The following is a 144,052-nucleotide window of genomic DNA, read 5'->3' as shown; positions in this document are numbered from 1 at the left end:
AAGAAAGCCAACCCACGTAAGTTAAGAAAGCCAACCCACGAAAGTTAAGAAAGCCAACCCACTAAAGTTACAAGAGTCAACCCACGTAAGTTAAGAAAGCCAACCCACGAAAGTTAAGAAAGCCAACCCACTAAAGTTAAGAAAGCCAACCCACTAAAGTTACAAGAGTCAACCCACGTAAGTTAAGAAAGCCAACCCACGAAAGTTAAGAAAGCCAACCCACTAAAGTTAAGAAAACCAACCCACGTAAGTTAAGACAGCCAACCCACGTAGAAAGCCAACCCACGAAAGTTAAGAAAGCCAACCCGCACAAGTTAAGAAAGCCAACCCACGTAGAAAGCCAACCCACACAAGTTAGGAAAGCCAACCCACGAAAGTTAAGAAAGCCAACCGATGAAAGTTAAGAGAGTCCACCCATGAAAGTTTAGTAAGCCCACCCGCACAAGTTAAGAAAGCCAACCCACTAAAGTTAGGAGAGTCAACCCACACAAGTTAAGAAAGTCCACCCATAAAAGTTAAGAAAGCCCACCCTCAAAGGTCATGTAAGCCCACCCACAAAAGTTAAGTAAACCAACCCACTAAAGTTAAGAAAGCCAACCCAAAAAATTTAGTGAGCCAACCCACAAAGGTGAAAGACCCTGTAAAGTGAAAATAAATCTGTATTTAGGTTTGTTGTATGACAGGTCACTGTGTTATGAACCTCCAGGTCAAATTTCAACCACACAAAACATCAAAACTTCAAAATCATGAAAAATGAGGCAGTAAAATCTACTCCAGGATAGTGTGGGCGTGTCTGTTCAAAGAGTTGAAGCCACACCCACTGTACTGAGATGAACTGCTCTGTGATTTTATATTGTATATACAGTTGTATATATCAGCTCATGACAACATGAGCCCACATATTGGCCCCGCCCACATGAAACCAAGCCAGTAGAGAGGTGAAAAACTTTCTAACAGTCAAAATCCAGAATTCAGTCACATGTAGATCTCAGTGTTTTCACATGTTTACAGCATTTATATTCCAACATATCTAGAGCATTAAGACCCAAATTATGGATTTCACTTACAGGGTCTTTAAGAAAGCCCACCCTCAAGCCCAAAAGTTAAGAAAGCTCACCCACAAAAGTTAAAAACGCCAACCCACAAATGTTAACTAAGCCAACCCACTAAAGTTAAGAAAGCCAACCCACGAAAGTTTAGTAAGCGGACCCATGAAGGTTAAAGTAGCCAACCCTTGAAAGTGGTGAATGCAATGACGCAACAACAGGTTCCACCCTTTTGAGAACTAGGGTTTCTATCATTCATACAAACATGTAGACAGTAATGGAAGAACCACAAAAGCAAATAAAAATTTTATCCAATTGTCGACTGCTGTTAAAATGCATCATTTATTGAAGATTAATCAGAGTGAAACTATTTAATTTAACACCTCAGTATCCCTCTTTAATGTAAAGTAAATGTACCTCCTCCTGGATGGTTTTATGTTATTGCTTTTCTGCCTTAATCACCCAGTTTTCCACTAGAGATAAAGATAGGAAGCAGTGTGATAAAGAGGGCTACAACCTGCGACAAAAGGTCCCCAGACTTATCCAGCCAGACTCTTGTTGGGCTTTAACCGCTAGGGCCACTTCTACCCGCTGATTTAATTACTTTATCAATTAATTTATGCAGTTGTTTTCCACTCTTGGCTGATTGTAACTGTAATACATTATGTTTGGACCTACTTACTTGTTCATTACGTGAAAATTCAATAAAAGCAGCCAAGCATCTGTGCTGCATGTATTTGCCTGAGCCACAAGATCGCCTCATTAATCAAGTGGGTCCCCGTGAGCTTCCATGTGCTAACAGGCTTAACTTGAGCACTCGGGCGCTGCAATATTTCCTGGATATACATCATGGAAGTAACGGCACCAACTAAGAGCAAATATACTGAAATGGAGCCATAGTTTGGAGGCAAATTTTCCAGATTATTCTGATCTCTGACCCACTTTAAAGTGAAAAATATGCATGTTCAGATAGAGGAACTTCTTGCAGAGTCACTGTGCACATATTTTCTGTCTTGTACTTACTTTAAAAAGCTTCAGATGCTTCACTCTGCTTAGAAAAGATCGCTCAGCTCATCTATTTAAATTGAAATCCACAGATTTGCATTTAAGGAGTCTGCGTACATCAATACCTCTGATTGCTCATTCCAGCAAGCGTCAAAATGCTTGATAGATGTTTGCTTCACATTTCCCCTACTTATTTCTGGAAATAGGTGCTTGCTGTTACAGGCTTTCATGCAGATTAATCATCCTCGAGTGCATAGAAAGTATACATCTTGTTTGTGCTGTTTACCCCTCTCAACAAGATTGCTTTTACATTCAAGTATTTTGCCTCAATTCCAGCGTTTATGCAGCCTCGGAAATGTCAGTTTCCTCAATGATTCCTCAGAGGTGATGTTTTCTACAAGCATTTAATTTCTGAAAATTTATATGATGATGCCAGGCCTTTTTTTGTGCACAATTTTCAGTCTGTTTCTCAGCTTGTCAGCATTCATCCAATGCCCCGAGCTGCATGCTGACTCAGGGAGGCTGATTGATGAGGAGGTGAAGATTCCTCCTCTGTGATGGGACTTTTTTCAAGACAGAAGGGAAGGCTCAGCCGTAGATTCTTATGCCACGCTTACCATGATAATGGTGGCTTTCTGGGTCTTTATAGATTCTTTTCTTTTTCATTAACAATTATAAAAGCATCAGGACACAGTCATAAGTCAGACTCAAAGACTTGTAGCATTAAAATTCTCTGAGCCTTCACACTAGACCCTTGAGCCAAACCTTGAGACCACATATCTGTTTTGTACGGGTCCTTGGGTGGTTTGAATAAAATATATTATTGTTATTATTATTATGATACAGTACCTGCTGTTTGTAGCAACAATTCTGCAGTAGAGATTCCACAGACATGAGCAGTCACAATCTCATGATCAAATTTTACTTAAAGAGGAAAACAAATATGGTGGATAGTGTGTGTCTATACTCCCAGCTATTTTTGTGAGCTGTAAGAGTATGTAACAACCAATCAGCAACACTTTCTGGTACGCCTGCTCCCATTGCATATTGCAGGTATTCCAGATCATGTCAGGTATGGGAGCATATGCCAGTTCGGCACTTCGCCACATTAGTCTCAGCCCTGTACTGCTCCGGCTTCCTGGTGGCCATCGTCCAGACTTACACCAAACCCATCTCTCCAGGCATCCTTCCAGCTGACCCCTTCATGACAAATGAGAATTCAACCCAGCTGGTCCTGGGCACCCAGTATTTAGCGAGCTGCATCAGTGCACAGCTACCGCTCCCATCTTAAGCAGCTCACACTTACCATCCCAAATCTCTTGAGCAGGGATAGGAATAGAGATGAGCATCAAAACCCAGTACCAACAGGGTACCAGTCCCAATATATCTACCGTACCAAATTAAATAGCAAATTTTGGTGCTTCATTTTGGTACCCTGCCATCCTAACACGACCATCTGCCACCCCAAATGAAAAGCACAGAATGCTTTTTGTTTGAGCCTCTCATAAAGAAGTTGTGCCTTTACTTGTAATTAGCATCTCTTTAAGATACTTCTTTGAATCTTTTATGATTACAAGACAGCTTTTATTCAGCCACCAACTTTAACAAAACTTTTTTCTCTAACAAGTGTCAATTCAGGCACAGTTTATAGGCACTGATGCTTTTAAAAAGTATCAAGACTTGGTGCCCGAAAAAAAATCAAAAAATGTGCCAAAAAGATGTCGTCATAAAGATGTTGTCATAAAGGAGTCCAACCAGCGCATCTGACCATAAGACAGTGTCCAGGCCTCACAAGAATGGGAGGACCAAGGACTGGAAGACTCTGACTTTCGTCCACATGCTTGAATGCCAGGAGCACCGCCTTGCTGGGTGAACCCACCGCCCCATGCTTGAGTGCAGGTTTGCGGTTGATCTCAGCCTCAGCAGACTGATGGATTACACAGCCAAATAGATGAACTGCTCTACAACTCCTAGAGATTCGATTCGATTACAGCATCTTAGGCATCCCCAAATGCCGGATCTTTGATCCGACCATAAATATGCAATTATCAGGGAGGCTACAACTCATTTGGGAGTAATATGATTGTGTTGACACCACACACTTGAAGATTACTGGAACCATTGCTCAGCTGCTTTGAGCCTCAAATCTGGACACACTCTAGATGATTGGAGGGGGACATCTTGCCCAAAAATCCAACCCATAAATGATCAAGTCTATAGCCAGCCTCACTGCTGGAGAATTAGGAAAGAATACTGAAAAAGCTTGGGATTATGCTTGCAGTACTAAGTCTTAGGGGAAAAAGCTTCTTTTATACTTCTGTGTTCCATTTTTTGGATGACATTTCAAGATTTTGAGTCTAACTTTTTTGAGGCGTAACAATGAGTTAGTTTCCAACCATGAAATAGTAGCTTCAAAATCAGTCTAAAAAAACACCAGGCACAAAACACACCAGCACTAGACATGGGTACATGGGTGCGCCTCAGTTGCCAGCCCTAGCACAGCCCAACAGTGGCACATCAGTGGCCAAACTCTCCAAAGACCAGAGCTGGGAGCCCGCTCAGGGCTCGCGTCTCTGCCTCACCAGATAAGTGGAAAAAAAAAAATAGGTATTCATCCAGCAACTGAGGCCTCCTGCTTATTCAACACCTAGACCAAAAGACAGGGTTAAATTTCCTTTTCTGTGCTCTTAAACGGAGCTGCTACTACAGCAGCCAAGATGGACAAAACAGATCTTCTCTCGGGAACTCTGGCAGCCACTGGTGTGAGCTCATTCACAGAGAATAATGAGGGTGATCTTGGATGGGCGTCAGATCGCACCAGTGTGTTTTGGGCTTAACCTTTACCTCAGCCCTTACCCTAACCCTAACCAGAAGTTTAATCTGATTTTATTTTGAAAGTTTTAGCTTGTATTTCCGTTCTGACAGATGTGTGATCTGACCCTAAGGCCCTCCTTTAAAAAAAAACACACCCTCCCTCTTCAAGCCCTTTTAGGATATTGGATATATTTAAAAGTATTAAAAATGAATGAATTTTTTTTTCTTTTTTTTTCTTTTTTTTTTTTTGGTCCACTACTCTAGTCCTCATCATGAATAGCAGATGTGTAGTATTTTTAAAAATAATTTTAACCATATAAATGCCAGTTTATTTACATAATGCCACATTTTCTGACACAAAAAATGAATTATTTTCTCCTTGAAAAATGCAAAGCAGATTTTTTTTTTTGTGCAGGGATTATCAGTCTTGGATATGTCAATGATTAGCAGCAACACTGATTTTGACGTACTCTTAAGTTTTGTGTAATAACAAAATGTTTTTTTTTTTAATTACACTCTTCCTCTTAAAGCCCTTTAAGGACATTGGATATATTTAGAAATATTGAACAAGATAGAAAACACTTTATTTACATTTTTGGTCTTTAACTCCAGTCCTCATCATTTACAGCAAATGTGAATTCATTTTCATAATTTTAATTTTTCATCTGACTCTGACATCCATAGAAAACACCCAAAGTAGTTTTAGTTGAAATAATTAATTCCACTGGAATAAAGTCACTGATAGCTATCAGTTCAAACAAGGTCATTATCTCCCACAATGCCTCGCTGCAAACATTGGAAAATGGCAACATTTGGTGGTATTTTTTTGGAGTGCAAATAATTTTACCTCTGAATGACTGAATTACAGAGGAATTAACAGGATTTCTTTTTTTCTGTATTGCAGTGGCAGCAGAATGAAAATAAGTGGTTTTAATTGTAGTCAATGAGGTATCAAAGGGCTTTAGGAGGAGAGTGTGAGTTTTTTGTCTACACAGTGGAAAATTCTGCCGATAATGAAATTTCAAAAAGTCATTAAAAAATGAACATCTTTGTCAAACATCATCATCTTAGTGTGATAACTGCCAAAGTTAGGGCAAAAATACAATTAAAAAGTCCTAAAAGGTCTCTAGGAGGGCCTGAGGGTTAACTTGATACAAATGAAAAATGTCCTCAAATCCATGCCACATATTAAAAAAATATATTTCCTCATGATTAATTTGTTGAACTTGTTTTTCAAGTTTTTATTAAAGGCTTAAGGCATATTTGCAGGCTGAGTAGAGCTTAATATTGTTCAGGATGTTCAAATATTTAATTTTAAATATCAATTATTAATAGAAGAGTTGTGCTTTTGGACCATTTTAGCAAAGCCAGTCACATTCACAATACTGCAGACTTATTGCTTCTACATATGTATTGTCTTCAAGTTTTAAAATTACTTACTAACTTTATTGCTTCCTCTCTCTCTCCATCTCCTCCTCTGGGACTGTGGTGGGGATTTAATAAGAAAAAATAGGCTTTTACCTGAGTTATTGACTCATCATTACACTTCATGAAAAATGAGTGTGTAACATTTCAGCTCTTCATACCAGGCGGAAACGTTCAGCAGCATCATACATGTAGGAACAGCAGCACCGAGTGGCGGCAAAGTGAACTACAGTCTCGGACACAGCCAGTTCTCCAAACCTGTTGGGTGCACACTGATGATCGTGATCAATAAATAATCTCATATAAAGGCTTTTTCTCTCAGGGGTGGATGTTTCATTGTTTATTTCCTTTTTTTCTCTTTCCATGACCTTGCCTCTCCATTTTCTTTCCTTCTACTGTCCCTACTCCCTGCCCTTCTCTGACCCTGCCTGTGCTGAATGGGATCCCTCATCTTACCCATAGTACTACATCACTGTTCTTTTCATTGTCTTTGAGTAGGACAATACCACAGAACTGTGGCCAACACTAAATCTTCACACTTTAAGAGAGCAGCCTTAACCAGCACACCTTTTGGGGGAGTTATTAACCCTGGTATCATAGAAAATCACCAGACACATATGTGACCAAGCCAGACTGGGGTTCAAAGAGTCAAGTTTTGCATTGAGACAGCTGTCCAACCACAATGTCATCTGTCTGGTCTTTCTGAGGTTTATGTTCTTTCCAGTTCACCACCGCACGGTCATATTGTAGCCATTGAAGCTGCAGTGGGGGTTTGAAACAAGAGGTTTTTTACTGCAAGGCAGCTCCATTAACCACTATTTCACTGGTCTGCCTGCCTGTAGTGGCCTTTTGTAACTCCACTTATCAAAACAACAAAACCTTGTCAACAGCTGAGAAGGCCCGCCACCCCTTCTTTACTCTGTAAGGATGGATGGATGGATGGATGGATGGATGGATGGATGGACTGACAGAAAGAGGGACTGATGATGGGTGGATGGGTGAAGACCAAAATGATGTACAGTTGGCTGAACGGATTGATGGATGGATGGATGGATGGATGGATGGATGGTTGATCGATGGATGGATGGATGGATGGATGATGGATGGATGGATGGATGGATTGATAGATGGTGGACTAATAGATGGATGGATGGATGGATGGATTGATAGATGGTGGACTAATAGATGGATGGATGGATGGATGGATGGATGGATAGATGGATGGATGGTTGATCGATGGATGGATGGATGGATGGATGATGGATGGATGGATGGATGGATTGATAGATGGTGGACTAATAGATGGATGGATGGATGGATGGATGGATGGATGGTTGATCGATGGATGGATGGATGGATGGATGATGGATGGATGGATGGATGGATTGATAGATGGTGGACTAATAGATGGATGGATGGATGGATGGATGGATGGATAGATGGATGGGTGGATAGATGGTGGACTAATGGATGGATGGATGGATGGATGGATGGATGGATGGATGGATTGATAGATGGTGGACTAATAGATGGATGGATGGATGGATAGATGGATGGGTGGATAGATGGATAGATGGTGGACTAATGGATGGATGGATGTTGGCTATTGGATAGCTGGATGGATAAATGATGGATGGATGGATGATGGCTGGATGGATGTTGGATAGCTGGATGGATGGATGGATGGACGGATGGATGGATGGATGATGGATGGATGATGGATGGATGTTAGATAGCTGGATGATGGATGGATGGATGATAGATGGATGGATGGATGGATGTTGGATAGCTGGATGGATGGATGGATGGATGGATGGATGTTGGATAGCTGGATGGATGGATGGATGGATGGCTGATGGATGGCTGGTGGATGGATAGATTGTGGATGGATGGATGGATGGATGTTGCCTGTTGGATAGCTGTATGGATGAATGATGGAAGGATGGATGGATGGATGGATGGATGGATGTTGGATAGCTGGATGGATGAATGATGGAAGGGTGGATGGATGGATGGATGTTGGCTGTTGGATAGCTGGATGGATGAATGATGAAAGGATGAATGGATGGATGGATGGCTGATGGATGGCTGGTGGATGGATGGAAAGATGGATGGTGGATGAATGGATGGATGGATGGATGAACCGACAGATGGATGGATGATAGATCTGGCAACAGTGATTCTTAGTATGTTCCATTTTGCTTTAAACTCATTCTTTGAAATAATTAAAGGCTCTTCTCATTTGCCTGTCATAAACAAAGGCAAAGTAATTTAATGGACTGAAATAAAGGCCTGGGCTGATCATTTAAGTTTATTAATATCCAACCAACAAAAACAAAAACTCCCCTGTTATGAAAGATCTTAAAATTGTGTTTCTGTGACAGTAATGTTTTCTCAAGTTGCTATTTTTAATTTAACATATTAACTACAAAGCATGAGCCAAACATCTGCTTCAAAACCTTCTCTGTGTTAATGTGATGAAAGATGAGCTGAAAATAACCACTAGGTGGCAGCATTTCCAAATCTGATCTTCTGTTGGCTTCTCACTCATGTTATCACACAGATCTGTCTTTTCTTACTGGTGTGGGCTGATGTTTTGAGTAAAATGTGCCCAAACTGAATAATAAACCCGAAGATATTTATCCTTTAACACTTTTTTCAGTCCATGTTGTGCACATGTGCTTAATTTGCAGTCTGTTCAAAACCTTTTCATGCTGACACATAATAAGGCTGCAGCAAAACCTAGACAACGTGGCATTTCAAGTTTCATGTCTTTTTTTAGGAGAGCTTATAGAGACGTCTTAATTAGACACGAATCCTCTCTCAAACCTAGAATGTGTCTCTCCTGGTAGAAATATTTTGTGATCACCTCCAGCTGAACACCCAGTTGTTTTAACTGAAGCTTATCAGCTGCACATGTTTTTCCCTCACAGCTGTCAGACACATTTCTTAAAGCTCTGAGTCTCACTCTGCTGGAAGAGAGGGATCGATGAAATATCAAAATGTGTCACATATCTCTTTTCTGCACCTAATTAAACAACCCAGCACCTTATACATGTGGTTTATGAAACAGAGTGCAAGGAAACCTGTCATAAATCTGCGGATTTGTCTCCTATCCATCCATCAAATTTAATGTTTTCAGTATATCTTGGCGCTGTCTCTTTGGATATTATGAGAGAATAGTTCAAGATCCAAGGCACCACACTTTCCGGCCACAGTACTGAAAACATTCCTCTTTTAAAAATCAGTAACAGCCTCTTCCACAATAGCCGCTTCTCTTTGAAGCTGCTTTGAAACAGTGTGTTCTTGTTGAAATACGCACTAGATTTTTGGAGATTATATCACTGTGATTCCATGAAGAAATAAAACAAAAACTGAAAGCTGTGACTCAAACAGTCCAGATGCACCACAGCACTGTTGGAGATGATTTAGTAGCAGAAGATGCCGCAAATATGACGACATGTGCCAGCGTGGGTGTTTGAGAGATTTGGATTCCAGTTCAATTAATGCCACTGTCTTAGTGTAGATTATTCTTATTGGCATATTTTGATGAAAACATATAAACTAGCAACACTCATAACCAAACACAGATTTACATCCAAGAAGGTGGGGCAGGATAGAGCCAGAAGGTGCAAACATCCAGGGCTTAGCCCAAGGTTTTCTATGGCACTTATCCTGTTGAGGGTTGGTCCGGGACATGCTCCTGGATAATTCATGTCTCCAACGGGCTCTTATATGTACTAATTTCAAGAGGAGAGGAGTGTGGAAGACTGCAACACTGAAAGCTACCTCGTGGAGAATGTTGGAGCATACAACAGATTGTTTCCCCAGTTTAATTTATGTTTCTAAGTTTATCTTTGAGTTTCGTTGCGTATTTATGTTATAAAACAATGAACTATCATCCGTCACCACACTGAGGAGGAGGTGTGGGGTCCCACAGCTGATTCCACTATTCCATTATTGTAAGCACAAAAACTGTGCGTCAGAAGCTTCATGGAACTGGTGTCCAGCAGCACGCACACCTCACATGACAAAGTGCAATACCAAGCATCGTTTGGCATAAACCGAGTCTGGATTTGGCAGATGCTGGGGGGCCTTGCCTGCCTGACTGCATTGTGCCAACTGGGAAGTTTGGTGGAGGAGAGATAATGGTATGGGGCCGTTCCTCAGGGTTTGGCTAGGCCCCTTATCTCCAGTGACGTCCAATCTTAATGCGTGATCACACCAAGAACTCTCAGACAATGCTATGCTTACAGCTTTGAGGCAACAGTTCGGGGAAGGCCCTTTTCTTTTCCAACGTGACTGTGCCCCAGTGCACAAAGGACTAGAAAGACATGGTTTGATGAGCTTAATGTGGAAGAACTTGACTCAGCCACAAGGAGCCCTGACCTCAACCCCACGGAGGAGCTTTGGGATGAACTGAAACAAAGATTGAGATCACAGCCTTCTTGTCCAACATCAGTGCCTGACCGCATAAATGCTATACAGCAGTGGCTCTCAACCCAAAATCTGCATCTCAATAAGAAATGGGACCCAAAACTTAGATATTTTTCAACCAATCAAATTAATGACATGAAAAATTTTTCATTATGATACTCAACAAAGTACTAACATGTGCTAAAACAGACAGATGGAGGAAAATAAGCATGTTTTGAAGAGTTTCATAGATTTTACAGCACAAAATTTTACCCTGGGAACACACTTGTGACCCACTAAGAAGGGCTCCGTGACCCAATTTGGTTCCCGACCCACCAGTTGAGAACTACCGCTCTACAGAATGAATGGCTAAAAATTCCCATGAGACATCCAAATACATTTTTTCTGGCTGAAACACAGAAGTCTGAGCAAGCCAAGCCACGAAAGTTAGGACACAAGCTAAATCTTCCAGCTGTGATTTTTGGTTCTTGGACTTTAAAAAAGCATATTTACTTGAAATCAAATAATTTACAATAATTTTAAACTTTCCTTTTTTTAAATGAGGTTAAAGGCCTCTTGTTGCCCACCCTTTGGGAAGCAGTGGTCTAAACCAGTGGTTCTCAACCTGGGGGTCGGGATCCCATTGGGGGTCATGAAAAACTAAGAAGGGGTCACCAGATGCCTTTAAAAATGGGGAATACTTTTGAAATTTTTTTTCTCACCCAATTTCATTACTATTTGCCACTTCTCATAGTTTTTGCACAATTTTGACCCATTTTTGCCACTTTACCCCATTTCTGCCAAATTTTAACCCATTTTTGTCCCTTATTGCCAACAATTTTTGCCAATTTTAACACATTTTTGCCACTCTAAACCCATTTTTATCAATTTTAAACCCTTTACACCACTTTTTACTGCCTGTTTTGCCACTTCTAAACTAATTCTTACCACTTTCTGTATATTGTTGCCTCTGTTGACCCATTATTGCCACTATCAAACCCTTTATATCACATTTTACACCCTTTTTTGCCCATTTCAATCACATTTCAGCGTTTGATAGGCCCATTTTGACCAGTTGAACCCATTTTTGCCGATTTCTGCCTATTTATCTGCCCCAGTTAACCCATTTTTGCCACTTTAACCTTATTTCTGCCACTTCTTAATCCCCTTTTACGACTCTTTGTGCATGTTTTTGCCACTTCAACCCACGTTTGCCATTTTTTGCCACTGTTATCAAATTTATGCCACTTCTAACCCGTTTCCGCTACTTTTAAAATCCCATTTAACACTTTCCCACCACTTTTTTTGCATTTTTTTTTCTATTTTAATTCTGTTTTTAACGAAAGGGATGTACATTTTTCAGATAAATATATACTACAGCACAAATGGCTTAAAAAGATATCCGTTGCAATGTTAAGAGTGGTTATTATTCAAGTTAAATATAAAATGTGGATATGGATATCTAGCTAACTTTACAATGGACCCTGATTTTCCTGCCCTCCATGGACCCCCAGTTTGGCTGGGTCCCAGAAAGCCCTCCCATTGAGCCCCCATATGGACAGCCCTGTCTGCATCTGACTATTCTTGATTGTGCATGGCTGTGTTCAACCACCCTCAGGTACAGTGGGGGTCCCCGGTCTCTGGCACCTTCATTTCAGGGGTCGTGGACTGAAAAGGTTAAGAACCCCTGGTCTAAACAACCCTTCAGGTTTCATGTAGCAATAATAACCTGGTGTTAAGATCTGCCCTCAACTTATAGAGGCTTCTGTCCTCAAAGTGACACATTGGTTCAAATCTGGGCTCTAGATTGAACCAACATGACTCATTCTAAAAATGACTGATCAAAGCATATGGTTGTAAAATATCAGAGGTGTTAGCACTTCAGCAGTCTATCAGCTGAAACCACAATGGTAGACAGTGCTGTGAAAATGCTAGTCATTTTTGCAGCCCTGTTATGCTAATGTTGCTAATGTGCTGCGGCAGCATGGATAGATATAGATGGATGCATTTGGGAGTCGGATACCACACTGTGTCAAAAAGCCAATTACACAGTGAGAACAGCCTGCTCCTCTCCCTGGCTTCCAGGAATCAACACAGAAATTCACATAAACATCACAACAGCTGTGAGGGTGTGAGGGAAATGAGCACAACACAAGATACAGTGATGTGTTGGATTTCATCAGAGTGAAATAACTCAAGCGTTTGTCAATAAGTCATTTATTTCTGTCAGTTTAATCATGCAAAAGAAGCTGAAGAAACTTTCCCATCAAGTTACTGTACAAACTTTTGATAAGACAATGTGAGAAAGAGTTTGCAGGCCATACAGAGAGAGAATAATGCCGTCTTATCCTCCTAAATTCTTATCAGACATTGTTATGCAGAGGTGTAGGGTTCACATGGGAGCCCTGGTATCCTGCGTTTCATCATACTCAGGGTCTTTAATTCGATCTGGCTCGGCGCAGTCCAGCTGCAGGTGGAGCGATCCCACGGCGAAGCCTCAGCCGACCCATGAAAGTACGGGTGATTGATAATTGTGCGATGCAAGGATGATGTTCATGGTGATGTTATGCTGTGTTTTATCTGAGAGACTCTCTAAGGATCTTTTTCATTTGGAGGATAGAGTGTAATTATGCACTCAGCCTGCAAAGAGGCCGGCATAGATTAGATCTGCTTGAGGATTGTTTGATATTGAGACTATTTCATTTTAACTAAAGGGATATCATTCTGAAAAATATTAGGGTTATATTGGGGTCATCTTTCTGTATTTTCCACTGAAGCTAAATGAAACGACCATATGTACAATAAAATATTTTTTCAGATCTACAGCTTTAAGCTCTGTTAGGGAATGGCTGCCATATACAGTATTCTTTAACTGCTATATAATACAACCCCAGTTCCAAAAAAGTTGGAACGTTGTGTCAAATTTGCAAATCTCATGAATCAATATTTTCTTCAACAATAGAGCATAAACTAAATATCAGATGTTGAAACTGAGACATTTTACCATTTTATGAAAAACAGTAACAACATATGTCAAAAAAGTAGGGAGGGGGACGACAGAAAGCTGGACAAGTAAGTGATACTAATGAACAGCTGGGGGAGCTTTTTTTGTAACTTGCTGCCGTACTGGATCACCAAATGGGCTCAGGAACACTTCCAGAAATCACTGTCTGTCAGCACAGTTTGCCATGCCATCCATAAATGCAAGCAAATCTTGAATCCTACAAAGAAGAAGCCATATGTGAACACGAACCGAAATCACAACTGCCTACTCTGAGCCAAAGCTCATTAAAAAGGACCAAGAAAGAGATGGAAAACTGTTCTGTGGTCAGAAGAATCAAATTTTATATTATTTATGGAAATAACAAATGCCGTGTCCTGTAGACTTAAGAGGAAAGGGACCATCCTGCTACTTATTAGCGTACTGTCCAATGCCTGCATCTCTGATGGGATTGGGTTGCATTAGTGCTTGTGCCGTGGGCGGCTCACACATCTGGCAAGGCACTATCAACACTGAAATGTCGATTGAGGTTTTAGAGCAACATGAGTTCTCATCCAGTCAAGAGAAGGCGCTGCATATTTTAGCAAGACAGTGCTAAACCACACACCGCATCCATCACAACACATGGCTTTAAGTAAAAGGGTGCTGAACTAGCCTGCCTGCAGTCTAGACCACAACATCGGCGCATCAAAAAAGGAAAAATAAAACAAAGAAGCAGTTAGATTCCTACATCAGACAAGAACAGGGCAGCATTCCTCACTCAAAACTCCTAAGACTAAATGGTAAAATGTTTTGAAGTCTACATCTGATGTGTTGGTTATGTTAATGATTGCAACCTATTTGGAACCCTTTTTAAACAGTGTCCTAACTGTTTTGGAATAGTGGGTGTATAATTGGCCAAGAAATGCTGCTCGAAAGTGTGAAAGTTGTATATTTTCCATTGAAACTGCAAAAGTTCAGGAACCAAAAGCAGATTGAATAAAGACTGGAGTTATGTCAGAAAAGTCAGCGAGGCAAAACCAGAACTTATTTTAAATAATTCAAATACTAAAGATCATCAAAATGTCCAAACTTTAAGTGAGAAAGCACAAGGAAACATGGCAAAGAAGGGAAGTGACACACCAGCTACATCGACGAGGAGTGATTAGACACAGCTGTGACACACAAGACACAGGTGAAACTGATGAGAGCAATGAAAGAGGATGGAAACAAAGGCAGAAGAAAATTAGAAACCAAACACAAGAGATGAAGTCTACAAAATGAAACAGGAAACATGGGAAAATCAGTTAGAGAATTATTATAAAAATACACAAATAGAAACTAAAAGTTTGGAAAAACTTTGTAGGAAGACTGATGTGAAAAATGAGATAAGAGATTCAAATGACAACAAAATAGAAATCACAAGAGCAAAATGTGGGGATATGATACAGAAACATACAATGAACAAAATAACCCCCCAAGGGTTTGGAATTATGAGAGTTTAATAAAATGGAGGACTCAGGTAATAACAAAACAAATGCAAAACATACACAAGACAGACCGCAGATCTCAGGCACCCCTCTTTCAGACCGCTATGGTTAGACACCACATCTGTCAGAACTGAAATACACGCTACAAACTTTCTAAATAAAATTGAATAAAATGTCTGGTTTGGGTTAAGCTAACGGTAAGGATACCAACAGTATATAGTCAAACACTTACATGAAAAACCACATTATTAAAAAGGCAGAGTAACCCGTCTGCTTACAGGAAAAAAACTTGCCCTTTATGAAAACAATATAACACAGCGAGGGTTATAGTTTTATCTAACAAAGCTATGTTAGCTATGTAGGTAATGTAGCTAAAAGTTAACATAATTAAATGAAGCTTACAAAGCGACATCATCTATCTAGATATTGTAGCTATGCAGCTAAATCCAATGCTAACTAAGCTATGCTAGCTATTTAGATATTATAGCTAAATATCTACTGTAGCTAAATCTAAAAATAACAGAGCTGCATTAGCTATGTCAGGTACATAGGTAACATAGCAAAATCAAAAGCCAACAAAGCTACATTCGCTACGTAGGTGATGTAGGTGTGTAGCTAACATAGCTAAATCCAAGCTAACAAACCTATATGAGCTAAGCAACATAGGTAACATAGCTGCGTATTTACATCTAAAGCTTATGAAGCTGAGCTACATAAACTACGTTGTTAACTTAGCTTCATAACTAACACAGCTTAAGATAAAAAAAAATGCAGCTACTTAGCTGTTAGGTTATGCTAGTTTTGCATAAAACAGACTTATTTAGAAGGAACTGCATGAACAGAGGTTCACTTTAGCCTATTTAGCTTTAGCTAAAGCTAACAGTAACATAGCTACATTGGCTAATGTATTACGTCTCACTAGTGGTGAGGTCTACTATGCAGCTAGAGTAAACTAACAAAACTAATGTGTGCTACTATTCCCGTAAAGACTTCTAAAACAGGTTATATATATAATTTATTCCCAGATTAGACATTGGAGTTCCTTCTGTTTTATTTATGAAATGCTTCCTCGTTTGCAATGACGTTATTTATTTCAGGAGTGTACCGGGTAGCCAGTAAAAATGTATAAAATGTTGTGCCTGCAAATTATGTCCCTTGCTTTTTGACAGATTTGGCATCTCACATCTGTGGTCCACAAGAGCAGGAGTCTGAGATCTGTGGTCTACAGCCAGACCCATCTAAACATAGGCTACAAGAGAAGCACAGGGAATCAAAAAACAATACTGTGACACATTCTCTCTTTTGAAAGTCTATTTTAAGGTGGAAATGTTTCATATTTTTCCTTTAATCCCACTGTTCTTTATCTAAGAAACAAACATTGCCATTCCATCTCTGTACACTTTGTTTCTTTTGTGTCTTACATGTCTTCCTGTATACTTAAGCATCCAGTACAAACAAACAGAGATGGCCAGCATGCATCTGACTCACTTAAAGATGACTTCTCTTCTAAACATGTAAATGCACCAAAGAGGCAAACCCCATTAATTTGCTTTCAAGTGTTTGACTCTCCAGCACCTGCTGCTGCTGTATCACTTAACATTTAATCACACGCACCGATGGAAGCAATGCCGACTATTAACAAACATTTCTAAAATGGAAATCAAATGTTCGCTGTGTTTACAGGATGGATTACGAAGCACAAGCCGAGTCTCTCCTGCTTTGGCTGCTTACTCACTCATCTCTAGAGTAGGAAGGATCTGGTTCCACGGAGTCCCGCCAGGATCTATCTTTGGCCCACATTAAGTCTGAAAAATCTTGATAAGGTTAAGTTTGCAGAGCTATAATTGTAAGAATTATCTCATGGATCAAACAATACTGCACAATCTTTGAACCTTTTTGATGAGTTGTATAAGAAAGAATGGCTGCTAATGAGGCCATATTGAGGAGGATGCATTTCAGAGAATAAGCACAATGGAGATTAAGTTGATCCAAAGGGGAATTGAGGGAAGCATGGTCTCACTGTCTGCTCCTTCTGAACTAACACTTCATCAACAAACCACAGAATTTTTGGATAAAGACATACACTTGGCAGGCCTCGATTATGAGGGCAGCTTTAGACAAACTTCTCTTGTTGCATGAGTGAGTCTTAAAAACCTAAAATCAGCCTGCTGTGCTCATTTGTTCTCTTCAAATTGGCTCTGTTAATCCTATCTGTCTGCTCTGACAGGAAAAAGAGCTGTGTGGAGAACATGAGACGGAATATGCCATTTGTCACGGCTACCACCTCCAGATACGGTGACAAATATAATGTGAATTTACTGCTGTGTTGGAAGCTTTCCAAGGAGGTAGACGGTGTTTACAAGAAGAAGGAGAGAGAGGACTCTCACATTTGTTTTGTAATGTTGAGAAAGCTGCTGTTGACTGCTTTTAAAGCATGGTTAAGATGAGATTTCTGGCTGCATCAAGACAGCTAAACTAACTGCAAAATTATTGTATAGCATCTGTGTAGCCAGAGTATTCAGTTATAATGACTTTTAACGGCAGGACCAGGTTAGTAAGTAAAGTAACACGTTTCATTACTGCAATATCAACTCAGAAAAGTCACAGTTCTCACAGGATTTGACTAGTTCACACACCAGACTTGGCTTAAAAGAAGCCAGTTAGCCCGTCTTGGAACTTTATGATACAATGACTGAGGCTGAATTCTAACTTTTCCCAGAATTCTGAGTTAAATCTAGGAATTCTGGGAAAAAGGTCTGAGATTAAACTCAGATTTCTGAGAAAAAAAAGTCAGAATTCTGAGATTAAAATCAGAGATTAAATCTGAAATTAAAGTCAGAATTCTGGGGGGGAAAGGCTGAATTATGAAATTAAAGTCAGTTTTCTGACTCTTAAAAAAATCAGAATTCTGAGAAAAAAAATCTGAAGTCTGAAATTAAAATCAGAGATTAAATCTGAAATTAAAGTCAGAATTTTGAGAAAAAATTCAGAATTATGAAATTTAAAATCAGAATCAGAATTCTGAGATTAAAAAAAAGTTAGAATTATGAGATTAAAGTCAGAATTCTAACTTGTCTCAGAACACGGACTTTAATATAGGAATTTGGGGGGGAAATCAGACTATAATCTCAAAATTCTGACTTATTTTTTCAGAATTCTGATTTTATTTTCAGATTTCGAAGCAAAAAGTCAGAATTCTGAGATTAAAGTCAGAATTCTGAGTTTAAAGTCAGTTTTCTGACTCATAAAAAAGTCAGAATTCTGACTCAGAAAAAGTCAGAATTCAGACTTTTTCTGACTTTTTCCTCACAAGTAAAATAAAAGTTGTCCCAATTTTTTAATAATCCTCTTCCAGACAAACTCTAGGGAAAGGCACAACAATTTTGGATGTTAATGAAAATCTGTAAATACCACTTTAATTATTAGATTTGATTAGATTTTTGGCACCTAAGAAATCTCCCGAGAGGGTGGGGGGACATTCTGAGTAACAGTGTGACGTGCAGATTAAGACAGACAGATATGGCGTCAATTATAATAGTAGGATAAGAGCAAAGAGCCACACTGAGAGCTTTGCATGATAAAATATTTTCCCCTTATGCTGACCTGATTCGGCATTAGTTTGCAATCATTTCAGGTGTGGTTGAGTTGTACTGTGAGCCGGTATATACAGTGGCTGCCGTCATGTACACAGGAATTTTTTTCAGTGTAAAAAATATTCTACTCAAAAATAGTGAAATTTACTCTATTTTGAGTGTATTTATTACTAGCCACTGCCAGAGTTTGAGTAAAAAGACAGATGAAACTCTGCTGGAGAAGAACTTAAACCACACCCACTCAAGTGTTAATTCAGCTGCCATCACTCATGGACAGTCATGGCTGCAGCTCGTTAGCTGTCCCAGCTGCAGATAATCCTTGGTAATCAAGCTCTACACACCTGGTGATGAACCTTAGACACTTGTGTATACTACAGCTTCTAGTCAGGTAACCTGGTTCCTCTTCAACCTTTGAAACTAGTGATTTTTCAGTGGCTGAAACCACACACTCATTCCCTCCTCCCTATCCACTTTACACTGAGCAGAATATACTGGACTATATGGTGTATGCATTTCCAAAACAAAAATGATTTGGGACACTACTTCAGCCATGGACAATGACATCATCACCGTCCATCATCACATCATCAAAAAGTTAAGCAACAACGGCTTGTAGATTTCCATGAAAATGGCTGATCATCAAAATTAACAGTAGAATTTCACTGAGAACTGATGCAAATGCAAAATAATTTAACAAAAGTAAAAATGCTAATAGATAAAAACATGACTTTTGCAGCAAAATGTTTGTAAATATTTCATATATTATCACTTATTTTGCATAAAGATGATGGTTTCATGTTTGTAATCATCATGGGGGAAAATTATTTCGTTCTGAATCCTTAACACTTTCCTACAGATTAAATACTTTGGTCAAAACAAAACAATCTAAACAAAGCCTAAAACAATGTACTGATCTGTGCTCCTGTGTCCCTCTCGTTCATCTGTCATGTTTGAAACCACGGTACATGATGGTAAATATTGCTGGGCTGGTATACTAAGTGTACTTACACTATCTTGTTGCTGAGACTGGCCCATTATGAATGTCACAGAATGTCCAATCACCTTCCAGAACATTTTTGTAATGTCCTGCCCTTCCCAAACACTTTGTATGGAAGGTTTCCCAGATGAATGTGAAATATATCCATGCAATGTTTCTATGAAACAGTCTATCTGGCATGTCAGGTCAGTTATATGTCTCTAGCCCAGTGGATTTCCAAATTCATTCAGACCTAACATTGGATCTCACCTTTTAAAGGTGCCACTTTATCTAGTAACCCCTGAGCAATGAAAATTAAAAGATTGCCATGAAAGATCATTATCATTAAAATGATACTAGGAAACTGACGTGGGTGATGTCAGCACAAAAAAAACAGCAGCTATATACGTCAGTCCTAATTTGACTGCACTAACATGTATGGGTACTGTCTGGTAGTGTGTACGTGTTTGTGTGTGCACACACATGCTTGTTTATTGGACTCTCTGAGGACTATCCATCAAAGGCCACCAACCAGTCCCATCATGTTTTTAGTGTCAAACTGAGTCTGAAGAATTGTACAAGGCCCCTGGGAGTCATCCCAACCGTCAGCTCAAACTCTGCTCACACACTCTGATTTGACTGTAAATCATCAGCGCAGTCTTTATAAACCACATATAGTAAATTTGTCCTCACCCTGACCCTCCAGTGTTAGGAAATGTCATTGCTTTCACTCACTGCATGGCTTACAAAACACTTTGTTTTCCTGCACAGAGAGGAAACATGTTCATGATAAGACAAATAATTGAAAACAAAGACAACAGAGATTCATTGCCCCTAGTTGCATTTTACAACAGTCCAATTTGAAGAAACAGATGTGAGCTTCATCACAAAGTGGCTCTGCAGATGCTCTCAGTTTAAACAGACAGGCTTTTGCTCTGAAATATGCAGGACTGAATGTTTCTCTGCTATGTCAAAGCCTTTTCCAAACTTAGAGCTGCTTAGCTTAACATCAGTGTCACAGGTGGGATCTTTCCATCCAGAATTAATCCATAATTGATGTTTAAATAAGTCGAGGTGTGCTGAGCTTGTGAGCTCTCTTTTTAACAGCCAGGTCACAGTCCTTCTTCATATGCCTTCCTACAAATTCCAGCCAATTTGAACCAGGAAATCCTCATCTGTTAGCAGTGCCAGGGTTGTCCAGAGTCACAAAGCAGGTTTGTAAAGAATCTGCTGAGTGCATAATAAATTAAATACAGCTCAAATCCTCTGAATGTTAGCTAACTAGATAATTAACATAAATCTGATTGCTTTTAAAAATGCATTTAATTCAGACTCAGTATTCTTCATGGCTGGATGAGAAAGCCAGTATCATGTTTTATGCAGGATATTTAATCAATACAAATTCATCAATAATGCTTCTACTATACATGATTGGATTGAATTGGCTACAGCTGAGAAAGAGGAGCTCAATGAAAGAATTCAAATACAAAGATTCCATATACACTGATTTGCCAATACTGCTGATATAATGCTCAACGGCACTTCTGTAAAAAAGATGCAAGAAAGAGTAATACTGTACGCAGAGAGACAGCCATAAAATTGTGTGCTACACCCCTGACTGCTGCTCTTAAACATGCTCTGTAAGTGGGCCGTACCACTGACACAACTCAAGACTTCTGAAACTAATCTGCATATCGTGACTCCATGTCTTGGCTCTGCTCTGGTGGTATTTCTGGGTTTGGCAAATGTCTGCTAGTTATGAGGCTGCTGTTCATTTTATTGCCCTCCCTCAGACATGGACACTTACATAAGAGGAATTATGAGTGTTGTTGTGGCATGTGTAGACTTTAATGATTAATTTTTCTTCTCTTCATTAGTAGTAGCCATTTAAGTGAACAACCAAACATTAATTAGGATGAAAAGTGCCCCATAAAAGTCAGCACTTAAATGACAAGATCTGTTTTTAAAATTATGATTATCACAGATGTTTCTCTAGCAGTCATAAACCTCTCTGGAAAAATATTAGGTAACAAGCAGCTGTCACCTTAAAGGTAATGCCTCAAAGGCTTTACCCTTTTTCTCCACTTCAAACTTGCATTTAAAAGGCATTCTTGTTTTGTTTTGTTTTTAAATTGTGCTTTTAATTGTAACTGTATAAATATGTAATGGGTGTTTAAAAGTTGACCCTAAGGAACACAAAAAATATTTATAGCTTGGATCATACCCAATAGGGTGGAAGCCCATTTCCACCACTTGAAACAGAAAAATGTAAACGTTAGGAAAATCTAAAAGAAAAAAAAAAATCCTAAGTCAAAATTGTGCAAAAAAAAAAAAAAAGAGTCATAATTATGAGATTGAAAAAAAAAAAACAGAATTATGGGATAAAAGTCAAAAGCATTGGTTAAAAGTAAGAATTATGAGATAAAAGTCCAAATTATATGATTAAAGTAACAAGGTCATAATTATGAGAAAAAAAATAATAGTTATGAGAGAAAAGTCAAATTATAGGGTAGAAAGTTCAAATTATGACAAAAAAAGTCATAATTATGAGGAAAAGTCATAATTATGGGATAGAAGTCATAATTATGTGATAAAAAAAAGTCAAAATTATGAGGGGGAAACAATAATAATTATGAGCAAAAAGTTATAACTATGGGATAAAATGTCAAAATTATTAGATAAAAGTCATAATTATGGGGAAAAAAGTCAAAATTATGAGGGGAATAGTCATAATTATAAGATAAAGTCCAACTTTTCAGAAAAAAGGCATAATTATGGGGAAAAAAAGTCATAATTATGAGATTTTAAAAAAGTCCAAATTATGAGAAAAAAGTCATAATTATAAGAAAAAAGTCCAAATTATCTGTTTAGGTCATAATTATGAGTTAAAAAGTCAAATTATGTGAAAAAGTCATAATTATGAGAGATAAAAAGTCATTGTTATGAGTCAAAAAGTCATAATTATGAGTCAAAACAGTCCAAATTATGTGATCAAGTCATTATTATGAGATATAAAAAGTCATTATTATGAGTCAAAAAGTCATAATTATGAGTTAAAATAGTCCAAATTATGTGATTAAGTCATAATTATGAGATATAAAAAGTCATAATTAGGAGTTAAAAAGTGAAAACTATGTGATTAAGTCATAATTATGAGTTAAAAAGTCAAAATTATGAGGAAAAAGTCATAATTGTAAGATAAAAAGTCCAAATTATGTGATACAGTCATAACTATCAGTAAAAAAGTCTAAATTATGAGAAAAAAGTCTCATAATTTGGACTTTTTTTTCATAATTTAAACTTTTTTACTGATAAAGTCATATTTATGAGAAAAAGTCATCTTATAATTTTTACTTTTTTCTGTGAAATATATCCATGCAATGTAAATATGAAACTGGGTGTCAGGTTCATACTGGGATGCAGTGATATCAGAATTCACTATGTAATTATCAGTCCATCCATCCATGTTCTTCCCCTCATCAGGGGACAGGTTGTGGTGGCAGTAGACTGCAGACAGTTACTGAAACATTCTGGAGGTGACCGATCTAACCACTTCACTACTGTGCAGCCCCCTGCTCATAATGCCTCACTTCAAAAATCCAGAACTGTAATTCTGAGTTTCTTTTTCACATCCAGTCTGTATTCAGTTTCAAAAACAGAGGCGTGGCTCACTGACAGCAATGAAATGACTGTTCAGGACTTGTCATTTGCTGCAAAACCAAAGTGACTGTTTTTTTTTCTCAAGGGATGGACCCACTCGTGGCAGATTGACGCCAACCCAATCTGAATTTGAGACAGAGATGTCCGCCCAACAGCCCCCTGGGAAAAGAGTCTGCAGGTTAATCCTGACCGGATCAATCAGAGCCTTGCATAGAATTACCTGAGTACTCCACATCGCCACTCAGCTAATTAGCCCTTTTCATCTACTCTGATCCCCTTGGCAATCATGAGGTCAAACTAATTAAACATTTTGGCCCTATATGGCCCCTCGCCGCTTCCCGCCTCCTCGTTTACTCAAAGTCGACTATGGGGGAAGGGTGGGGCTTTTGTTTTAGTACATAGGCATGCACTGGGCTTGATTATTGATCCAGGCCTGGAGTCTTTTGGGAGCCACCCTGTAGAAGTAATCAAGAGAATGAGGAGTGGCAGGCCCACAGACTTCATTGTAATTGAATTGTTGTGTGGCGTACGAAACAACAAACAAGTCAGAGTGATATAGAGTGGAGGAGGGGCTGGTGAGGATGAGGAATCGAGGGTGATTTCCATTATTTAGACCCCATTGGCAAGCAAAAATTAGGGCCAAATTCCAAACATCTTGATCCAGTGTTGATGCTCACAAATTAAGCTAATCATTTGTCTCTTGTCCACATGTTTCTATCTTTTAAACAGCCCGAGGAGCCTCCACCTTGTAAAGCAGCAGAGCTATCCTTGGCGTAGAAGCAGAGAATGAAGTCATACACTTCTTGGATAATATAATCTTGTCTATATGATTCCAGTGTCAAGCTTAGAAGGCATAACACTCAGCAGTGTGAGTGATTCAAATCAAAACTGATAAGAAAAGTGGAAAATTTGATTTCCAACGATTACAGTCGGCTGTTTAAGCCGCTGCATTTCCTTCTCGCTCAAGCAAAGGAAATCAGTGAATCCTTGGCCTTAAAGTAAGAAATGATTCTGCAGAAGTCATACGGGATCTATTTTAAGTTATTCCACTAGAAAACTGCAGGAATAGTATGATAAGAAAAACAGATTTGGCAGAGTTTCCCCCGTCCTTCCCCTCTTTGGATGCTTATTTAAAGTCGGCCTGAGCTCTGTAAGCAAAGCAGTAAGGATAATTAAAGGTAGCTGCCATTAAGGTGACACCGACTTAGCGCTAATCCCGGACGTATTGATTAAACTGTCTCAGCCTCAATCAGCATGTCACTCGGGTTTGATTGGTTTGGTCTTTAGGGCCCTGCAGATTGAAATGTAAGCAGGAATAAATAATGGGCAGCCTGCTGAAGCAATTAGCCATGCTAATAAAGCATGTCACCCACCTGCATGACTTCATTCAGAGAAGGTACATCCTTTAGTTAATGCTTAATTAAAAAGAAAGTGGTGGATGTTGGCTAATGTGGTAGATAAGACAAGAGAGACCTTTCTCTAGGTTTAAAGGTGCAACATGTAGGACTTCGGTGCTGAAATAGCAATTCTGATTTAAATATGACTACAATTATGCTATGTATATTTTCTAGTGCAGTGCTTTTATTGCTTTAGAAAGTTCTAAAAGCCAGAGGAAATGTTAATTCTTATAGTTCTAATGGTATGTTTCTTTATTCTCTATAGGGCTCAACAGTGTGGCTGCAGATCCCATTGATTTTTTCCATAGCGGATTTGATTATTAGCCATATTATCAGGAGTATCTGAGTTAGATTTACCTCAAGCTACTTTAGTGTAAAACGATGATATATGCTCATGTGGAAGACAAAGTTCGTAACCTCGCTTTAAGAAAAACGTAGTGTATTCGCCATCTCTGCCAAAAAAATTCAATACAATTGAGTGTTACAGCAACATTTCTGGTGGGGTGACCATAGAAATATCCACCATATCCACAAATGAAAGCCGTCGACTGTTGATGATGATAAAACATGCCGCCACAGTATGAACCGATAAATGCTCAAACTACGACTTATTGCAAATTAGCATTTCAAAAATAACCACTACAACAAAGATAAGTATAGAAAAAGGGTAATTTAACGATTTGAAAGCTTGAAAAGCTATCATTAACAACGGATAAAATAAATCAAAGTGGATTGTGGGATGTGTAGTTCCTTCCTCCTTGAAAAGAAAAATATACACAGTCTTGTATTTTTGCCTATTTGTCATTTTTGAACGCCATTTTTTGCTGTTTTGTTTTCTAGGCATGAGTACTCAGGTAGCTGGTTAGTTTGATTCATGCTGTAGAAGTGATGTCATAACCTTGCAAAGCAGATGGATACGGCCGTGTCCTTGTTTCTCACTGGCGAATCCATCTTGCAAAGCTCCCATCTGAACCGTTTGGGCGTGGTTAGAAAGTGACAGGACCAATCAAGGACGAGGGGCAGTACTTTCAGGCGCGGCAGAGTCATGACGTAAACAGGCAGCAGCAAGAGACCAGAAGAGCTTAGCGTGGATGCTGCTAAAGCGCCAGTTTAATCAGAACTTGACGACATTTCTTCATTCAAAGAAGAACAACGAACAGCAGTGAGTTGTTTTCTTTTCAAAAATGACAAAAGTCGAGTACTTACATGTCTATAGTCGCCATGTTTCATGTTATTACTCAGTAGCTGTGCACGCACAGCTCGATGGCGGCTATGTCACGTGTTTTGTTGCTCTGATTGGCCCGTAGAGATGTAAGTTTTTTTCAAAGCCTCTGCCTTTTCCCAAACGTTTCCGATTGAAGCTTTCCCTGATCTGCCGTGTCAGGTTAGATGTCGTAGGGATTTCACGAAATGTCGATGGGGGATTTAAGCTGCAAAATTTGCTTCCAGAACCAGCACCACTGAAAAAGTGGGCAGGCACTGTTGAGCTCTGCTGTTGCAGGCCCACTTTTGAATCTGAAATGTTGTTTTAAAATAGGTCTATGTGCTTCATTTTTACTTATTTCAAGGAAATATCACACAGAAAGCATGCAGACAATGTAAAAGAATCCTGTCCTGAAAATGGCAGCAGCTGCAGACCTGAAAACTACCCTTGAAAAAAGACGAGGAAAAATCAGTTTCTCTTTCTCTCTCTATTGGTTTGATTTTGATTAGAGAGGTGACATTGACAAGCACAGCACCGTTCCAAAAGTTGAACTATTTTCAACCAAGAGCGCTTTAAGCGTGGCAGAAAACAGCTGATGCTGTGGACACGTTTTCCACCCAAGGCGCTGATCGCTGAGAGCGCTGGACCGCATTGTTGGCAGTTGACACAGGCCCTTAAGGTCACCAACACTGCTGATTCCATAACTGAAGAGCATACCAAGACATTTTCAGAAATGCTATGCTTCCATCTATAAAGTCATGGTTTGATGAGTTTGGTGTGGAAAAACCTGACCAGCCTGCACAGAGCCCTGAACTCAACCCCATCAAGCACCTTTGGGATGAACTGGAACAGGGATTGCAAGCCAGGCCTTCTCATCCAACATCAGTACTTAACCTAATAAATGCTCTACAGAGTGAATGGGCACAATTCTTACAGAAAAACTCCAAAATCTTGTGGAAAGCCTTCCAAGAAAAGTGGAGGCTGTTACAGCTGCAAAAGGGGGGCAACTCCATATGAAAGTACTTGCATTGAATACTATGTATTTACAGTCCCTGTTGGTTTGATAGTCAGTTGTCATAAAAGAAACCCTTCTTCAAACTCTGCCTACATCACTACTAAAGCATAGCATGTAAAGTGGGAAGCATCTGCCGTAGATATTTAGGTATTTTACTGAACAACACAAAGGTTTTGAGCAGATGTTTACTTAAATGAAAAGTCAGCTGATCCCTAAAGTCTAGCAGATAAGTCCTCCTTGCACTTTGGATGTACAAATGACCATGGAAAACTATTTAATCATAGTTGAAATATTTCAATCAGATGTGAAGTTATCATCCTACAGTCAGTCAAATTCAAAAATCCTCTTTGCCAGGGATGCCAAAAACATTTACATGTAAAGAGTGCTTTAATGGATTTTCTGGCTCTTGGCTAAAAACAAACAAGCTGAGAGACAACATCTGGTCCTATAAAACTTTAATGCAGGATGTGTTAGAAAACAGTTTGTGCTCTTTGATAAGAGATGGAAAAATGTTTCTGCTCAAGTATTCTGAAGCCGTATGGGATATATCTCAAGGCAAGTGTTTTATTTCAACACATCCAGCTGATGCAGTGTCTGCAGATTGTGTATGCAGGGTTTGTGTTAATACACCATCCATCAAGACGAGTAACAACAGAGCCAATTAGAGCTCTTTACTATTAATTTAGCCTAATTGAATTGTGTAATGCTGATGACAAAATGCTTTCAGTGGTTGATTTATCTTGTGATTCGTCATGCTTGCTGGTTGAACCCTGACCCTAGGAGGCATATAAAATGGCAGGAAGTTTACACAAGCCCCAATTTATCAATGAAGGGTGACATAAGGCCAATAGACCCTTCCTGATGTTGCCATTTGGGCAATTAAATCTGATAAAGGGGCTTTTGTTTCATGAGAATTTACACATTGTGGGTGGTTAAGTCAGCATTATAGTCATACATCCATACTGATTCATAAATCATGAGGGTAATTCATGAGAAAAACTTTATTTAGCTTGAAAAATCCATAAAATAGAACCTCAGTTTATTCATATAAGTGGTAACATACAAACAGAGCTCCTTAAAGTGTTTGCAAAGCTTCATAAAGTTGGGATCTGTGTGGGAATTTGCTGGTATGCAGTTGAGACTTATGTAGAGGAAAAGCAAAACCATAATGTTATACTGAAGAGGAAAACAAGCCACAGTTTTGGAAACACTGTCTTTGGCAACATGTTGTGCTCAGAGCAGAGGCTCATGTGTTTCGAGTGTAAAACCAGCTGCATGAAATGAGCTTTTATCCAGTAATGACACATGTAAGACATTGTCTAATTCAACATCTGCTGAAAACAAAATTGTATCCATGAGTCCTTAAAGCTGAAGCTCTCAGTGTCAGTAGTTGCTGGATAACTCTCACCATTCTACTGTAAGAAGAAGGCTTGGGGATGTTTCTGAAAGGGTTTTAAGTGCTGAAATGTGCGGAGCTTTCTAGGGCCCATTCAAAATCAGCAAAATCATGATCCATGTTAAAGTTAAGCTGTAATAACCACATCCTTTCTAACCTGAATAACAATCACTCTTATCTGAGAAATAAAAATTAATTCTATCTATTAATGCTGTAGTACAATATCAACTTTTTAAAGATGTACACCCCTCTTTTTGTAAACAGAATTACTTTTTTTAATGTAATGATAACAATGAGGATGGCTTTATTGGACTAAACCATTTTGAAAAGTAATGTCAGACCTCAGGAAAGGAAGTGACAGAATTGGTTAAGAGTGGCATGAAGGTGCAAAATGGGTTAAAAGTTACAACACAAGTGGTGATCATGGGTCACAAAGTGGAAAAATTGGTTTAAAGTGGGGAAAAAGATGTGAAAATGGGTTAAAAAAGAGGTTGGTCGTGATAACAAGTGTTAAAAATGGGGTGGTGAAAACATGTTAAAAGTGGCAAAATTGGCAATAAAAGGGAGTAATGGGGTTAAATTCCAAAAAAAAGAGTTATAAAAATGAGGGCAAAAGGGGGGGGGGGGAATGCTGTATTGGGTTATAAATAGAAAAATTGGCAAAAATGGGTTAAAAGCGCTGTAAATGGCCTAAAAATGGCAATAAGAGGCTTTTTTTGACTAAAAGTGGACAAAAGGTAGGGGGATAATTTGGCAACAGTTGGAAAATTTGGGTAAAAGTGTTAATAACTAGCAAAATGGGTAGCAAAAAAATGGCAAAATGGAATACAAGTTGTGAAAATGAGTGGAGAAAGTGGTGTAAATGGGTTGAAAGGGGCAAAAAGAGGCGAAATGGGTTACAATCGGGAATTAAAGTGCCAGAAATTGGTTAAAGGTTGCAAGTATAAGCAAAAATGGGTTTGAATTGGCAAAAACTGGCAAAAAGTAGGTCACAAGTGGCAAAAAAAAGTGGTGAAAAAAAAGGTTACAAGTTGTGTTGATGGGTGGAAACGGTTTCAAAAAGTTGTTAAAATGGGCTCAAAGTGGCAAATATGAGCAAAAATGGATTTGAAGTGGCTAAAACTTGGAAAAATAGGTGACAAGTGCTCAAAAGGTGTCAAAAGTGGTGAGAATAGGTTAAATGTTGTGTTGATGGATGGAAAAAGTGGCAAAAAAGTTGTTAAAATGGGTTAAAAGTGGTGAATATTGGCCAAAATGGGTTTCAAGTGGCAAAAACTGGCAGAAGTAGGTTATAAGAGGTCAAAAGTGGCAGAAAATGGGGTAAAAATGTGTTATAAGTAGTAAAAATGGTGTGGAAAATGTGGTGAGGAGGGGATAAAGGTGGCATAATTACACAATTTTCACATCAGACCAGCTTATTTCTTTTCATCAATGCATCAATGCTACTAGTACAGCACACATACATTGACATGTTAACTGAATCACAACTGGGGAGGATCCATGTGTTAGGTTCTTCAGGGCTCCAGCCAATTCTGTGGGAAGGCCTGGTCTGTGCAGTGTTTAATAAATATTACAGTGGTGGGACACAGTGAAGCCATGACCTACAGGCCCAGACATTGCTTGAACTTCTTCTTTAATATGTGTTTCCCTCCATAGGTGAATGACTCTGGTGGGCGTCTGGGGGGCAGCTTGGTAAAGGTGAATGGTTGGTGAAGGTGAATGGAAGAAAGCGCATCGCTCTGGTGGGACTGGATAATTTGAGGTGGGTATCTGGGAACTGGAGGTTCACGGTTCACGGTAAGAGGTTGCTGCTCTGTTGGGAAGTCTGAGGCGTGTCAAAGGGGTTGCAGTCACCTCCCAGTCCAAGCACATGGGATCTGACATCATGCATCTGTGTCTAATGCCAGGGTCGGGTAAGGGATACGACTTGACCCCTGACCTCAGCCATTCGTCATGCGCTGCCGCATCACTGGCTCCGGCTCCTGGCACATCTGTTCATAATGCAGGTAGCATGTGGGGGTTGAAGCTGCTGTGAATTTGAGCAATCTCCTGGTTTATATAAATTGATGGCAGTTGAGCCATGTGCTTTAAAGAGACTCTGGCTCTCAGCTCAATGAGGTTGTATATCCTTAGTTTTAACAACTCTTAAGCAGACGGTACTCCCCTCTGAACTTTGAAAAATCCAACAAAGCCTTGATAAGATGCCTTCAGAGAGAGAGGAAAACGCCAACATACCAAGGGCTGTATTTTTTGCCTGTGAATCCATAAAGTGTCCATCCATCTTTGCTCTTCAAACAATGCCATGAATGTTGTAAAGTGTCCCATTTAGCTGTCTGTGGGTGTTTAAAATGATTGTGGAAAGGAACCTTTGGGGAACCTGGGTGTTTACATTGTCTAAGACAAATGATGTCCACTCTCTTTAGCTAAAACAGTTCTACTCTTTGTTTGGTCGCCTATGGTGCCACATTTCTGTATACACTGCTTACAAAACAGACGAGGTGAGTTTCTCACCAGCAAAATTGCATGGAAGTATGTCCACCACCTACCACAACCCATATTCAGATACAGTTAATGGAGTCTCTAGTGGCTTTAGCAATTATCACAGGAGCACGGACAGGAGGCAGATGACTTAGTATAAGTCACAGGAAGTGAGCTGGTTCAAACAAACACAGCACCATTAACCTGAGGGAATGAGCCTAGAGTGGCACTAAGAATGAAGAGCCAAGAAGAAATACCAATGAAATGTTTGCAAGTCAGGAAGGTCAGGTTCAGGATCCATTCAAGTGGTTAGTGTAATTGTATGGTTTGGGTGACTTTTTGGCTATAAAGACAAAAGAATTTAGGCACATGACCATAACACTATCAGTTACTGTAATGGTATTATATGCAAAAACAGTAACTTCAAAATGAAATTGCCCCCCAACCCCTTTTTTTTGCAGCTATAACAGCCTCCACTCTTCTTGGAAGGCTTTCCACAAGATTTTGGACTGTTTTTCTTGGAATTTGTGGCCATTCATTCTTTGATTTTATGAGGATAGGTGCTAATGTTGGATAAGAAGACCTGGCTTGCAATCTCTATTCCAGTTCATCTCAAAGGTGCACTGGGGCACAGTCATACCGGAATAGAAAAGGGCCCAGTTAGAAAGTGACAGGACCAATCAGTGATGAGGGGCAGTTCTTTCGGGCACGGCGGAGTCATGACGTAAGCAAGCAGCAAGAAGAGGCCGGTGCCATTATGGTGGAAGACATTAGCACGGATGCTGCTAAAGCGGCAGTTTTATCAGAACTTGACGACATTTCTTTGTTAAAAGAAGAGCAAAGAACAGCAGTGAGTTGTTTTCTTTTCAAAAATGACAAAAGTCATGTACTGATATGTCTATAGTCACCATGTTTCACGTTATTCCTCGGTAGCTGCCCACGCCCACCTCGGTCGCAGCTACGTCACGTTTTGTTGCTCTGATTGGCCCGTAAAGATGTGACGAACAGAACGTTCATCCAGTCACCCTCCAAGTTTTTTTCAAATCCTCTGCCCTTTCCCAAACGCTTAGTATTGAAGGTTTTCCAGATGAACGTGTGAAACAAATCCATCTGGCGTGTCAGGTTAGGGTCAAGTTACAGTGTGGCAAAATGTCATTGTAACCTCAGTGATTGTGGAAATCCAAACTCTAATGAGCTCCATTAATGCAGGTCCCTTGACCCCTTAAGAGATTCTCAAAATACTGCAATCAGGAGATTTGGGGTCACAGAATCTTATACATATAAATCCAAAATGTAATTGATTTAACATTGAATCCAAATGGGCTTTTGTGGTTTGAAGAAAATTTCCAGTGTGCTTAAAGTAATGCCTTCTCAGGCAAGGAGTGAACATGAGGCCAAAGAATCTTGACCTTTTAAGTGTGATCTCCAAATTCCAAACAGTTTATCCTTGAGTTGGGGAGGAAATTTGTTGATAGGTTGAAATCCCTCAAAGTGTTTTCACTATACTGGGTTCACAAGTAAGGGATGAAGACAAGGCCCAAGAATCTTGACATCTGATGTATCATCTTGAAATTCAAGTCAGCTCATCCCTGAGTCAGGGTGGACATATGTAAGAAGTTTGAAACCAAAACCTCAAAGATTCTTGAGATTCTGTGCTCACCAGCAAGCAGTGAACATGAGGCTAAAGGAGGCTGACCTTTGAACTATGATCTCCAAATTCAAAACAGTTCATCACACAGTGGATAATTGTGCAAAGTTTTGATTAAAATCCCTCAAAGCATTCTTGAGAAATAACATTAACATGTATGGCCTAGATGGATGTACGGATGGGTGGATGGGTATATGAAAGGACAAGCGATTCAAAACCATGACTCCTCCATTCCTTATTGCAGGAACTGAGGCATAAAAAAGACAAGATTTTATGGAGGTTAAAGGATGGGTGAAAGGATGACCAGTAAAAAGAGTTGCAGCACAAATTTCCATCTCGTCTGGTTCTCACCCTGGTCATAGAGGTCAACCTGTGATTGGCATCAGGACTCTGACAGACAGGTGACCTCTAACCTTAAATAAAGGCTCAATCTGACAATCATGACTATCCAGAATTGACCCTGACATGATCTCCATTAACCAGGGAACGCCTACAGAATACATATTGACATGAACCACACTGCACACAGCAGCAACTATTGACTGACCTTGTTGCTTTGAACTGATTGAGAAGAAAATCCCTGAGGACTATCCTCTTTCCACCTGATTGAAATTCCTGTGGAGGAGCCGCGCCAAGATCTGATGTAATCCGAAGTGACAGTCAAAATTACAGGAATCCAGATTAGGAAGATAGAGCTAATATCAGGCGGCCCTCTGGCAGACTTTTATCTCTGTCTCCATCCTTAAGTATTTGTTGATGTCATGTAAATGATAATAAATGGGTCAAAGGAGTGCTTGTTGCAACAGGCTTACTCTTTTGAGGATTGCCTCCAGTATGTGTGTAAAATCTCATCTTATAGTCAAAAAGAGCTGTTGCCATCAAAGTAATCACTGTAGATCTTATCATAGGCTGAATTCAGTCACCAAATCAGTCCAATGTGTGAGTTGAACTACGGGTTAAATCAACATGCTGGGGAAAGAAAATCAAGTGATAAGAAAAACAGCGTTCCTATGAGCTGTCTTTTAGCCTTAACCCACTATTTGGAAGGTCAAAGTGCCAGGTATATATTAGTTTATGATAAGGAAACCCAGATTTATGCTTGTGCCTTGTCTGTTTGGTTGTTTTCCCATGGCTGATATCCTGACAGAATGAAGGAATTTTGCACTTGTTGAAAACACATCTGATAATATTTCCTTTGTAAAGAAAAGCAAAAAAAAAAAAAAGTGACAGTGACAATGCAGGCAAATGAGGGATGAAATTCAATATAAAGCAGCAGAAGGCAGAGTAACAAGATGGGACAACAGACATGGCAAGTTAATGAGCTGAAGCTGACAGGCCAAAATGGATTCGCCACCACGATGGTGATGTAGAACAGAGCAGGCCGGATGGAAGCGTCTTGTGTGTGGAATAATGTACCATCACATGCTGTTAAGTCTTTCCTTGTCTGTCTGGCATGCTCACCATTAAAATAACTTATTTAGCTGATAGCATCTGCTGAGAGGAGATGTGTTTGCACTCTGAATAGCAGTCTTTCACAAGCAAGGGAAATTAAATGGTTTTTAGATTAGGAGACAGCCCAACTCCATACTTACACACACTCAAACGTGTAAAACTACATTTTCTATGTGGGAATTAAGGGAGTTTTGTGATGGGCATAAGTCCATCACAAACCTCCTGAAATATCTGAATAATTCTGTAATTGTCCAATTGCATTAGAAGCAATGCAATCTGTGGAATTTTGCAGTTAAATCCAGTCATATGTAACTGCTGTATCAAACAAGAAAATCAGGGTTAAAATGAGGGTTAAATCTAAATCTCCTTTTTTGTCTTCTTTGCAAGTCAGTAAGGTCAGGTTTAAGATACATTCAAGCATGCAACAGGCCAGATCTACATGCAACCTGAAATACAGTGCCTGTATTCACCCCCTTGGATGTTTTATCCTTTACTTGATCTTATAAATCAGTCATGGTTGATAGAATTTTGCTTTCAAGTCTGTATTTAGTAGATGCTGCTTTGGCTGCAATCACAGCACATCTGGACACTGCAATTTTACTCCATTATTCTCTACAAAACTGCCAAAGCTCTGTCAGCCTGCCCAGGGATCAGGCGTGAACAGCCCTTTTCAAGTCCAGCCACAAATTCTCCATTGGTTTAAGGTCTGGGCTTTGACTTAGCCACTCCAGAACATTCACATTGTTCTCTTTAAACCGTCTCCGCGCAACTTTTGCTGTATGGTTTGGGTCATTGTCTTGCTAGACAATAAATCTTCTCCCAAGCCGTAGTTATCTTGCAGAGTGAATAAGATTGCCTCCAGGATTTTCCTATATTTGCTGCATTCATTTGATCCTCTACCTTCCCAGGCTTGCTGCTGAGAAGCATCCCCACAGCATGATGCTGCCTCCACCTTGTTTCACAATGGGGATGATGGCCTGATGGTCTAAAAACACCATTGAGGTCTCATTAGACCAAGGAACGTTCTTCAGCTTGACCACGGAGTCTCCCACATGAATTTTGGCAAAGTCTAGTTGAGATTTAATGCGTTTTTTTCAACAGTGGCTTTGTCTTTGCCACTCTCTCATAAAGCTTTTACTGGTGAAGAAGAGCAACTTGTAACTTCTTCAGAGTAGTCCTAGGTGTCTTGGTGGCCTCTCTCGCTAGTCTCTTTCTTGCACGGTCACTCAGTTTGTGACCGTGACCCTGATCTAGGCAGATTTACACATGTGCCATATTCCTTCCATTCCTCGGTGATGGATTTCACTGAACTCCGGGAGATGTTCAGTGCCTCGGAAATATTTTTGTATCCAACCCCTGAGTTATACTTTTCATAAACCTTTTCTCTGAGTTTTTTTTTTTTTTGGCATGTTCTTTTATCTTTATAGTGTAATGGTAGCTAGGAATACTGACTAACCAGTGACTTGACCTTCCAGATACAGGTGTCTTTATACTATCACTTGAGACACATGGACTCTGGACCTCTGATGAATTAGGTCAGTCACTTTAAAGGGGCTGCCAAATTATTTTGACCTTGATTGATTCATAAAATCAGTAAAATCAATAAAAGATCCAAGGGGTTGAATATTTTTTATAGGCACTTTACCATTTGTTTTAGAAAACAACACAAAAAGTTAGTATAAGAAAGCATTTCCAATGATGTGACCAACATTGCTCAGCTTCAGGACTCTATGGGTGCTGTCACTGATATCACATCCTTCTTTTCCACAGTCTATCATCATGTCCTTATTTTCTTCCAAAAAAAAACATGCAAACTAGTTTTGCTCAGTCTCAACCATACACCTTACATTTGGCCTCACTCAACAGTTATTGTTTTCACTAAGCCAGCCTTGACAGAAACATTGTGTTCATCTCCAAGGCATCTGCACAGCAAACCCATAAAGACCTTTCTATCTATCATTACAGCATAGAAGAGAATTTGGCTGCTGTCTTCTCCCACATCAAGGAACTCATCAAACCTGAAAATGTGGATGAACACATCAACGTCATGAAAGGACCAGGTGTTCCGAGTTGGGGTACTGACCTTCTGACCTGCAAAGCATCTGCCTCCAAGATTTAACTCAAGGCCCCAAAACACAGAGCTCAACAGGTTCTTTTATTGCCAAGTTACCATCCACAGGCCGTGCTAGTTTCTGTTATCTTCTACAGCAAGCATCATGTTTTAATCCATCGAGAACCCTGATTTTTGGCATCAGTCCCCAACTCTTTCTGCCCCAATCCTCATTGACATCTCCTTAATTGCACCAATGAAGGCAATCAACCATCTTAATCCACTCACTGTCCTCTTACAAAAATGCCTTAGCATTTCCGTCACACTTGGACAAACCATTCCTGTCCAAAGACTTGATGCATGTCAAATTCTTCAGATCACTTGCCAGGCCTGTTGCATAAAACTGGATTGATCCCTCTGTGACCTTCAGCGTTACTCAGTTAGCATTGTTCTTTCACTAGACTGTCCTGATATGCCTTTGAAAACTGAAATTTCTCATTAATAAGCCATCCTCTCCAAGAGTTCTGCTGGTTGCGTTCCATTTGCCAGAGCCATCTGCCTCTATTGTACCAGTTTCCATTGATTGCAGTATTCTCTTAGCCATCACTCAGTTCCCATTGTCTTCTTACCAGACTATTTAAAGATTCTCTAAGGTTTTAATGTGGTCATGAACGTGCCATTCCTGTTCAAAGACTTGCAACTTCTTACATTTGTTATAATAAGTGCCAGCCCAATGATCTCCAAGTGTACTTATGTCTTCCAAGACAATCTGGCAGGACCGAGTGTCTTCAAGTAGAAATCTTGACTCTCTGTTATTGTATCGGTTTGTCTACTTGCTCTTTATTTCACACTTTTCTGCCCCTCATGTCTTCCAAGCTCTCATTGCTGCAGGCATCTTCAGACAGTCAAGAGACTGGGTGTTTTTCAACATCTGATACCCAACCATCTGTGAGGTAGCCAACACAATCATTCTTCCAAACGCCTTATTTTTCTGGCCATTCCATCCTTCTAGCATGGCATCCCTGCAGAACAGTCCAACTCAGTGGCCAACAGTTCTCCCAAACCAATTATTCTTACAATCCCCTCCACCCTCCAGCAACTCCATTAATTCTACAATCTGACTCCAGGACTCCCTCCCAGCAGCAGCTGTCACTTGCCTGATTCCAAAAACTGGATCCAAACCCAGAGTTCATGGGGCCAATTGTCTCATCATGTTTAATCCCACAGAGATCAGCTTTATCTACAACCAGAGCCAAATATTCACATGCACAACACAAAGCTGGTCATTACACTGGTGCTAAAAATCCCTTCCACCCAGGCCTGTTGTTCAAACATTCTCCATCCTTTTAAAAGGACATTTTGACAAGCACTTTCTAGCTTACTAGTTGACATGTTCTGGTATTTTCTGAAGTGCACATCTGGCTGTATGGGTAGGCTCAGGGAGAACCTATAGGCTATGCTACAGCATAGATTTAGTGCAAACAAATTAGGCTTTAATCTCAGATTTTGAAAAGTAAAAGCCTTTGGTTGAATGTCCAATTAAAGTTCCCTTAAATTTCATGGAATCACCAAATACATTCACTCTTATACATGCACACACTAAACAAAAAATGTACATTATATTTATCTACATATCTTTCTATATATACATATAGCAGCAAGGATGATGAAAAGTTCATTTTTAAGGGGGAGAACTACAGGATTTATGGCATCTTCCTTATTATCCTCACATTAGATTCACTGTAATTGCATGATCTCACAAGACCTGCATGAACTCATAGTTCTCCCAAGATCTTGTGATCTCCTGTCTCCAGCTGTGCAATGCTCTAGAAATGCATTTTATGGGTGAGGGAGTGGGCCATAGGACGGTGCGCACATGCAAAGTTACAGACATGTAGTCTGTTTTGTTAATTTGCAAGTTAGACTAAACAGATGTGTCATACAGAAAACTATTTCTATCCGACTTGGAAGCTTCTTTAGGGGGAAACCTAAACCAAGAGTCGAGAGGTTGTGTGTAATCTTTTGGATGTAATCTGGTTGATCCCTTAAGAGAAGAAGCACGATTTATTAAGCATTCCAGTTTCTCTCTATTGACATCAGAGACGCCCATCTATGAAATGTAAAAACACATCCTGATCTTTTCTTGAGCATTTGAAAAAGCTTGGAGTGCTCTGACAACATTCAAATCCAGCTTGAGACTTATAAAATGCCCCTGAAAACCACAACTACTGCATAAGTGGTTCTTTTACACGTCTGTTCATTAAGGTTTATTAGACAGACTAATAAACTTGTGGATGGCGTACTCTACTTAGAGCTTAGTGTTGAAATCCATCCTACTGTGGTGCTCAGTAACACAAGCAGCACGGCAGCTATATGAACAAGGAAGTGGAATAAATCAGAGCCAGCCTCCATTAGCTCCCCCGTGGAAATGAATGCCTTGAGTAAGGGAACTTTTAATTTGATTTATCATGTCCCCCACCCACTGAGAAGGAAGTGTGGAGGACAGGAAATGATATGCAGTGATGGTAGAGGAGACATACATGAGAAATCACCAGAGCAATGCGTCAGGTAAAACAGGGACAGATGGACTCAACAGCTGCTATCGCAGTTATAAATAGCACAAAATAATACAGAAATAGAACAACATAATGCAGAAACTTGCCATTTCTTTCTGCTAAACTTAGTAGTATTGCTTTCATAATGAGATTTAGTCATATCAAAGCCTGGCCCTGGCAGAATACTTTACCTGTGTAGATAGGATGTAGAGCAAAAACGAGCCTTAATACAGAGGTTAGTTTGACTATCTGGGATTTAAAACTGATGATCTACCAAGTCACCTCGCTGACAGTGTTGCAAAACAATAAAAAATTCCAGATTACTGATGTTTTGCATCTGGCCTCTTATGGCATGCCAGAAGACTAAGGAAAGCTTACCACTGTTTGAAGATGGATGTGTCACAGCCGCAACAAGCTTGATTTAATTTTGGGGTGCATGCTTGCACCAAAGAGGTCTAGAGTAGACCGTATCCTGATCTTTATTGAGCATTTTATAGAATTCAGTAGAAGGTTGCTTGCAGCCTGCAGGTGGCTCCACCTCTGACTTCTGATTCTGGGGTGAGGCAGGGGCACTCTTTAGCCCCTATGCTCTTTAGTACCTGCATGGACTGGATAATGGCGTGGGTAATAGAGGCTGGAAACTTTGGAGTGTCATTTCACGATGTCCAAATGACACTCCACAGTGATCCTTACGGAGACTGTAGATGTCCTTTTTGGGGCTCCTAAATTGCTGAGCGAGGAGGCAGAAACATTAGGAATGCACGTCTCCTAGGCCAAAACAAAGATCCAGGCAATTGAGGACACCTTGGATGCAGCCACTGAATCTGTGTCTGGTGGTGAAAGCGAGGAAGATGTGGAGCAGGCCACCTACTCTTAGCAGCGTAATCCACAGATCCACTAACTGGGATGGGGTGACATGGGGGGATGGGTTTGCTAGGCAAGGCGGTATGATGGAAGTCAAAGTCTTTTGGTCCATGGTCCTCCCAGTCTTACTGTACGCTTTATGGCCAGAGGTACCAGCTGAACTCCTTTGTGATGACTTCTCTTTGCATTTTTGGGTATTGTTGGCAAGACCATGTGTCTACTGCTGATGTGCTCAGAAGGGCGGGAGTGGCAGCTGTGCTTCTACAGGCACCTGGCACAGGAGGGCAGGAGGCCAGAGCATTACAGGACCATTGCAGAGCCATTTTCATTGGGTCCTGAATGAGTGCCTGGCAGTCATTCAGCCCAGTTTTCATAACTTTCTTCATTTGGAAGTGCCCTTAAGGTGACTCATTTCCTTTTACACAGTAGCTACCAAATGAAACGAATAGGAACCTTTTGTTAACGCTTATTCTTCCCTATTTCACCGTTGTATGACCATTGTAGATCTCTGCAAGTGATCAATATCCTCATGAAGAGGGATAAACTTAAATCTAAAAGGCAACATGTGGGTCTAGTTGTATTCTACATTAGCAGGAAGAAGACTCCTAAGAACCAAAAATAGTGGACAAATTAATAACTGCTGACTTTATTAACTGTTTTACCATCATGCCCCTCTCAACCTTTTTTTTCCGTCGTCTCCGTACTGGACCTCCTGTTTCATCTTCAGATTGTGCACTGCCCGTGTCCTTCCATTATGGAAATATTCCTCTCCCCGAGTAAGTCACACTTCATCTCAATTTTCAGCCCCAGTCACTACTCATTGGAAGCAGAGCTGACCTCAGCGATGCAGACTGCACCACTTCACAGCACTTGACTCGTACAGTAATGTATGGATTCCAGCTGATGACTTCAGACACCCACAGAGAGGTGAAGGGAGACTTCCCCTCAAGCTGTTTTGACACGGAGCGTGACTCGGGCAGAATTCCTCACCTCCTTTTGCCCGGCTGGCTAAACCTCTTGATTAATCTCTCCAAGCGAGCTGTTGAGAGTGAAGGACGCCGTCCATCTCTGTTTAGCATTTATCAGATCTGCCCTTTAAGTGCCCAGCAGCTAATTTGCGGTCCAATTTTTCACATCCCTGCCTTTTGTCTTTCCTAATTTTCCTGGTTGTGTCAGCCACGTGTATACGCTGGCTGCACAGATGGAATGAACATATGCAAAATCAGATCAGCTGCCCCGAAGGGAAGAAAAATAATCTGGTTTATATTTATGTGAAGCAAACCAATCTGTTATACGCTCAACCATGCATCAAGCTAGAAGAGGACACTTGTTTTGTCCCCTTGATAATTCAATAATCATCCTCAAGCCACCATCAGTAAGCTAATTGGTGCATCTTGATGTATTACACTCTGAAGGTTTGAATGCACAATTAAGCTACAGTTAAAGCTCAATTAGGCCACACATTTGGACTACCATCCTTGCTTGAATGTAAAAGCATCAGAGGAGAAACGATTTATTGACAACCCATGGCCAGGGTTCAGGTCTGACCTGTGGTTGCATTCCCCACTTTCTCTCCTCCCAGTTCCCTAAGCTATCCAGCATCTTATCCTGTCCAACTGACACCAAAAAAGTCCAAAAACTTAACTGTAGATGAAAACACAGAAATGTCAGGCAAGGGTATGTTCTTCGGTAAGAAAACTGTTGGCGCCAGTTGGCTTAGTGGTTGGGAAGCACATCTCCCATACTGAGACTGTGGTCCTGGAGGTGGGCAGCCCAGTTTGGATCCAACCTTAGATCTCTTTCTAAATGACATTCCCAATCTTAACTCCTAATTTTCTACTCCATTCACAGATCTGCCTTCAAAATAAAGGCATAAAAAGCCCAAACATACAATCCCAATTCCAAAAAGTTGGGACATTGTGTAAAATGTAAATAAAAACAGAATGCTTTGATTTGCAAACCTCATAAACCCATGTTTAACTCACAATAGAGCATAAACAACATATCAGATGTTGAAACTGTGGTATTTTACTATTTTATGGACATACTAGCTCATTTAGAGTGTAATGAATGCAACATATCCCAAAAAAGTAGGGACATGAGTCATATTGACCATTGTGTAGCATCCCCTGTTCTTTCTGTAAAAGTCTGGGAAATGAGGAGGCTAGCTGCTGGAGTTTTAGGAGAGGAATGTTGTCCCATTCTTGTCTGATGTAGGATGCAAGCTGCAAGCAAAGGACTAGAAAAGGAAGTGTCAACACAACTGGCCATGCCATCCACAAATCACTGGCGTTGGACCAAAACCTCATATCTCCATTTTGCATTGTTTTCTTTTTTTTGTTTGTTTGTTTTTTCATAAGTCAGCACTTTTGGCCACCCTTTAAATCCGTCAGTGTGTTTTACAAACTGAAAAACCCTGTGTTTTATCTTTCATTCCCTAAAAAGTAAAAAATTTTGGAGATACAAGTTTTTGGCCTGATGTCAACAAAATGCAAGTTGTATCATGCAAAGAAGAAGCCATATGTGAACACGATCCAGGAGTGTTACTGTCTTTTCTGGGTCACTAATTATTCAAAACAGACTGAGGCAGAATGGAAAACTGTTCTGTGGTCAAATTAATAGAAATTTGATATATCTTTTTGGAGACCACAGATATTATGTCCAGAAGACTAAATAGGAGAGGGACTATGAGTTTGTTGTCAGTGCACAGTTAAAAAGCCTGCATTTTTTTTTTTTAAGATTTATTTTTGGGCTTTTTCATGCCTTTATTTGATAGAGGAAGGACAGTGGATAGACTCAGAAACAGGGAAGAGAGTGGGGCGAGACATGCGATAAAGAGACACAGGCCGGATTCGAGCCGTGTTCGTATGGGCAACGCTTTAAACCACTCGACCATTTGCGTGCCCAAAAGCCTGCATATCTGATGGTATGGGGTTTGATTGGTGCCTTCAGCTTTGGAAAGGCACTATCAATGCTAAAAAAGTATATAGCATTTTAGAGTGACGTACGGTCCCAAAAGATCCACTACAACAGCATGGCTTCACAATTGATGAGTCAAGGTGCTGAAGTGGCCTGCCTGCAGTCCAGACCTTTCACCAATAGAAAACATTTGGTGCATTACAAAACAAAAATCCAGCGAAGAAGACCTAGGACAGTACTTAAGACGAGAATTGGACAAAATTCCTCTCCTAACTAGTCCCTTTACTGCCCTGTCCTTTTTTACTGCAGGACACAGCGTCCTTGGTTTCTAGAAAGAATTTCAACTTTTGATTCGTCTGACCACAGAACAGTTTTCCATTTTTGCCTCAATCTATTGTAATTAAACTTTGGCCCAGAGAAGACAGTGGCGTTTCTGGATCTTGGTGACATATCTTCTTCTTTGAATGATACAGTTTTAACTTGCATTTGCACTTCCTTTTCCAGTCTTTTGCTTGCAGCTAGCATCCTACATAAGACAAGAATGGGACAGCATTCCTTTCCCAAAACTCCAGCAGCTGGTCTCCTCACATCCCAGACATTTAGACTGTGAAAAGAAGAGGGGCTGCTACACAATGGTAAACATGGACGTGTCCCTACTTTTTTGAGATGTGTTGCTGCCATCAGACTCAAAAAAGGAGCTGAAATTTTTCATGAAGAGGTAAAATGTCTCAGTTTTAACATCTGATATGTTGTTTGTGCCCCAGCATTTTTGGAATTGGGTTTGTATTTTCATGGTGGTTCAGCTTTGTGCGATAATGAATGGACTCCAGTGATAGGCTGATCATGTCACACAGTCTGTAGTGCAACAGCAGAGCAGAACCATAAGAGAAGTGTTCACAATGACCCTGAATAAAATATCACATCAGTGGTGACAGTTTATTAGTATGCCGCAATCATGCCCCTGACCTGACCATAACTCACCAAGTGCTTACACGTGATTCCTGACCCAGCATCATGAAAGGGCCTCCTCTGACCTTGACCTGCACATTTAACGTCAGCGTGACAAATGTGGGACATGTGTGGTGCTAACAAGGGACAGTTTCTTCCAAGATGCCAAAAGATCAAGAGCGATAGAGGGCGATTGCATGCACAGCATTCGAAAACACGATAATCCACACCACCTGAGATTTGTGCAACATAGATCCTGATCGGACAACATCCATGACGTGACATGAATGTCTTTTTATGACCCATCTGATTTGTGATCTTTTACAGCTTCTTCTAATCATGTTTCCTGTCAGATAAAACACCTGTGTGGTTTTATGTGTTAACCTCTTCGGCTCTCCACACTCATTAAGTTAATTTACTGCTGAGGCTCCATTGCGAGGATGCTATTTTGTCTATTTTGCTTCACTCACCTCTTTCCATTTTTCTCCTTACCAGTGAAAAACCTGCATCCCTCTAGAGCGCTGGTGTGACACTTTAATTGGTGAGGCGTAAATCAGGCTCCATTGTCAGCCAGAAGGGTAATTATTTCCTCCTGTCTCAGCCACCAGCTTATCCCTCTCCTCCCCCATTTTACTCTCGCTGTCTGTCAGACGCTTTCATCAAAAAAAAAACCTGGCTCACACACTCCTTTTCCTTTTCCTTTCCTTTCTTTCCTGAGCTCTGATTTTACCTCTAAGTCCACCTCAAAAGCCAAAAAGCTTACGTGTAAAATCCACCACATCCTTGCTCATACCTGCACTGAAATGACATGTGACACTAAAATAAAAGCAGCTATTCATGAAAAGCAAACAAAGCACAATTCGCCACTCTGGAGTGCGGAAATAGTTAAACCAACTGCATGTTTCTAGTGGCGAACACATGGTAATATGCTGTATCTATCCAGCCAAGTTGTTCTAGACTCCTGACTCCTCTGGTTTGGGCTCGTGTCGGAGCTACAAAAATCTCCTGGAACAAGCATTTGTGTTTATCTAGGTTTGGCGTGAGCTAGACGGCTCTGTGTAGCATTTTTAACTCCCTGTGCTGAGCAAGCTTTCCTCAGTGAGCCATTTTTTACACTCGTCTGGGTTTGCATGCTCTCACTTTAAAGGGGAGTGTTCGTCTATTTGCCAAAAGCACGCCACATCTTTTTTTTTTAAGGCTTACCACATCCGATTAAGTATATGTTTTTGGTATCCTGACGATTAAATCTGTCACGTCTGTGGCAAAACTAATCAAGAGAAGACATTTTGAGTATATATCACAGTAAGAGCAGTAAAAGAAAGAATTCGTCAGCAAGAAATACAGAAATAACTACTTGTTCTCAGTCATGCTGTGGCGTTTGTTTGTCGAGTCCATGGTGATAAATCATATGGTTTTTGGATGGATTTTTAAGAAATTTGAAGGGAAAAAAAAGAGAGATTCCTAATGTATGAGTCCAGTTGAATTTGGTGTTTCCGTGAACTTTCTTAAAGCTTTGAATGTGCCAAATATTTTTGATTGTATGCTGACGATATGATAACTTTTTATTGGATTGCCTTTAAAACTAAAGTACATAGAATTTTGGCACTCAGATATCTTAATTTATCTTAAAAATGACCACTCCTATGATATTTACCTTTTAAAGTTTAGGTATTGCATTTTCTCAAATATTTCCTAAAGGCTGTATAGACAGAAACAATCGTAATTTTATAAGGGGGGGGGTCTTAAACGGAGGCTATATGATACGTTGCGAGTTCTATCACCAAACTCTGTAATATGGAAACCACCGTACTCTGCATTTCCAGCGAGTTAAGACCAGCACTGTTCAGTGCAGCCCACCTCTTTAACTACTTGTTTTAAATTGAGGACTCTGTTCAATTAAAAGTCGCCTCATTAGGCATATTAACTAAACAGAAAAAGAGGAAAAAATGGGTTGAATGAGGACAAAAAAAAAAAAGCAGGATGATAGCTGCAATAAAGGGAGGAAAGTGGTGAAAAGCTGTTAAAAAGTTGCAAAAAAAATGGTAAAAAGAGGCAAGAAAGGATTTATAGAGGCAAACGTGCATTCAATGAGGCAAAAAATGGGATAATAGCTGCAAAAATGGGTTAAGAAAGGCAACAAGGGGGCATAAATGGGAGGGAAGGAATGAAAACGGTATAAAAGTGAAAAATATGGGTAATAAGTGACAAAACTTGATAAAAAAGTGGAAAAATTGTTAAATTGAGAAAAACTACTTGATTATTGTAAAGATGGGTCAAGAAAGACAACAAAGGGGGCAGGATTGTGTGAGAGAAGGGTGAAAGTGGTTAAAAAGTTGCAAAACTGGGTTAACGAGGCAAAACAGATTAGAAGTGGAAAAAAAATTGATAAAATTAGAAAAAATGGAAATTGATGGGAAATAGGTCAAGAAAGACAATAAAGTGGGCAAAAAATTGAAGGAAAAAAAAGATTTAAAATGGTTAAAAAGTGACAAAACTGAGTTCAAAGGCAAACAATGGGTTAAAAGAAGCAATAATTGCTTCAATGGGGCAAAAAAAAGGGATAATAGCTGCAAAAATGGGTTAAGAGAGGCAATAAAATGCTGTTGGAGGAAAATGTGTGAGAAGTTTAAAGTGGCAGAAATGGGTTACAGGTGGAAAAACACACGAGGCACAAATCTGCTGAAAGTGCCAAAGCTGGGTTACATTAGGCAAACAATAATAATAGCAGAAAAAAAATTGGTTAAAAAGGCAAAACAAAGCCAAAATGGGTGGGAAAAATGGTGAAAAATGATTGGAAAAAGTGGGCAAAAATGGGTTAAGAGAAGCAAAAATGATTTGAAGGTGCAACATTTGGTTCAATGAGGCAAAAAAATGGGATAAAAATCAAAAGCAGTTAAAAAGTGGCAAGAATTGGTTAAAGGAGGCAAATGTGATTTCAGAATGGGTTACAAAAGGGCAAAACTGGCAAAATGGGAGGAAAAAAGATGAAAAGCAGTTAAAAAGTGGGGGGAAAATAGTGAAAAAGGGTTAAAAAAAAAAAAGGTGATAAAAAGAGGTTAAAAGTGGGACAAAAAAGCAATTTGAAAACACTTCTTCTGTTCAGTATAATATATTTTTTTTCAATGTTTTAATGAAATGAGCTAAATTATTACTATTACACTTATTTGATTTCTTTTTTGAAGATTGGATCCCAAAATTGCTTAAAATACTTCTTTTAAGCAGTTTTTTTGTTTGTTTTTTTGTTTGTTTGTTTGTTTGTTTTTTTACTGTGGATTAATATTGGTCCTTATTATGAAAATGATATAAAAAAAAAAAACAGTGATAAATGTGTTTTCGTCCTTATATTTTCAAAAAATGGCATTGAAACAAGTTAGCTTATAAATTGGTGAAATTAAGCCCCTGTGTCAGAGTTCACCTAGCTATTTTGGTTTTTAAAATCAGGAATTTACTGAATTTTGGGCGTTTAAGACCTGTATTTGTGGTGTCCCGATATTAAAACCAGCATGGTTCTCTTGTTATTCTTACTAGAAAAGTGTTGAAGTTTAAAAACCTGGCTCAGTGACATCCCTATTCCCTAACATGCCTGACCTTTTCCGGCCTAACCCCCTCGTGTTTTGTGACGGGCATGTTTAAGTTTGCTGTCTAGTTAACAGGAGGGAGGGAGGGAGGAGGACGACATGGACGGGAGGGGTGGCGTAGAGGAGGAGGAGGAGGAGGGGAAGGAGGAGGGGGACTTCAGTGGAGAGTGTGTAATAGGACACCAGCCCTCTCTTCTGTCTTTTCACTCTCCTCTCCTCTCCTCTCTCTCAGTCAAGCCTGCTCTGGGAGCTCCTGGATGGAATAGCAGCATTTTTCTTCTGTGCTGTAACTGAGACAAACTGGAAACAAGGAGTCATTAAGGGAGATAAATCACACCAAGATACCTGGCTTTGTTCAAGTGGCAGCAGCACTGGAGGAAGCCTCCTGAAAGGTGAGTCCTGGTCCAGGGTACGTGTCTGAATGGTGTCCTTTCAGGTCTTTACCTGCTTTGCTGCACTGTACGGTTTAGGAGGAGATCATGCTGTGGAGGCAGAAGGGAGGTGGCAGGTAGAAGGCAAACAGGTGCAGAGAACTGGGAAAATAGCAGGAAGTAAACCAAATCTGACAGTTGCAGGGTCTGCCAAATTAAACACATTTCATTTGCTTGCCACGTGAAATTTTGTTTAATTTTACATCAGACCTCTGCCGACTTTTCCTACTAGCTTTGGGTGAAATGAGAGAGGAGATTTCTGGAATATGAGTCATAGTTTTCTACGGGATATCCTGAAGCTTAAGGAAACTGATGTTTTTAAATAAATAATTGGCTTGGTTTGGTATGTTTGAGTTTTAATCACAGGTGATACACGTTTATGCCTTAAAAGCTTGATTGTATTATTGTTTAAATGCTTCTTTGCTACTTTAAAATGCAAGGAAAAAAAGTTTAAGCTTGACTATAATTGTATAAAAAATCCTTTTGAGTACTGTGAAAGGATTGTCCACACCATTACAAGCACTGAAATAATGTTTGGTCAAGATTACAAGGAAATGAATCATAATTCAGTCACTGGAAATCTTTATTTTATTTTTTAGTTGGTGCATTTACCAGTTTTGTTTTATTTTATCACTGTTAAACTTTAAAACCCAACTCTTTTAGAGGAAATTAATTTTTTTTATATAATTTTAATAAAATATAACATTTCAGTTTCTTTAAATGGGGATAAATCAAAGCTAGCTCATTGTTTTTGATTTTCTTGCACAAAATGAAAGTTAAAGCCCATCAAACTCAACTTAATTGATTTTAATATGCAATTTGTATTTGTAAAAATGATTTTCCCGTTCCTTACAAGGTTTAATCTGGAATTTAGTGAAAATTTCTCAGCTATGTGTCATAATTCAGCTGTCAGATATCCTAGAGTGAGGAAAACATGCTGGTCTATTGGTTGAGGGCTTGGTTTGTTAAGTTGTCCTGCACAAAATAAAAGTTTAAGCCTAAAAAAAACAGCAAAACTGGCACTAAAAAGGCCATTTAAATACTTTTTAATATATTTTAATGATTCTTAAAAGCTTCCACATGAAGGGTTTAAAGGTATGAGTCATAATTTCATTGGATATGAGTCATCATTTTGGTGCAGGATGTCCTGAAAGTTGTTAAAGAAAATTGGGTTTTTTTTTTTAACCAATCCTATTTATCTATTTATCTATTTATTTATTTATTTTTAGGTTAAAAATAAGGAAAGTGTTCTTTAATTTTGTCAGTAGGTAGTGAATATATTCTTCAAAGGAGAAAACTTGGTTAGATTTGCTTGATTTTATTGCACAAACTGAATATTTTCACCATAAAAACCCTAAACCATAAAAAATTATATTGGTATTAAAAAGCTCTTTTGATGCTTAACGGTAACCCTAACCCTAAAATTAGAGTCAGATTTTTGATAGCAGATTAACCTTACATTGATACAAAGACAAAATTGGTATTTAAAGGAATTTTGTTGCTTTGAAAAGGATTTTCCCCATCCTAAAAAGCCTCCATATGAGTGTAGTTAAGACATGAGTCATTACTTTGGTGCAGGATGTACTAAAACTCAAGGAAGAAAATTGTGAATTGACTCAGCTAGCTTTGGTTTCAGTTTTGCTGAAAAAAATTAAAGCCCTAAAACAGCCAGTTGTATAACATAAGAAAGACTTTTTGATACATTAAAACTAATTTTCTAGAATTTTGTAAGGTTTGGATTAAAATCAAGTAAATATTTCTTTGATTTTAATCACCATGTGGTTGATATTATAGAAAGAAGAATGTATGGCTAGATTTGTTTGATTTTATTTTATTATTTACATTTTCACCTTTGAGTCACAGCTGTATTGGTATTAAAACCCCTTTTGGTGCTTTGGGTCAAACCCTTACCTTAAGATAGGAGTCACTGTTTTGTTGACTACCTTTACATTAATGCAAACAGACAAAACTGGTTTTAAAAAGCTATTTATTTCTTAAAAGCTTTCATGTGTGTGTAGTTAAGAGGAGAATTTTGGGGCGGTATATCCAGTAAGTTATAAAAGAAAATTGCTGGGGTTTTTGTTTGTTTGTTTGTTTGTTTGTTTGTTTGTTTGTTTTAAGTGTGAAGTGGCAAAGTTAACTTTAGTTTCAGTTTAGTAAATAACAAATTAAAGCCAAGATACAGCAGACTTTATAACATTTAGAAAAGCCGTTTTGATAAAAGTTAAGGGTTAAAGTAAAAGATTGAAGTTAGGTCTTTGGGTCAAACCTTAACCCCTAACTGTACCCCAAAAACCCAACTGTACTGGTATTAAAAAGCCCTTTTGGTACTTACTTACCTAAACCTCAACCCCTAATCCTACCCTAAAATCCCATCTGTATTGGTGTTGAAAAACCTTTTTGGTACTTTGGTCTAACCCTAACCCTATATTACCCTAAAAACCCACCTGTATTGATATTAAAATGTTTTTTGCTATTAAAGGTCTAACCCAAACCTTAACCCTTAATCTCACCCTAAAAACCCAACTGTATTGGTATTAAAAAGCCCTTTTGGTACTTTGGGTCTAACCTTAACTTTAACCCCCGATCCTACCGTAAAAAGCCAATTGTAATGTTGTTGAAAAACCCTTTTGGTACTTTGGGTCTAACCCTAACCCTTAATTTTAACCCAAAAATCCAACTGTATTGGTATTAAAACACTTTTTTTGCTTAACCCCTAATCTCACCCTAAAAACCCAACTGTACTGGTATTAACAAGCCGTTTGGTACTTTGGGTCTAAGCTAAACCTCAACCCCTAATCCTACCCTAAAATCCCATCTGTATTGGTGTTGAAAAACCCTTTTGGTACTTTGGTCTAACCATAACCCTATATTACCCTAAAAACCCACCTGTATTGGTATTAAAATGCTTTTTTGCTATTAAAGGTCTAACCCAAATCTTAACCCCTAATCTCACCCTAAAAACCCAACTGTATTGGTATTACAACATTTTTTTGCTATTAAAGGTTTAACCCTAACCTCAACCCCTAATCCTACCCTTAAAACCTCACTGTATTGGTATTAAAAAGTCCTTTTGGTAATTTGGGCCTTACCTTAACTCCCAATCCTACCGAAAAAAAGCCAACTGTAATGGTGTTAGATATTTGAATTTAGATTAATAAACGATATTTAGAATACAAGTTATAATTTTGTTGTTGGATATCCTGAAGGAAATAAGTTTGTGGGGTTTTGTATAGGTTTTTTTTTTTTTTGTTTTACTTCATTTAATAAAGTAAAAACCTTCAAATGCAAATGTATTAATATGAAACCAAATGCAATACATTCAAATATTTTTTATAGACTTTAAAAAGCTTTAAAAACCCTAACCATACGATACAAGTCACATTTTTGTTGGCTTTTCTTATTTTCAATCCAATGCTTCCAATTCTGTAAAAAAAAATCATTTTAAAGTTTTAAAACGGGTTTAATATTAATGTGGTTGGCTTCAAAGGCTTAAAGTTTAATTTTAAGCAAAAACCTATAAATTTATGTTCTTTTGGATATCAAACAACAAAGTTATGATTTATATCCAAGATGTCGTTATTAGATTTTAATTCAGACTTATTTTAAAAGTACCAAAAAGGCTGTCTAATTCTAATAGAGTTTGGTTATAGAGGCAAGAACTTTCACTTCTGGCAATCATCAAGCAAATCAAGCAAACCTAGCCAAAATATTCAAATAAAAAACACACACACAAATTTGATTTCCTGTAGAATATTATCAACATTTTGACTCGTATCTTAAAGTTAAGGTCTAACTCTATCCCTCACACCTAACCCTAACCCTAAGATTTTTGTTGGCAGATTATCCTGTCATTAATACAAACAGATTGGTAATTTTGAATTATTATTAGGTTTTTTGATAACTTAATTGCAAATTAGGCTAAGTTGCGAATTGATTTGCCGGCAAACAAATAGATTTGAGCTCGAAATGATGCCACTGAAAGATTCATGCTTTGTTATTGGTGGATTTTGTGATGTAATACATGAAGCAAATACAGTTTGTGGTTTTGGCTGGGATGAGGTGACAAGAGATAAAGGTTCCTAAGTGAAATTTCCTCTCTTAATGACCCTTGTCTTTGCATTCAGAAGGATTTTTCCCAAATCACAAGCTCTCAGTGGTGTATCACAAGATCCAAATCTAAATCAGTGGGTCTTAAGTTTTAATACTTGAAGAATAAACAGATTTTTGTGTTCTTGGCAGTGCTCGGGGGTCCAATGTTCTGCAAGACAGAGAGAGAACTGTAGCAGAGCCGCTGACAGCTGAATGACAGGGTGTGGTATGAACTACTGTTAGAGCCAAGACATGAGACAAAACTTGTTAAATTTTAATTCTTTATCTTTGGATCAGAAAAATAGACCTTTATCGTCAAATCCATGCAAAAGTAGCCCTGACTGGAGGGTTTTCTGCTTCATTTATTTGCTTTGAAATATCCCTCATGTGTTAAAAACATTAGTAGAAGCAGATCGGATCCAAATAATCCTGTTTTGGAAGATGAGGGGGAAAGGGGGTCTATTTGCTTGTTCAACTTTGCAGTTTCATCAATATTAGTTTGCCTACGAAATAGTGGGATGGAAAATTCATTAGGCTGTATGCCAAGAAGCGCACAATAAACACAATTACCATTACACCCCACTGGAAATATAACTCTTCCCTCACTCGCTCACTCACGCTGACCTCCTTTTGTGGGGACGTTTAATTGCCGTCACAGAGATTCCTGGCACTCTCAGCGCTGGAATTTCTGGACTTTAAAACGCTCGACAAAATTAATTGAAGTATTTATTGTTTTTGTTCATGGCAACAAACACTGACGCACCTTGTTTTATTGGGAGACCCACTTATTCAGGCGAGAGTTACCGTGGTGGTCCAGATAGCGAGCTCATTCATGTTGAAGGGTGGTGATCATCATGGACAGAGGGGTGGTTTAGAATCCTTTGGACCTGACCTGGTGGATGTTATAGGAGGCTTTTGATGATTGTTTTAGCAGGTGTGAGTCCATCATTACTGAGGAGAGGGGTAGCTGTGGCTGCAAGAAGAAATAAACTTCCTTAAGGCTCAATTTACCCAAAATTACAACCAAAAAAACCCATTCCCACCTGTTTTTTGACTCATTTCTGACACAGCCAATATTGTTACCATTGTTAACATAGTTGGAATTCTTTCTTTCTTCAGTTTTAGATCTGTTGTCTACAGTATGGTTAAGGTTAAGGAAATATTCTTGTTATGGCTGTAAAACATAAATGTACCGTTATGTTTAGACATCAAAACCACTTAGTGAGAGTGAGGGAAACAATGTGGTTAAGGCTGTAAAAACTGAATTAGTAGTTGGTCTATGATGGTGTGCAAACTCCACTCTGACTTAGGCCCAGGCTTAACACCCTTACTTACTGCCATGCAACACAAAGAACTGCCTGCTGCATCAACACTGTCTGTTACAACTGGATGTTAGTCGGGACTTTTATAACAAAATAATTTCAGTGTCACAGGACTGGATATAAAGCATTTTGTAAAGTACTTCTTTAAGCTAAATAGAAAACATAGCTACAAGCTTATGAAGCTTATGTTAGTATAGCTATACATGTACATGAGCTTTAAGAGCTTTAGCTACATTAGCTACATAGCTCCATTAGCTATGTAGCTCTGTTATAATGTAGCTTTGTTATCTACATAGCTGGTTACCTTCTTAGTTCCATTATCTCTGTGGCTCTGTTATCTACATAGCTTTGTTATCTACATGTAGCTTATGCAGCAAATGGAGCTTTCAAGCGTAACATACTTACTAGTTTCTGTAGTTCATGTTGGCTTAGTTAGTATAGATATACATATACATATAATATATGTAAGCTTATATATATTAATATATAAGCTTTATTAGCCATAGCTACATTAGCTATGTAGATCCATTATCAACATAGCTTCATTTTGTATGTAGCTCTGTTATCTATGTTGCTATCAATTTAGCTCATTTTTGTATGTAGCTCATTTATGTACGTAGCTCTCTTATCTACATAGTTTTATCTACACAGCTCAGTTATCTGTGCAGCTCTGTTGTCTACGTTGTTATCAATGTAGCACAGTTATGTTTGTAGCTATTTTATCTATGTAGCTCTGTTATATTTGTTGCTTAGTTATCTACAGTGCTCCATTATTTACATAGTTATCTATGTAACTCTTTTTTCTATGTAGCTCTGTTACCTACATGTAGCTCTGTTAGCTATGTAGCCAAGTTATTTCTGTAGCTCTATTATCTACATAGCTGTTATGTATGTAGCTCTGTTCTCTACGTTGCTTTGTTATCCATGTAGCTGTTATGTACATAGCTCTGTTATCTATGTAGCTCTTTTTCTATGTAGCTCTGTTACCTACATGTAGCTCTGTTAGCTATGTAGCCAAGTTATTTCTGTCGCTCTATTATCTATGTAGCTTTTATGTGTGTAGCTCTGATCTCTACGTTGCTCTGTTATCCATGTAGCTGTTATGTACATAGCTCTGTTATCTATGTAGCTTACGCAGCTAATGAGGCCACGTAAGCTAAGAAGATACGTTTGAGTGTTTTCATGGAGGACAAGCTTTTTCCTGTAAGCAGAATGTTAACACGGCTTTATTAAATGATTTGTAACCAGGTTTTTAATTTTTAAGATGCTGTCAAAATGTTCCATTAATTTCAATTTATTCATCACAGGGTTGAAGAAAAAAACATTCAAAAATGTTGATGTTGCTGATTAATTGCACCCTGGTGTTTTCACACGACTGGCTAAAGGAGCTTTGTAACATCAATTGAAACATGTAAAAATTATCTGTGCTCTTATTTACTAATTTTATGGACAGAAAGCACATTCTACACAGTAATGCCATCGTAGATTGTCTGGTCAGTGAAATATACCTGGAGCAGTGGATTTAAGAAACAGTCTATCTGGTGTGTCAGGGTAGCAAACCAGATAGACTGTTTGATATCTCTGAGACAAGAATTGTGATTTGATTAATTGTTTGGACAATAGAACCTGATGTCATCTGTATAATGATGAAAATCCTTTCCATGATTAATGTGCACTGTGTTCATTTAATAATTTGATTAATTTGGGAACCGGATTAGCCCATTTAGTAGAGCAGGGACCCATACAGGCTAGACTCCCTGATGGACCAGTTGCTGGATCTTTGGTGCGTGTCTTCCCCTACAGTCTTCCTGTCTTTTTTCAGCTGCCATTTCAGAGTTAAGGCAACCAAGAATAACATAATCTTTTTTTAAAAAATTAAGCGTCAATGCAAAATAAGACTTTTAACCCTCTGAAAGTAGACCATGAGAATGTCACAGCAAGTTCTCAACATGCCAAATATATTATTCAAGCTTTGTTGACATGCAAGACAGTACTTTACCTCCCTTGTTTGTTGCATTATTGTTTTATGGCTTAACTAGGTCATAATTGAGACTTTAGGGACACTGATTGGCCTAGTGGTTTTTTGCGATTACAAGTTTGCAAACAAACTTTTGGCTTTGCAGGATTTATCAAACACTGGATGGTCCAAAATCTCCTACAACTGCAAAAAAGTAAAGGTTAAGTGGGTCTTTAGGCCCACCATGAAACTTTAAAACAGGTCTTTAACTTCTAGGTCACCTGTCTTCCTACATGAAGCCACACACCAAGAACCTTTGGGTAAATTTCAGCCTTAGTCCTAAGGCATTCACTTCAAAATGGTTAACAGATGTCAGCATTAGCTTAGAGCGCTCTCTCTTCCAGTTTTTGAGTGTAATTGTGATAAAATTCAAAGAGACAGATCTGTCAAACTTGTAGATACCACTTCAAATAAGGCATGTGTAATTGGGGTGAAACAACCCTTTAAGGATGGTAACAAAAGCCAGAACAGAGCAGGTCTTCGCCTCAGGACAAGGTCAGAAGAGCCATCTGCCTGGAGGATGATGTTGTTGGAGACGCCCCAGCTGAAGCCGGCTCTGGGGTGAGGGTGTGCGTCTGTGTATGTGGATGATGCAGCAGGAGAGAGGCTGCAGTACAGCGGCCGGGGCCCCATGCTGTTTTATTTCTCTCATGTGGAGCCAAAGAGTGCTCATTCCTCTGCGGTTTTCCATCTGTTATCCGCATGCACCTGAACTATAGAATTCCACCTCGGCTATATATCAGGCATGCCTCCTTCCACTGCACACGCCCATATCTCAACCTATTTGTACACTACACCCCAAACTGAAAATTTCATTGCTATCACGCAGCTCTGCTGTCTCTCACACATCAATTTTTTATTGCACATCTATAAGCCATGAGAAAAGAGATTCCAACCCCTTGTGCAAACATTATTTTCTTTTCACTTGCAAAAGAGCAGTGTCTTTGTCTCGTGCAATGTGTTTTGAGTGTGGAAAGTGTAGTGTAACAGCCAGTTTTGGTGCTTAAAACAGCCTTCCTCCAGCAGAAGGGTTTTGCATTGCAAGAGTGAGTATCCCGGAGGCTGTACAGTACCTGCCGCTATCAATTATTGAGCTGCTCTTGTCCTGTTATGGAAAAAGGAACAAGATGAGGCTGAGGGGAGAGTTTCTCCAGCAGCTCTTTTGTGCAGATTTAACTCATCCATATTTAAGAGAAGTACACAGCCAGGATACAGTAAGTGAGGGGATTTAACTGACGTGCTGGCCTCTGGTTTGTGTCTTCATTCTAGTAGTCGATCAGCATTCTGGTAGCTGATGAATAACAGTCATGTTATTCTACAAGCTGAAGATGATTTTGGAAGAAGGCATGAATATTAATGCTTAGATTAATTAGATATCACAAGAGACACCACCATGTGAAGCTTAAATTACGTTTATTTATGGGGCTCTATTTTGAAATGTTCAAATCACAGTCAGGTTGGACTTGGATCATTGGCAGACAATCCATGACTTTCCAGGGATGTTTTAGAGCAGGGGTGTCAAACTGAATCACAGCAGGGGCTGGATTCTGAATTTGGGCCTAACCTGAGGGCCAAACAGGGTCAATATTTAACCATAAACTGTCAATGCTGGGAGGAACAGAGGAATATTCACCCTCTGTCATGACTTCCAGTCATCTGGTGAGACCATGGGTGCATCTTTTGGCACCCGTAGTGAAGCCAATGCTTTGCCTCACCATGTTTCCATCCCACCGGGGAGGGAGTAATTGGCGAATGCTGTGGTGGGGGCACATGGGGACGGATCCAGGAATTTTTTGAAGGATTCTTCAGTATTGGGAGATAGGGCTAATGGCGGAGGTCTGCGCTCTCCGAGTGCTTTTCTAGTTTTAGAAATGTTTCAATCTATGGGTAAAATCTAAAAGAACTGGTTATTTATCTAAAGCAGTGTTTTATTAAATTATATTTATGGTAGGACTTTTTTGTGACTCATCAGGTAAATGTGAACAACTTTTGACTCTCTTTTGTAAATCTCCTACAGGCAGCAGTGACTGGTCGACCTACCTGAGCGGTGCAGTCATGGGCAGGCCGGAGGGGCTAGCCAGGCCACCTCTGGTGTCAGCTATGGCGCTCTCCCTCCTGGCTCTCTCTCTCCTCTCCTGCAGGGTCTCCTGCCTCCCCCAGCCCCAGCCAAGAGTCTTCCTTTCCTTTGAGGGTAAGAAATAAATAACAAGCACGCCCCCTTTAAATGAATTTACACTGTCAACTTGGCCCTCTGCCTGTTGTTGTTGTTTCTCTGCAGATGTAATGAGGTTGCAGCGATGCCATGTGTTTCAGTGCTCTAATGCTAAACAAATGCTCCATAATCAAGGCAAGCTGAAGGGCTACATCATTATAGGGTTATGTTTCCCTTACGTAGACTCCGCAGACATTATTCAATCAGCTATTTTTGATCTAATTATCTTCCAAAGTTTGTGTTCATAGTTAGGGAAGTTTTAATTGCACACCACAGGGCTTGGAGCTGAGTTTTTAGAGGCTCCTTGTCCATCCTTTGTCATGTTTTATGTGAGCAGAAAGTCAGAGCTCTGCAGGAGGTGGCACAGCTTGTAAGAACTACCCTGAATCTGTTCCTTGTTAAACTTTAATCACACCCCGCCATGCTGCAGACCTTTGGGCATTGTTGCTGCCTCTGGATTTGATTCTCTTCTTTTATTTAATTTCTTTGACATAGATTATTTTATGAATTTTTGATGCCTCGCTTAAAATGAGAGTGCAAAGTAAGGGTAGGAGCTGTGGCGTGTGCATGCCTGTGTGAGTGGATGGGCTGGCCGATAGCTTATGTCCGTGGAGTGGTGGTGCAGGAGAGAGTGTGAAGGAGACGTTTGATCACCTTTCACTACCTCTCACTGTGGAGTAGAGCAGCTGAGGCTGTCTGTCAGCAAGGTTTCTGCACTAAGAGACTTAATAAGGCCGTACAGTGTGAGCTGCCGGAGTTTTCATTGCTCATACTCTTTTTCTGTCAAAGTTTGCCAAGTCCTTTCCTAATTTAGTCCCAGTTTTTTCTTAAATGTCACCATTTTTCCTTCTTTGTTTCCTACTCATACTTTCTGTTTCTCCACTATTTTTTTTATCCCCAAACCAGGCTTCAGGCTTTTCCTACTGTTCTCGAAGTTGCACACAACTCAAGCAAATTCCCTTATATTGTCAGAGTAAGCTGCATGTGGAGGTATACACTATACAGACTAAAGTATTTGACTGCCTGACCATAACTCCAGCAGGGACTGTAATGGCGTTGCACTTAAGTAGGTGTACTTTAATATGGAGTTGGCCACCCTTTTTGCTGCAGCCTTCTCAGAAGGCTTTAAACAAGATTTTGGAGTGTTTCTGTGGGAATTTGAGACCATTCATTCTGTAAATCATCTATAATGTCAGGCACTAATATTAGACAAGAAGGAGACTGGGAGCCAGGCCCAAAACTCCTACCCACCTAAACCTTAACCCTATCCTAGGGCTAGGATTAGGGTGAAATACCACCTTATTGCCAGAAAATTGCCACAATATTAACAGTGAGGTTTAAAGGGTAAGGATGTGGGTAACATACTACTTTATTACCAGAGAATTATGAAAATATTATGGGGGCTAGGGCTAGAGGGTAAGGGTAAAATATCTGTTGATTTCCATAGAATTGCCACAAGGGTTAGAGCAGGGGTTTCAAACTCGATCAAGGGCCGGATTCTGGATTCAGGACTAACCTGAGGGGCCTAACAGGGTCACCTTTTTAACCATAAACTGTCAACCTTGTTTCACCAGTAATAAAATATGAAAAATAAACTTAGCATTGATGATAAACGATTTTTTCATTTAAAAAGTTAAAAAGATAAGTTTAAGGGGCGCAGGTGGCCGAGTGGTTAAGGCGCGCCCCATGTACAGTGCTTAACAAATTTATTAGACCACCTGTCGTATTTGTCTCAAAGACACCCAGCATCATCAAGTGCTTTAATGCGGACTCTTTCATTTTCAGTGAGCTCTCAACGTTTTACCACTTTGAACAGGAATGAGGGATTTCAAACTGAGTTCACCCAAATTTGAGCTGGCTCACTGGGCTTCTCTGAGAAGTCAGAAATGAATCAAGCATAACATTCAACCACTAAAACTCATTTTTCTGTTCAGGAATGCAAGTAAATAACTATAATTTGACATATTAATCAAGAAATATTAATGTGCTTTACTATTTTTTCCATTTTTTTGTAAATCAGTACATTTAAAAAATTCATGGATAACAATCTTAATTATATTTTAGCATTAAAATATCATTTGGGTTAAAGAGCTTCTACATATTGGTGTATTAACCATTGCAGAAACATAAAAAATGATTTTGGTAATTACCAATGCTGTTAATTTAGGGCAGCTGTGGCATAAACCTTACTTTGGTTAGGGTTAGGGTGGTCTAATAAATTTGTTAAGCACTGTATGTGGATGGCCTGGGTTCGAATCCAGCCTGAGGCCCTTCATTGCATGTCTCTCCCCCACTCTCGTCCCTGTGTCTGACTTTATACACTGTCCGCCTCTATCAAATAAAGGCACAAAAATGCCCAAAATAAACCTTTAAAAAAAGATAAGGAAACAAAAAGATATGTTTAAAGGCTCACGATCTGAGAAAAGTAAATTTATTTGGTCAAAAAGGTCAAAATATAAAATTGAAAAATGTTTTTTTTTTTTAATGGCAAAAATAATAGAAAGAAAGTCAAAATCATGAGTTTAAAAGGTCATAATTTGAAATAAAATTTGTAATCATGAAATTAAAATAAATAATAAAATAATAAAATAAAATTACAAATAATCAAAATATAATAAAAGAAGTCAAAAATTTTTGTTGAAATGCTCAAAGTATGAAATTAAAAGTCAAAATATAATTCAAAATTTTAAATTGTTAGTCTAAAAGGTCAAACTATGGGATTATGAAGTCAAAGTTTGGAGTTGAAAATATGAGGTAAAATACAAAATAATTGGTTAAAAAGATCAAAATATCACTTCAAAATTAGAACTATGAATCTTAAACCTCAAAATATAATATAAGAAGTCAAAATTTTAGTTGAAATGCTCAAAGTATGAAATTAAAAGTAAAAATCATAAGTTTGAGTCCTACTTGTGAGATGCTAAATTGAAAATGTGAAATTAAAACACAAATTATTTTCCTTTCTCACATTGTTGACTTCTTATCTAAATATTTTTGCTCCTTACTTTTTCAGATTTTTTGACTTAACAAGGATATCTTAAATCATCAAGGATAAGTTGACATTTTTATACTTGAGGAAATCTGCAGACCTCATCCTGACGGGCCAGTTATAACAGAAATATGAGATCATCTTACAGGCCACATTTAACGGTTCCACGGGCCGTATTTGGCCCCCGGGCCTTGAGTTTGACACCTGTGGGTTAGAGGGTTAAGGTTAGGGTTATTTTGGTGTAAAATACCACCTTATTACCTGAGAATTGCCTCACTACTATGAGGGTTGGGTTAGTGGTTTATAGTTAGGGTAAAATACCAACTTATTGTCACACAACTGCCGAATATTAAAAGAGTAAAGGTTAGGTTTAGGGTATAATACCACCTTATTACCAGAGAGTTACCACAATATTATAAAGGTTGGGGTTAGGTCAGGAGGGTAAGGACTGGGGTTAAATACCACCTAACTATCAGAGAATTGCCACAATATTACAGACCTAGGGTTAGGGTAAACTACCTCCTTATTCCCATAGAACTACCACAATAATATGAGGGCTAGTGTTAGGGTTAGATGATTAGAGTAAGATACCACCTCATTACCAAAGATTTGCTACAGCATTATGACAGCTAGAGTTAGGCTGAAAAACAGCCCCATACCACTACCCCTCCACCAATAAACTTCACAGGTGGCACAACGCAGTCAGGCAGGTCACATTCCCCTGGCATCTGCCAAACCCAGACTCACCTAACTGACTATAAAGCAGAGAAGCTTGAGTTGTCACTCCACAGAATATGTTTCCACAGCTCCACAGTGTTGTTGTGCTTTACAACTCTCCATCTGATGGTTGGCATTGGTCTTGGTGATGTGAGGCTTGCATGCAGCTGAGCTGCTGTTGTTACTAAAGACTTCCAGTTCCTAACAATATCACTTACAGTTGACTGTGTTGTCCATTCTCTATTATGTCCTGCCTCATTCTGTCCAACATTTACAGCCTGTCTGTAAGTCATCAGCAGTGCACTTGTAAAGAAAGTGAATATCATCACTATCCTATCTTCATCTTGACCACTCCTGTCACACTATTCCCTCACTCATCACTGCTCCAGTGTTTCCAAATACCCAGCTTAAAAAGTCAGAGGTGGATGTGCTAAAATGAGCGGATCCCTATAATCCTGGAGCGCTTGATTCCTTTTCAGTGTCTGGATTAGATTTGATATGTGTTACTCTCTGTAGTCTCTGCAGAAAGGACCATAAAAGGAGACTTCTGTACCCACAGAGCACTCTTTCTCTAACAGACTAGGCTCAATTCTTGATGGATGTTTACCTGTAAGATGAATTAAATATGTGTTTGACTGCTGAACAACCTCAGGTATATTTAGGAAGAAAGAGCAGAAAGAAGCAAGAGGGGGGAGTTCAGGTGGGAAGTTACATTCCAGCTTTGATTTAGTGCCTGACTTTTAAACATCAGGGACACAAAATGGAAAAACAATTACTCACTTGTATTTCATAAGACAGGTGCAAAGAAGAACAACGTGTCCATCAGACTCAGAAAACTCCTGCAAGTTGAAAAAGCATTTGTTTGCAACGTTGAGTACAAGACTTAGATTCATTTGGTGAGCACAGGCTGGACATTTTAGACGTCATTGCACCCAGTCAGCATCAACTCTGAATTGGTTAATCATTAGACAAACAGCAGCTCGTAGCTTCCAGACCACAGTAGATGCAAATTCTGTTCCTGAGTTCAATCAGTCTCTCCACGGATCATAGAAGTCATGAAACCCTCTCAGTTGCAGTAAAGAATTCAAAGAGGGCTAGAACCAGATGTAGGAGGACGCTTTGGGCTCAGGTTTTCATCTTATTTTCCCCCGTACGCACTTAGACTCGGAAAAGAATTCAGGGAGTCTGGGCTCCATCCAAAGCAGAAAGATGAATGAAGAGTCATGGAAGACGACTGGGAAAGTGTCGTCCTGAAGGGGGAGACGGAGCAGGTGGTTTGGCACCTGCTGGGTGGCCAAAAGGTTAGCCCTGTAGTCTGGCTCGTTCAGGCTCCCCAGATGTGAAGACGTGTTAATGATCACAAGCTGGAGTGAACTAAACCAAGAAAATAAACCAATGAGTGAAGACGCTCAGGTTGGACAGAGATCTCCAGTATCCTCTCGTTTTTTTCCCTCCTTGTATCTCTGCTGAAATCTGATCCAGGTTTAAGGCAGGTTCACAAGACTTTTGGTGCGGTCCTGCCGAGAAGTTGTTGTCTCTGGCATTCCTCTGCTCTTGTATTACTCATGCAAACAGACCACAATTAAAACCGCATAATAAACAGGGAAAAATGCAGCTAACCCAAATAATAAACTTTCAAGTTGTCCCTTTCTCGTTCGTGGCCCGGATAATAAACTGCAGATCCCCTTCTGTACCGCAGAACTATTCCTGGTAAGATGAAATAGAATTACCTCTGTGCATTACTTCAAGTTCATCTTAACCACATGTTTACTTGCAATCAGAATGGGTCAAATCCTTCAAATACAAATCAACATTGTCTTCCCAACACACAATTAGAAAACTTATCTTGGATGAGGTCCACACAACTCCCTGCAATCAAACAATGTTTTGTTAAAGCCTTAATAGAAATACATCATCACCTTGTCACATTTAACATATCCAGCAACTCTGTTGTCAAGCATTTAAACAAACCAATCCTTTTGAACTGCTGTTTAGCCCATTAAATGTTTTAACTGGCATGGAAAATTCAAAGTTACTGAAACATGTTTGGGAAGTTTGGTAAAACCAGAATAACAAATGTAGCATTTCTAACTCGTCTGATTGTATATAAGTCGATATGTGTGGGAACGAAACTAATATAAAAGCCTGTTTCTGTTATTTTTGACATTCTTTGGTTGATTCCTTTAGATATGTAAGATGTTTGCTGACAGACAAGAGATTGAGTGTGGTTTCACATTTGGGACCCAGGTTAGACTGCTAGCTAGAACACTTGACCCCCAAGTTCAGTTCATTTGATCAGTGTGAAAACAAGCTTGAAAATATTTAAAGTGATTTCATACTAAAGGGGAAGCTCAGATATATGTACGTTCCTCGTTTGGCATCTGTGTAGCCATAGCAACACGTCGTGCCACAATGCAAAAGCAGAAACCCCAAGATGGCGTAAGCTAGGTGTTTTCATTGTTTATGTGGGGAAAAACGACCGGCGGAAGGAGATGGATTTCCAGTTTCGTGTTCTTCCACACCTTCTTCTTTGTTTGCGACAACAGCGGCCCTAGTGGGCAGAGGTTGTAGGTGTTCAAACAGTTTGGTCCGTTTGGCCAAAAGCAGTGTGAATGAAAACCAAACCAAAGGAAAGTGCAACAGTGTTGCAATTTCGGTTCCAAAATCCCCTGGACTATCAGGTGTGAAAATGACCTTAGTCGACAAAAACTCGAAAACCTTTTGAGTCTGTTTTTTGTCTATTAGAAGTCCTCACATTTCAGTCTTTACTTTTAGTCCAAGCATTTTTTTCTCTTGCCTAAATCTGATACCAAATCGTGGTAGTGTGTTCTATGCACCCTGTCAAATCTGGGGTCCCTGCTTTCTACAGTTGCATTGTTTTTTGACAGATTTACCCACAGTGGGGAAACATCACAGATTTTGAATGTCCGAAGAAAACTAAATTACATTTTAGTCTCATTTTAGTCATCTTGACAAAAACTAAACTGACTTTTTGTCAGTTTTAGTCATCACAGAACTATCTTTGGCTAGTTTTAGTCTAGTTTTTGTCATCAAAAAAAGGCCCTTGATGAACATTTTTAGTCATAGTTTTAGTCGACGAAATCAACACTGCTGGGAGAGAGCTTGGTCTGGCATGGGGGCTGAACTGTATATTAAAGTGTCGTCAGCGTAAAAGGGAAAATTAGCATTAGACACATTTGATTAATAATTATATAAAGAATAAACAGGAGTGGCCACAGGCTTGACCCCTTTGGTCACAGTGAGTGAGCTTGAAGTACAACCCAATGACTGGAAAACTTGTTAAATCTCGAGTAGAGTTCACCAAGGAGGTGAATACTTTTTGTAGGCTCTGTACAAACCATAGGTGCACATGGTAGCAATGTGAAAGTTGATCAGCAGAGAGACAATCCTTGGCTCGTCAAAACCACAATAGTTGTGTTTTAAAACCTCTAACTTCCTTTCTTGAGCAGTGATACAATTTTTTACATGCTTTCATTTCAAATTTCTGTAGCATTATCTCTTAGAAGTATTAGTATACATTCATACTCCCTGAACAGGCTGAGAGTGCTATTAAAACTCATAAATGTGCCCCATGTAACATGATTCTTATTAGATCAGCTACTGTATCATATTTTGTCGCCAAAATGCCATTCCTGAAATGGGGGGATCAGAAATTCAGCCTCATTTATCCCTTACCCTGGCTGTCAGGGCAGAGGTCTGTGTTTATGATCTGGATCATTTAACCTCATCAGGGTTCCAACTCTGCTCTGACAAAACCTCATTATACTGTACAGTATTAAATTAAGTGTATATAAATGTGTATGCTAGCCATGAAAGATGTTTAGGTAAAAGTAAATGGGTCCATGCATAATGAAGATTTTACACACATGTCTGGCAGAAAATCTGTCTAAGACTTTAAAAAGATTGATTGAGAAGAGGTCTGTAGTTTAATGAGCACTCCTTCACACTCGTATGAGCCACATGGTTTGCATTCACGACCAGGCGTAGCGATCCAGGGACCAGGAAACACCAGACCTCGTTCTTGCTTCTATCATGCCTCATTAATACCCCTACTAACCCTATCATTCATAAAGCAGTGATACTGTTCCTGCACTGCAGGTGGATGTCAGCCTGTTAGGGATGTTTACTTGGTGCTGAGGGTTTGCAGAAGGGCACATATGTCGCTGTTGGAGAAAGAGAGCGTTTGTCTGTGGTAAGTGCCCTGAGGTGCATTCCTTCCTGGACTCGATTGTATTTAGAGGGGAAGAAAGTTCTGCTGAGTCATTGTTAAAACCATGTGGGTTTTCCAGCATGGCGAGTAATGAAATAAAGTCTATAAGCTTGCTTTTGCACAGTTACCACAAACACGCCGTGCCCATGAAAACCAAGATTATTTTAAGATTCCTATCAATGTGAATGGTTTTGCATTTTCTAAATTCTTCTTGGAGAATATTTGCTGAGGTTGTCTCAACCACTTGGAAGGATTTAGATTAAGTCCCAGCTGATATCAAATGTTCTGTAGCAATATTTAAACTTTCTTGATATTGTAAAGGTAGTGTGTCCAACAGGGTTTCCACATGCACAGATATCCTGAAAATTGCCAGACTTTTTCCAGCCAGCCCCCTTGCAAAATTTCTACCCTAAATCACTTTGTACTATTGTCCTAACCTCCTGTTGTTTTAGCAAGGTGCCATTGTCCACTAATGCCATATAGCTTTTTAGCGCTGATGTCAATCATCACCAAAGGTCTCAGGAGTGATCACACATTGGTCTTTAATACATTCATGCTTCAATATCATTACTTTGACACAGAGCCCCCTTCTGCCAATTGAAAAATTAGAAATTTTTTATTGAAAAACAACTTCAGTCAGCCCCCGCAGACCATTCAACCTACGCATATGGTTTGGTCTGCATATGGAGCATAATAAGCCCTACAAAAAAGCCTCTTGAACCCATATCAAAATCCCAACAGGAAATCCACCAGCTTCATCTCAATTTCAAAATAAGGCCTTTTTTGATGGGGCCAAACTACTTTAACCTATTGTAACTTTAGTTTGTCATTATTCCATGTTCTACAGTTTCTGGCAAGACAACAGATCATGCCAACATACACACCATCACCATAGTGCCCCCTGCTGGCAACAGGAAATGATACAATCTGGTGTGGCGATGGTGAGCATTTCCATACCACGTCATTAACAGGAAGTAGTGCAACTCTTATATGAAACATCTGATTGGCTTTAAATTTCACATGTTTGCTGGATGTCTGCTCATCTACAAATTTAAATGTTAATTTCATGTTTTTTGCTGTAGCGCCACCTACTCTAAGAAGCCAGAAATACCTGTAGCATAAAACGTCCCTTTTTCGTTTACTTTTACAAGATAAATATTGGTCCTGCCCTGATAACATGTAGTTATAAGCATCTTGCTTTGTCACAGTGCCACCTACTGTTGACAGCTAGTACTACTTCATATACACAGTAAATTTACCTAAGTAAATTTAACTAAAATTAGATAAAACATGGCGTTTGTTTCCAGTCCATTTGGTGTACAATATTTCTGCTTGCAAAGTAATATCTTCAGAATTGTTTTTACTCATAAAAGCGTTTTTATTTAACTTTAAATAATGATTTTGCACTCCATGATCAAAATAACCTCTATAGCAAGTCTACTCAATACAGAGTAATACAGAACATAAATTAGTCTACTTATTACAGAGCTGCTTTTACTCAGTACAGTGTTGTACTTAATTATTTCAAAGCTGTTTTTCATTATTTATAGAAATGTTTCCTACTCATAATAGAAATGGGTAAGGCTTTATATAGAACTGTAGCTTACTCTAAATACGTTTGTCTGTATATAAAGCTACACTTTACCCTTAATAGATAATCCTGCTGCCTTTCCACCCATAAATGGAGGAACAGAAGACATTTTGCCTATGTATCAATATTAGACTTACTGTTCTGATATTAGTGAAACAATTGTGATGAACATATGACGTGGCACAAGACGAGGTAGTTTGGTTAAAAGGAGTTTATCTGACAACAACAAGAGTGTTAATTTCGCAGACTAAATCTATGACTAAAAATGTTTGCTGACATTTTTTTTTCCATGAGACTACATAAAAACTAGCCAAAATTAAATCTTTGTTAACTAAAACTGATGAAAAGTAGGTTTAGTTTTCATCATGATGACTAAAACGAGACTAAAATGTAATGTTCGTCAGACATTCAAAATCCATGATATTTTCCACTGTGGGTAAATCTGTCAAAATACAATGCATCTGTAGCTTTTTTACCTCTCAGCTGAAGAAAGCGTGGATCTCAGGTTTTGCAGAGTGCAGAGAGCACACCTCCATGATTTGGTACCAGATTTAGGCAAGAGAATAAATGCTTTCACTTAAAGTAAAGACTTAAATGTAAAGACTCTTTACGGACTAAAACTAGATTAAAACTATAAAGGGTAGAAATGACTACTATGTGATTAAAAATTAAAAACATTTAATTTAAAGACTGAGACTAAATTGAAAATAATTTTCAAAATTAACACTTCGGTGGCTCTACTGGCTGGTGGTTGGCAGAGACGGATACACTGCAAAATAAGAAGACAAAGTGCAGCTAGACAAGGCAATAAAACTCAGTGAAAAGTCACGAGACTCAAAGGTTGAAGAGCAGCCAAGTTACCTGACTAGAAGCAGTCCTTGGGGCGAACTACATGGGGTCTCTGCTGTGCTGCAGCACGCTGCACAGGTTGCAAACATAGTCATGGTTGCAACACACCTAAGAGAATCTTCCACCTTAAGGGACAAGTGTGAAACAACAACTCAAGCAGATTTTAGGGACAGAAAGTCCTTAAATTTCATAGTTGATCGAAAACTTGAGTGGCCTATTGGGTCAAACATTATGATCATCTAGCATAGGAGTCATTAGACCTGATTGGATAATGACATGTCCCCTCTAGAAACCAAAGAGCAACTGTGACAAGTCACCAGGATGAGGTCAGGAGGTCTCTGTCTGTGCCTTGAAGTTAATTCCTGTCTGACTAAGACAGATTCCTTTCTCTGTCTTGTGTAAGACATGTACATTAGCATCTTCACTTTTCTGTGGTAAACAATTAATCATGCAAAGCACAATCAGCAATGCTTTGTGATTAGAGACAATCATTCACAGGGTAAAGTGTCTGCCTTTCTCAACTGTCAACAAGGGCATAGAGAGACATGCTGCATATAGCTATAGGTTAGTAAAGAAAGGCTCGAATACTGGTGCATGTGGTTTGAGAGGAGATCTTATTTTCCCCCAGACTCATGCCCAGAGATATCTATCTAATTGCTCGAGGTGCATCATGGTCATTTCACTTAGCGAATCTGCGGAGCTCCAGCTTGCACCGCCTCAGGGCTTACAGCTCTTGAGATGTTTGACAGCTCCTCTGTCAGCGCTCCTCTCTCCGCCTGTCCATCTCTGTTTATCCATTCATGCATCCGACCTTGCTGACTCTGTTGAATGTTTTATTATTCCTCCCGCTCAACATGTTGAAAAATAATCAATGCTCATCAATACAGACAAATACGGCATCTCAAGGTCAACTGGAAAATCCTGGGGTTTGAGGTTGGGATTATAACAAATCAATGGCGTATGTTTGAGAAATAATAATTGCAAGTTTGTTTGTAGTCTGATCGTGTTTTGGAGCTCAGGTTGTTGAATGGTCCAGAGTCCGCTCTCTTATTGGAACCTTGAGCTTCACATTTCAAAAACTGCATTTCCAATCTCTGGATAAAGGTTTAAGGCAGGTAGCACTTTCTATTGTTGGAAATATTTCATGACTTTGATGGAATTTTTACTGAATCTCAATTAAAAGCTAATAGAAACAATCAAGACAGTCAGGATTAATTGCATAAAAACTACGGTGCCTCCTAGCATATATCTATACTGGATGTGAAGTGAAGTGCCCTTACATCTTTCCTTAATTGTTAACCTTAACTAGGTTACGTTCACAGAGAAAGTAGCTAAACTGGAGCTCCTGCAGAATTCAAATGCTGTCACATAAACCTGGGATCATGAGACTTCAAGGAGTCATTTTGTACATGCACTCCTGCATGATTCCAAATGTCTAAAGTTGGGACACGGTGTAAAATGTCAATAGAAACAGAATGCCATGATTTGCAAATCTCATAAACCCATATTTAATCTACAGTAGAAAATAAACAAAATAGCAGATGTTAAAACCAAGACATTTTACAATTCCATGAAAAAATTGTTTATTTTTTTATTTGATGCATCAACACTTTTTTAAAAAAAAGTAGGTACAGGGCCATGTTTACCAGCATCCCCTGTTCTACCTGTAAATGTCCTGTAAGTGAGAAGACCAGCTGCTGGAGTTTTGAGAGAGGAATGTTGTCCCATTCTTGTCTGATGTAGGACTCCAGCTGCTCAACAGTCCTTTGTTTTTCTTTGCTGGATTCCATTTTATGATGATCCACATGATTTCTGTTGGTGAAAGGTCTGGCCTGTCGGCAGGCCAGTTCAGCACCCAGACTCTTCTACTGTGAAGCCATGCTGTTGTGATGGATGTGGTTTAGCAGTGTCTTGTTGAAATATGCAAGGCCTTCCCTGAAAGAGATGTCTGCTCAATTCTTTTCAATATTGATAGTGGCTTTCCAGATGTGTAAGCTGCCCGTGCCATAGGCACTAATGCAACTCCTTATCCTCAGAGATGCAGGCTTTTGGACAGTGCTCTGATAACAACCTGGATGGTCACTCTCCACTTTGGTTCCCAGGATACGGCATCTGTAGTTTCAAAAAGAATGTCAAATTTTGACTCATGTAATCACAGAACAGTTTTCCATTTTGCTAGATTCCATTTTAAATGAGCTTTGGCCTAGGAAGTACGGGGGTGTCTCTGGATCTTGCTCACAAATGACTTCTTCTTTGCATGAAACAGCCTTAACTTGCATTTGTGGTTGGCACGGCGATGGAGGTGTTCCTGAGCCCATGCAGTGATTTCTAGGACAGAATCATGTCTGTTTGTGATGTAGTTCTGTCTAAGGGCCCATAGATCACGAGAGTCCATTACTGACCTTCAGCCTTGTCCCTTGCACACAGATTTGTCCAGATTCTCAGGATCTTTGATGAAGTTATGAGCTGTAGATGGTGGGATATTCAAAGTCTTTGCATTTTACATTGAGGACCATTTTTCTGAAATTGTTCCACAATTTTTAGAGGCAACTTTTTTACAGATTGGTTAACCTCTGCCCATCTTGTCTTCTGAGGGACTCTACCTCTCTAAAATGCTCCTTTTATACCCAATCATGTTGCAACATGACTTGTTGCCAGTTAACCTACTTGGTTGCAAAATACTCCTCCAGCTGTTTTTCATTAATACACTTATTTTTCCAGTGTTTTGTCACCCTGTCCCAATATTTTTGAAATGTGTTGCTATCAATATATCCCATGAAATCATCAGATATTTCAGTTTCAATATCTGAAATGTTGTTGATGTTCTATTGTGAATAAAGTTGGGGTTTATGAGATTTGCAAATCCTTTTTTGTTTGTTTGTTTGTTTGTTTGTTTGTTTGTTTGTTTTCATTTTATCCAGCGACCCAGCTTTTTTTGGAACTGGGGTTGCAATTCCCACAACAAAATATTTGTAAGAATTTTTCACATTGTCATTATCAAGCTCTTTGATTTTCAAACTTGTAATTTAAAAAAAAAAAAAAAAATTTCAGTAGTTTGACAGTCCTCGAAACAACTTTTTCCTTTATTCTGAAGACTGCTGCAAAAGTCCAAACAGGTGAATTTGCAATTGTAGCCCATGGAACACCTTTGTCTTCTCTCAGCACCCCCACAGAGACGACCTCTTGACCCTAAGTCATTAGGAAATATAGCTTGTAGTTTCAGCCTTGAAGATGTCAGATCAGTCCCACCTGGTTGGGCCCTTTTCTTATTCCTTTGGCGGTCCTCCATGACCAGTAAACACATCATCTCTCAAAATCCTCTGACCCTTATATCCTGCAAGCCTCCCTTTTGCTCTCCACAAGAGCCTCCCTGACAGTAAAACCACAGAGATTTACAGTCAGCTTGGGGTGAGCAGTAACTAGAGGCTTCTGGTGTTGGCAGGTGAGAGGTCACGGCTAAGTCATCAAGAAGGCGCTGTTCGTAAGCAAAAGAGCGTCTGACGGTGACATGCAAATGGGAGGCTAATTGGAGCGTTGGGAAGGCAAACTAGCTGGCTGCCAGAGCTGCATGATAGACAAGTTGTCATCTCAAGTTTCGGCTCCTACGGGGAATATTAGCCTACACCTTAGCAGGTCAAGCGTGCAATGAAACCAGCAGTTGACATTAATGCTGGATAGCATCACTCTGCACAAACACACGCAACACCCAGGGAGAAAATACACTCTAGGCTCACATGTCATTTTTAGATGCGGCGTCTGCTTTGGGAAACCGAAGTGAGAGAAGGCACGCATAGGAGCTCAGGCATCCAGTCCGGCCATATGATTCCCATTACTGACGTCTGGATATAGCTGATTGGCGACAGACAACAATTGGAAAATTAATGAGACGCAGTCGATATGAAATCTTCCCTCCGTGGGCCAACTCTGGCTTCTTTCCATGACAAGTAGTTGCAGTACAGTGGGTCTGTGCATGCTGTTTGCTTGGGAATGTGCAGTATGTGTGTTGGACAGACAATCGGACGACTCTGTCAGACCTCCTGGGTGGTCTCCACCATTGAAATGACACCTTAACTTCCCCTCTGACATTTGTATACACCACCAGTCATTACTGTATACCATCACGATAGCCTCTAGGGAAGAGCGGATGGCCGTACCACCCGGCCAAGAGTCATTATTTATCTCCAGACAGGCCTGTCAGTTGCCAGGATAGAGTCTTTTCCTTGTGCAGTATGCGCAACTACACCAGCGCTGTGTTCGGTTAGTGCAACCATCCAGAACTCAACCCAAAGAGCTCTAAGCATCGCCTGGACAAAGACCAAGGGTATTTGGCACCAGGTTTGGAGTCAAGCCTCCGTGATAAGAGCCACTCCATCTTATAAGAGGAGATGGATTGTAAGGGGGCAGCGTAAGCCCCTGCTCCAATATTTATCAAGTTGGATCCTCCCACTGGATGCCCCTGACAACCGCGGGACAGGTTCTCCTTGAACTGAATGACAAGCAAGCCTCATTAGCATGCAGGCCTTTCAGGTAGAAACCAATTGATGAGGGCTGATTTACATTGGGGGCTTTGAATTGGCCTGATTTCAAACCCTGAAGAGTTAATTAGGAGCAGGGACCTTTTGGCTCATGTTCAGACACTGGTGTTAATCAAAAAACCCAACACTCCACACACCCGGGCAATTTGATTAAAGCTGTTCCGCAAAGGGTCAGCTAATTCTGACAAAATAATCCCATATTGTTCTTCCATGCTGATTTAATCGCCTTTTTATGCTCAGAGTGAAGTCTCTGATGATGGTTTCTACAGCTGTTTTTCAGTCTTCAGAATAAACCACCCTCCCATCAAACTGGAAGAAAAGCCTCAAGGCTGCCAAAGTGACACCAGCTCTGCCACTTGGCATCGAATCCTCCAACCTCTGTCGTGAGCTGTCCAAAATGACAGTCGCCTCTCTCATGAAGATCCCACATATTTTCCAGTCGCTGCGCATCTCTAATTCTTACAACAAATAGCTCCTTGTAGAGACATCCCAACCCAGAACTATGAACATGTTGTTTACTGCTGTAAAGCTGCGTTTTTCAATCACTCAGACAATTTTAGTCGACTCAGACAGTCTAGAAAACCTGAGTGAGGTTTCCTTGAGGTTGTTGCATTTCCTCTCCTGGTTGTACTGTATAATCACAATAGAAAAAAGGCGGCTATTTGAGCACTGCAATCTCCTTTTAACTTTAATTGCTGCCATACCAATAGGGGCTCAATGATAGGTCCCTTCCTGTTAGCCACATTTACGTCTATTTCTACTTGTTTTTACACCACAGTCACATTAGACGATGTTTTTTTTTTTTTTACTCTCAGACTCGGCAGACTGTTGCCTCTTTGGGTTTTTGCCTTGGATTCAGTCCCAAAGACAATCAATTTGCTTGCTATTTATTGGAGGCCTCATCAAATTACAAACCTAATTATCACAGCTTGTAATCCATGCAGAAATCAAATCTGAAGTGACAGCACAAACAAAAAGCCCCCAAAGGGCTGAATTTCATTTTTGGATGACAAGATGTCAATGGTGGATTAATTGATGTGATGTACATGTTTCAGAATGTGCTTGTGCAGACCTAACAGTATTTTTAATTATAAGTAGCATAATAATTCTGCCCTTGGAATGCCAAAAGGTTGTGTTTTGTGTCCAATCAATAGTCCATGTGAAGAATTAGTGAGTTACATGTATACATGCATTATTGCTAACAAGCTTGTATCCATTTTTACAAAGTATTTTTCCCCAAGCTTTCAGTTCAATGTTATATCTGTTAAGTGTGTATTAAAATGAACAGAACAACTGCAGCCTAGGAGTGAAGCCAAAATATTTAGAGCTCCCCCTGCTGCCTAGCTGCAGTAAAGGCCATAAACCCCACCTTCTGTATTTTAATAAATGGAACGTGGGTCAAACTATAAAACTAAATATCACATCAAATAGTTTTTTCTCCTACCCTTCATTGTCTGTTTATGGTTAAAGGGATATTACTGCATTTTTTAAGTTGTAATAGTTGTGGTATTAGCTTCCAGAGATTTCAGTGAGCAATGCCCTTTTAAATATGATGTGCTTGGAGAAGCTAGGCTATACAGCGTAGCAGATGGGTACAGCAGCATCATGTAAGTTAACAAGTTAAAGGTAAAAACTGCCCAAAAAACAATGTTTTCTCAATTGTATGCTATGTTAAAATATTTTGAAGGATTTCATTTCTTTAGTTGTGTATTTGATACTATTATACAATGCAAACTTTGGCTAAGTGCTCATACGCCTCAAAATAGCTGATCAATTGTTTGGGTCATCAGAGGAAACAAGAAATAAATATTCTAAAACTAAAACTAGCTATTATTACTATTATTACTATCTAGGTTTCTACTGCAATAGCTGACACAGCCTGTCCAGTTATCAGCCTTTAGAAGAAAAAGGGATGCATAATACTGGATTTTGCTGAAATGCCTACATTAGCCAATTCATTTTAGCTGATACCAATACCAATATCCACGCTGATATTTAGATATTTTTTCAGACCTAAAATTTCAGTCCTCTGAACGCTCTTTACGGTTTGAGGATGAACAAAGTCAAAGAATGTTCTTAAAACACCAGCATCCAGTAAGGCAGGGAACTCTTGATGGGGAGTGATGCAGGCTGCAGACACCTGTGAGGTGCTATTTTCTAATTAGAATTGTCCTGTACCCGTCTCTATGCTGTATAGCCTAGCTTCTTCAAGCTATCCCTACTCAGACAAATCTCTGTAGGCTAACATCACTATCATCACCGGGTACCTTTTACAATCCAATTTTGTTAAAAATCCAAAATATCCATTTACTGTTGTCATAAATATTCATGTGTGATGTGTTCGTTCCATGAATCTTTGTTTTTTTCTTTTTAATGTCCTGTTAGACACAGAAACGTCATTATATTTTACCCTAGATTTTTGAGTTGTTGTCTATTTTTCTTGTAGTAACTTCAACTTACAACTTACTTTGGTGCTGAACCCTGTACTAATTATTACATCCAGCCCTAGTTTCTTAGATTAAGAAACCTTTTAATATAAACTAGACCCTAAGCAGTTAATTTACTAAACATTGAATCTATTTTCATTCAATGTGTCTTTTACATAATGATGGAGAAAAGCTGTTAAAAAGTGACACTGCCTGCCTGCTCCCCTACAGTGAAATAGTGCAGTGAGGAATGTGTGAGGAAGAGAGAGCATGGTGCCCGATTATGCACGGGTGTGAGGGCTGTCAGTGGATAAAATTTGTCGTCATAATCATCTGTAGAATTTCTGAGATTAATCATGATTAATCTTGATTTTGAAAGGCTAGAAGTTTTTATTTCATTTGAGATTGTAGCACTGTGCAGCCCTGCTTTTATTTTGAAACACAAAATAATGATTTTGGATAGATCGAAGGCTATGACATGAACTTAAACATTGCATGAAGATATTTTGGCTTAGAAAGAAATAAGGGAGCAGAAAAAAACTAAATGTTTGATAACACAAGATGCAGACGACTTTAAAGAGAGACATTAAGGAGCAGCAGTGGACTTACTTGCATCACTTGGGCTGCAGGGAGATGCTATGAGGGCTCAACTAAAGTGCTCTAAAAGGGACAATAAAGCATGCAATGAATTGCAGTTTTAAAAACTCATGCACTAATTTTGGACTTTAATCAATCATAGTATGTTTATGCTGACAGCCCTAGTTTCAATGCAGTTCAGGACAATCTCTGCTCTGTTTGTCATAAACAATAAATCTGTATTTGTAATTCATGTTTCTTTGTTGGACTCATTATGATCTCATCTAGAAAAATTTTTAGCAACTCAGAACTGCTGTCTAAACTTCAGTATGACAGCCAACTTATTAAAAATGTCCTCCAAATTGGCCAATAAATACAGTTAATGGGCCGGGACCAGCTTGGACAGAACAATCAGGGGCTTGGGTAGGGTGGGACTGTCAGTTTTAGGCCAGATATGAGCTCCAATTCTTATTGCATTACGTTGTTGCAGGAGCACAAGAGAGCACAGCACAAGAGCTCTAGATAGACACACTATTAGACATGCACACACAAAATTACTGCACTCTGCACCTCCTCTGGCTGGCCTCTGTCTCTACTTCTAAAGCCGGCACAGAAGGGGGATCATTTCATCCCACCATTATGCCCATATAGAATTCAAAATAAAACCAAAAACACCATCGAAGCAAGTATCATGTCTTGAACGCCCTTCCTGTTTCTTCAGATGTCCTATCAAAAAAGTCCAGAAAAGCTCGTTTCCATGACAGCCCATCCTCCAACAAACAAGAACTGTTTCCTCAGCTAATACCATCTTTTCTCCAGCAAAGAAAGCAACCTGCTGTTTAATATTGAATGACCCCTGGCCCAACAAAAGGCTTTTGTGCAGCTTCCGCTTGACCACTCTGCACATAAAAAAAAAGACACATCAAAGACAGGGAAAGTCTCAGCTCTCCAGCCGCCACCTTGCTCTTTCCGCTAACCCCACTGTCCGTCGCAGGGATCAGGGTAAATTGAATCAACACTGGTCTGAAATCCAGCCAGTGGGGCACTATGGGTCAAGGCTCAAAGTCAAAGACAGGACACTGGGGACTGCTGTGAAGTCCGCAGGGAGCTGTAAAGCCCACCTGCTCACATACATAATAGAAAACCCACCAACTGTCATTGCTCAAACCCGGCTTTCTTTTGCTCTTTTTCTTTCTCTCTCGCCACCTGCAGAGAGGAAAGACAAAACAACACAGAATAAGACATTTCATCACCTGCATTACCTCAGCTTTCTACAATCCTGCTAGCACGTGTATGGTCGTAACTTTTTCATCTTTGTGCAAATATCAACCAGTAAAACATAGTGTTTTAGAACACAATGCTTTATCATTCAGCAATCAACAGAAATGCTAAAATCTGTATTACAAACAACACTTTCCATGGCTAAGTGATGCCTGAGTAATGATGTCCACAAGCACTTCTGACACTCTTCTCTCCGGGGAGGCTGTGTGATCTCAGCAGTGAAGAATCCACATAAACTCGTCGCCTGTTACGAACCACATGTGGTTGCGTGGATTTCTTCAGGAAGATAAAAACAAATAATGTTTTTTTTGGTCATTCCCGACATCTTATTTTGATCACTTCTGCAAACTGTGATGTTTCAGTGACTAAAAGTTGACAAGGTGCCACTGAGGGAATGAATTTGCACTCCACACTAGCTACATCACTCACCAAAGACCTCATACGACGATTATGAGCTGGCAGTGACTCTGTAAACACTTAGTCTCAGCGCATATTAAATGGCTATGAAAAAAACCTTGACAATTGTTCAGATCCGCCGCCTCTCCTTGACAGAGCAGGTGCACCATCTGGCAGTGTGAACTTTTGATGTCAGTCCACAATGCTGCAGCAGAGCAGGCATGACTCATTTGTTTGCATGAGACTGAAAGCAGAGCTCGGAGAAGACACTGGATCCAATGGCATGTGGGCTCCAGAGGGTTTCCGTTTGTCTTTCAGGGAATAAGCGTGATCCGTATGACACGCACCCGCTGCGTCACATCCCAGCACCAGACTCGACCAGCCTTAAAGCCTCTCACAGGGAAATGAAAGTCTCCTGTCTGCCTTCAGAGAGAAACAATACAAAGTTCACCACAATGTCAAAAGTTAATTCACCCCCTACCACACCCATCTGAACGATCTGTTCCCCTTGTGGAATGTATTGTCGTCAGAGGTAGAGTTAAAAAGACTCTAGTGAACAATAGTGTCAGAGTCAATTATCAGCAGGAAGAGGATCTTTGAAGTCAGAGACCCGAGGTTTTAGGCAGAACACCAATTAATCCAACTTTGGCAATGAATAAATAGATGAATGAATAAATAAGCGGTATTATTTTGATTAAAGTCAGAGCAGGACATTTCAACTTCTCTTTTTACAAGTAGTTTGAAAAAAAAAGAAAAAAACTTTTCCAGCCATACTTCTGGCAGGCAGTCACTTATGACAAGCCAAAACTAGCTAAGAAAAATGGCTCAAGATTTAGTGACAGCTTCTAAGATAAGATTTTCCTCCAGGGTTTTGCCACCATTATTTTACCCTCAATGTTTACAAGCCTTCCATGGTCGAGAAGCATCCCCGCATCTTGATGCTGCCACCACCGTGCTTCACAGTGGGGATGGTGTGTTTGTGGTGTTGTGCAGTCATGGTGAACTTTGGGGGATGCTCCTTAGCTGGCTTTCAGCCTTAATTAAAATCTTATCCAATGAAAATTATTAGCTTAAAACTTTGAAGGTTAAGGTATTGTAATTTTTTAGCTAACTGTAACAATCTTTAAGACAAAGCTAGCTACACTCTAGCTGTAAACAGAAATTTTAAAACTAGGAAAGCACTCGTAGAGCGCAGACCTCCGCCATTAGCCCTATCTCCCAATAGTACAGAATCCTTTAAAAAAATTCCTGGATCCAGACAGTGATCCAATCACTCCCAAAATCTAATCGGTTCTTCCTTATGCCATTTCTGACATTTCCTGAAAATTTCATCAGAATCTGTCCGTAACTTTTTGAGTTATGTTGCTAACAAACAAACAAACAAAGTAACAAACCCTGCTGATCACATAACCACCTTGGCGGAGGTACTGTAATAAAGAAAACAAATAAAAGCCATTTTAAGTATTCAGCATTGCTAACGATCCTGCTTTTCCAATCTTTTGTTAGCTATATTATGTAGAAATACAGGGGTAAAACATAAATTGGCTCCTTTATCAAACATAACATGTAGCCTTGCTCCTTAGTTAACTTATTTTTGCCAGCTAGGTTGTAAACACAACCTCTGCTTGTTTCTTTTGCTCAAAATGTTAAGAAAAGCAAATAAAAGCCATCTTAGGTACTCAGTTTAACAAATTATTGCACTTTTAGTAATGACAGGTGACCAGGATGAGCTAGGAATACAGTGGTAAATATTATAAACTAGGCCTCTAGTCAAACATATTCCTTAGCCTTGCTTTGCTAGCTTACTTTTTCTAGCTATGTTGTAAAAAAAATATTAGGACTATATCTCTTTTTTTGTTCAAAATACTAAGAAAAACAAATAAAAAGTCATCATTAATCATTCAGTTTAGCTAATGACCAACTTTCTACTAATCTTTACTAATCTTTTGTTAACTAGATAATCTAGAAATATGGACATAAATGTTATAAAGTAGCCCTTTAATCATCACTCAGCCTGGCTCCTTAGCTAGCTTATTTTAGCTAGATAGGTGGTTAACAGACTAAATTTTTCATTTTGGTCATTATGTTTCATAGAAAAATAGAATAAAAATCTACCTCGAGTATGCAACTTAGCTTATGGTGAAGTTTTTACTAATTTCATGTTAGCTAGATGATCCAGAAATACAGGGTTAAAATGTAAGTTGGCTTCTAAACAATTTTAGCTTTGCTTCTTAGTTAGCTTATTTTTGCTAGCTAGGTTGTAAACACACTCTGCTTGCTTTTTTTTGTTCAAAATGTTAAGAAAAGCAAATTAAAGCCATCTTGTACTCAGTACCCAGTTGAGTTAATGATTGTACTTTTATTAATCCCATTTTAGCTTAGCTTAGCTTAGCCTCACTCTGCTAGCCTACTTTTTCTTGCTGTGTTGTAAACATCCTCTGATTATATATCCCCCCCCCCCCCCCCCTCAAAGTACTAAGAAGAAAGTTATAAGTTTTCAGCTTAGCTAATGGCCAAGTTCTTACTAATCTTTTATTAGCTAGATCTAGAAATATTGACATGAATGTTATAAATGAGCACTGTAATCAAATTTATCATTTAGCCTTGCTCCTTAGCTAGCTCGTTTGAGCTTGCTAGGTGGTTAACAGACTCTGGATGTTTCTTTTTGGACAAAAATATGAAGAAGTAAAAAATGCTAGCTTAAGTTTCCTATCTCAGCTAATGATCAAGTTCACACTAATCTAGCATTCATTGATAAACTGCAGTCAAAGGATGATCAGAGAATAAAGCCCTGAATCTTGTAACTTGTAAGCTCTTTTTATAACTAGCTAGGTTGTAAGCCGGCTCTGGCTACGACCAGTATGGTCAAAAATGTTAGGAAATACAGTAATACAGCTTTTGCTGTATAAACAGTAGATAACAGCACAGCATCAATCGACAGGTTCAGTCCTTTTATTAACTTAGCAATCATATCCTTTAACCTTGCTCCTTAGCTAGCCTTAGAGCCAGTTCATCCATTTAATCTCACAGGTTATAGATAATAAAAGCTTAAAAATTTGGAGTACCTCTCAAACTTTAAGCTAACAGTAAAAAATCTGAACTTTTCTGTCACCTCTTGCCTTTTTATACACAACTTCACCCCCAAACTTATGAAAGCAAAAATGCTGTGGTTCTTTGCTTTCAACCCACTGACATTTAGCTGAACCACTGAGATTATTTCTGCCTGTAACCCCGCGGCTAAAGTGCGAGACTGTTAAAATTGAACTACTGCCCAGACCGTCCATTTAAGCAGCTATGTGTAGAAATGTAGATGCCTCCTTCAGCTGTTAAAATAAGGTACATCATTGTGGTTTTACTGAAGCACCTTCACAAACTTCATTTGGGAAGATGTAAAGAATTAATTTTTTGGGCTCAGACTTTGGAGCAGGCGTGCTTTTAATTAGGACTTAGTGAGCCTTTCTCCCTTGGTGGCTCACGCTCTGGCAGAAAAGAAGAAGTGTAACATCTTAAGCCTTTTCGTTAGGAAAATATCGCCGCTCCACTGAGCTCTCTGTGATGCTATCTGCCATGTCTTCAGCTTTGAAGCACGAGGCTGATGCAATCTCTTTTTAGAGGTCTCTCTTTATTAAACACACATCTGCCTGACAGGTAGAATTCACTTTATTTTTTTTCTCTGACAAGTCGGGTCTTATTAGGCACCAGATGATGCTCTCACCTCACACGAAATGTTCAAAAATATCCCGCTCTCCTTTCGAGACACTAACCATCTAAGGAAATTTTACAGAGAGGAGTCGTGGGAAACTTGCCTGTGACTGAAGTGGTTAACGTGTCTTTATTTAAAGTTAAACACTCCAGCCTTTTTTCGTCGAGCACGCCAAACAACAGCCTCTGATCAGAGTGAGGGGTGCCACAAAAAAGCCACTTTCCTTACAGATAAAAGGCCCCCAGACTCAAAAGCGTACGCCACAGAATAATGAAAATGTGACTTTAGCCTACGGCGTTGAAGCAAAGCACTGGCAACCTGTTTGTTGATTAGGGGAGAGGGTACAAAGAGAGCTCAAAGAGGGTCAGTGGAGGGGAGGAAATGGAGGCTGTAGATCTACATCACCCCCACACACCCCCTGCTCTCAGCACAGATTGAAAAAGTGATAAATATGCATGAGTTTGGCTTTAATAGTGAAGGCCTTTGATGGTATGGTTGAGAGTTCTCTATCTCTGGAGCAAATAAGCTGAAAATAACTATCTGAGAATGTTTACTCCGTGTATGTGAACAATGTGGGCTTTTAATGAGAAGAAGAAACTCTGTAGGAAGTGTTTTTATTCTGTGTGTTTTTATACTGTAACTCCGCTGAAAAAGTCCAGAGTATTCATGACTTAAGTGGGATAGAAAGTAGCATAAAAACTCAGTGTGAAATCGGTTTTGTGGGATATTTTTTGTGTATTCTATTGGAATATTATTCAGTAATGATACTAAAGCTTGAGTATCAAATACATAATACTTATTGATTTTAAATGTATGATTTTACTCCAATTTTACTCCAAAACATTCACCTTGTTGTCTTTAAACCATTTTTGATCGGTTTTCACTGTATGCTTCAGGTCATTGTCTTGCTGGAAAATAAATCTTCTCTCAAGCCGTAGTTTTACCCTCTTCCTTCACAAGTCTTCCAGGGATGGCTGCCAAGAAGCATCCCCACAGCAGGATGCTGCCACCGCAGTGCTTCACAGTGGGGATAGTGTGTTTGTAGTGATGTGCCACCAAATATAGCGTGTTGTCTGATGGCCAAAAAGCACAGTTTTGGACCAAAGACCAAAAAACCTTGTCCCGCTTGACCATGGAGTCTCCCACATGCCTTGTGGCGAAGTCTAGTTGAGATTTAACATGAGTTTTATGATATAATATGAGGGATGTTCAGTGCTTTGGAGATTTTTTGTATCCATCCCCTGACTTATACTTTGGAGTTTTCCTTTGTCTTCATGGTGTAATGGTACCCAGGAAGACTGAAGTACCTGTGACTGGACCTTCCAGACACAGGTGTCTTTACACTACTGTGCTGAGACACATTAACTGCACTCAGATGATCCCCATTTCTCCAATTGTGGGACTACTAGCACTGATTGGCTGGACCTCTGTCAAATGAGGTCAGTCACTTTAAAGGGGCAATCACTAATTTTACCTTACATATTATATTGAATTGGCGTAGCTTTGTAGAAATCTGTTTTCGCATTAAAATTGAGGATTTTTTGTCAAAAAAAACAAATTATGTTGACTGTAATTGATTCATAAAATCAATAACTTTCCACTTCAGGCACTTTGAGAGTCAAGCTTTTTCCTGCTAGAGAATCAAAACAATAGACCAGCCTCCTGCCCATTGTTCCCACCAATCAGAGCACAGCATTTTAGCCACAGTTAAGGACAACATGCCAGCCCCAGAAAAATGTAGCCAAATATCTCAATCACTCCCTAGTGGCAGTTGCAGTTTGGGCGATTGCGACTGATCTCACTGCCAAAGGCAGCAAATTATTCACATTTTAAAAATTGAAATAAAAAATAATTAAACAAAGCATTTATTTAATTCAAGTTTTTGTGAAGTCTGGCCCTTGTACAAATGTAGCTGATGACCCCTGCTATAAGGCATACCAGTGGTGTAGCTCTTAAGAAACTACATTATGGAGCAAAATCGCTGTGATCTCAGTATGTGAACTAACAATGACATTTGACCACCAGTATTTGGCAGTCAGAGGTTAAAATGCCAATAATTTGACTGGGAAGGGTTTTTCTGCTTTGATTAAATGCAAATTTATTTCACTTTTATTTCAAATTTGGTTGATTTAGAATTTTAAGGGAGGCTGAACACAGTGCAAACAACTCGAAAGTTAGTCAGAGTTCTCTTTAAAATCTTTCCCAGAACTTTGTGGCCTTTTCATGGAGCCCTAATTAAAAATAGGTTGTTTTGATCAAGAAGAGATGAATGTTTTTGTGATTGCAGCTTGTTCTCTTGAGCTTAATTTACCAGAAACACGAGAACCCTTATCTTATCATAGTGTTGAAACCATCTTACATTTATTTTCTCTGTGTCCCTCAGACCTGCAGGCCTCCCTGTCCTTTGAACACTACAGCATTTCAGACAAGCCTATGGACTACAGGATCCTGCAGATGGACGAGGACCAGGACAGGATGTACGTGGGCTGCAAAGACCACGTCCTCTCCATGGACATCAACAACATCACTCATGGCACCCTAAAGGTCTGCAGATGCTAATCATGCATGTTAATAATTTGTCCTAACACAATAATGTTATCTTTTATTCCCCGCCATGAAGACAAAATCAACAGCATGTCAGGCACATAAACCTGCTGGAGAGGCATTTATTCTAATCAGTGCAATGATATGCAAATTACCGTACATTTGCAGCCATCAGGACAATTTGAGGGTTATTCGAAAGCGGCATAAAAATGCAGGGGCTCTCTGCAAACTGATTCTGCATGCAGTGAAGGAGTTACCGTCAGTGTAATTGACAGGCGTGAAGTGCATAAACAGATGGGAAAGCATTTAGGGTTCCCTTGAGAGCACTGCACCACGTCCATTTCTCCCTGTAAATTGCTCGATATATTCATTTAGTCGGACCTTTAAGCACCTCTCCTGGGTTTGAAATGTTTTCCCATGATGGTACCTGGCTGTAATTACTGACACTTCAAACCAAAACCTACAACTTTTACAGCATTTGTTTTGCTTGTTTTCTGCTAATTTTCCCTGTGATTTCCGTCCGTGTAAACAAAATATGATCAAACATCGACGTGGGCATATGTTATGTCTCTCTCAATCTGGTTCTGGCTTCCTGGGCTCACTTCCCACTTATTGAGACACTCTGATGTATTTTTCCCACCAGGTGTTCTGGCCGGCGTCTACAAGCAAGATAGAGGAATGCCAAATGGCAGGAAAGGACCCAACAGTAAGAACACTCAACTTTTGAAAATTTACGTCAGAAGTCTTTTTTCATGAGCTCATTCAACAAACGATGGTAAAGACTGCAGTAGTGATAAACTGAGATACTCAGATCCTTTTATATGAGCATGAAACAGCTAGTTGTAATAGTGCAAAGAAAAAAAATACACTATATGGACAAAAGTATTCAGTCCCCTGACCATCACACTAACAGGGATTGGGATGACACTGTATTCAAATACATGTACGTTGTTGTGGAGTCGCCCCCACTTCTGCAGCTTAAACAGCGTCCCTTCTTCCTGGAAGGATTTCCAGAAGATTTGGAGTTTTTTGTGGGAATTTGGGCCCATTCACTCCATAGAGCATTTATGAGATCAGGCACTGATGTTGGACCAGAAGGTGACTGTGAGCCAGGTCCTAAACTCCTACCCACCTAAACCCTACCCTAACTCTTAACCCCCACAGATTTCTGGACAGTTTTTCAGAAAGGACTCACTTTAATCTAGCCCGAAGAAATAACCTGGAAATTAACAAGAAACTAATATAGAAAAGTATCATCTTATTTCTAAGAAACTGCTTTCTAAAATACCACCTTATTACCAGACAACTGCCACAATATTACTAAAGATTTGGGGTTAGGGTTAGGGTAAAATACCACCTTATTACCAGAGAAGTGCCAAAGTCTTACAAGGATTTGGGTTAGGGTCAGAGAGTTATGATCTGTGTTGCAACTATGTTACCTCTTAACACCCAATTTTGCCACTTTTTTGCCCCCTTTAACCAATCATTTCCACTTTAAACCATTTTTACAGCTATGTTACCACTTTAAACCCAGCTTTGCCACTTTTTTGCCTCCTTTTACCCATTATTTCAACTTTGTGTCCATATTTGCAACTGTTTTACCACTTCTATCCCAGCTTTTCCACTTTCTTGGCCACTTTAACCCATTATCTTCACTTTTAAACCAGTTTCACAACTACTTTACAACTTTAAACCAATTTTTGCCACTTTATACCCAGTGTTGTCACTAGTTCCAGTCCCAGTTTTTGCTACCTTTCACCTATTATTTCCTCTTTTAAACCAATTTTACTACTGTCCTACTACCTTTAACTCAGCTTTGCCATTTTTGCCACCTTTGCCACCTTTCACCCATTATTTCCACTTTAAGCCATTTTTGCAACAGCTTTATCTCTTAGAACATAGTTTTACCACTTTTTTGCAACCTTTAATCCATTATTTCCGCTTGTAAAACCTTATTTTGCAACTATGTTGCCAATTTAAACCAACTTTGGCCACTTTAAACCCAGTTTTGTAACTTTTTGCCACCTTTCCCCCATTTTTCACTTTTTAATCCAATTTTACAACTGTTCTATACTTAAAACCCAGCTTTGCCATTTTTGCCACCTTTCACTCACTATTTTCACTTTTAGACCATTTTTGCAACCATGTTACCACTCATAACCAACTTGTGCCCTTCTTTCCCACCTTAAACCCAGTTTTGACAGTTTTTGACAATTTTTGTGCCATTGCACCATCATTTAGTTATTTTTTCTGCTAAGTTGTCCCAGTTTCTTCTACTTTATTTTTGGCATCCCAACATCCAACATTATTTTCCAAGTGCTTTAGTTCAGTGTGCCCACCCACACTGTTAACATTACCTACTAAAAAGTAGTTCTGTTTTAAGAAAAGGGGGTTTACTTCTTCAAAAAGGTTATGATGTACTTCAAAAAGGTTACGATGTACTTCAGCCTAAATAAATACAATTAATTTTAGTTTAATCAGAGAGATTATCATTCAAGTTATAAATAAAATAGGGTTACTACAGCTTAACTTTACAATGGACCATAATTTTCTTGGCCTTCATGGGCCCCAGATTAGGTTTGACCCCAGAAAGCTCCCCTTTAGCTGCCCTTATGTGTGGCTTTGCTGTAACACAACACTGAGGCATCAATTTTGGCACAAGGCACATCAGTTATCACTTCAGTGTGTTTAGACCTGTTAGAAAACCAGTTTATCCGCCTGTTCCTCCAGCTTTTGCTTCCAAGATGGTCAAGATTTGGTCTCAAGGTTTTTTCAGCTGTTCCTATATCCGCTTCTTCAAGTGGGTCCACAGCAGTCCCCTGTGCGTGCCACCTCCTGGGATTCCCCTCTCCCTCACATGAGCTCATCTGTATCGGTCTGAACCACATGTGCAGCAGGCAGCAGATGTCTCCAGGGTCACCCACTGGCCCTGGAGTCCTCCTGGCATCGACACGGGACCAGAGTGAGGCGTGGGCGGGGAGTGAGGAAAAACAAACCGGAATCAAAGCTCACAAATGGGATGCAGCTCATTGACTCTGAGATTTCATAACTGGGCCGGCCTGATTCTGAGCAGCACTTGTTAGCAGGATGGAGATTTAATGAAGACATACAGTAGGACTCAGAGGACCGATTCCTCCTCCGCCTCTGCTCTCGTCTAATTGGGTTGTTCTGGAATAAGTGCACGCACAGATGCCTATGGATGCAGCAGTGCTGAGTACAGGGGAATAGAGGAAGAAGTTTATTTAAAAGAAGAACCTCAGTAGAAACTTTTCACATCAATTGAAACCCTAAAATCCCAAGCACCACGCTCCGACCAGCACTTCCTATTTGTCCTACATTTTCCACCATCTTTTCATCCCCCTGACGGCAGCTGTGCTAGTTGAGCTGGGCTTTTGTACAACATGTAGTCGAACAAATATAGAGGAAGCTGTTTCCAGTCCTGAAACGATTCCACTGCTGACAGACTCCCACAAATATTTGGGTGATCCATCTCCATGTGGAGCCACTCGCCGGCCTCCTCTTCTCCCTTATGTCATCCCAGTTTTACTTCTCAAAATATTTCAGCTCCTCTTTCTGTCTTGTCTACTGCTTCCACTTTCCTGGGTAGATTTTTTCCAACTCAAGGATTCTTTTCACCGCAGGATATTTCATTTTGCCTTTCTTCCCATTTCGTGGGTTTTCTCAAGCCCCAGTCCCACCGTTATGGTTACCCACCCCATCTGTGGGCAATATTTTGAGGTTTCCCTTATTTCCTATCAAGTCTACAGAGAAACATGGCTCCAGAGATCGACCACACATTGTGAGTCGCCCAAGGGTGACATCCAACTAGGAATACAAACCAACCAGATTGATCAAATGTTTGGTTCACTTACAAACAGGTCATGGCTTCATATTCGTGAAGTTTACATGTACGTTTTTTTAAAAACTCGGCATAATATGCCGCCTAGAGGGAGTAAAGAAAATTGATGATTTTTGAATATCTGAGTGGTCATTAATTTTTGAAAAAAGGAAGGTATCACACAACTTTTAGCACTCTTGAAACTATGTTTTTCAATTCTTTCACCAGTGTTTTGTTGTAATAGCGTGCTACCACCAGAGTGTGGCTGTAGTGCACATATAGCTGCCACTAAATAAATAAAGAAGAAGAAAACTATACTGACAGTTAATCAATATTCCTGGCAACCATTACACCATGAAGACAAAGGAACACCCCATGCAACTTGGAGAAAAGGTTACTGAAAAGTATAAGTCAGGAGAATTCGATTCCTTTTGAGATTATTTCCCATCATCCCTGGTGGAAATTTACAGCAACAACTTTCGGGCAAAGAAAAAGATGGAGAGGACATAGAGATCACATATGAGTTAATAAATCTTCTAATACAATGTTTTTAAACCATTTACATAGAGTAGAAATGAAAGCAAATTAAAAATGAAGCAACTTTGCAAGTTACTGCAACAACCGAAGAACACACTTCAGAATAAAAGTATTGTATGAAAACTGCTTTTACTTTGAAAACCCTATAGAGTTTTACCCAACCTGCCATGTCAGCCTGGAATAAACTGACAAACATGATACAGACACAGGGTCAGCGAGGTCTGCACTCTTGAGTTTCAATCTCTTGAGTTATGAGTGGACATTCAGCATCTTCAGACCAAACTAAACTCAGGCTCATGTCTTGAAAATTTAACTGTTTTAATGTTGTTACACACAACACTGGCTCAAATTGGTTGGGGATGTTGGTCGTGTCATTGATAATGCAATTTGCATTGACCAGACTAAAGACTTAAGACCATATCAAACATGTTTGATCATGAGAGCGAGCTACAACTTTAGCAAGACACTTACGATTTTACTCCTACTTTGGAATTTAGTCTGCGACTTTAAAAAGTCATTGGGGGGAGGCCAACATTGGTTAGATGCTTTTTGGACGTCAGACAAGACACTAATGTTTGGCGGACACCAAGCACTGCACATCACCACAAACACACCGCCCTTGCTGTAAAGCACAGTGATGGCAGCATCATGCTGTGTGGATGCTTCTCGGCAGTTGGCCCTTGAAGGTTTGTAAGGGTAGAGGGTAAAATGAATGTGACAAAATATAGAAAAATCCTTGAGGAAAATCTTATTCTGTCCGTCCAAAACTCTGCTACTAGAGTTCTTACCCGCACTAGACCCTGGCAACGCATCACTCCGATCTTCATTCACCTTTACTGGCTCCCTATCACGTCCTGTATCAACTACAAAATCCTCCTCCTCACATACAAATCTCTCCATGCCCTGGCTCCTCAGTACCTCTCTGATCTCCTTCATCCATACACACCATCCCGCAACCTTCGGTCTTCAGACACTGGCCTACTTTCCATGCCCAAAACCAAACTCTGAACCTATGGAGACAGAGCCCTCAGTGCTGCAGCCCCCACCCTCTGGAACACTCGTAGCGCTGCCAGCTGTTCTTAGTATCGTTATCTTAAATGCTTCAGAGGGAATCACAGATTCTCATCATGATGGATTCTCACAAATATCAATACTCTCTGTGGATAAACATTTCTATAAGGACGTATAACTCAGGTGTATTTTTACTAGTTTTCATTGGCATTTTAAGCATTGTCAGGGCCAGTACTTTGGGGGATTTGCCGTTTTCGGCAATAAGACAAATGTGTCCCTTTTGTTGCTAGTATCTTCAAAATTGTCATGGAAAATCAATGCTTTTCATTAGCTTTTGTTAGCATCTCAAATGTTGTTAGCTTTGCTACCCTTGAGAGATACTATGACTGATTTAAGTGTCATCTTGTTCCCAATCTCCCAAACATCAAGATTAATTCTTACTAAAATGAATGAGACTGTAAGGATTATCTATCAAACAGCACATTTAAAAGAATTTTGATGACAACAAAAAGACGTTCTGAACGAAACAGAAGAGGCAACTGGGAATACGACATCCTCAGTGGAGCAGAGATAATGTTCATTGTTTTCACTGTTGGTTTTTGTTTATTTGAAATAAGAATTAAGTGTCGTTTAGGTCTAGTTTTCCCCCAAATCACTGCTTCTCACATTTGCTGAAGTAAAAATTAAAAGCTGATTCAGCCCCTCTGCTGTTACCAGTCTATACAGGAGTCTGACTGTGTGTGTTTAAGTCAAGAATGTGGTTAGTTGTGCTACCTCTGCTTGTCAGGGATCTTGTGGCTGTTTTGCGATGACAAGGCGGTTAAATTCTGGATAAAGTAGAGTCAGAGGAGAAGGATAAATAATAGAGATGGGTGTGTTACGATGAATTTCTGTTGTTTTGTTCATCGATAGCTCTCTGTGGAGCCGTGCACCGTCCGTGATCTGCAGCAGCTGCCATTCCTGTAGTCACGGCCAAGTTCCTGACTGCTCCCTGGATACGTCTCCCTCTCCTCTTTCTTCTTTCCTCCCTTACTCTCCTTGTTTTCTGCAACTTTAGGCTCAAAAGTCCAGCTCTCCTGCTGCCATTTGGACAGTGAGAGAAGAGATAGAGGACAATCAGTAATCTGCCTTACCTAGATACAGTATATCACATAAAGTAGGCCTACCAGTGACGTGCTTTTTCCACTGGCCTTAATGCCAGACACGAACGCTGTGGGATGGTTTTATTGTACAGCAAGTGATTGTATAACCGGCACAGCAAGTGCGATAAGTTTGAGTTACTCCCTCATATGGAATAGGATACTTTAGGAGCGATAAACAAGTTCCTTTCACCTTGGCTGCACACCAGGAAGTAGACCTTATCCTCTTTTAAGCCCTGTGTCATAGCTGGATTTGAAAAGTATGAAAACAGTAATTATTTTTTATTGTGCTTTAATGGGTTTGAGAAATTGTTGCCAACAGCTTTTCATATTCTTATTTCTTTTTATGGTCATGTAACGTTTAAATGATAACAAGCTATGCTAGCTTTACTGTGGTTAAAAGAGCAAATAATGAGGTGATGCTCATTAGATATTAATGCCAGCTAAAAGCCAGCTTTGCTTTCTGACAGATAAATGAAATAGTAAGCTTAATAGTGACTGCAGTGAAGAAGACTAAAGTTAGCAAAAACAATCACTAATGCAAATTTTACAAGGAATTGCAAACATTACAGACAAGGCAACATTTCATAAATAAAACAGAAGAGGAGCACTAAATTAAGTTTAAACCCGTTTCAGAAGTATTACACAAATGATGGCTCACTTTAGCTCTGTTAGCTTTATTTACAGCTAACATTTCTACATTTCTATATTTCCTATTTTGTATTTATTCTTTGCACTAATTGAATGGTCTTTTTACTCTTGTGTGCTTTATTTACTCCACTCTTACTGCTATAAATTTGGAATTTCCCCTTGCGAGACTAATAAAGAAATATCTAATCTTATCTTATCTCTTATCTAACATAGCTACGCTAGCTATGTAATAAATGTTACTACGTTAAGCCAATGTAGCTAAGTTAGCTTTAGCAACATGAGCTTTAGCTAAAGCTACCTCATCTATGTAGTTACATGGCTTGCATAGCTGTTTTGTGAGCTTAGCTTTAGCTACATTAGCTGCGTAGCTACATTATCTATGTAGCGTATGCAGTTAATCAAGCGTCAAAGGTTGTTTCCATGTAGAATAACCTTTTTTCCTGCAAGCAGAGTATTTACTTGGCCTTTTAAAATATTTTGTGATCAGGTTTTGCAGGTCAGGCTTTTTAACTTGTAACATCTGGTATCCTAACCCTAACTTTAACTGTATCCATAGCCCTAAACAGAAGCGTAATTGGTTAAAATACTGCTTTAAAAATCTTGTGTAAGCTCAATTTTAGTTTGAAAGACCCCTTAAATGTAATCATCTAATGGTAGCTAATGTGGCTATCTTAAAAATACTTATTTATTAATAATAATTAATAACAAAAAAACAATAAAATTGTGTTTCAAAATTATGTGTATGAACACATGAACTGTCACAGTAAAGTTTCAAATTGGCTAAAATTTAAAACTAAGATATCATGAGATATACTTGTACATTGTGCACTAAATCACAAACCTCTGTACCAAAAATGTAACATTTTGAGTAAATTAAGTGCACAAATTGCATCCAAATAATTGAGTGTGGAATGATGGACAATTTCACACCCTCAGTAACGCCATATTGGTGACTCAGCAGATGCTGTACTGTTAGCAAGCTAGCGCACTTGTTAAAAGCGATGGCAGCAGATTTCAATCAAGAAAACAACATTTGAGGCAAAATAAGTTTGTTTTATTAAAGCGAATAATGTTAACATAAAAATACCAGTCATATGATTCTAGTAGGGAGTCGAAAAAACATTACATTTAGAATAATAATTGCCTAATGTCTATTGATAACCTGCTGTTAAAAAGAAATAGACGAAGGAAACAGGAACCTGGAAACATTTCACTTCCTGTTAGTGCACGATTGCGCGATTTGAGAAAATACTAACCTGTGATTAGTGCTCTGTTCTGCATTTAAGTGTACCCCGATACAGTTTACTAACAGAGGTATGCAATTTGAGACCAATTGATAATATAGGCACATTAGCTAACTTTAGCTGAAAAATGCTAGTTTGAAAGACCCATTAAAAAGTCATTTTATGTTAGCTAATGCAGCTAAAAATACTAAAATATCATGGTGTTGCTTTGAAGTCTGGAGCATTAGCTAAAGTTAGCTAACAATAATAAATGTTAAAATTATGCTTCAAAATCATATGCATGAACAACTGCCACCTTAAGGCTTATTAGTAACACAATTTGCTCAAGTTGGCTAACATTTGCTAACATTGTAGACTAAGCTATCATAAGATAACTGTGTCTGAAACTTAATACTAAGTACTACTACTCTGTATGCTAGTCACAAAGCTAAAGGTTAGTATGCCGTTCCACCATATTTAAATGCCTGTCATATTTATGTTAATATTTCCAGTCTGTGCTTTGTTGGCTAAGCTAGCAACAAGCTAGCACCACCATCAGTGTGTAAATAGAATACAATAGCAATATACAAACTCCATTATTAAACATTCTTATTGAAGTGGGGTTTTTTAAACACAGTAAGGTTATTTTTTACAAGTCACTTTACTGGCATTCCTGCGAGCTCTTCTATTGGATAGCCTAAAAGCCACAATGTGTTGTGAGGCAGTTTAGTCCAACCATTGTGCTCCTGTTTCACACTTCTGGCAAATTCTGGCCAATCTAGCACACGTCCAGGGATTTCTGTTATACACTGAAATGCGTGTTGTGAATATGAATCATGTCATATTTAATATGAAAAGTGAAAAAGTACATGGTTTCAAACACAGCCATGCTGTTGTCATAAAGTCTTTTGTAGGAACAGATGTAAGATCTTATTAAAAGGCTCCCTATTATTGTAATTTGTACAATTATATCTCTTTAAAGTTACTTTAGCTAACATTAGCCACTCTAAGTTAGCATTATGTACAAAGTCCCGCTAAGCTCTTGTGAGTGATAAATTCTCTAAATAACAGTAAAAGACTCCTCAGAAAACTTTCCACTACATTTAAGATTTCATTGGGATTTATCTGGGTGACATTTTTATTGTTTTTCCTGACCTACTGAACTTCCAATGTGTGTCTTTTCCTCTGTTTATCTCTTTTTTCCAGCACGGCTGTGGGAACTTCATCCGTGTGGTGCAGCCTTACAACAGAACTCATCTGTTCATGTGCGGCAGCGGAGCGTACAGTCCCGTCTGTGTGTACATCAACCGGGGCCGCAGACCAGAGGTGGGTTCACGATGACGGATTCACTTCATTACATATACAAACTCTCCGCTGTGTAAACCATGTTTTGTGGACACTGGCTGGGTGGTTTACACAGTCATCACTGGGACTATTGAGGAGCTAGAGGCTTAGACTGCCCATGTGTTCAGAGGAAAGTTGACTCTGGTTGTTTGTTTAATTCTTTAGGATACACTGGAGGATATAGAATGATGTACTACTGATTAGAACAGAAAAGTGTCATCCTAGCCCTTATATATAGATATTTATTCATCTAATGCACAACCAAAGTGTTGTTAAACTGTGGACCTTCTGTCTTGACACCTTGACCCCCCTGGGACGTTCCCACTTTTGGATCTACTGGATTAGGTTTTAGGACTTGCCTAGGACACTCTTGTAAATGAGATTCTTAATCACAATGTGGTTTTCCCGTCCATCCATCCATCTCCTTCTTCCTATCCGGGGTCAAACTTTCCAGTTCCTCCTGAGGGATTCCATGGTGCTCAAGGCCATGATGTATAATCCCATCAGTGAGTTCTGGGTCTGCCTTGGGGTCTCCTCCCAGTTGGACATGCCCAGAAGACCTCCACAGGAGGCATCCTGATCAGATGCCTGAACCCCTATTGGCTCCCTTTGACATGAAGGAGCAGTGATTCTTCTTCGAGATCCTTCTGGATGTCCGAGCTCCTCACCCTATCTCTAAGGCTGAGCCTGGCCACCCTCCTAAGGAATCTTATTTGACTGCTTGTATCTGCGATGTCATTCCCTCAGTCATTACCCAGAGAATTCTGGTTTTCACAGTCAAATAAATTTGAATAGAAAGACTTGAATAGGTCTGTTCTCAGACCTGGCACAATTATTTCAGACTGGAGCTTTGTAAGATGGATTTGCCTGATGACAGACATGGAATCTGGCCAGTCCATCTGCTTTGCAAGGATATAATAGATGAGGTTAATGTGCTGATTACTCACTTGGGACAGGAATCAACATTTCTCATTTTCTGTGGCATGCGGTTCTAAAGTGGGGGTTGGTACCCCAAAGCGTTACGGGACATCTAAGTGAGGGCTCACAAGATGCCTTCCAAAAAATGCTTTTTTTATTATATGGAATGGTATTCTTCACCCTTATAAGTACATACAGTACTGTGCGTATGTTTTAGGCACTATATGTTGACACGCGCGCCAACAACAAGCTTGATGGCATCTCTTCTGTCTGGGGCTTTGCACCACTGGTAATACACCCAGAGACGCCCTTGGGACATCCACAGGGGGTTCATGGCAACCCTACAACCCGCCCACACTACCCTAGGCTGTGCTGACTTTGTCATTTTTTTTAAACAGACTTTTTCTGACATGCAAGGACATCCAGAGCACGTCCAGGGTTTTGTCAATCCTCCTTGCTGACCGATGGTGCCCTCAGCTGGCTTACTGGCCACATCGCCGCCTTACTTCAGGCTCAATTTCTGGCCCAAACATGCCTTGAAGTCCTGCACAGTGCTGTGCATGAAATGTGTTCAGTTTCAAACAAAACCCCATTTTTGATTAAATGAAGGCAAAGCACTGAGCCTCCAGCTGCAGGTGGTGCACCTTTGTGACCTTCCCTCTCTTAACTCTCTGTCAATTCATGTCCGTTAGATTCTGCGTGTGCATGTATTTCATGTGTGCAGCATGTTCATCAACAGAGCATAAAAATTGAATTCCCCTAGAGGATAAGTGGGGTATTTCTCCTCCTTCTGCCTCTCCCTCTTATCCTTGGAATACTATTACTGTTTGTAGTATCAGCCCTGAAGCACAATAGAATCAAAATAGTGGGAATGCTGCCACCCAGAGTGAGTAAACAAAACATATTTTATATGAGAGACTGCACAGGAATGTAGATGCCTCAGCTTTTTTCTATTTTAATTGAGATTTTTGAATGATTTATGATTTTTTTTGAAGATTTAAAATAAATGTTACAAATTCTAGTAGCTTTATAGCCAATTAAATATCTAAAATTAACACTATCTACTGGAAAAATAGAATGTTTTTGGTATATTTCAGACTCACAATGTTAAAAGATAGACAAATTACAATTCTAGTGCCAAAGTTTGACATTTTCAGTGTTTAAGTTCATTTTCAGCATCAGATAGCGATTGTTTCTTACCAAAGCAAACATCTAAGCAGCTCTGAAAACAGTTTACAAGGAACTACATGTGGTCAAGGCATTGCTAGTGACTTTCAGACTTTATACCAGCAAGTGTTTATGTAGTGAGAGGGGGGTCAAAAATGTAGCTTTAGTGACAGAGATGAGGTGCTGATTCTCTGCTCTCATCTCTGTGAGAGAGCGGGAAAGTCCTTCAGGAGGAAGAGCTTGCTGGGTGAAAAACATTTAGCCGCAGAATGCTGGCTGCTGCCAGGCTCTAATAAGCAGAGTGAGAGCACTCACAGCGCCGCTCTTTCCACACTGCAGTACCTCTCTGTCATCTGGGGGTTTTTTTTGTTAAAAGTTAGACTGCCCTGTTGGCAACTTTGGAGGTCAAACTGCCAGTTTTTCAAGAAAAAGGAAACTGTAAACTGAGAAAAGAAAGCCTGTTGTGGACACAGATAGAAAGATTGTTATTAAGTTAGGGGGTACATTACTTTTTAATTGATTTTATACTTCTTAATTTTAATTGTGCTTTATACATTATAATAAATGTCAAATAAACTGCTGTTTGATTTAGTTGTAAAACATTTATAGTGTTGGATTACTCCACACATTTCACAGTAGATTAAATGTATTAAAAAATCTTTGATTTAAATTGTTTGAGTATAATAAGCCCTCTTCAGAGCATTTGACCAGAGCCCAGTATCTATGGCATCAGAATTTATCACCTGCACAGTTAATTCCCAGAGGTGTACAGTAATGGAAGGATGTGATCCCACCTCTTTGTTGATATAGGAAGCAACACAGAGGCAAGATGAAATCAGTGTACTACAGTGTACTATAGCCAGCAGGGGAAAAGTACTGCAATGCTGTGTCAGTACATGTATAAGTGAGTGGCGCACCTGCTATTTGTTTACGCCTCTGGTGATCTCAGAGCAAGACACATTTCAAGCATGACAGAGTATGAAACATTTTATTTAAAAGTAAAAAACAATGTCTGATATCTAATCCAGAATTAAATCATGTATAGGCCTGTTTTAGAAGTAGTTATGTGAATGGTGGCTCACTTTAGCTTTGGTAGCTTTAACTTAAGCTAGCAAACCTTCCCTGGCTACGTAGTTAATGCTAATATGGAGGCCAATGTAGTTGCAGTAGCTTTAGCTAAAGCTAAAAAGGCTAAAGCAAGTACTGTTCACATAACTATCTATAAAACAGGTCAAGCTTCAGCAAAGGTAGCATAATTTAGCTTAACTGACAGAACTGAAGCAAGCTACATTAGCTACATAGCTAGTTATCCACGTAGCTTATGCAGCCTTAGCATGCCATTGTTTTAGCAACCTTCAACAAGCATAGCGTAATCTAAAATATTTAAAGTAGCTTCGTTAGCTTTAGATTGAGCTATGTTAGCTTCATTAGTTAGTTATAAACTACATAGCTAACGTAACTTCATTATCTTTAGCATTAGCTACCTCAGCTGTGTTAGACTGTTTACTCGGCTTTCTTTGGTGTTTTGTAGTTTGTTTTTTAGGTCAGGTTTTTGACCTGGGTTTAATTCAGTGTTGTTTTGAAAGTTTTAAGGCTCGTTTATGCTCTACACACGTATGAGGATTGATCTGTGCGTCTACAGCCATCATTGCCCTCATGCTGACTGAGGTCAGTCACGTTGGCGTTGACATTGAAAAACGAATCCTGTAGGGGTCCCCGTCTTTCATGGAGCTACACAACTATCTTGATGCTTCTCCATCTGTCCCATAGACTGCAGAAAGAACATTCAGTCCTCTGATCAGCTGTGCTCTTGTAGTGTAGTGTAGTCTGGCTACACTGCTCAACACTGATCCCATAATTGGTGGTGGTATAGCTACATTTGGTGTGTATCCGAAAGCTTCGAGAGAACTGATGAAAAACAGACGAAATGGAAGCAGAGTATGGACAGAAAAGTCTGCCCGTAGCATGAAAGAGCCTTAAGCTTGTAATTCCGCTCTGACAGTGGTGGCGTCTCACCATAGAGGTCTGCAAGGGGGGTGTCTGAGATTTGCTATCTGCAGCCAGACTGTCTTGCATAGGTCACAGTGATAAAGCTACGGCACAGTTTCAATACAGAAGAATAAATCTTGCTCTCATCTGCATAGAGTTCAAAATTACATCTGCTATCTTTTGATTTACAATTAAGGATCTTTTTCGAGGGTGGGGCTGTTTTGTGGCATGGACATGGCTGTATATTTTCTCAGTAGTCAGCGCATAGGACCAAAGATACTGCAACAACATTCAATTTAGTTTGCTGACAAGCAGGAGGCCTCTTCATTCAGATGTTGCATCAATCACTGGGTACTGAGCTTTACAAAGGTAAACTTTCATGTTGTTCAACACTGACCAAAATTATTTGAATGTATTCTTGTTTTTATGAACCCATTAACACCACATCTCTTTTGAAAGAGCTACTTTTTACAGTGTAGTCATCACTGACAGAATCCACCAGATGGAATCAGTCCACCTCAGAACCTCTTGGCAAACAGACACATTTTCCTAGAAAAAGCTCCTCAGCTGATGTCACTTTCAGTCAGGGAAGTTGTATCACCACCATGGGTCACATCTAAAGTGGATGGAACAGGAAGCCCTATAATTTACCCAGACTACTGTAAGAGCTGATTGGCCCGCAATCTACAACAAGGAGGAGGGGGAGCTTACATTTGGCAGCCGCTTTACATTAGATGCAGAGATGGCCATCCAACATAAGAGCAAGGAAATTCCTCATGCTCTCAAATGGAATATTCTTTTTACGGCCCAGCACAGGCCAGTTAAGGTAGACCAGGCCATGCCCGAATCGAAGCACCCTTAAACCCAGAGGGTAGGGAAACATGAGCAGGGCTACCTTATGGGACAATTCTTTCTCTCATACTTGCAGTTTTATTGAAGACGGAGGACTTAGTTCTCATATAAAACTGTCTGCAAACTCTCTGACTTGCTCTTTTGTCTCTGACAGGAACAAGTATTTCACATCGACTCCAAGACAGAGTCGGGGAAAGGGAGGTGCTCCTTCAACCCTCAAGTGAACACGGTCTCCATCATGCTCAGTAGGTGTCCGCTACCTCCGCCCTCATGATTTGTGACTCTCTAACCTCACCACTGAAAATGAAAAACAAAAAAAAGTAGTTTAACAGAAGAATTAAAGGCCAACTGGTGCACCTGAGAAACTGCTCAAACATCAAACTTCAGGATAGTATTTCATAGATGTTAAAGATTGCAGTTCATCAAATGGCCACTTGAGGCTGGTGCCAAAGGTGAGCCAATCTCCATAGACACTAATTTAAAAAATGACCATTTAAACAGCACAATTAGACTTGTTTACATGGTGAAACAAAAGAGAAATTTTGTCTGTAAAGCTTGCTTTCCCACCGATAAAACTAAAGGAAGAATTTATATTTAATCAGATGACAGTTTTTAAGCTTCTGACCGGTGATAACCATGCTCAGTGGTAGAAAGTTTTGGGTTTTACCTCTTTTACACGTCTCTCTGTAGTGGGATTTTCTTCAAACTTTCCACAAATGTCCACTCTGGCTAAAGGATGAAATTTTTGGATTTTAATAATAATAATAATAATAATAATAATAATTTTATTTGTATAGCACTTTTAAAAACATGGGTTTACAAAGTGCTTTGACACATGCAGAAGCAAGCAGAAGAACAAAGCAACAACCCAAACAAAAGATAAGAAGACAGAATGTGACATGCAGACAACATCAGCAGAATCCAAACACTTAAAGAAACTAACCAAGAATATGGATGAGATAATAATTCATCAAGCCCAACATACATCAAAACCTAGACGTCATGTGATGCCATGCAAACTAAGACATCACAGATATCAATCAGAGTGCACACAAGAAACCATTCTACACAACTAAGACATCATGAACATCATCAGGATGCAGGCAAGACACAGACATCAAGTACCATAAAACGATAGGAATGATAGGAACCCAGGCAATGCAGGAACCCAGCTACATAGGCTGAGACCAAGAGGACCAAAATAAAAACATGAAAAATTAAAAGAGAACCAAGCAGAAGTAAAATCAAAACAGGAGATAAATGAGAAAAGGCAGTAAAATGTAAATAAGAGGGCAAAAACAGACAGTAAAGCAAAATAAAACGAGCTCTAAAACTGTAAAAGCAGTAAAATTGATAAATATTATAACAGAGGTAAACAAAAGTGAAGCAATAAAGACATAAAAGCAATAAAGTGAGGAAGACAGTAATGATTAAAAATAGCCAGGAGGCAAGGAAATAAAATGAGGTTGACAGGGAGTAAAGGAGAGATTAAGAGGAAATTAAACTAAAACAGGTAAGACTCTGTAAGAAGATAAAAACCACATGAGAAGATGACGGCATCACATAAAGGCAGGTCTATAAAAATGAGTTTTAAGAAGTTATTTAAAAGATGTCAATGATTCTGCATGCCTTATTTCCTCGGGCAGGTCGTTCCAAAGTCAAGGGGCCCTGATGGAGAGGGCCCGGTCACCTTTAGATTTGAGTCTCGACTTTGGAATGGCCAGGTAGCCCACGTCCGAGGATCTAAGGCTGTGGGTTGGCTCATAGGGGGTTAAAAGTTCTCGTATATAGATTGGAGCCAGACCCTTCAGTGCTTTGAAAATAATTAATAAGATCTTAAAATCAATCCTTAAACTAACTAACTAACTAACTAACAAACTAACGGGAAGCCAGTGTAAAGATGCTAAAAGGGGGGTGATGTGATGTCATCTGGAGGTAATAGGTCAAAGTTCAAAGTTCAAGATCATTAGGCCCTATGTTCATCGCTTGCATGTGTACATGATATTACAAAGAATCTTTGAGAATGCTTTAGCAGATATGCACACTGTATGGACAAAAATATTTGGCCACACCTGTTAAATATTGATTACGGGAGTTTCAATCAGACCTGTTACCACAGGTGTATAAAATCAAGCACCTAGCCACACAGTCTATATTTACAATTATTTGTGATACAGAATGGGTAGTTCTGAAGAGCTCAGTGACTTCAGGCATGGTGCTGTTCATGGATGCCACCTTGGCAATGAGACAGTTCATGAAATTTCATCCTTGCTGGATATTCAACAATCGACTGTAAGTGATATTATTATAAGTGGAAACCTTTAGGAGCAACAGCAACTCAGCCATGAAGTGGAAGACTATGTAAAATTACCACTGCAAAGGCACATTGTGCATAGAAGTTGCCAACGCTCTGCTGATTCCATAGCTGAAGATTTGCAAACTCCAACTGGAGTCAGTGTAAGCAGAAAAACTGCAAATGTATTTCCATGGCCAAACTAGCCGCATCACCAAGTCCAATGCTAAGCATCAGATTAAGTATCATGTGGCAGTCAGATGGGTCACTCTGGGTTCGGCAGATCCCAGGAAAATGTTACCTGTCTGACTAAAATGGGTCATATTTGAGGTCTGGTGGAGGAGGGATAATAGTATGGGGCTGTTGTTCAGAGCTTTGGCTAGGCTCCTTATCTCCAGTCAAGGGCAATCTTAATGCTTCAGCATACCAAGACATTTTGGACAATACTATGCTTCCAACTTTGCGGCAACAGTTTGCGGAAGGCCATTTACTATTCTAACATGACTGTGCCCCAGTCTACAAAGCAAGGACTATAAAGACATGGTTTTATGAGTTCAGTGTGGAAGAACTTGACTGACCTGCTCAGAGCCCTGACCTCAACCCCATCTAGCGACTTTTGGATGACCTGGAACAAAGATTGCAACCCAGGCCATCTCATCCAACATCAGTGCCTGACCTCATAAATGCTTTACAAAATGAATGGGCACAATTTCCAACAAAAACACTTCAAAATCTTGAGGAAAGCCTTCAAAGATGAGTGGAGGCTTTTATAGCTGCAACAGGGAAACCAACACCAACTCCACTGGTTTGATGGCAAAGAGTGTGAATAACCTTGTCCAAATATGATTAGTTCTGGCTTCAGAAAATGATAGAACAGCAAAAATGCATTTCTTGTTAAGTTAAAAGGGCTGTCTACTAAGCAGTGTTTGGAGGAAATCTAACATCAGGTCTAATACCCAAACTTTACAGGATGTTTCCTTGCTACGACAGGATATTGATATCGGTTAGGCCCTGCCATTGGTTTCTTATATAAGGGACTGACATATAGATACTGATTCAGTAAATATGTCATAAAGGAATTCAAATTGGGGTCTCAGTCTCTCCCTCTTCCACTCTCTTTTGATCTCTGATTAGTTGAACAGTGTTGGGTTGCTGTTGACACTGCTAAAGGCGACAGTATACCCTCAGCTCCGCTTTCCGACACCTGAGCACGGCCGTGTCAGCAGCAGCTTTGCCAACTAGAGAGCGACTTCAGAGATGCCCAGGAGGAAGCCAGAAGGAAGAGGAGTGGAGGGTAAAATAACTTAAAGGGCCAGGGAGGAAAGAGCTCTGCCAAGTGAAGTCTAGGTCAACGACAAAGATGCAGCTCCCCAGGCCTCAGAGGACAATCAAACTTACTGTCTATGCTTGATAAAAATCTTCGCTCCATCTCCATCATCGTCATAATTTGGACTCTCTGTGGCCGTCTGTGTGCTGTCGACACTCGCTGTTTAACGAGCCAGCTTGGAGAGAGGCCACATAGCCCGAATCTTCCAAAACACATGGTCTGGAACTGATGGATGATGAAGTGAGGGTAAAGGAATGATAAAAAGCATGAAGCGGGTGGCGGGATGTGAAAGTCTCTTATTAGCAGAAGGACACCCACAGACTGGGAACCAATTTGTCAAGCAATGTGTTTTTATATCCAAAGTATCTTATTACACCAATGTTGTATTAGATTTTTTTATTTTATTTAGTAGATTTACTGTAAATTGTTTTATTTCTCAAAATGGACTTTAACACACAACATGCAAATTCTGCCACCAGGAGGCTCTCCTCCAGAACAATAATCAAAGATGCTAGTTAGGGATGCACTGCTCAGAAATGCCCACCTATGCTGCTTACTTCTTGTTTTGAAGAGGACTATAACAAATTATGACCCAGACTCCTCAGATTTTTTAAATCAAAGCCAAATATTTTCAATGAAAATGGGGTAATTTGAAACTGAGATGGAACAAAAGATGTGATGAGACAAAGCAATGAGACATATCCTTCAGAATTAAAGCATATGACTTTGATTAAGTCTGAAGCAGAATGAAGGAGGCGCTAGGGTGGAGGAGGGTTGCTAAAAGTGGCTTGCAGAGGGAGCAGCAAAGTGTAGCAAGGTCAGAGCAGTTTGAATCGGCAGCGACAACAGGCTGTCCTGACATGTGCTACAGTTGCAAAAATAATGAAACAAGAAAGAGAATCAGAACTGGAATGAAGGTAGAGGTTTGTTTATGTTTGTGAGGGAAAGGATGTACGTCTTGCTGGTGTCGCTGCCAGTCTGCTCTCATTGTTGTTGGTATTCTTTTGGAGGCATTATGACCTATAATCACAAATATCAAATATGTATAATATTTAAGGTTTAGGAGCCTAAGATGCAATTTGGAGCTGTAAAATAATTGCATTGACACCACGCACTTGAGAATTATTCAGACAAATAATCGTTTGCCACAAGCCTCCACTCAGGATGCGCCACCACAATCATCAGGGGAGGCAAATCCGGCCTCATATTGGGCTAGAAATCATGTTGTGTGTAGCCAGCCTTAGTCAACATTGAGAGAGCAGGTTACCACTCGTGAAGCTGAAGGTGAAGTTATGATGTCTGAAGGCTCAACACGAAGATTGGATGCGGCTGTGACTCTTTAACGAGCTATAGCCATTACTGCACAGTACTCTTGCCCTCCCAATGAGCCTGCAGTGAGAGGAGAAGAAACACAGAGCCTCCAGTCCAACACAAAACAATCTATACACAAAAGCCAGATTACGGCTCATGAAGCTGAAAGAATACTCTGCCATCTTAAGGCTCAACTCAAGATGGACAAGGGTAGATCTTGATTGCCCAAAGATTGGCTGCAGCTTTGACAGGCAGTGCTCCTGCCCTCCCCAACTAGCCTGCAGTGAGAGTAGAAACACAGAGCCTCCTCTCCAACACAGAAAACAATCCATAGGAAGGAATACTCTGACACCTGAAGACTCAACTCGAGGTGGTAAGGAGGAGATCTTGATTGCCCAAAGATTAGCTGTAGCTATTACTGCCCAGTGCTCCTGCCTTCCCCAAGTTGCCTGCAGTGAGAGAGAAGAAACATAGAGCCTCCTCTCCAACACAGAAAACAATCTGTACACAAAAGCCAGGTAACCACACATGAAGCTGAAAGAATACTCTGCCATCTTAGGGTTCAACTCAAGATGGAAAAGAGGAGATCTTTATTGCCCTAAGAGCAGCTGCAGCTTTGATAGGCAGTGCTCGTGCCCTCCCCAAATAGCCTGCAGTGTGAGATGAAACACAGATCCTCCTCTCCAACACAGAAAACAATCCATAGAAAGGAATACTCTGACAGCTAAAGACTCAACTTGAGGTGGTAAAGAGGAGATCTTGATTGTACAAAGATTAGTTGTAGCCATTACTGCCCAGTGCTCCTGCCCTCCCCAAGTTGCCTACAGTGAGGGAGAAGAAATACAAAGCTTCCTCTCCAACTCAAAAACAATCCATTCACAAAATAAAAAACCAGAGGAAGTCAACCATGACAGGACTAGTCATTTCAAAAATAATTTAGACCTATAAGTGCAAAAACAAACTTTCATATAGGTGCGTATTGCTGATTTGGCATGTGTTTTCATTCCTCCAGACCAGGAGCTGTTTTCAGGCATGTACATTGACTTCATGGGGACAGATGCTGCAATCTTCAGGAGTCTGACGAAGAGGAATGCAGTGCGGACCGACCAGCACAACTCCAAGTGGCTCAGTGGTGAGTGTGCAAACAATTTCAAAAGCTTTTGACAATTTTTCTTTGATTTATGTCTATAAAAAGCCTCCATATATTCATGTTTGTCATCCAGAGCCGATCTTCATCGATGCCCACTTGATACCAGACGGCACAGACCCCAATGACGCCAAACTGTACTTCTTCTTCCGTGAAAGGCTGACAGATAACAGCGGAAACACTAAAAATATCCACACCATGGTAGCCAGAGTGTGTCCGGTGAGTGCTTTTGTCTTCACATGAATACATTTTTTGGTGATTTTGCATTGCTAATTGCTGCTTTTCTCCACAGAATGACATTGGAGGGCAGCGCAGCCTCGTGAACAAGTGGACCACCTTCCTAAAAGCGCGGATGGTGTGTTCAGTCCTGGAGGAGGACGGCACTGAAACCCACTTTGACGAACTGGGTCAGTAAACCAAGGAAACGGGAAAACCTCTGTAATGTTTTTATGTTTTCTTTAGTTTGTTGAGTGGCTTCCATGCTGTGCTTTAATTTTATAATCCATGAAACCACTTTAAAACAAACTGTGTGCCTAGTCAGAGGTCATGCTAATTCCCAAAAGCGCTCCGGTTTTATTCCAAGGTATCCAGTGGTTGTTTTTTCCATAAACAGTCCAAGAAAGTGCCCGTGTTTTGTCTGGATTAGACCTTTAGCCTTTTATCAATCCACCATAACAGCTATTTTGCTGCTTTTGGTTACCTTGTGTAAATGCATAAGGGTACTTCTTACATCAGCTTGCTGCTTTTGAGATCTACTTTCCCACAAAGTCTATTAGAGCGGTCCGTCTGTCAACATGTGCGGTTATTCCTTTATGCATTCATCACTTTTTGGCAATCTCACCTGCAGGATGGGATGATTTTGCATACAGGAGATCTGCTTAAGGAATTTAACTTTAGTCTGTGTGTGCATATGTGTGTTTTCCCTCACAGAAAGTATGTTTTTGCTGGAAATGGATCAGCCCAAGGGCCTGTTGGTGTTCGGAGTCTTCACGTCCACAAGGTAAGACCAGCAGCGACGAAGCCAACTGTAACATTCCTGCAGTGTTTTAGTGGTTATGCTAATCACTGACTGGATCTTAGCGGGGTGAACGTGCATGTCAAAGGGCCTGTTACATAGAGACGTCATGAGTCGTGTCGCTGAACATCGCCTTGAGATGATGATCTATCCGTTACAAGGCCTTCGTTTTGATCCTCGTTCCCTGTGATCGCAGGCAGCACTGCTTTATTTTGCTGACAAAGTGCAAGGGATTTATTTATAGCTCGCATTGATATGTGATATGAGTTGCTGGATGAGTTCCAAGAGCAGGGGTAATAGTACACAGCAGGAGTTTGAGTGCAGAGAGGATTCAATTATAGAATTTTTCAGAAAGGTGAGCCGTGTTTCTCAGTTTGAAGAAAAAGGAAGGCGTTCACCTCTCTTTTGATTCTTAGAGACCAAATTTGATGGAAATAAATGGATAAATAGGTTTTAAAAACATATTAAGGGTTGTTGTGGCAGTTTGCTCTTGTCAGCTATGAAAAAACAAAATCAAATCAGCCCCTGTGGCACAGAGAGAGAGGATCAAAACAGTTTTAAATATGATAATCTTCAAGCAGAGAAATACAGCATTAGCATGGAAGTGGTAGATGAAGCAACAGGGTCTGTTGTATGATGCTATAATGGCATTTTTGTCTTTATATCAATGCTACATGTATGGTACATTCAGAAATTATTCAGACCCCCTTCACTTTTTTCAGTGTTATGTTGCAGCCTGATGCTGCAAATGTCTAAAGTCATTTCTTTCTCATTGAAGTTCTCCTTTTTTTGCCAATTTGTGAATGAAAAAAATGAAATTTCATATTGACATAAGTGTTCAGACCCTTTGCAACAACACTAGAAATTTAGCTCAGGTTCCTCCCATTTCTCTTGATCATTGCCGTTTCAACACCTTAATTGGAGTCCATTGATTGGACATGATTTTGAAAGTCACACACCTCTTAATAGAAGTGCACACAGCTGACGATGCATATCAGAGCAAAAAACTAAGCCATGAGGTCAGAGGAACTTCCTCCAGAGCTCAGAGACAAGATTGTTGTAAGGCACAGTCCTGGGGAAGGCTACGGGCTCCCAAGAGCACAGTTTTCTCCATAATTCTCAAATGGAAGAAGTTTAGCACAACCAGCACTCTTCCAAGAGAAGATCAGTATGAGAGCTGACCAAGAACTTGATGGTCACTCTGATTGGTTCCAGCGATCCTGTTTTGAGACAGGACAAAGTCCCAGAAGGACAACCATCTCTGCAGCCTTCCACCGGTCTGGGCTTTATGGCAGAGTCGCCCGCAAAATCCTCTCCTCAGTGTAAAACACATAAAAGTCCGCTTGGATTTGGCAAAAAAGGTCCTTAAAGACTCTTAGGCCATGACTAACTGGTCGCAGTTCTATTAATGGAACCCTGGCACAGCCTGCCCCATATCATCCAAACAGGGAAGCATAGTGGTGGCAGCATCATGCTGTGGGGTACTTTTCAGAAGCAGGGACTGGGAGACAGCAGGGTTGAGGGAGAACTGAGTAGAGCAAAGTGAAGAGATGACCTCAATGAAAACCTATTTGAAGCGCTAAGGACCTCGAACTGGGCTAACGGTTCACCTTCCAGCATGACAATGACCCTAAGCGCACAGCCAAGACAGCACAGGAGTGGCTCAGGGACAGCTCTGTGGATGTCCTGGAGCGGCCGAGCCAGGACCCTGACTTGAATCCTTGAGGACTGAAAATTGCTTTTCATTAACAGTCCCCATCCAACCTGACTGAGCTTGAGAGGGTTTGCAAAGAAGACTGGCAGGAAATTCCCCAATCCAGGTGTTCAAAGTTTGTTACATCATATTCAAAAAGACGGGAGGCTCTCTTTGCTGCCAAACGTTCTTCAGCTGAATGTTAAAAAGGGTCTGAATGCTTATGTCAGTGTGATATTTCAGTTTTAACAGACAGTGGTAACATCTATATATGTATACAAAAAGACTGTTATTTATGTAATTCGAAGTCTTCTAAGTCAAAATTACAACCAACTGAAGAAACCCAATATATGCAGATTGCAAAAAGCTGATTTTTTTTTATGTGGAAAGCCACTCATGTTATTGTTGTGTTGGAAGGGAACCGGCTGCTATCAAAGTTCATGGTGTTGTTAATGAATAAACAGTTACAAGGTTTAATTTTTCATGTTAACTGTGCCAACCTCTGCCAACAAGTCCAAAATCCCTTTTACACTGTTATAATAAACATTCAGTGCAATCCACTGGGTTTTCAGAGCTTCAGACTAACCAAATATGGAGATACATTGTTTTTCTTTTGACAGGCACTAGTGATGCGTTAGTCCCGAATGAGCTGGCTCCATGTGACGGCTCTTTTATGTGAATGATGGCTCCTGTTTGAGAGCTGTTTTCTGTTTTCCCTCCTTTATTTTATTTAATACACAACAGAATAAAGGAATGATCTTTACTCCACACCACTCAGCCACCCACAGCCTGCTGAGAGAAACAACAATAATGTTTTATACCAAACATCATGGTTAAAGGCATTCTATGGGGAATTTTACGTTTAGGATAAACATGATTAACAATTGCGGTGAAATACAAGCACACATGTCAATCACAGGACAAAATGTCATTACATTTAGATAATTTATCGAGGCCAAAATGGTGCCAAATGAAGAGCCTCTTTTGAGCTTGATGGGAGTCCAGTTCAAACACATTTAACTTGTTTAATGTGTGTACAGGACTCTTAGAAAGTCCAATCCTCCGCAGAAAGTCAAGCTCCAACCTTGGATTAAGCTGTCTTCATTCATCTATGAGTCGCAGTCAGAAGGTTTCAGCGGCAAATTAGGAGCTTAAAAGGAACTCGATCCATGCAGTCTGATCTTTAATTGAGTTCATCTGGGACACCCAGGCCAACACTGCCGTAGGGCCTCAATCCACTTGTTACCTCAGGATCTTAAAGAGGCTGCAGTGTTGTATCCCGGCTTACAGAACACAGCCAAATCAAACAGCGAGGTCCTCAAGGTCCTGAGCTCAGTGTTATTTCTATCTCAACGCTGAGGCTTCTGTTCCCCTTTCAACAAAGCTGCTTTTATGTGTAAAGCAGCGTGGTTTTAAATAACTGAGCCAACCACGTCAGATCAATGCGGGAAAATAGGTGAGCTGTCCCCGCCGGAGAGTGGCAACAGTTCCACCCAGATTGCATGACTCGCACATCCTCAGAAACAGAAATCTTGCAAAACAAGTGCAGAATATTTTATCTAGGTGGGCCTCTGTTGACTTTCAGTTGAAATATGCATCTCATTTCCTCAGCTCCGTGTTTAAAGGCTCGGCGGTGTGCGTGTACAACATGGCTGACATCCTCACCGTCTTCAATGGGCCCTTCGCTCACAGAGAGGGACCCAACTTTCAGTGGGTGGCTTTCCAGGGACGCATCCCGTATCCAAGGCCTGGAACTGTGAGTTCATTTCTAGGTCATTCATTCATTCGTTGTTTCAGAGAATGATACCAAAACAAAATTTCATCTAAATTATTTATCTTGACATTTCCTCTTACACATGGCATGGCAGAAAAAAAGGAGTAGGAGGAAGATCTTGTACAATATACGCCTGTCTTAAAAAATTAATAAAAGGCATCAAAGATTTAACAACCTTTGTTAAAAAAAAAAACCATCTGCACAGCTCGTGTACTTTCATCGTGAAGCAGTTCCCAAAGTAATACCCCCGAAAAATTCCTCATTCAGATGTCTCACCATACTGAAATATAAACCTCTGAAAGTCATCAGGCGGTATGTTTAATTACAGGAAATCTTCCAGTAATTCTTTGCTTGGTACAGAAGCTTCAATGAACGCTAGGTATTTTGAGAAGCATTAGAATATGTTTTTTGATTTGGCCAGAATCTCATACATTGTGGGAAGTAGTCTTTCCACAATGTAGACTCTTGGTAAACAATTACTTCAGGAGTGTAGAAAGCCTAACAGTTAGGTCCAACCCCATATATTCAGGCGGCCTGGGTTCAAGCCAAGCCTGTTTCTCCTTTCTTGTATGTCATTCCCCACTCTTGAGCGCCAGTTTTGGACTCTATCAGCTGTCCTATTTCTGTCAACAAAGGCTGAAAAAACAAAAATAATTCTTGAAAAAATAAAATAACAACATATACATACATAAAAATACACAATTTTATTGAATTCCAGGTAGTAAAACATTAGCAAAAACCCAATATGCCGATGACACTGTAATTTACCATTCTGTTCTGACAATAAGGATGGAAGAAGGAAAGAGTTTTTGCCTTATCTTTAAGTAAACTGAAATATTCTGAAACTACATAATGTAATGTATGAACAAATTAATAAAAGAAAAGTTAAAGGCCCTAATACAGAGCCCTGTGGAACTCCATTTCCAATTTGTAAAGATTACAGAGGATTGTCAGCAAAACTCTCCTTATTGTTTTCTACATCTTTAGCACCCACCATGTTTTAATTATAATTCATACCCATTTATACAGTTACAGTGTCTAATTTTAATTTTCACTCATTCATTGGCACTAGTAGCCTAGTGATTATGCCCACCTGACCAATTCACAGAGTTGTAAAATGTCAAGACCAGAGGTGGGAAAAGTAAACAACTGTTGTATACAAGTAAAAATACAGTTACTCTGGTTAAAATCTACTGAAGTAAAATTAAAAGTACTGGTAGGTTTGTCCAGCCTAAAATTCCAAACTTATTTGTTTGTACAGCCAATATTTACAGCTGATATAGGCAGATGTTTGAAGCCGAAGCATTTTTTGTAAATGCAGGCAAAAAGGTTCATACTTGCCGATACTGATTATTCACTTTTTAAGCTATTACCTGCCAATAGCGATATCATGCCAATAATACCATGCATCACTACTTGCCTATGTGCTAGTAAGTAGTCAACAGAGGGGAAAAAAGTAAATTGTATTCGAGTAATATCACAGTTACTCTGGATAAAACTTACTTGATTAAAAGTAAAATTACTGATTTCAAAATGTAGTCAACAAAGTGCAAGTTCACAAGAAGCTGCTCATTTAAAGTTATCAGAGTAAATGTTGTTAGGTACTTTCCACTCCGGTCAAGATATTAATTTTGAAATCTCATCACATCTTCATATATAAACAAATGAATATAAAAGTGAAAGGCCCAAATATGGAGCCCTGTGGAACTCCATTTATAATTTTTAAAGATTACATTGGATTACTCTTAAACTCTACCCATTGTTTTCTAACTTTGAGTACCCAACATTTGGATGGTGGGTTGTAACTCATGCTGAAATCAATATAAATATTTTATTTTATCTTCATTTTCACCCTAAAGGGGCACCGGTAGCCTAATGGTTACGTCTACCTGCCCCATGTAAACTGTTTTCCTTGAAACAGTGACCTGGGTTGAAATCTCCCTAGTTTCTGATTCCATCCACTGACCTTTATCTCAAATAAAGACACTAATGCCCAAAAATAAGAATATTTTTTTAAAAAAGAAAATAAGGAATAATACAAACTACATCCTTGATGTTATACCAGTCATTTTTCAATAGAGAGAACCTCTTTACTTCTTTGTTTCTCCAGTGTCCTGGTGGAGCCTTCACACCCGATATCCAGACAACAAAGGAGTTCCCAGACGACGTGGTGACCTTTGTACGGAACCATCCTGTCATGTTCAACCCCATCTACCCAGTGGGGAGGAGGCCCCTGGTGGTTCGGACCAATGCTGACTACAAATACACATCAGTGGCGGTGGACCAGGTCATGGCTGCTGATGGAAACTACCAAGTGCTCTTCCTCGGAACAGGTATGAATGTAGAAAGTTTCAGCAGATCCTAGCAAACCCAGCAAACAGCCAAGGTTTTATAAACCTGTCATATATAAGGGTTCCAAATGTCCCTCAGGTAGTTGTACAAGACACAAGATGAAGAGAACTGAACTTGCACTACTCAAACTAACAGAGAGAAACTAGAATGATCCATCCAGGACTATTTGTTAAGCTGGATATTGAATAATGGATAATGAACCATGACCCCAAACCAAAGGTATGAACTGAACCATGACCTCTGTGAACTATTACCCCACTGTTAGTGAGGACAAGGCGCAGAGACAGATTATGGTCATTTTCAACATTGTCTGTATATACTGGATCCAGGTATTATGGAAATTTGCATTATATGGCCAGCCTTTATTTATGCGGGATATAATAGCCTTCCAAACACTTAATTTGTAGTTTACCCTCTGTAATGGCCTACTTCCGCTGTTCTCAAACTGTACCAGCACAGTTGGATCTGTTACAAGCTTATTTTGGCTAAGCTAGTTCATTAGTCAGGGTCTATTGAGCAACCATGTATCTTCACAAAAGGGACCCAGGTCATGGATAAAAGTACACTTGACCCTAAAGTTTGGTTCATTTCATCAGTGTGAACTCAAGCGTAAGGTAAACGTCTGGTATGGTAGGCATCCTGCCCAGGTCTGCTTGGAGAGGTGATCTTGGGCAGGATTCATGTGGACTTAGGAGATGTAAAAGGGACTTTCTGGCCAGTGTAGAGTTTTAAAGGCGGTTCGAAGCATCTGCTGTCCCTTAAAAACCATCAGAGTTCATTGTTGGGGTCTTAAGAATAATAAAAACATCCTTTGAGACAGTGCATATAAAAAGTATTCACCCCCTTTAATGTCTTACCCTTTTATTGATTTTAGAGATCAATCATGGTCAATTTAATTTGACTTTTTTGCCCCCCAAAAAGTACAAAAAACATTGTTAATGTCAAAGTGAAGAAAAATGTCTACAAAGAAAGGTCAAATGAATAAAAAAACATAAAATCAGTGACATAAATATAAAATACCAACTGGTGCTAGTAGTCTCACAATTAATGGAATTGGGATCACCTGAGTGCATTGAATGTCTCTCAGGTGATTTTGGTATAAAGACACCTGTGTCTAGAAGGTCCATTCACTGGTTAATCAGCATTCCTGGCTACCATGACACCATGAAGACAAAGGAACACTCCAAGCAAATCAGACAAAGGGTTATTGACATGTAAAAGTCAGGGGATTGAACTCGGATTTCTTGACTAGTGTTCGCCAAAAGTCATGTAGGAGACTCCATGGTCAAGTTGAAGAAAGTTCTTTGGTCGGATGAGACCAAAATGCCGCTTTTTTGACCATCAGACAAGATGCTATGTTCGGCAGACACCACAAACTCAGCATCCCTACTGGGAAGGACAGTAGTGGCAGCATCATGCTGTGGGGATGCCTGTCAGCAGCCGGCCCTGGAAGGCTTGTAAAGGTAGAGGGGTAGAGAAATCCTTGAGGATAATTTTATTCACTCTGCAAGAGTACTACGGCTTGGGAGAAGTTGAATTTTCCAGCAAGAAGATGACCAGTAGCAGCGAAAGCTTTACAGAAAAGGTTTAAAGACAAGGTGAATGTTCTGGAGTGGCTGAGACAAAACCCAGACCCTAATCCAATAGAGATTTAGTGGCTAGACTTGAGTTTTTTTGTAATTTTTGTCAAAAATAATCAAGTATATTGACCATGATTGATTTATAAAATCAATGAAAGAGTAAAGAGGGTGAATACTTTCTATAGGAACTGTATAATCTCAATAAAAAAAGTTAAATCTTAACCAGAATTTCTACATATTTCACAAAAGATGTTTGACAACTTTCTGAACTCTCAGGCGCCTTTTTTGTCAGTATCTTTCCTATAATACCCTGTGTTCACCACTGCAGTGTCTTGGGTCGAAGCACTCTAATAAAAACAAGGAACTGGCACAAAATAGCAATAACAATATCTCTCTGTCATAAGAGTTGTTAGCAAGGTGTTTCAGAGGTTAATGATTGTTGAGTGGAGTCTGATTTGCCACGGCTGCTTATCAGATAACAGAGGGGATAGTACACTGTGGATGTGGCTGCACGTCGAAAACAAAGAGGCATGACACAGCATGCAGTGTAAATTATACCACAAGAAGGTCACAGACAGGGCAGGAAGACGGATCCTCCTTGTGACCTTTTTTCCCCGCAGTTTATTAAATCAGGTGTGGGAACCTGCAGGTTTGTTTAGAATACAATCCCTGCTTCTGTGCTTATAAAATGGTGGTAAAACAGTGCGTACGAGTGTAATTATGCATGCTGTCGTGTCCACTCGCGCACATGTTTGTATTCAGCAAGCTGCTTTGGGACTCTCACTCACAGCTGGTCGTGTTTATCTGACAGCCTCTCCATTCTGTTTCTCCTGCCTGGATTCTTGAAGGAAAGCCAGGTCTGTCTTTCCATATCTCAGCCCAGAGATGCTGCTTTTGTCTGAAGGATGAGGGAGACGCTCTTATCTTACATTTCCAGGAGCCCGTCGCTGTTACTCCCTCGCCTTTCCCTGTCGCTCAAACTCCCAGGACAAAACAGCCGCACTGAGGGTGGGAGTGTTATATTTTTGCCCTTTCTGTGGCCCTTGTCCTCCCTTTCACAGGCTTAAGAGCTTCCATTCCCACTCCTGACCCAGTTGATTTTGTTCTGCTTTCAGCTATCATGCCTTGTGCAAAAGCAAACACAGGCTTAAAAAAACACTTTGGGTTTATTTTTTTCTAATTTTCTGTATTCTAGCTGTATCTGTTTCACACAGTTGTTAAGTGGCCGCGTGTGATAACAGCGTTGTGCTTTCTGACCCCAACAGACAAAGGTACGGTACAGAAGGTGATCGTGCTGCCCAGCAATCAATCCCTGCATGAAGATCTGATCCTGGAGGAGCTGGAAGTGTTTAAGGTCAGCCGTCTGTTTTTCCCCCCCATCCGTCTTTCATTCATCTCATGTTTCCGGCAAAATCAAAGGCAGTGGAGGTGGAGAAGGAGAGCGAGCTTGGACACAACACAAAGGCCAGGGGCAGGCAGACAGACAAAGGCAGGGTGGCATTCAGGAGATGGATGTTCAGCAATGGAGTGATGGGAAACATGCTGCAAGGGTCTGGTTGTTGCCCCAAGAGAACTCGTCTGTTTTATCTTAGCTCAAATCCCTACAAGTGTGATCAACCTGTGATCAGACGTCAAGGTTATGGCTCCTTTGATCCGCAGCTGTACCCAGAGTACAGCTCAGTAAGAGGAGATTTACTCCCCAAAGGCACAACAATTTTCTCCTGGAAAGAAAGCCAAACATTTGCAAGGAGCTTATCCTGTTGAGAGCCTATTCTCCTATAATTATTTTGCTTTAAAAGAATCCCCGCAAGGCTGTCTCCATGGAAGAAAGTCATTTAAAGGAAGAAATCTCAAAATCTAAAGCTCAGTTCAGAAAGAAAAACTGCCCGGCAACAGCACTGTTTTAGAACATCACAGAGGACAGGTGCAGCTGTCAGGAAAGCTGATGGGGATGCCTTCAATTCAGTTTGTCATCTCACAAATAGCTCGTTTAGAAAGCTGGAAGCAACCCCAGTTCCAAAAAAGTTGGGGCGCTGTGTAAGATGTAAGTACATTTAGAATGCCATGATTTGCAAATCCCATAAACCTGTATTGCACTCACTACAGAACATAAACAACCTGTCAGCTCCTCTTTAATTTGATGGCAGCAATACATCTCAAAAAAGTCAGGACAGGGCAACAAAAGGCTGGGAGAATTTGGAGAGCTTTTTGCAACTTACTAGCAACAGGTCAGTAACATGACTTGGTAAAAGAGAAGGATTTTAGAGAGGCAAAGTCTATCACAAGTAAAGACAGGCAGAGGTTCTCCACTCAGTGAAAAACCCTGTCTTAAAATTGTGGAACAGTTTCAGAAAAATGTTCCTCAATGTCAGATTGGACACTTTTAATATCCCGCCATCTACCGTACAGAATATCATCAAAAGATTCAGAGAATCTGGAGAAATCTTTGTGTGCAAGAGACAAGGCCAAAGGTCAATGTTGGATGCCATGCCATCCACAAATGCGTTAAAGCTGCATCATACAAAGAAGAAATCCTATATGAACACAATACAGAAACAGCCACCTCTTCTGCGCCAAAGCTCATTTAAAATGAACTGAGCCAAAATGGAAAACTGTTCTGTGGTCGCATTAATCAAAATTTGAAATTCTCTTTAAACCAGGGATGCAATGTCCAGATTACGGCCTATGGCATGGGCAGCTTGCACATCTAGAGAAGGCCTTCCATAATTCAGGAAGACAATGCTAAACCATGTACCACATCCATGGCAACAACAGCATGACTTCTCAATGCTAAATTGGCCTACCTGCAGTTCAGACCTTTCAGGAATAGAAACATTTTTCAATTTTCAAAAAGAAAAATCGGGCAGAGAAAACCCAGGACTGTTGAGCAACTAGAATCCTATATAAGATAAGAATGGGATAACATTCCATTCCCAAAACTCCATGTACTGATTTTCTTGCTTCCCACATATTTACAGACTGTTATTAAAAGAAGAGGGGATGCTACACAATGATAGACATGGCCCTGCCCTTACTTTTTTGAGATATGCTGCTGCCATCAAATTCAAAATGAGCTTCAGGAAATAGTAAAATGTATGTGCTATTATGAATACAGTTCGGTTAATGAGATTTTGCGCGTCAATACATTCTGTTTCTATTTACATTTTACACACCGTCCCAACTTTTATGGAACAGGGTTTTACTATCAGACACTCACGAAGCCTTATAGACCTCCCATGATTGGATATAGCTGATTTTATTGCCGATACTTGCTGCTGTTGTGAAAGTTGAAATCAGCTCATGTTCAAGCTAGCTAAGCTAACCTTAGCGGTTGATTAGCCTAGCCTACATTGACTCCCAATAACATTAGCTTTGCCCTTTTTATTTGGGGAAAAAAACAACACAACATTATATTCTCTGAGCAAGAAAAGGAATTTTCAGTGTTCAAACTTAGCTAAGCATTGTATTTTGTTGGCTGGAGTCATTTGACCTATGCTAACTATTTGCTAGCTTCATACTTTCTTGTACTTATGAAAGTATTTGTAAAATTCTAATTATAAGATTTAGATTTTGGCAACATATGCAAAAAAATATTTCATCAATAAGTCCTGTTTGTTTGAAATTGTAACTTAAATCAGTGTTCATAATATTGAACGGCCAACGTGAAGCTACTGCTAGCTTACTGCTGCTACTGCTGGTTACATTAGCTTCAATAACAACATGGCAACTTTAAATTTGTCAAATAAATATGAAAAAAAAATCATTTTACAAGTTAGCTGGGTGTTGGTTCATGATTTTTGCTTGATTCATAAAAAACAGTCTTTTGTCCAGTGAGTCTTGGCGCTACCTTGCTAGTTGCTGCTAGCATAAGCCATAAATTTACCAAGCAGACATAAGGGTGTTATCTGTCTAATCATCACTCACTTCAGTAAGGCTCTGAGTATTTTTCCATAAAATGTCTCCTCCTATTGCCTTAAACTTTCTCACTAAAGGTCTGACCTGGGAATTTCTTTGTGCTTTTTCTGTAGAACCAAGCTCCTGTTACAAACCTGAGAATTTCCTCAAAAAAGGTAAGTGTTCCTCCAACTTTCCTTTTCCTCACACATTAAGTGCTGTTTTATTGTCGTAATATGTTATTCATCTTCTGTGGCTACTATGTAATGCACGAAACAGAGCTCTCCTGTGCATAATAAGCCTCCCAGAGGCAAGGAAATAATAAGCCATAATTGTTTCGGCGCTCTGCCTCATTTTCCTGTCAGCCGGCCACTTATTAAGACAAACAGGGCGGCTGACATTTGAACTGTTTGCTTTGCAGCAACAGCTGTACGTCAGCTCCGAGTTCGGGGTCTCTCAGGTCTCCCTGCACCGGTGTCACGCTTACGGATCGGCTTGCGCTGACTGCTGCCTCGCCCGAGACCCCTACTGTGCCTGGGATGGGCTCAGCTGCTCTCGCTTCTATCCCACCGGCAAAAGGTAAACAAACGTTTACAGTGTAAGAGGCTATAAAAAATGAATGGAGAGAGGTGTCCAACAGGAAATTTCCCCTAGGCAATGAAAAAAATATGAAACAGCTTTGAGGTCAAAAAACGAATTCTTCAGTGTTAATTAGGCCTGAAAGGTGCTGATTATAGAAACCATTCATGCAGGTAGCTGTTTTGTGCTTTTCAATCAGTGTTAATTTGACACAGTGTACAGTGCTATGAGAAAGTATTTGCCCCAGTCCTGATTTCTTTTTTTGTTTTGCTTTCTTGCATGTTTGTCACACGTCAGTGTTTCAGATCATCAAACAAATTTTACTACAAGCCAAACATAACCTGAGTAAATAAAAAATGACATTTCTAAACGAGATTTTATTATAAAAGGAAAAAAGCCATCCATGCCTCCCTTGTTAAATCATGAGTTAACTTTAACTACATTAAAAATAAAAAAAGTAAAAAATGAGTTCCGTTCTGCTAGCCACAACCAGGCCTGATTACTGCTAGACCTGTTGAATGAAGAAATTACTTAAATAGAACCTGTCTGACAAAGACAACCATATCTTAGACTTTGGGACTCCAGCAAACCACATTAAGAACCATTATCCACAAATGGGGAAAACTTGGAACAGCAACACATCATGCTGCCATCTAAAGAATTTCAATCACAAATGGGAGACAGAGTAATCTACATTTATCACTCTGAAAAGGTTTACGGAACCATTTCTAAGACTTTGGGACACTAGCAAACAACTACAAGAGCAATTATCCACAAATGGAGAAAACTTGGAACAGCAGTGAACCTTCCTAGGAGTGGCCAACCTACCAAAATTACTCCAAAAGCACATCGACGACTCATCCAGGAGGTCACAAAAGAACCCAGAATATCATCTAAAGCCCAGTAGGCTTTACAGGTCAGTGTGTATTATACAACAATGAAAATGAGACTGGGAAAATGGCATCCATGGGAGAGTTTCATGGGGTTTAAAAACACAAAGTAAAGGTTTTGGAGTGGTCAAGTCAAGGTTCGGACTTAAATCTGTTTGAGATGCTTTTGCGTGACCTCAAACACACCATTCATGCTTGACCACCCTCCCATGTGGCTGGATTAAAACAAAGAAGAGTGGGCCAGAATTCCTCCATATTGATGTAAAAAGACTAATTACAAGCTATTTCAAAAGTTTGCTTGCAGTTGTTGCTGCCAAGTTTGGCACAACCAGTTCTTGAAACAAAGTCATTGACATCTATAAGTCTGGAAAGGGGTACAAAGCCAGTTCTAAGGCATTGGGACTTCAGCAAATCACAGTGAGAGCCATTATCCACAAATGGAAAACATATAACAGTTGTGAACTTCCACCAAATGTGGTGCAGTCAGTTGTTGAGACAAATTCAATGACATCTATCAATCTGGAAATGGTTACAAAGCCATTTCTAAGGCTTTGGAACTCCAGCGAGCCACTGTGAGAGCCATAATCCACAAATGGGGAAAACTTGGAACTGTTGTTAATCTCCACCCATTGTTACGCAACCAGTTGTTAAAACATCAGTCTGGAAAGGGGTACAAAGCCATTTCAAAGGCTTTGGAACTCTAGAAAACCATGTTGAGAGCCATTATACACAAACGGAGAAAAGTTTCACAGGCCAGGTAGGTTTGGATGGCTTTTTGACCTTGATAAATTGAAATCCTCATTTACAAATGGCATGTTGTATTAACTCAGGTTTTCACTAGCTTATATTAAAATTTGTTTGATGATCTGAAACACTTAAGTGTGAAAAATATGCAACAAATTAAAAAAAAACAGGGTGGGGTCAAATTCTTTGTCACAGTACTGTACATTTTTCCTGCTCACTGCCTTTAATTTATGCAATTTGCTATAGATTACAGGGGTTTTTGCCAACAGCTGCCCTTTTACATGCTAATAAGAAATATGAAATCAAGTACCATGGTCATGCTGAATGTAGAAATGTAAAACAGTATGGTTTAAGAATATAAAATAGACTCCCATAACTTGTGAGGGCAAAAAGATCCCATGAATGGAATCCCTCAGTAGACACTTCAACGTAAGCCATGTCCCTAATTCCACTTTGTTGTTTCCTTCCTCTGTCTAGACATAACACAGACAAGGAGGTATGAGCTACACCTCACCTCTAAAACCCAACCCTCTCTGGTCTCTTTTAAGGGCCGGCTGTCTGTCTCTTGACATTCCAGTCAAACACAGGTCAAGTTTAGTTTGGTTGCCCAACAAAAGCTCAGCTCAACTTTTCCTGTGGAAAATGTGTTTGAAATGTGTCATCTGTTTACATTTGCTTTTCCTCAAACTGTTAAATATGAGTGTGCACAGCTGAGTGGAAAAACAGTCTGAATTTCCTCATGTTGTTTTGGCTCTTTCCACAGTTCTAATGTTAGATGAAGATGTGAAGAGAAACGTGGCTATAATTGTTTGTTTCTCTGTATTTAGAAACAGTTTATTTATACTCATTGATTGTCTTTCCTTTTTTTTGCAGGAGAAGCAGGCGGCAGGACATTATGCATGGAAATCCACTCACTCAATGCAGAGGATTCAATCTTAAAGGTATTTAAGCAGCAGTCGTCATAGTCGTTTGACAGAATTATTCTTTAGTGTCAAAGGGACATAGTCACAAATAATCTTACCTGGTATAGATTTTACAGCTCATCCGAAGTGGAGCGGTACATCAATTGGTTGATCAATTATCCAGTCAGATCAAAAGAAAGTCAAAATGACGATCTACACAGTCACATTTAAGCTACGATTTTATTTTGAAATAACTCCCACATGTCCGTCAATAGTTTCTGCCCAGTAGATGGGCAGTTTACAAAGAGGATATCCTCTCCTCACCTGGCTGTTTGTTCATTTTTCAGACATTGACAACACCAGAGCAGTCCTCTACCAATTTTGCCGACTGCACTTGCATTTCTTTTAAAAATTGTATATTATTGCCAACTATTGCTTATGGGTAGAAACAGATCTCCCCTCACTACTTCATGGCTACAGTAGTGTGAGTGGTGTCTGATTCAGGCTCCGCAGCTAAACAAAGAGGGAAAAGTGTGATTTTTGCCTGCTGCTGTCACAATGAATTTCTAATCAAAATTAAGCTGCCCAAACTTGAAGGGATCCAAGCATGACAGCAGCTCTCCATGTTTTGTCCTTACTCCTTTATTTGCTAAAATCAAGAGTACAGTTAAAGAAAAAAAGTTGCTGTAATCCTACATTGCATCGCCATGTGTCACAGCATCAATCTCATTAAAATCTAGTTATGTCAGACAAAAGTACTCAAACTGTATGACACATGGTTGTCTGATAAGGTACTTGGCAATAATAGTGGCATTAACCTCCAGAGATTCAGTGAGTGCGGCCCCTTTAAGAGTGAAGCTCTTGGGGAAGCTAGGCTATACAGCACTAAAGATGGGTGTAATTTCTCTGTGTAATTTTGTGAGTTCAAGGGGAAAATGGGCCAAAAAAATAATGTGGGCTTTATTGTATACCTCAAAAAAATTGAAGCGCTTAATTGTTCACCCAGAGAGCCTCTGTGTTTGGCACTGATTTGCAATGCAAGCTTCAGCTACTGGATTTGTATCCTTCCGCATATCTGTTCAGCTGTTTGGGTTTGCGAGCTTAGAAAGAAGAAACAACAACAAACTGATCTAAGAGTGATTATTTCAGCCCAGTTTTCCACTTTAGCAGCAACATAATGTTTTCATAGAGTTTAGATATAGCACTGTCTTTAGCTTGTCTAGTTATCAGCCCTGAAAAGTTAAAAAAAAAAAAAAAAAAAGAAAGGTAGACTATATCGGATTTCATGTTAACAACTAAAATTTTATTGAGTCTCTTTCTCTCTGAACTTTCAACAAGATGTATGCCACCTTTAGTGAAAGTCAATGACATGCACATTTCAGTAACTGGCTATAAAAAACAGTTTTGATTACTTAATCATGTGTTTTGGAGGTGAATACTAACATATAACCTGACATGCCAGATGGAAAACCTTTAATACTAAGTGTTTGGGAAAAGGCAGAGGATTTGAAAGAAAATCGGAGTGTGATTGGATGAACGTTCTGTCTGTCACATTTTTACAGGCCAATCAGAGCAACAAAACATGTGATGTAGCCGCTATCAAGGTGCGCTTGCGCAGTTTCCGAGGAATAACGCGAACCATGGCGACTATAGACATGTCAGTACATGACTTTTGTCATTTTTGAAAAGAAAACAACTCACTGCTGTTCTTTGTTCTTCTTTTAACGAAGAAATTTCGTCAAGTTCGGATAAAATTGGCGCTTTAGTAGCATCCACACTAACCTCTTCTGCCATGATTGCACCGGCCTCTTGTTGCTGCTTGTTTACGTCACGACTCCGCCGTGCCTGAGTGTACCGCCCCTCATCACTGATTGGTCCTGTCACTTTCTAACCGGGCCTAAACAGTTCAGACGGGAGCTTTGCAAGATGGATTCGCCAGTGAAAAATAAGGAAACAGGCGTATCCATCTGCTTTGCAAGGTTAGCTTACATATAAAAAATTAGCTTTTTTTATGGGAATGTCTCAGTTAAAACAAACTGCTCTCTGGACCTTCAATCTCTGAACTTGAATTAGAAAACAAATACTCCTGCTTATTTTCTTTAAAAGATAAAACCTTAAAATAAATAGAAAACGAGTCCCTGGATGCAAGCTCTGTGGACAAAATTAACAGTTCTTGTGCAAAAAGATGCATGCCTTGCATGATATGACTGAAAGATGTTGCAAGTCCCTATTTTTGCATCTTTTTTTTTTTTTTCAAAATGAAACCACATTTCCTACCGCTTTAGCCTTTTTTTTTTGTTTTTTTTTTTTTTGTTTGTTTGTTTTAAACAGTCTATCCTGTTTACTTGCTCAACTTCCCTGTTTTTGTTCAAGCAGACTGCCCCCATGTAAGACTGTGTTTTTCAAGGCATGCATAAGATAGTCGTCAAGATTTAATGTCAATGATGTTGATGGATTGAACCAACTGGAACCGGTTCTTGATTCCCATCCCTACTCAGATGACAAATTTCCATTCAAGTTATCTGGATGGGGTTGGTTTCTCAGATTTAACTTCAGAAAGTTAAAGAAAGTCGGTACATTCAGTAAGGCAGGGAACTCTGGATGGGGAGTGATGCAGGCCGCTTTCCTGGAGAAGGGTTGTGAAGTCCCACTAGTGACAACAGTATCTCAGTGTCTGTGGGCTCACAGTTTGCACACCTAAACCAGGTGACTCAGGAACTCTCCTGCTAACCAGTCTGCGATGAAATTTCTCTCCTCTTTGAATCCGTATCTGTGGGAGTGGTTTTCTTTTGATTGGAGATGGTGTTGATGGGGTACTTGGTGTAGATTAATGAGAAAAAATTAATGTAAACAACTGTAGCATCATGGCATCAATTTACTTGATCATTTCGGACAAGATTAAAACCACAGACATCCTGCACCATTATTACAAATGACCAGAGGTCCCTAGGTAATCCTAATCCAGTGCGAATGTCTTTGTACAGTGACTTCTGACTTGAATGTAGTTGTTTACGCCAAAGCTGAAGCTGTAACTCTGTTGGTGTATTTTTAAGCTGCAGATACAGGGGGCTTCTGTGCTTCTGTGCTTGTTTGTGAGTCCAGGTACCACACAACATTCCTCGAAAATCACACAGTCGACTGGCAGGGTGCTCTGTAATGAGAGGAGAGGATTTGCTCCCCAGAGTGTTCCATTTCCGTGAAGAGTTTATATCCCTAAATTAACACGAGTTTGGGGAACAAACCATATGGCCATTACTGATAATTAGTCACAGCCCTGTCATAGATCCAGCTGTGTAATGAGCCGTTTAGTTGCACCAAGAACGACACAGTCAATGAGACGACACTAAACTGCTCTGATGCAGCCATGCTTTGTTCTGTGGGTCTTTAGAAGCGGAAGAAGTGTGGGTGGGGTTTGGTTTAGCTGCCAGCGTCAGGCTGAGCTTTGTGTCAACATTTCACTCTCACTGTAGGGACTTCAGACAGATTCGAGTCCATCTGCGGGGTTCGTGTCTGTCAGCGAGTGACGTGTGATGTGACGTCTGTTGTGACTCTTGTGTTTTGTGTGTTTCTAGCCTACAGAAACGCTGTGGAAATGACACAGTACGGAGTGAAAAACAACACCACTTTCCTGGAGTGTATTCCCAAGTCACCTCAGGCCTCCATTCGCTGGCTGATTCAGCGGGACAACGACAGGAGGAAGGAGGTCAGTCTGACATTTGATGAGGTCAACGGTCAAACTTTGATGCAATTAAACAGATAGAACTGATTAAACATCCTTTTTCTTATCCCCAGGAGGCCGCTGTGTTGTTTGGATTACATAGTTGAATAATAAATCAGACATTTGAGGTGTCTTAACAATCAAATGAGCTCACATGCTTGATAAAGACTTCTGCTGCCTGAGGAATGACACAGTGAACACTTAACAGCCAGAAGAGTGTCATAATGAGCAGTGATACATATTAAACATGACGTGGACCTCGACTAATGATTGGCTTCTCAGCGGGGAAGCACTTTGCAAATATTTGACACCCCCTTAACCTCTCAAAACTGAGACAAACTAAAAAAAGATGGGCAAAAGTACGCCTGCTTGATAAAGACACATCTTTTATTGATTTAGCTCTCACCTCTGTGGAGTAGACTCAGAGTAATGGCCTTTTTATAGCCATTCCCCCACGAGAATAGAAGTTGGCCTTAAAATAAATCACTTAAGTTTTATGGAGTGTTTCGTAACTTAAGCCTGGCTGAATTTAAGGTAGTAAGTGGATAGATATAAAAAGTTTTGCACTCGCTTAAGAATGTAAACATCACTTTAGTCTAAATGGAAATGAAACCAAAACATTATTCAGGAGTAATTATGAATATGAGCCATCACAGAGATGTAGAGTCTACATAAATTTATCCAAAACACTGATATAGGATACAAAGACACTATAAAAATATCTGAAAATGTCATTCATGCTTGCAAAGTTCCTAAAGAATATTTGAGAAAACTGTCCAGAATTTCTGAAGATGATAAAGTAATTTCCTTGAAATGTTGAAATGAAAGAGAATTTTCTTTAAAATTGTTATATATATATATAGATGTAAAAAAAATCCATGAAATTTGGGGGGGATTTATGTATAATTTGAATAATTTAGTTGGAAAATTTTGATGAAAAATCCCTTGAGATTTTCTTGAATATTCATGGAAATGTGAGGGCATTTATTTGGCTGGTTGGGGGAATTCCTTTTGAAAATTTAAACAACTTTCAATGGAATTTGGGCAGAATATAGGTGTAGATTTTGGGGATTTTGTATTTTATTCAGTAATATGTCGAGGTATTTGACTGGCTGTTTGTGGGAATTTTCGTAATTTTCTATGGAATTCAGGGGCAATTTATTGGAGCATTCCCGGTAACTTGATTGGATGTTTTTTTTTTCTTTTTTTTTTTTTTTTTTTTCTTTTTTTTGCTGAAATGTTCTTTGAATGATTGTGGGAATTTCTTTGGAATTATCCTGAATCTGGGGCAATTTATTTGAAATTTATGGGTAACTTGATTGGAATTTTTTGCTGACATGTCCTTTAAAAATTCTTTAGTATTTAAGGCAATGTAAGGGTAAATTGTTTGGCTGTTTCTGGGAATTTCTTTAAAATTTTCTATTCTTTTTTTTTTTTCTTTTTGGCAATTTAATTGTACATTGTGGGTAACTTCATTGGAATTATTATTTTTTTATTTTTTTATTTTCTAAAATGTCCTTTAAGCCTGAATATTCTTGAATATTAATGAAAATGTCAGGGGTAGTTGTTGGACTGTTTGTGTTAATTTCTTTGGAAAATTTCCATAATTTTATATGGAATTCGGGGGCAATTTATTGGAGCACTCTTGGTAACTTTACTGGAAGTTTTTGCTGAAATGTTCTTTGGATTTTCTTGAATATTCATATATAGTTAGGGCATATGTTTGACTGTTTGTGGGAATTTCTTTGGAAATTTTCCATAGTTTTCCATGGAGTTTTAGGGTAATGTATTTGTAAATTTTGGGCAACTTGATTGGAAAATTTGTGCAGAAATATTCTCTGAAATGTTCCTGAGTTTTCAAAGAAATCGATGCCCCTCTCCAAGTTGGCTCCCACCTAAATGTTTGCTTGTTTAACCCATGCTGCCTTAGTCACCGGCTTTGAGCATGACATGTCAGGAGCAGGTAGCACCCCCTGCTGGTGAAGAACAGTATTACAACTTACATTTTTGACAAATTGATTTGCATTTTCCATTGTGGGGTTTTTTTTTTTTTTTTTTGTAATTTTTTTAATCTAATTTTTTAAGATTTACAGAGACAATATTTTTTGGCTGTTAAAGACAAAGCAAAGCAGTTCAACAATCATGTTAATCATGGATCAGTGCCCCAGCAGTCATTGACTATAGGCTATGGCCACCCCTCTGCAAGATGGCGGCCATCTAACTGCATTGCTGGTGTAACCAGAAACAGCCAAGGTTGCATACATGTGTATTTCAATGCTGCTACAGTCACTGACCTTGAACATGGCAAGCCAAGGGCAGACAGCCTCCTCTGCTGGTTGAAGAGAGTATTGTAATATACATTTTTGACAAATTGACGTTTTTCGTTTTATTTTTAATGACTTTTTTTAACTTTTAACGAAGAATGATTGGATCAGTTGCTAGTTTGTGTAGTCTTGTGATAACAGAGTGATTTGCCAGTTTAATGATGATTGCAGAGGAACACTCTTGTTTTCCTTGTCACCTGTTTAATTGTAGAGATAGATGAATACCTCTTCCAGTTACCTGCTAAAACCATGTGGATAGAGTTTTGATTCAGTCTTTTCCAACCACAGGTGAAGCTGGGTGACCGCGTCCTCTCCACTGAGCACGGCCTCCTCATCCGCTCCGTCCAGCTGTCCGACCAGGGCCTCTACTACTGCCTGACCACGGAGAACAGCTTCAAACGCACCGTCGCCAAAATCCGCCTGCGAGTGCTGAGCGAGGCCATGGTGAGCGTGCTGACGGACAAACAGCAGTCGCCGTGGGCCTGGGCCAGCTCGCTGCACCCGAAAGCCCTTTTGGCAGCCTTCAGTCCGGCCGAGAGCATGGCTGTGCAACAGTACTGCAAAGAGAGGAAGGAGCTCCAGAAGCTGCAGCAGAGGCAGCTGCAGCAGCCGCCTCCGCCGCCTGGACCTCTCAGGGGAGACCTGGCCAAACTGAAGCCGCTGCTGGACCGGAGGAAGAGCCGAAACCGTCGTAATCACCTCCCAGAGGTGTGACACACAAACTGAGGCGCTGTTTCCTAACCTCATTCTCCAACTCTCATCTCAAACTGCAGAACTTCACTGTGGATGTACAGTTAAATGAGGAGGTGGGGGAATTATTTAGGGTATTTTTTTCTTGCATGAGGTACTGTGACCAGATGGCTGTGACGTACAATAATACACATGCGCAGGCAAGCTTAAGCCGTAGCAGCCACAAAACAAAGCTCCTATTATAAGTCCAGATAATTAGCTGTGGTCTCTGATACACCTTGAGATGCTGCTATGGTCAATGATTTTTTCAGAACCAGAAATTTGACCTGCAAGATGTCATTGCACGATGGATTTGTTCTTTGCAAAAAGAGGATGTAATTTGAAGTCATTCTTGAGGAGATAAAAAGGAACAAAAGGGAGAAAGAAGCATGTTTCACTGTGAGTGCCCTCTCAAAGTATTAAACCTTATTAGATTCTGCTCACATATCTGTATTAACTTAAACTAACATTGTCTCAGCTCAGTGAAATGGAATAAAAAAGGTCATAAGAAGTCCATTTGTGAGGGAAAGAAAAGTTTTTCTTTCTCGGGTTGACAGCTGCGCCGACTGCCTACAATACCACTGTTCATTGAGAGCACAGATGGCAAGCAGTCCACAAAAACGTGTGATATTACAAGTTAAAATGTCCAAGTGCAAAGGCCAAACTTAACATTAGGCGCTGATGTTAAACAAACAGGAATAGTAATAACATTTTAGAAGAATATGAAAGTCCATGCAAGCTGTTCAGACATTTTAAATGAGCTCTCCTATATTTATTCCCACTCCTGAGACGGACAATGCCTAGAAGAAGTTTTCACCCCCTTGGATTTTCTACCCTTTCATTGATTTTATAAATCAGGCATGGTCAATATAATTTGGCTTTTTTTTTTTTTTAATTACAAAAAAATATTTTAAAAAATCCTTTTAAATGTCAAAGTGAGAACAGATTTCTACGATGTAATGTCAATTAAATAAAAATATTCACTCCATTTAAAGTGACTGACCTTATTCAACAGAGGTCCAGCCAATTGGTGCTAGTAGTCTCTCAACTGTTGCTGGAAAAAAATCTTCTCCCAAGTCATAGTTCTCTTGCAGACTAGGTAAGATTGTCCTCCAGGATTATTTTTTTGTTTTGTTTTTTTGTTTTTTTTTGCCGCATTCATATTACCCTCTGCCTTCCAGGGCTGTCTGCTGTGAAAGCATCCCCACAGCATGATGCTGCCACCACCGTGCTTCACAGTGGGGATGGTGTGTTTGTGCGGATGTGCAGTGTTTGGTGTCTTGTCTGGCCCCCAAAAAGCACCATTTTGGTCTCATCAGACCAAAGAACTTTCTCCCGCTTGACCATGAAGCCTCCCACATGCCTTTTGGTGAGCTCTAAGTGAGATACTATTTTTTTTCCCATGAAGCTTCGACTGGCTGAGGCTTGTAACTCCTTCAGAGTAGTCATAGGTGTCTTGGTGGACTCTCTCACCAGTCTCCTTCTTGCCCGGTCACTCAGTTTGTGAGGACGTCCTGATCTAAGCAGATTTACACATGTGCCATATTCTTTCCATTTCTTGATGATGGATTTTACTGAAATCCAGGGGATGTTCAGTGCCTTGGAATTTCTTGTATCCATCCCCTGACTTATACATTTAAATGACCTTTTCTTCCGAGTTTCTTGGAGTGTTCCTCTGTCTTCGTGGTGTAATGGTAGCCAGGAATACTGATTTATCAATGACTGGACTTTTTATGTCATTGACATTACTTTTTAAAAATCTGTTTTCACTTTGACAGTCAAGAGTTTTTTGGTCAAAACGTCATATTATGTTGACCATGATTGATTTATATAAAAGGGTACATTATCCAAGGAGGTAAATACTCTTAAAGGCACTGTACATGTAGGACAATGTGCCTCACTGTAATTCAACTGTATATTGTATCATATTTCTTTTGTTTCTAGTACTGAAGCATGTTTATAGAAATACATCAGTAATATAAAAAGTCTTTTAATCCTTCACTGGATTATGTGTGTGTTACAAAACTAGCAAAAACGCACATTTTGTTTAGCTTAAAACATGGAAATATGACAATATCCGTCTTTGGATCCATATCTTCTCCAGCAAGAATTCATAAATAGTGACAACCCATTAGATAGGCTGTTAACATATGTGAATACTTTTTTTCAAATGCATAGCTAATGTAGATAATTGTTGCTTGTGTATAGAGTGTTTTTTGTGTTTCATCAGTTTAATTTAATGGTGTGCCAAGTTTTGTGAAAATGCATTCTTATTGTGTAAATAAATTCTTCACCAGCCATGACTGTATCTGCAGGTTGCAGATATACAGTGATATTTTCATCCTCAGACAAAAAAAGAACTGCCCTCATATCTCTGCTCCATGTTTAATAAAACTGTGTGACCAGCAGCTTCCTGTCAGCTTCATCTCAGTGTAATTTCAGTGTTATGAAACGTATGTATTTGTATTTATTAATGTCATGATAGCCTGAATAAATCTGTTGAGAGTAATATCATTTTTTACAGAAAGATCACGCAATTTATTGTCTGATATTTTTATTGCTGTGATTCCTCACAATGTCATCTTTTTTTCTCTGTTATTGGCCCATACATCATCACACGACGAGTCTCCATGGTGGGCCGAATCATTCAGGCATATACAACTGGACCTTTACCTTCACCTTAGAGGAACAGTATGTGGTGAGAATGTGGTTATAGGATTTTCTCTTTCTTGGCCATTCCTGGGAGGGTTCACCACTGTTCCAAGTTTTCTCCATTTGTGGATAATGGCTCTCACCGTGATTTGTTGGGGGTCCCAACATTGACATCTATCAGTCTGGGAGAATCATGACGCTACATCTATGGCTTTGGGACTCCAGTGAACCATCAGAGAGCCATTATCCACAAAAGGAGAAAACTTGGAGCAGTTATGAATTTCCACCTTGTGTGGCATAGCTAGTTAGGTTAGGTTAAGGGGGCAATTACTTTTTCACAACAAAGTCTGACACAGTAGGTGGTGACATTCATGTTGCGTCTTTGCACATCCACTATGAAGAGCGACTAGGTGGTAACAATGGCAACCATTAATGCCAACAGTAAATCATGCTCCTTGCTGAATTTAGAATCCATCCTGTTGCCATGGAGTTTTTTTTATTAATTGTTTTTGAGACACTAACAGCCCTATCTCTACTTCCACATCTGCCATGCAGCTGAGAGCATTGTGTAAGTCTTTTTCTTACTAAAGTGGGGGTTCATATGGAGTAGAATAACATTGTTTCACCACCAAACAAACCAAAGTACCATCCAGCAGAAAGATGAATCTACAGGCAGTAGTTAGAATAATAGCTAATGAAGCTTAGCTTAGCTGGGGAAAAGACTGGAAATTGAATCTGTCATTTTTTTTCTGGTGCCATATGCTTGTATGCATAAATGCAAAAAAGAAGAAGAAGTTTTATTGTCCTTGTACCAGCGTACAAGCACCAGGGGAGAACTGATTAGGTGCATATGTATTGAAGTATGTCTAACATGGCTACCCTAAGCTGGGATATGCTCCCACTAGGGTAGCTACTAGTTTTCTGGTTGGCCTTTCTTAAACAGGAAATCATGAACTTTACAGCTCTATAGATTTTTGCCCTACACTTTACCTTTGGTGCAAATACAAGGCACTGTACCCTACTAGCTTCTAGTGGTATACAAAGGTAAATGACACAGCAGTTTTTGTAATAGACGTTTTTTGCCTAACCTTGAAAAACAGATGGATTGGCCAGATTACATGCCTGTCATCAGGCAAATCCATTTTGCAAAGCTCCTATCTGAAACATTTGTCCCCAGTCCGAGACCTAGCCAATCGGCGTCATTTGAGAAGAACAAGGCGATAGCAACAAAGTTTGTTTTAGTTGGACTATAAGCCGGTTAAGGTAGCCACTGTGGCCACAGTGGCAGTTTTATCAAAACTAGGCCACATTTTTTTTCATTAAAAAGAGCAAAGAAGTCCCAAAAACTGCACAAAAAGTCTTTCATGGTGGAAAAAATGCTTCAGCATGAGTTCGCTTTAGTTAAGGGTGGAGTTTAGTAGTGTTGCAAGCGAGCTTACGCTACTTGCTGCTGCACAGTTGTACTACCTCATTTTGTCTTATTGCTCTGATTGGCTCACAATGACAGACTGTTTGTCCAGTGACCTTCTGAGATTTTTTTCAAGGACGTTTACCAGATAATGTTACATATATCCATGCAATGACACAGTCCATCTCGGTGGTTGGCCAGCTAAATGGTTAAAATTCTGATTTTGAATTAGCAGCTGCGAAATTTACTAGTCCGTAAAACTTTTTTTTTTTTTGCAAATTCACGCCTAAAATTTCGGTCTAGTGCTCTGTTAAAACTGTATCTGTGCTTCCCATTGCTAGAAGCCACTGTAGCTTTCGTCAATGGCCACCGCCTTCCTGCCAAAGCTTTCCACCAGCTCTTCACTGAACGTTAACATTAGAAGCCTAGCAGTTAGCATCTCATAGGTAGTATTTTGAGCTAGAAAATGAAAATATTCAGGGTTATACTTATGCATAGCCACTTAACCGAAGTCATGAGTAAGCACATTAAGCATGATGTTAATCTGCAAAGAATGAAGGATGGGGAAGCTAGCTGCTAACTTTAGCTATACTCTACTCAGCCCACCAGCTTTACATCATATACCCAATGACACAATAACCCTGTGATGAATGTGACTGTTTACTGAGCTTTTTCTCCCATGTAGAGTAGTTAATGTATGTTTAGCTGAAGGAAATATCCACCTTGGAGCATCACAACTTATCATATATGCTGAACGACTTGCAGGTCCAAGTACTGGGTGGAAGCTGTGGAGCATGTGCAGAAAGCCTAGTCCAGGTTGGATCTGGTTGAGTTGTTTTTGTTGTAACAATTGGACTTTTTCCAAATCTATGTGAATGTACTGAGTGTGACAAAAATTGAACTCTGATCATTTTCTTTAAAGATTATCACAGGAAGAAGTGTTGGAAAGTGTATAACAGAATCTTAAAAGGGTACCAGTCTTCAGCTTTTGTGTCGTACGTTTCAAAGAGTTGTGGGCTCTACCTGTGTAACATCAAGGCTTTAAATCACACCAGCCTGACGAGTGTCTGTTGTTATTTTAATAAAAAGCTCCTCTATATGTATGACATGTCAGTTTCAGACTAAGCACTTGACTCAAAGACACCCAGGAGGCTGAAGAGGGTCATTTAAAAGCCATAAAGAGAAGTGAGGCCTCCTGCTGGGTTGAAATACTGCTTTCTCACCAAACAAACCCAAGTACCATTCATAACCACGAGGCCATTTATATAACTCTTTCTGATTTATGGGCCACTCAAGGAAAAGAGGGAACTAAATAATTCTGTTTCTGCGTGCACAATGCTGCTGTTTGTTCAGCAGGAGGAAAGTCTCTGCTGTATTTTGGCCCGAGGGAGACGAGTTTTTACAGGATGTTCCCGGGAAAGAAACAATCTAATATGTGCAAATGGAAACTCCTTTTCAGTTTTTATTCATTTTAAAGACACTAGTTCAGCGAAGTATAGAACATTTGAATGGATTGTACATTTCTTTCACAGGATGTCAAACATGTGCCTCCTCTTCGCATTGATTACCAAACCTGACAGTTAAGAGGAGTCTCCGTCGTCTTTCCCTCAAGAAATCCCTGATTGATTCAAAGTTACAGTGTTTGCAATTAAAGTAACACTCGGCAAAGCAGTTTAGCTTTTGGGCTTTGCAAAAATCACAGTTATCCACCCCCTTGTTATCAAAGGAGGCTCAACATTATAAATAACACTGAAATTACAAAAAAGTGCAAGTCTATATCAAAAGGTTCCATGTCCCTTAGCAGCTTAAATGCACTGTGCTCTTCAACCCACTCACAACAAAAACTTCAGCATGATTCATTCACACTATTTTGACTTGGTTGTTTCTCTTCATGCAGATGCAGTAGAAGATGAGACACAACACAAAGATGCCTGCACCTATGCCCATCATTGCCTTTTGTATCAGCTCCAGCAAACTGATGCGCGAGATTAGCTCCGTCTTGAACATGTCTGCCGTTTCGTTATCCAACTCAGCCGTCTAGATGGAGACAGGGGAAGAAAGAGTGACTGATTAGCATGCATGACAAGCAAGCAGAGGAAACTTCATGGCTGCAGGGCTCAAGTTTTTTACCTCGTTGAGCCAAACAACAGGGAATATGGTATAATCCTTGACTTTCTTCAGAACCCTGTGGAGAGAGAATGTATTACTTAGTATTCAGTGCATGATTCAGTCTCAAACTTTCTTTTTTTTCACGCCTTTGTTTGACAGTGACAGCAGAGACATGTACACAAAATGCAGGGAGGGAAAGATATTTTGGGAAATGTGCTTGTTTATTTTCTTGCTCAGAGCTAGAAGCGAAGATGCCGCTGTGGTGTCTGAACGGTAAATAAAATAAAAGGTTCCCAGGGTCTTACGTTCACAAACATTGTAGAAGAATGGAGGAGGCAATTTTCTCAGTTTAAGTTGCAGAAAATCAAAGGGAGATGGATGTAAAAACTGTAGTTTCAAGGCTCTGCTAATGCTCTATGTCCACTGTGAATACTGACAAAGCCTTTAGTCTGTGCTATGCATTGCTTTCGTCAAACTTTAGGAGGAGGTGACAGCTGCCTTCAACGCCATCAATCACACCATTCTGCTCTCACATCTTGAGCATTCCTTCAACATCACTAGCACTGCTCTTTCCTGGATAAAATCTTATCTCAAGGAGAGACAACAGTTCATCCTTGAAGCATGGCAGTTGCCACTCATAGCTGGAGGTTAGCATAATGTTCACACAAAACCAAAACATATTTGGCTCGTAATTAACATAAACTTCTTACTTTTTATTTTAAACATAAGCTTGCTCCGGAAAACTTTAAAAAAGAAAAAAACCCTACATCTAATGCATTAGGGAGTGCTCTGCGCCAAGTCTTTATGCTAAGCTAGGCCAAGTATAGAAAAAATTGTCAATTTTGAGGCGAAGGGGGTAAGTCTTTAAAAGGAACCCTGCATGATCAGACAAGTTAATCTTGTTGGATAGATATTTGTATGTCTCAAATGTATATTAAACTAAAAAACTCACTAAATATCCCACATATCTGCATTTTGAGTACATTTCAGCTCATAAACTCACCAGGAGACCACCACGTTTTCATCCGCGTCACGGAGTGTGACGTCACGGTTCCGCAGAGCTCCTCTTCATTGCTAAGCAGTAACCGTTTTTCAGACTTTGTTTTTCTGCTTGCAGCTGTTGCTGACTTGAGTTTGCTGCGTGTTGGTTTTGTCTCCCTGCTGTCAAAGCTCTGTCATTCCTACAAAGATTTACCTCAGTAAACCTCCGTCAAATGACTACATTGAGTGTAAAGTGGAAGAATGCCGGGAGCTTTTAAAAATAAAAATATTATGTACATAGAACGGAGTTTCTCCAAAGAAATGCTAAAACGGACTTTTACTTTGAAAGACGCAAGCCGGAAGTCCTTTCGTATTGTGTTTACCTTTACCTGAAACGTGTGGAAACGGAAAGCCTCATAAAGAAGAGAAGTTCAGGGAACAGCTTTATTAAACAGATGCATTTTAGCTCATAGCCTTCATCTGGTTCATAAAGAAACAGATTTCAAACATTTCCTACCCGTGTGGACAGAAATATTTGCTACAACAAGGTAAATATGGCTCTGTATTTATCATTTTCCTGTCTAGATGAACAGATAACTGCTCGTGGTGCAAATATAATATAGAAAAGACCTCTAATTTTAGAATTCTCTGTGCGTGAGATGTGCTGCGTTTCTGAGATGCAGCCCTAACACTGGCTGCCAGTCTGAAACAGGTTACTGCAGAGGATCACTGCGGAACTGTGACATCACAGCACCAGCGCGGACCAAACGGGACCAAAACATGGCGGTTTCCTGGTGAATTTATAAACTCAAATGACTCAAAATGCAGGTATCTTGTGAGTTTTTTAGTTCATTATATATATGAGAGATGCAAATATCTATCCAACAAGATGAACTTGTCTGATCATGCAGGGTTCCTTTTAAGGGACCTCAAAAACTATCTTGAAAGTCCTCACAAGCATAAAGAAAAGAAATCAGGAATATAGCACTTGTAGAATACGGTGTTACTGCTAGCAAAGCTGGGTTAGCATAGCGCTAGGCTAAGTGGTCAAAAAGAGTTTTTGTACTTCTTAATGCTAAGCTAGTTCAGTTAGTGAGCTAAGCTATCTATTATATAGGCATGAGAGTAGTGTTTACTTTCTGTGCTTAACCCTATCATGAATCAAATGATACCAAACACTTCTCCCATAAAAAGGTGAAGCAAAACTTACGTGATGACTTTTGATGGTCCGTACATCATGTTCACTTGAATTCTCTTTGCAAACCTCAAGGTGAACCCTGTAATCTGGTGAAAACATCACAAAGGAGTTAGAATCCTATGCTGCTTATTAAAACTCGGTATGATAGGAGTTAAGAAACTCTTACAGGTTCCACATCCATGTAGGTGGCATGGTGCTCCTCGCTCGGACTGAGGCCTTGAACGGCTTCTAGCAGGTCTGGACTACCGTGCAGGAAGTGTGGCAGAGAGATGTATATGGGTTTTCCTGTTTCAAGAGCAAGAAACCCACAGAATTAGCATGCTTCACTCCTGAATAGAAAGAGCTTTACAGTGTCAAAATAACAAATCAAAACGGACCATCTTGACAGGAACTGATGTCCAGAACTCCTGCCATGGTGCAGTTTTTGGTGGTCTTTGGGTCTCTGCAGAAACAATGGTTGTCTGGGTTCACTGTCGGGGAGGCCAGGGTGTTTGGCTGCAGGGTGAAGCGGTACACTTCGATACCTTTCAGATCCAAGCTCTGCTCAAAGCCAGCTGACACAGACCTGAAGACCAAGCAGCATTTGACCATCATGCACTCTGCCATCTTTGGCTCTACTCTGCATTGGAAAGCTCTGACCTCTAGTGGTTACAGCGAGGAAAGTTCAAAGGCTGCACTTTTCAAGCTGTCAAACTCTAAGTCAGACACTGGGTTGAAAAAAATCCTATAAGATAATAATCTTAATCACCTGCAGATGTCTGATGAGAAGAAAAAGAGAGGCTTCGTCTTGTCCACAAACGGAGGGAATGACGAAGCATCTGAGAAGGAAAGAGAGAAAAGAAAGAGAGGGTGATTCAACAAGTCATGGAGCCTTTTGTGCATAACAGTTAGATCAAGCCATACCTGTCCCATTGATCATGTCACAGTACTTGTCATCCCAGAATTTTAAGCTCCTGTTACACAAAAGGAAAACTCACTGGTTATAATCTGTGCTAAAACAATGAATCATTTCTGATTTGCTTTATTCAGAAATTTGACTCACTTCTCGCCTCGCCATCTGTCAATTATTCCAACTTTAGAGATGTCATCCTGCCCAGTGAAGACAGTGTAGAAGCCATCATAGGTGCCATTGTACTAAAATAAAAAACATTTCATTTAATACAATAAGAAAAGTACGGAATTTCAGATTATTTGCTTGGTAGATTTGATCTTTTCTATATTTATCATTACGTTAAGAGTCCCTGTAAAGCAAAACACAGAAATTGGCCACCAAACACACCAAAACATGATTGAAAATCGCTGTTGTGACAGTGAAAGAAATATTTTGATTTATGGATTTAAACTCCCTCATTTTAGGGTCTGTTTTTTTTTTTTTTGGGAGGATGACCCAATGGAGTTCCTTAGTGTAGCCTTTAGCTCTACATTGCACAGAAAGCTTTAGCATCTTCATGCTCATGCTTGATAGCTAATCACCTGAAGATTTAACATTACATTATGCAGGTTTGCAAGATACATTTGCCTTTTTCCATTGCAGTGATCTCTTTGGATGCAAGTTTGGAGCATTTTATTCCCCTTTTATTGATTTTAAAAGTCAGTCATGGTCAATATAGTTTGGCTTTTTTAACAAAAAATAAAGAGGTCAACAGAGGTCCAGCAGATTGGTGCTAGTAGTCTCACAATTAGTTAAATGGGTGCACCCCCCTAAGTGCAGTGTAAGTCTCTCTGGTGATTGCAGTAAAAAGACGCCTGTGTCTGGAAGTTCCAGTCACTGGTTAATCAGTATTTCTTGCTACCATTACACCATGAAGACAAAAGAACACTCTAAGCAACTCAGATAAAAGTTTATTGAAAAGTCAGGAGGCTTCATGGTCAAGTGGAAGAAAATTTTTTTTGTCTGATGAGACAAAAAATGGGGCTTTATGGCCATCAGATAAGACACTATGTTTAGCAGACACCAAACACTGGGCATCCCCACTATGAAGCACGGTGGTGGCAGCATCATGCCGTGGGGATGCTTCTCGACAGACAGCCCTGGAAGGCTTGTGATACATAGAAATGGTTTAAAGACAACAAGGTAAATGTTCTGGACAGGCCAGGTCAAGTATGTTTGTACAGTCACTTATTTTACAGTACATATTTTTATTTAATTGACAAACATTTGTAGAAATCTGTTTTCATTTTGACATCAGGGGTGGGATGGGGGTGACATTTTTTTGGTCAAAAAAGCCAAATTATATTGACCATGTTTGGTTGATAAAATCAATAAAAGGGTAAAAAAAAAATCCAAGGAGGTGAATACTTTTATAGACACTGTATCTCAATGAGAATACTCCAAGGTACATAAAGGTTAAACAAACTAAACAACACAGAGGGCTCATAGCTTAAAATAGAAAGGAAACCAAAGCAGCTAGGTACAAAGGTTAGATGTATTTATCTATATTGCTCACACAAACAACTGGACGATTTAATGCATAACAATATAGATGAGGCCACTCAGTCAAACGTCAGCCAAAGTTGTCTATATTACCATTTCCAAACAAATCTTTAATTAACAAACAGGCTTATACATGCGTGTATTTTAATCTCTTTGAGTTATTATGGCTCTCTTCATGCTATAAATAAAAGAAATTGTGGAACAAACATTATATTATATATATTAAGGGGTTAAAGAAAGACATCAAACCACTTGAAAGTAACTGCAGGAAGATGTAATGAGTGTTATCAGTTTTGTCAATCTCTTGCGTTTAGGTTGGCCGGAATTTCAGTGCCTTGTCCAGCGTCAAGCCAGACGCTTATTTGTCCTCCTTTTGGAGTCGCACCTTAATGTAACACAGCATATTGTCCATTGTCCTCTGTCTCTGAACATCAGTCCGGTGTTTGTATGTTGAATATGATCCTGGTAATGTATATACAATGTTGACCAAACATAAACTTTACCTGGCCGTCACAAATTGGTAAATTAACGGTAAATATATATTTTGGAGATCGATGCCATCCATGATCAATGGCAATGCTCAATGCTCAATGCTCGCTCTCCCTCCGTCTTTCTCTCCTGATACTAGCTGCACAGAAACTTTCATCACGTCTGTCCCGTAAATTCACCCGTTATTCTGCAACCTCTCTTGCCAAACGTCAACTTCTACAATTGTTTAGGTTGTGAACTTATGATAAAACTCAGTAAAATTGTAATGAGCAGGGAATACACTAGAGTCCTATTTGTTGCGGTTAGTCTTGCTTCACCAAGTGCTGCAAAGTGTCCTCCTTTTTGGTGCTGTAGAAATGGCCACCCTACTTGTGTTGCAAAAGAGTTTAATTAAAAGTATGACTTATTTCCAGAATTTCATCAATAATCAGCAATGCGTTGATATTTATAGCGTGACAGGCTATGAGTCATGATGTATTTGGATAAAACTAGCGTAAAATTAGACACTGAGCACCCCCATATATCTGGAATGGAATGATCCGTGTTTCATAAGCAGGCGTTAAACTAAGACTGACAGTGGAATGATGCAAATGAATCGTCATGTTTGACTATTTCTGGTCATTCCTACACTAATTTTCATAGTCTTGTGTTATGCACAAGCTTGAAAAAACATATTTCTTATTGCTTTACATGGACATAAAGTTTATAAAAATATGTGTGTACTTACAGGTGAAAACAACCCCACAGTCCCCTTCAACAACGGGTCCATGTAACCCCACAGGATTTCCTTCACTGAGCGGTGCATGAACAAGGAGGAGTTGCTCGACTTGATGAGATTCTCCAGCACTGTGTGGAGCACTTTTGGGACCAGTGAATAAGCTCCCTAGGAGAGAAATAATCCAAAATGTTAACATTTATATTACATGAAACTATATAAATTTAATTTCTCAATCAGTAATTAAAGTGCCACCTGTTAAAGGCAACAGTACTTTGCCATAATGATAAAAACACATGCAGAACTGCTGTGCACAGTCGCTGGAGGAGATAAGCCTACTTTATGGGTGTTTTATTACATAATTACAGACAATCAGAGGCTTTCACTGAAATTGCTTAGACTTATCTTTAGAGCATATCAAGTTTGAAGAAACAATATCTTAATTGTAGCCATAAACAAGAACAGCAATGTGGCATTATGGTGTCTCAGCTATTCAGAATTTCCACAGGATGATGGTGTCAGTCTGAGGTCAAACAACAACAGTCACATCATTTCTACAGTTCAGGGCCTGTACGCGTGGTATTTTTGGATCACAACATCTAAAATAATCAAATCAAACATCTAACATTTACCATCTTGGGAGTGAAAATGTTGCTTTTATAAGGCATTATTATTATACACATTTTAGTTAAGTACATTCTAGCATGATAATAAGTGCATTTTTGTTATCATCCAATTTTGAAATGCTGTGAGCATTTTTATGTGAAAAGAAGGGAGAAAATGACAGCTAGCTTGGTTAGCATGCTAACTTCTTATTTGTACGTATCTGTGAATTGTTAAGTTAGGTGGTTAGCATGTTAATATCCTGAAAGTAGATTCAAATAAGCACAGAAGCTAAAGCAGCTAGCCATTTTCTGTTTATTTTGAAATGCTGTGAGAATTTTACTAAAAAAGGGGGACAGAGCAACTAGCTCAGTTTGCATGCCCCTTTCTAATTTGTACAACTCTGTGTAGGCTATTGTTAAGTTAGCTAGGTTAGCATGTAAATATCCTGAAAGGAGTTTCAAATAAGCCCAGAAGCTAAAGCAGCTAGCCATTTTCAGCTTATTTTGAAACGCTTTGATTATTTTTACTAGGAAGGAGGGAATGGGCAGCTAGCTTGGTTAGCATGTTGGTTTCTTATTTGTACAACTCTGTGTTGTTAAGTTAGCTTGGTTAGCTGTTTATTTTGAAACGCTGTGAGCATTTTTTTCTAGAAAAGGGGGAAAGGGGCAACTAGTTTGGTTAGCATGCCCGTTTCTGAGAGTAGTTCTAAGAAAACACAAACCCTAAAGCAATTAGCCATTTTTATGCTGATTTTGCATCCTACAAGTATGTTCCTAATTATTATTTGATTTTTTAAAATGGGTTTGGAGCATTGCTCATATTTCCTGGGTTTTGTAATTTGCCAAAAACATATGATGAACAAATTAGTGGAGCAAGCTCACCTAACTCGAGTTGCTAGTTAGGTCAGCATTTTATTTTTCTAAGAGTAGTTTGAAAATAATTACCGAAGCTAAAGCAGCTGGACATTATCTGTTTATCTTGACATGCTGTAAGCATATTTATCAAAAAAGGGGAAAATGCAGCTAGCTTGGCTAGCAGCCTACATTTTTTATGTACTTCTCAGATAAATGAAGAAGCTAAATCAGTTTGCAATTTCCTGTTGATTTTGACATACTATAGACAAGTTCTTTATTTCTTCTTCTTATACCATACAAAAATGGGCCAAATTATGTACTTTTTAAAGGGCATTTCTTGAATTCTTACAAATGCTACAATGTCATTTAGCAGACACCTTTTGTCCAAAGCGACTTAGATCAGGGACAGGTGTTCAGTGTGTGAGGACTTTGCCCATAGGCCCAAGTTGGATACTCACTGTACCACGACTAGGTTCGAACCCAAAACCCCCTACGACAAAGTCAGTGATGTAAGCCACTGAGCTATCCAGCCTCCATTTGTCATAGCGTGTGTAACTCTGTGTAGTTAAGCTAGCTTGACTGGCATGCTAAGATTGTCAGATAAGCCCAGGAGTTAAAGCAGTTGGCAATTTTCAGATTTACCCCTGACATAGCCTACTCAAGGACGTATTCAATACAGGCAGCAACCTCCAGTCCTGAAAAATGAAGTCAATGCGGAAGTGCAAAAAATTGCCATACCGCGAGTGTCCACTTAAGGCTGGCTGCAGGAACACCAGAAGTCCCGTCTGGACACACGTTAAACAGCCGGTTTTGACACTGGAAATAAACTGGTTTACAGCCCGGTTCAAAACACCAAACGTGTCTCTAGTGTCCTATTGTGCTCCCACTGTACGGGGGGGTGAATTTTTTGTACCACGACCGTTTCGATTATATTTAAGATGAAAGCTGATTGGCGTGTCTCATTTGATTGACAGATAGCTCGGAAGGCAGAGGCTTCGTTTCTGTCAACCGGAATGCTAGCTAGCAGGCTGACCGGAAGTCGCGCTTGGTGGGCGGGCCGTTATGTTGATCCAAAGTTGGGCTGAGACCGCGATTTCAATATGGAAGCCTCCATGGATTGGCTTCAAGAGCCGTTTGAGTCCGCCTATTGTAAGCAGACGACTGACGTCACACAGGGTTTGTCGAATTCTTTCTACAGTCTATGATTCAATACTTATTTTATGATGTAACCCACTTTGTCATATTTAGATAATTAGATTAAGAAAGACAAGATCTTAGGAAAATAACCAAAATTCACTCATTATCACAGGGAAACAGAATAGAATGACATGTATCGGTGTATGTACACTTTAATTTGCAGTTCTTTTACCATTAAGAGATATTTCAGCACAATTCTAGCTCCAAGTAATCTAATTATATCAGTTCATTTCCTTCAATTAATAACAAAGACATGCATGTTCTTTTTCGTGTGTGCCAGGTACTATAAAAGAAAGCACAGATAACAGGGTTACTCGACACCCCTTTCACACACTGATACTTCCTGAAAACCAGTTCTTGTTAAGAGATTTGGATCACCGTTCCAAATATAATCCATGAATGTTGCTGATTTTAGAAGACTATTATGGCACAGCTCCTGCACAGGTCTAAGCCTAAGTAACAGAAAAAAAATAAGCAAGTTTTTAAAATGTTTCTGCCTTATGTAACTGTGGCCATTGTGACTGGGGGTCTTGCTGACTTTGCAGCTGTCAACACAACTGTGGCTTAGAGATTTAAAAAACACAGACTGTGGCAAAACAACAAATATTCAGGCAGGCACCATCAGCAATCAAAGATTTCATATCAATCCTTTGAAACCTTTGTATGCTAGTTCAAATTAAAGGAGAGATAAGGGGTTTTCATTTTCATGGCAGAGCTATAATAAAGCTCCACTGCCATTAAAACTCAAGACACTCAGTGGGAGTTCCACATTCATGCAGACTGAAAAATGCTGCCTGTGCTAGTAACACAATAGTTAGCTAGCTGGTGCTAATACTAGCCAGTGTGCTAGCATACTAACAGTACAGTATCCACCAATATGGCATTCACTGTGACATGTCCATCATTTCAAACACTCAATTGTTGGGTGTTTTTGAGTGTGCCGGTATTACATCGCTTTTGAGCATACTTCTCAGTGTAAACGCACTAATGCACTCAAATTACTTAGTATTTAGTACAAGAGTATGCATTTAGGACAGGCTATCTGCATTAAAGAAACTAGCAAGCTAGCCAAGCTTGCTGCCTTTGCTGACCTTTCGGCAAGCTCATAGTAAGCACAGGGACGGACCTGTTTAATGTATTAAATACATGCTACTTCTGTGGAAACTTACAGGCTAAGTTAGCAACCTTGTAGCAAAATATGCTAGCTACCACAAATCTTACCTCTGAGAAAACTATACGTTGACCAAGCTAGCTGCCGTTTGATTAAACAAGAGTGTGGATAACGTTAGAGTTTCTCCAGCTGCTTTTGCTTTTTTGTTACCTGAAAACAACCAGTAAGGTAACTAGCATGCTAACCAAGCTAGCTAATAAATATACAGACTTATGTAGAGTATGTTGGGTTAGTAAGACCGTAAAACACAGAATAGAAATTATCTTTAACAATTTTGGCAATTATGGCAGAAAATGTGGTACAGTGAAAGATATAGGTTTTACAGAAACTCAGTTTTACTTTCTATGGAAGCTCTGAGGGGACACACATCCATACATTGTAATTTAATCTGTTTTTCTATGAAAATTAGTACATTTTATTGTATTTTCTGATCTGGAACCATTTGGCTAGTGATATTTGAATAACAACACTTGTTTCCTGAGATAAGGAATTAAATCCAGCTGTTCTGTCAAGGCTTTGAAAAATTAACTCATTATTATAAGAAAACCAGCCCCGTCACCCCCCAAAAACCAGACGAATAAGTCAAGACCTCATGAAAATCAATGGAATTTTCTCATTATCAGAGGAAAATTTATATGTCTTCTGTAATTTTATCAAATTTTCATTAAAAAAAGTATTTTTATCTGTTTGGAAACGCTGGTATTTTATTGTAGCAATTTTAATTTTGCTCTGACTCTTCCAGTTGAAACACTTTATGATGTACAGCACTGGTTTCCAACCTGTGGATTGTGACCCTCTATGAGGCCAGAAATACAACATGCTAGCTGACAAGATGTTGGCATTATAGTACACATGATTTTGAGATTGATTCCTCAAAATTTGCTTTTCTTTTGAAAAGATTTTACCAGTTTAAAGGAGCAACTGAGAAAGCACCCTGCAGTCTTTTAAGTTTCAAACTTGCCACTGAGGGTCACAAGTCAAAAGGTTGGAAACCACCACTGAAACAAGTAACTGCAGGCCACTGCAACCCACCACAGAGCAACACAGCTTGATTTGGCATCAGCCTATTTGGGCCTGCAAAACTGCGGCACGTTAACTTTTAAAGGCAGAGCTGAGTGGAGTCAGGAGTCACGGCACGGCGGGGTCACACTCACTTACAGCCACAGCGAGGTTCAGAGAGGTGACTTTGTCTTCCTCATGTCCATTGGACAGGGATGGCTCAAAGATGGCGCCATAAGGTAGCATGAAGGAGACGGTTTTGTTTGGGTTGAATGTGATCTGCTCTTTGGGAAGATATCTCACCCTGAAGGAGGCAAAAGATTTTACTGAGAGACTGAATTGAAATCAGAGGAGAGATTTGACACAAATCACAGTGATGTGGATGTTGTGGAATGCACAGACTGCCCTGAAAAAAGGCAAACAAATTAACCTTACCTATATGTGTATGGTCCTTTTTCCTCTACAATTGGTTTGGCTCCAGCCTCTATAACCTCAGTGGGATTTTTGACGTCATACAACCAGAACTGCCTGTACACCGCTGCCCCCGCGGACACCCAGTTGTCATATGCTGTGGTCCCAGGCTCAATGAAGGCTTCCTAAACCCAACAGACACACAGACAGTCTATTTTTAACATGCCTCAAGAAGACTGCCAGCAGGCCAGCTGCCCCGCTGATACATGAAAAAGGGAGGATGCTCTGTTATCAAAAAGGTCTGAAAAAAAAATCATATTTCTTTACAGTGCCAACAGAAAATAACAGATGCTGATTTTTTTACAGAGATGAAAAGAAAGCACACTTGGCTTTTTCCTGCACAGCTTGTTTACCAGCTTCTCAAAACGCATGCCTCTTCCCTCTCATTTCTCCCGATTCACCTTGATCTCAGCATAGACACACACTCATAATCAAACACTCTGTGTCACTCCCTGCAATTTCCAAAGCAGGGTGAAACTGAGCACCATACCTTCTCCACTGTCCCTTCAATGATGATGTCTCCCAGCGGGATAAGGACGCCTCCGAAAACGGCAATCAGAGCCCCAAACACAGCTCCGACTATCAGCCCGCACCTCGTGGTACAGCAGCCCATGGTTTGTGCGCGTTTTTCCCTCCGTACGTCCTTCTATCTGCCAGGCAGCCTGCTCTCCTTCTGTCTCTCTGTGTGTTTGTGGAGTGTGAGTGCGGGTGCGTGCAGGCTGTCTGTGTCTGTTTGTGTCCTGGCAGCGGCAGTACGAGCAGAAGCAGAGCAGGCAGGCTGTACCATCAGTGGAGCTGACAGAGCAGCTCAGGCCAGGTAAAGGTACAGACACCTCTGGCAGGTGTCCAGAGACATATTATAAATGAAGTTACATAAGGAGTAAGGTTCAGCTGAGCGACATCTCCTTAGGGAATCAGTTAACACTATCAGCAAAGATAACAGCCACAATAGGCTGAGGAGAAAGGTTGAAGGAGGCGTCGGTGGATAAAGATCAAAAAAAGTTCA

The 144,052-nt window shown here is 39.7% G+C and overlaps 2 protein-coding genes across 2 annotated transcripts; one reads left to right on the top strand and one right to left on the bottom strand.

The window, feature by feature from the left end:
* Nucleotides 1-47,121: 47,121 nt before the first annotated feature.
* On the top strand, nucleotides 47,122-126,689 carry sema3c (sema domain, immunoglobulin domain (Ig), short basic domain, secreted, (semaphorin) 3C). Its single transcript, XM_041780819.1, has 18 exons — nucleotides 47,122-47,301; nucleotides 56,789-56,962; nucleotides 82,661-82,821; nucleotides 83,465-83,527; nucleotides 92,427-92,546; nucleotides 97,645-97,735; nucleotides 103,434-103,553; nucleotides 103,645-103,787; nucleotides 103,861-103,975; nucleotides 104,499-104,568; nucleotides 107,888-108,032; nucleotides 110,161-110,383; nucleotides 113,248-113,336; nucleotides 116,011-116,052; nucleotides 116,298-116,455; nucleotides 118,963-119,030; nucleotides 122,564-122,694; nucleotides 125,322-126,689. Exons 2-18 carry the CDS (start codon nucleotides 56,827-56,829, stop codon nucleotides 125,745-125,747), a joined length of 2,301 nt encoding a protein of 766 aa, XP_041636753.1. The 5' UTR covers nucleotides 47,122-47,301; nucleotides 56,789-56,826; the 3' UTR covers nucleotides 125,748-126,689.
* A 4,588-nt stretch (nucleotides 126,690-131,277) lies between these two features.
* On the bottom strand, nucleotides 131,278-143,813 carry cd36 (CD36 molecule (thrombospondin receptor)). Its single transcript, XM_041781043.1, has 12 exons — nucleotides 143,537-143,813; nucleotides 143,011-143,171; nucleotides 142,735-142,879; nucleotides 137,761-137,916; nucleotides 135,153-135,244; nucleotides 135,014-135,063; nucleotides 134,859-134,928; nucleotides 134,488-134,675; nucleotides 134,277-134,395; nucleotides 134,123-134,196; nucleotides 131,953-132,007; nucleotides 131,278-131,859 (listed from the first exon to the last, which is right to left on the bottom strand). The coding sequence occupies exons 1-12, from the start codon at nucleotides 143,657-143,659 to the stop codon at nucleotides 131,683-131,685; spliced, it is 1,410 nt and encodes a 469-aa protein (XP_041636977.1). The 5' UTR covers nucleotides 143,660-143,813; the 3' UTR covers nucleotides 131,278-131,682.
* Between the last annotated feature and the right edge of the window lie 239 nt (nucleotides 143,814-144,052).

This window comes from Cheilinus undulatus, linkage group 23 (assembly GCF_018320785.1).
Source record: "Cheilinus undulatus linkage group 23, ASM1832078v1, whole genome shotgun sequence".
Lineage (NCBI taxonomy): Eukaryota > Metazoa > Chordata > Actinopteri > Labriformes > Labridae > Cheilinus > Cheilinus undulatus.
The sequence above is the reverse complement of the archived record's forward strand: the minus strand, read 5'-3'. Positions and strand labels throughout refer to the sequence as shown.

What these genes read in the sequence shown, in the direction of transcription:
- sema3c (XM_041780819.1), top strand. Translation starts at nt 56,827, where the DNA reads ATGGGCAGGCCGGAGGGGCTAGCCAGGCCACCTCTGGTGTCAGCTATG. An exon ending in AACCCACTTTGACGAACTGG is followed by an intron (nt 103,976 to 104,498) that starts GTCAGTAAACCA and finishes TTTCCCTCACAG; the next exon opens with AAAGTATGTTTTTGCTGGAA. An exon ending in GGAGTCTTCACGTCCACAAG is followed by an intron (nt 104,569 to 107,887) that starts GTAAGACCAGCA and finishes TCATTTCCTCAG; the next exon opens with CTCCGTGTTTAAAGGCTCGG.
- cd36 (XM_041781043.1), bottom strand. Translation starts at nt 143,659, where the DNA reads ATGGGCTGCTGTACCACGAGGTGCGGGCTGATAGTCGGAGCTGTGTTT. An exon ending in TTGAAGGGACAGTGGAGAAG is followed by an intron (nt 143,172 to 143,536) that starts GTATGGTGCTCA and finishes TGTTGGGTTTAG; the next exon opens with GAAGCCTTCATTGAGCCTGG. An exon ending in GACAGATGGCGAGGCGAGAA is followed by an intron (nt 135,064 to 135,152) that starts GTGAGTCAAATT and finishes TTTGTGTAACAG; the next exon opens with GAGCTTAAAATTCTGGGATG.